Source organism: Equus asinus, chromosome 7 (genome assembly GCF_041296235.1).
Source record: "Equus asinus isolate D_3611 breed Donkey chromosome 7, EquAss-T2T_v2, whole genome shotgun sequence".
Taxonomy (NCBI): Eukaryota; Metazoa; Chordata; class Mammalia; order Perissodactyla; family Equidae; genus Equus; species Equus asinus.
This window is the reverse complement of record NC_091796.1, coordinates 85,640,889-85,785,067: the sequence shown is the minus strand read 5'-3', so window position 1 is coordinate 85,785,067 and position 144,179 is coordinate 85,640,889. Positions and strand designations below refer to the sequence as shown.

At 43.4% G+C, this 144,179-nt stretch overlaps 2 protein-coding genes and 1 pseudogene across 3 annotated transcripts; 2 read left to right on the top strand and 1 right to left on the bottom strand.

Annotated features, from left to right (window-relative positions):
• Nucleotides 1-9,528, bottom strand: part of LOC106834821 (NADH dehydrogenase [ubiquinone] 1 beta subcomplex subunit 5, mitochondrial-like) — a 10,380-nt pseudogene extending 852 nt beyond the window's left edge.
• A 15,030-nt stretch (nucleotides 9,529-24,558) lies between these two features.
• SPTLC2 (serine palmitoyltransferase long chain base subunit 2) lies at nucleotides 24,559-123,594 on the top strand. 2 transcript variants are annotated; one of them, XR_006530276.2, is made up of 13 exons: nucleotides 24,577-24,885; nucleotides 44,220-44,414; nucleotides 55,803-55,957; nucleotides 57,375-57,523; nucleotides 59,710-59,834; nucleotides 66,012-66,105; nucleotides 69,874-69,979; nucleotides 70,714-70,933; nucleotides 73,096-73,222; nucleotides 109,891-110,026; nucleotides 112,553-112,682; nucleotides 118,653-118,989; nucleotides 122,214-123,594. XR_006530276.2 is itself a non-coding variant. In XM_044774097.2 (12 exons), the coding sequence occupies exons 1-12, from the start codon at nucleotides 24,769-24,771 to the stop codon at nucleotides 118,770-118,772; spliced, it is 1,674 nt and encodes a 557-aa protein (XP_044630032.2). In that variant the 5' UTR covers nucleotides 24,559-24,768; the 3' UTR covers nucleotides 118,773-123,594. The 2 variants fall into 2 exon arrangements, 1 of the variants encoding a protein (XP_044630032.2); XM_044774097.2 differs by having other exon boundaries at nucleotides 24,559-24,885; nucleotides 118,653-123,594.
• A 3,716-nt stretch (nucleotides 123,595-127,310) lies between these two features.
• Nucleotides 127,311-143,845, top strand: ISM2 (isthmin 2). The gene is given in 7 exon segments (XM_044774107.2): nucleotides 127,311-127,593; nucleotides 136,531-136,773; nucleotides 138,423-138,858; nucleotides 140,176-140,315; nucleotides 140,569-140,605; nucleotides 140,608-140,652; nucleotides 142,183-143,845. Coding segments are annotated over 7 exon segments (1,560 nt in total). The 5' UTR covers nucleotides 127,311-127,452; the 3' UTR covers nucleotides 142,701-143,845.
• Nucleotides 143,846-144,179: the final 334 nt, after the last annotated feature.

Here is a 144,179-nt window from a genome sequence, read left to right as displayed (position 1 = left end):
AAAGGATTAAATTCACATGAGACAGAATAACAGGAGAAAATTAAACAGAGTTTGGAACATGCATATATGGGAGAGAGCCAGGAAAACTGAGTAACTTGCCAAAATGGTGGAAGCTCTCACCTTAAATACCATTCTCAGTTAAAGACAAAGGATGTTGGGGGTGGGGAGAGACAGTTACGAGAGATTACCAGACAAGCACAGTAAACAAGAGTCAGGTTATTACGCAGATTTAAGTCCTTGCCTTCTGCAGTGATAAGAGTTTCTAGAGATAAGATCATCCCCCCTTCTTCTTGGTACAGAGAAGGAGACACCTTTACAGATGGAGATTTCCTTTACAAATGTAAATGTCTCTTTACAAAGAGTTAAATTCTACTTTTGACAGTTTCTCTCACGTCTGCAATTCTTAAAAGTAACCAGCCCCACATAATCCTCGTGCTAAAGAGATGTATCATGGAGTGGTCGATTCCAGTCCCCACAGTCCCCCCTTTGAAACTTTTAAGTTTCACAGTCCTTTGAAACATTAAGAAGTTTTATAGTTCAGAAGCTGAGTGGTAGATTGTTTCATCTCACTGAACACATTTCTTAGTCCTGGTAACAGATCAGTCCAGTTAAATCTATTTTAGAAGCCAGTGGAAAAAGGGCAGGTTCAGTTTTCAATGATTCTGAATGAAAATGATGGAAAAAAATTGAAAATGCTAGTTTGGAGATTTGTAACCAGATATTTCAGGAGAAGAATTCAGGATCCAGTCCAGTTCACAGGTAGAAAAAACCTCAAAGACAATTAACAGAACTAGGATCTAATATTCACAAATGTACTATAGTTATTTTACTGAAACATAATTTTTCTCTCTATACCAAAGAAAGCCAAATTAAGACTAAGTAGTCTGTAAAATAAATTTAGTTTCAGTAAACTTGGCCCAATTATTTACATAAGTGCAGCAAGAATAGCAATTAATCATATAGGCTCTTTTAAATCTGCTTCGCTGGAATTTTTTATGAGGAATCTCTGATTGAACTTTAAAGCCTCTTGAGGCCAGAAAAGCCCAGCCAAGGACTTGCCATCAGACTTTGCCTGCAATACCTACAGATTTGGGTAGACTCCTCTCTTCTTGAGGTCCCCCCAAATATTTTGAAGTTCCTTGCACCTGCCAGATAAGTGACCTTCCTTATTTACCAGGTAAGATTGCTGGAATCTCTGTAAACAAGATACCAGGCCAATATTTCCAAGTGGCTTTATTCCAGAAAGTCAACCTTATTCCTCAAAGGCATTATTGTCATATCTGAGCCTGTATATTTCTCTCAAATATGACATTCCAAAGCCTTGGTAAGGTAACTAATGTTTCCAATTGTGTCTTGTTATAAGGAGAACAGATTCTTATTGAACTTCTGCAAATAACTATATTGGCATGAAATAGCCATACTCACCCACTAAGTTTCCAAATTCTGGAAGGATCAGGTAGGGAGAAAAAGATAAGTGTTTCAGTTCTACTTACAAAGGTATAATTTCACCAAATTGTTTTAAGGCATAGTTAGCATAAGAGAAAAGAGGAAAAGATTTCTGTAAATCTGAGAAAACAAAATATCAAAAAATCAACAATATTTCAAACAAAAGTCATAAAAAATTATAATCATCTTCATCAGTTCAAATGGTCCTGTGTAGTTGATTTTTTATCTTAATCTTCTTTAGCAGTTCTATGGGGTTATCAGTTTCTCCATTAGAATTCTGTAACTGTTTAACCAGTTCAGTTTTATGATCTGAAAGTACCAGAAACCTGCATTCCAGAGTAAGTGTCAGAGTCCTTTCCATGAATCTCTCTGAAGATAAGACATATTTGCAAAAGCAAAAAGCATCAGAGTAAAACAATAACTGTCTGTAAACAACAAAAGATTCAAAAATGGAAAGTGAAAAAGAAAATTGGTTAATTTTGTGACATACAACACCTTAAAATAAAAACCAGAGTTATCCCTGATAACCAGGACAGATCAGAACTTTTGGAGTGTTATAATTGTTTTAAACACTTATGTCAATAACATTTATCCACATGATACGATAGGTCCCTTTGAAACAATGCTTAGTTATCCATTTAACTATAGTGACAATTAAAGATTTTTAGGGAAATCTAGAAGATTAAATAGCTGTAAGACCTTAGCACTTCTGATTAAAGACTTGATAAACAATATAGGAAATTAATTTTGATGAAACATAAAATCCCGTGGGCCGGCCCTGTGGCCAAGTGGTTAAGTTAACACGCTCCACTGTGGCAGCCCAGGGTTTCATCAGTTCAGATCCTGGGCGTGGACATGGCACCACTCATCAGGCCACATTGAGGCAGCGTCCCACATGCCACAACTAGAAGGACCTGCAAATAAGATATACAACTATGTACTGGGTGGGATTTGGGGAGATAAAGCAGAAAAAAAAAAATAAAGATTGGCAACAGTTGTTAGCTCAGGTACCAATCTTTAAAAAAAAAAACTTAAAATCCCTGCCCTTCTGCTAGACTGCTTAAAGAAAATGCTTTGCATAATCTCTTTACTGAGAGCAGACTAAAAGTTAAGGAAAATTATCCTTTGAGAGAAAACCAAATTTTAATTTCTGCACCAGCTTATTTTTATCATTAAAACTCATTTACTTTAATATTAGTCAACTTGACCAGCATAAAACTCCTTTCAGAATTTCTCCTTCACAAACTTCTACGACTTTCTTTTTACCTTCAGAATTTGTCCCATGCTTTCCTTTTTTTCTTCTAGTACTTTAGGACAAATTTATCTTTCTCAACCCAACAAACAAAAATATTTCACTCTTTATACCTTCTTTACTGAAAACATACATTCTACTTTCCTTAGATACAAAGATATTTGCCTTATTAATTTTTAGTAGCTTTAATTATATATATTAATTAGAATTTTAACCCTTACAGACCCTAGTAAAAACTAAAAAGTAAGCAACTATGAACTGTCTTTTATATCAGCATTCTAAACACTTTTCATAATTTCTAGAAACACGCCACTTCACAGTAATAGACCCAAACACTTTTAGCCTTTCTGCAATAAGAAGTCAAAGTAGATAAACTTACGTTTAATAATTAATGTCTACTATCTTATCTTATTTGAAAATGATCTAGATACTCAATGAATTTTTTAATTTAAATTAACCTAGCGAAAGTTCAAAGTTTCAAGTTGCCCAAAAGATTTTGGAAGTTATTTTAAATACACATGCCATAAACTATAATTATTGCTAAAAATTTACCTATAAACTCTTATTTCATTTATATTTAAATCATTTGTTCTCAGTAATGATGTTTTGATTACCCACAAAAACTTTATGAGACATTAGACAAAATTAGCTATCATTTAAAGCTATTATTTTGCTGACAAATTTCTAACAGACATCGTGAGCTTATTTGACTAGTAAACCCAGGCTGCATGTCTGCATCATATTCAAATACCAAGAACTCTGAGGACATGCCTTTTCAATCAAGCCAACAAACAAACTTTCCTTAAACAAAGACTAATCTATATCACGTTAACTTAAAAGACATTGGGTTAATTTCTGTTACATTTAGAATTTATATAAGCACTTACTTTTAGCCAACTAAACAGAGCTCTTAATTTTGGCCATACCATCCAGAGGTAAAAACATCACACACATCCAACATACATATAGACACACACGCAGAGTCTCCACACCTATTGTTTTAAAAAATTACTGCCATGAATCAGGTACAGTAATACAAAGCTCCCTAGTTATGAATCCAAATTTTGTTTTGAGCCTTTTTACTAATATTTGTGGAGAAGACACTCAAGATGCTAGGTTTTTTTGGCAAGGGCATGCTTACGGCCTTTTTTTTTTTTTTTTTTGGCATTTTTTCTTTTTTCCTTCAGTCTTAGGAATTAGTGATGAGCTAGACAGTCCCCAGAGAGTTTGCAAGCTCTTTGAGATAAGGGAAATGAGTGGACCCTCAACCACCTCTAGAGCTGCTTTTCCAGGCTTACAAGGATTTTTTAAGGACAGTTGCTCTTAATTTCCCATAAACTGGGTTGTAACTCAAATGACAGTATAGGTTGACCCACCTATCCAACTACATCATAAAGGCACAGAGAAACCCCTCAAGTTTTCTCCAAGATGGAGTTTCTGGGGCATAATCCATCCAATTGAGTGTTTCCAATTAAAATGCACACTAGGGGGGAGTCTCCGGGGATGCTTGGGGAGTTCCCCACGGCAGTAAAGCCAGTGTCTAACTGACAGCGGGCCAGAGAAAGGGTGCAGAGCCTGACTGTGGGTCCTGCTCAGCCCGGGCACTTAGTCCCTGAGCCAGCATAGGGTGAGGCAGGGAAGCAGGAGGCAAAGGCCTGGAGCTGGCTGGGGGCTGGGGCTCCCAGTGTCTGGGTTGAGAGTTAAGTCCCTGGCAAAAGAGTTTCAAGCTTTCAATTTTACAGAAGGTCCAGGTTCTGCTCTGGTCCAGCCTGAATTTAACCTCAACTTGGTGACAAATGAAATAGACAAAGAAAGGAAAAGAGAAGATCAGGTCTCACCCTCATGGCCTCTTCCTGGGGGTTATCAAGATAAGGGTTACACAACAGTTCCTGTGCCGGGGCACACAACACCAGCAGTACAGTTCACAGAATGAATCACAGGTCTCCTATCCTCATAACTGACTCAGTAAGCACCTAAAATACTGAATGAGTCAGCCACCAAGAGAGGGCACCCCACTTGGGGTCGCCGGGGTGATCAGGCCCTGAAACCAGAGTGGAGGCTCCCAGGGGTGGGGCCTTTGACACTTTAAAGATTCCTTTGTTTCTCAGTTGCCAAGTTCAAAAGGAGCTCAAAATGGCCACTGTAACTTTAAGAGACAAGAAAGAAAAGGGTCTGTTACCTTGAACGTGCCCCCTGAACCTAGGGCAGTGTCCTAGTCATCATTCCTCCTGTGGGGTTCCTATAGCAAGGGGTTATGGGGGCGTCCCCCTGCATGGCATCCCTTGTATATCTTCCCTATTATGCCTGGCAGTAGTAGGTGACTGGTGAATGGTCCCAGAGATAAAAGAAGAATAGAGAAAAACAGTGAAGAATCTTTAGCCAGTCTCCCAAGAAGGGGTTCCCACACTCAACCAAAGGTTAGAGTTTGGTACTTTCCTTGAACCGGAGTCCCAGTTGGGACTTTCCCACAGTTCAGAGTGTGGTCAGGAGCCATAGGGAGGGATACCACTCCAGCCTTAGGAAAAGAAACCTGCCACGGGAATCTTGGAGATTGGCAACCATACTAATGACTTAAGTGGTCCACCCGTGCCCATGTAAAATTTATATATTAGAGATAGGATTAGGAAGGAATGGATTAATTCATTCTTCATCACTCTGAGGCTTAAGGTACTGGTTCTCTTCAGGCTGAATGCCATGATTTGCCCCATTGAGTAGCCATGGGCAGCAAATGTGGATTCATACAGCTGTCCAAGAAGGTCCCCGATGGAGAAGTGAATTTAGATCCATCCTTGAAAAAGAGAAAGACCCAAGGAAGAATAGTGCACTTCCTAGAACTTCAGCTCACAAGCTGGTGAAGCAAGATCCCCGTATGAGCCACCAGAAGAAATGATGTGGGCTTGGTGAACCAAGAAGTTGAAAGAAAGATTTCTTGGGCTCTCAAGGTCAAAGTGCTCCTTTATTCAGAGAATAGCATGGGGACAGGGCTCATGGTCAGTGAAGAGCTGCAGCATGGGGACAGGACCCATGGGCAGGACTTTGTCAATAGGTCTTGGTCTTATAATATTGGATAGGGAAGTATTCCCAGCCAGACATTTTAAAACATACTCAGGCAAAGTTGATACAACAACTTTATATAAAATCAGTTCAAACACTTCAACCTTTATAATCTTAGCAACACTTAGACTTTTACATTTCAGCAATTCAATTGTAACCGGAGTCAGGGTCTTAAAGCTAGTCATTATTTTTTTGCGTGTGTGTTTCCTTTTTAATTTGGCCTTTTCATAGGTACCAATAAAAATTATGATGAGAGCCCTCGCAAATTTTTTTCCCCAATTTAGAAGTTTTCCCAATTTAAATGATCTATCGTCTGGCCACATTGACGAGTAGGATCTTAACAGCGACTCAACCAATAAGCTTAACCATGGATACAAGGAGCATCCCCAAAAGAGATCCAGAAAGTTCATTCCCAAAAATAGTCTAAGAAAGTCAAGCAATGAAGGTTGAAATGACAAAGGCCCCTTATGAAAGCAATTGGGACCCCCTTATGACAAACTCCTCTGAGAGCTAACACAGCCAGACAAAGAGAGTGTCCCGGAACCCCAGTCTACTTAACTGGCTGCCAAGATGCGTGCGGGTACATGCATCCTCCAGATGGCAGAGACCAGAAAGGTCACAAAGCCACAGCTCTCAAGACATAGAACAAGACAAAAGGCCCAGAAAACAGGCTTATAGAGATGCCTGTGTCTTATGACAAACAACAAAAAAAGACAGAGACAAGGAAAAGTACTATCTCTGGGAGGAAAAGGATCTACAACCAATGAGTACTCTACCAAATCCTAGAGTCGCTGAGTCCAAGAAGCTAGCCTCACCAAAATTTTCTTCTGCTGATCTAAATTTAGAAAAGCAAAAAAATTCACCACTCTTGTTTCCATTGCACCCTGCAGGCAGAGATCCGGGAGACTGATGTGTTAAGAACTCTTACCTCTTGCCAGTTCTCATCAGGGGTCCAGGATCTCTCAGCTGCACCAGTCCAGGAGTGAGCAGCGTCCAACCAGTGAAATTTTATCCCACTCTTGTTGCCAAACTGTAGGGGAGGAAGCCATTTCCTCTACCCACACTGGGTCCGTCTGGCTGGACATCAAATTAAATTCACATGAGAGGGTGCCAGCCCCATAGCCCAGCAGTTAAGTTCACATACTCTGCTTTGGCGGCCCAGGGTTTCACCAGTTCGCATCCTGGGCTTGGACATGACACCATTCATCAGGCCATGCTGAGGCGGCAACCCACATGCCACAGCTAGAAGGACCCACAACTATATACCAGGGGGCTTTGGGGAGAAAAAGGAAAAATTTTAAAAATGTTTAAAAAAATTCACATGAGATAGAATAACAGGAGAAAATTAAACAAAGGTTTATAACATGTATACATGGGAGAGACCCAGGAAAACTGAGTAACTCACCAAAATGGCAGAAGCTCTCACCTTAAATACCATCTTCAGCTAAAGACAAAAGAGGATGTTGGGGATGGGGGGGGGGGTAAGTTATGGGAGATTACCAGACAAGCACAGTAAATGAGTCAGGTTATTATGCAGATTTAAGTCCTTGCCTTCTGCAGTGATAAGAGTTTCTAGAGATAAGGTCATTCTCCTCCTTCCTGGTACAGAGAGGGAGACACCCTTACAGATGGAGATTTCCTTTACAAATGTAAATGTCTCTTAATGAAAGGTTAAATTCTACTTTTGAGAGTTTCTCTCATGTCTGCAATTCTTAAAAGTAACTAGCCCAAAATAACCCTCATGCCAAAGAGATGTATCTTGGGGTGGCCAATTCCAGTCCCCCACAGATGATAAAGTCTTTCCCCATGGTCTCCACTGTGTCACACAGGAGTGACAGTCTTCGGAAAACCACAGGTGAGAAAGCCCCCGAATCCCAGGCAAGTGCCAAGGCGGCCAGACACAGAGGCCACCGCAGTGACCAAAGCCCAACGCAATAGACTCATGGCCGCTGTGGCCACTACTGTCAATAGAAGAACCCGGAGAGTAAGGGAGCCGAGAGAGACAACTTACCAACGTGGCACAGCGGAAGGTGGCCTTGTTGATTCTCAGTGCTTTTTTTAAAAAATTAAATAATTTATTTATTTTTCAGTTTTATTGAGATATAATTGATGTACAACACTGTGTAAGCTTAAGGTGGACAGCGTAATGACTTGACATACATATATTATGAAATGGTGACCACAGTCATTTTAATTAACATCCGTCTGGGCCTCGTTTCTTTACCAGTCACCCTGGAGCAGCAGATGAGTGTCCTTTAAAAGTAGCTCTTCAGTGAAGATGCGGCCAGACAGCAACTGATGATTTTGTTTTATTGTTTTTACTCTCTTTTATTTGTTTAGGCTTCCAGGTAAAATTTTCATTTAAACAACGAGTTCCCCTCCTATGAATTAGTTTGGGAGATTACTAATTGGTCCAGTGGTTCCAAACCTTTTTCCTGCCTCCTCACTCGTTACTGGCTCAAAACAAACCCATCAGTAACATTTCAAAGGCTAGAGCAGAAAGGCTGTAAGCGTTACTTTCTTCTCTGGTTACAAGACAACCAATGCCTTTGTTATGTCTTGGGCCCTTTCTTCTAGTTGCAAAGTTCCGTTCACTTATTCGTTATGGAAATGTGTTGAGTATCCCTATATGCACAGCACTACACGGGATGTTCTCTAGTAAACAGAACAGACATGATCTCTCCTCTCCGGGGAGCAGTGGAAGATGCGCGCGCAGCGGCCGGAGCGCTGTGATGAAGTAGGGATACAGAGAAAGAGGGAGGGAGAAAGGGACAGTTGGATCCAAATCGATCCCGGCTTCTGTGTTCCGAGAATTGTCCAACTGTTACTCCAGAGGCCCTGCTATCTTGCCTCCCTGACTTCCTTCCGGTGCTTTCTCCAAACACATCCTTCAGTGTCCCGAGCCAGCACCTGTGCCAGAACATTCTTTCCGCTGCTGACCCTTCCCAGCACACAGGGGAGAGGGGAAAGACCTTGGAAATCACACCCTTCTCCCCTGCAGGACCCCAGCTCCCTGCCCCCGCCCCTACCCTTCTCGGAATTGCTCCCTACTCAGCCCCCAGCCACCATCCCCTCTCTGCCCTTATCAGGGTAACCATGTGGGAACCTGGCGACCCTCAGGCCAGCGTTCTGGCCTCAACGCAGTGTTCTGATCTCTGTGGGGAAACAGTATTAAGGCTGACCCCAATCGGTTTCAGTGACCTTTCTGGAGAGAAATGTTGCTGCCAGCGATTGCCAGGGAACACACACAAACACACGTTCTCTGTGGGCCTTCAGCCTAAAATAACCAGAAGTCCTGGCTTTCAGTATTTTATATGGGTTGGGGGGAGGGAGGTTAAAGGGATATCTAATCGTACTCTCTCTTTCCTGAGTGACAACTGTTTTTTTCTCTAGGGCCACCCCTTTCCTTCCTTCTTATTTCTCTACCCACCTCTTTCCCTCGCTCTTCATTCAAGAAAAGTGCTTAGGGGATTGAATTTTGACTTCTTTTCTGAGGGATTTCTCAGCTAGCCCCTGGGAGAGTTTTTACCTCCCTCAGCTTTTTCCACTTGCTGTTGGAATCTGTTTCTCTCTCTTAGATTGAAGGGCCCCTTCCCAGCCTCTCCCTAACATACTTAACCTCCCTTTTATCTCTCTTCCTTTCTTTCTTCCTCACCCAATATGGTAAACACTTAGGGGTATCTTTTAGCCCATGTCTCTCCTTTGTTTGAGAATTTCTCACACACACACACACACACACACACACACACACTTCTGGATGGCCCCTCAGCAGCCATGTTTGAGTATGTGACCTTGCCCCTATGGTGTTAATTGGGCCGGGGATGCACATGGCTAACAACTGGGCCAAACCTATTCTCTCTTCTGGATTTGGAGTTGAACTTGAGATGCTAGGTGCAGCCTGAGCTGGTCCCTTAGATGTGGGAAATGCAGACAGGGAGGGCTTTGCCATGTGAATGTTGAATCCATGAAAACTGGTCTGTAGAGAAGAATGAAGAAGGACACGTGTGGCATCAGAATTGGCTACCCCAAAGTGTGTCTCTTTGGCTTGACTATTTGTAAGGACAAAAGACTCTGGAAGAAACTTTGACCTTTCCCCTAACTGCCTGAAAGAATTTAAGATAGAAAGACTGTCCCTGAACAGGCCATCACTATAGATAACTCTGGGTATTGGTAGACTATGAGGGTCCTTGCTAAGCCTATTCTTATCAGAGTTCTCCCTCCCTCTCTCTCTCCCTCTCCTCTCTCCCTTCCAGGTCACATTGTCTATAGATGGCCCAGCAAACATTTGCTTTTCCATCTCCATGTGAATTGCCTTCCTCCCCTTTGAAGACCCAAACCACTACCACCAACATCCTCCTTTGTCTTTAGCTGAAAATGGTATTTAAGGTGGTAGCTTCAGCCATTTTGGCAAGTTACTTAGCTTTCCTGGGCTTCTCCCAGGTATGCATGTTATTAAACTTTGTTTGCTTTTCTCCTGTTATTCTGTCTCATGTCAATTTGATTCTTGACCAGCCAGAAGGACCTAGAGGGTAGAGGAATGGTTCTTCCTTCCCTACCTCCCCATACAGACACAAATTCTCAGAGAGAAGCAGCAATGAAAGTGGAGGAAAGAATAACTGCCTAGAGGTGTGACAGCTTTTCTAGTTCCTGCTTCCTGACCTTTGAGAGCAGCTGTCCTTGGCCTCTTTGATATTCACTATGAATGTGGTGAAAGTCGGTATGAGTTAGGATGTATTTGACTGCAAGTAAGAGAGGACCTAAATAGTAATGGCTTGAACCATTAGGACACGATGTTTTCCTAAGAAGTCTGGAGACAGGTAGAGTTGGGTTGTGTTCAGCTATGCTATCAAGGACCCAGGCTCTTTCCATCTTTTGGCTATGCCACTCAGCATGTCAACTTTTCATTCTGTGCTTATTGCTTCATGGTCTCGATATGGCTACCACGGCTCCAGACATCATGTTTTCACATCATTGCATCAAGTAAGAAGGAAGGGAGCAGATGGGAAAAGGGGCTTAATTTTTGTTAATAAAGAAAAATCTTTCTTTCTCAGAGTCTCCACAGAAGACTTCTTCTTACATCTCATTGGGTAGAACTATGTCACATATTTACTCTGCCTTCAAGAGAGACTGGAAAAGTGAATACCTAGCAAAGGGAACCAGGATTTCCATGATTAGGTTAGACCAACTATGATTCATGGGGCTGGCAGTACACCTAGTTTTCTGAGATCAAGAGATATCCTTCCTGTATCTGAACAAAATCAGCAAGAAATAAGGGAAGAGGGGAAGGAGGATTTGGTGTTGCTGTAAAACAAACAGTGTCTGCCACACCTTCCCCACATTTCCTGTTCCATTTAAGCTAATTTGATTACACCTGTTACTTGTAATCAAAAGAATCTTAACTAAGACTCCTGTGAAAAGGGAATGCATCCCAATTTCTCGGGTTTACCGAATCACTCTTGGCCTCCTGTCCAAGCTCTTACTCCCCAGGGAGGTGGGGTGGAGACCTGGTTGGTGTGGGATATGTTTCTCCCATGGGGGTGATCTATCAGTGGTCCTGGCTTGGGGGATCTGGTCTCTTTCTTTCTCCCTTTCCACTAGGACCAGTGGGAGATGGCAACGTGGGTACACGTTGCAGACTCCAACTTTCCCACAGGTGGGCTGCCCAAGGTCTAGACGGGAAGTTAGAAGTTGACTCTCACACTCAAGCCACATTCTCCCAGATCCCTTATAACAGTAATAAAGGTGAGGGGCCGACCCGGTGGCACAGCAGTTAAGTTCACGCATTCCACTTCCTGGCAGCCCGGGGTTCGCCGGTTCAGATCCCGGGTGTGGACATGGCACCGCTTGGCAAAAGCCATGCTGTGGTAGGCATCCCACGTATAAAGTAGAGGAAGATGGGCACGGATGTTAGCTCAGGGCCAGTCTTCCTCGGCAAAAAGGGAGGATAGGCAGTAGTTAGCTCAGGGCTAATCTTCCTCAAAAAAAAAATAATAAAGGTGACATTTTGTCAGGTGACATTTTTGCCAGCTACATAATTTGTGGACCCAGTACAAAATGAAAATTGCTAAGAATTTTAAGACAAGGGTGGCAGAGCATTAAACCACGTGTAGTTGAACCCCTGTGCAACCCCAAGCCCATGAATTCAACCCTGCACTTTGGTTCTACATCTGCTGACACTTTTGTCTTATTTCTCAGTTGGTTCAGAACTTTGATGAGGATAAGGGTATTATTTACTGGGCCCCTTTGAACCCCAACAGCACCTAATGTGAATTTTCAGAAGCTATCCTCTCCCTCGCTTCCCCACCCTGCCCAATGCCCTCATGCACACGCATATTACAGTTCTCTTAGTCATGTCAAAATAGCTTAGTTTCACCCCTATATTTTGAATATAATATATAAGCTTCATCATCAAAATTATAGAAATGAATAGGCAGAATATTGGCTTCAGTGTATACAGACTTGGGTTCTGATTTTCCCTCCACTGTTCTCTAGCTTATGGATTTGAGTCAGTTACTGATCCTCTAGGAGACCCAGTTTATTTGCAAAGTGGGGCCAATGATAATGTCTGTTAGGTTCTTGACACACTATACAAAGTGACTAGTTTTTGAAAGACTGTATATAGTCATATCTGTTCATCCATTCCTTCCTTCCTTCCTCTCTCCCCTCCTTGCTCCCTCCCTCCCCTCCTCCCTTCCTTCCTCCCTTCCTTTTATTCCGTTGTCACCACGTGCTCCATGGACCAGGCACTGAGGTAGGTGTTGACATTACGGAGTTTATAAAACACAATCCCTTCCCCATCAAGGACGGGGACATTATCCCTGTGAGAGTTTTTATTCTTTAAATATGGTGTCTTAGGTTTTGTTTTTAACAGCTTTACTGGATGTAATTTATATATCTTAAACTTCAACACCTATAGTATGCAACGCAGTGGTTTTTAGTATATTTACAGAATTGCCCAACCATCACCATAATTTAATTTTAGAACATTTTCATGGTCCCACAAAGAAACCTTGTACCCATTGGCAGTCATTCCCAATCCCACCTCCCTCCCTTTATTCTCCCCACACACACCCCACCCCACCCAGCCCAAGGCAATCACTAATTTATTTTCCATCTCTGATTTGCCTGTTCTGGACTGCATGTAGTCCTTTGTGTCTGGCTTCTTTCACTCAGCATATCATTTTCAAGGTTCATGCATGTTGTAGCTTGTATCAGTACCTCATTCCTTTTTATTGCTGGACAATATTCCATTGTGTGGATTATCAATTCATCAGTTGATGTGCATTTGAGTTGTTTCTACATTTTAGATATTATAAATGATGCTCCCACAAACATTTGTATGTAAGTTTTTGTGTTGACATGTTTTCATTTCTCCTGGGTAGTACCTAGGAGTGCAATTGCAGGGTCACGTGCTAACTCTGTTTAACATTTCAAGGACCTATCAAACTGTTTTTTTTTTTTTAAAGGGTTAAGCATTTTATCTTTTATTTTTTACCACAGCAAATTTTTTTTTAAAAAGATTTTATTATTTCCTTTTTCTCCCCAAAGCACCCCGGTACATAGTTGTATATTCTTCGTTGTGGATTCTTCTAGTTGTGGTATGTGGGACGCTGCCTCAGCGTGGTTTGATGAGCAGTGCCATGTCCGCGCCCAGGATTCGAACCAACGAAACACTGGGCCGCCTGCAGCGGAGCGCACGAACTTAACCACTCGGCCACGGGGCCAGTCCCCCTATCAAACTGTTTTACAAAGCTGCTGCACCATTTTACATTCCCGCCAGCAATGTATGAGGGTTCCAATTCCTCCACATCCCCACTAACATCTGTTGCAGTCTGACTTTTAATTTCAGCTAACCTACTAGGTATGAAGTGCTGTCTCATTGTGGGTTTTTTTTTCCTCCCCAAAGCCCCAGTACATAGTTGTATATTCTAGTTGTAAATCCTTCTAGTTCTTTTATAGGAGGCACCATCACAGCATGGCTACTGACAGACAGGTGGTATGGTTCCACACGCTGGAACTGACCCCCTGCTGCTGAAGTAGAGCGTGCCAAACGAACTTTTAACTACTAGGCCATCAGGACTGGCTCCCCATTGTGGTTTTGATTTACATTTCCCAAATGACTAATGATGCTGAGCATGTTTTTGTTTGCTTATTAGCCTTTTGCATTTCTTCTTTGGAGAAATATCTATTCAAATCCTTTGCCCCTTTTTAAAGTTGGGTTATTTGTCCTTTTATTATTAAATTATAAGAATTCATTATATAGTCTGGATACAGTCTGTTATCAGATATATGATTCACAAACATTTTTTGCCATTCTGTGGGCTGTCTTTCACTTTTTTAAGTGGTCCTTTGAAGTGGTGTTCTTTGAAGAACCAAAGTTCTTAATTTTGATAAAATCCAATCTATCTATTTTGTTTTGGTTATTTATGCTTTTGGTGTCATATCAAAATCGTTGCCTAATCCATGATCATACAGATTTATAGCTGTGTTTTCTTCTAAAGATTTTACAGTTTTAGCTCTTACATTTGGGTCTTTGATCCATTTTGACTTAATTTTTGTATATGGTGTGAGGTAGGGGTCTAACTTCATTCTTTTGCATGTGGATATCTAGTTGTACCAGCACCATTTGTTGAACAGACCATTCTTTCCCTCCTTGAATTGTCTTGGCTCTTTTTTTTTTTTTTAAAGATTGGCCCTGAGCTAACATCTTCTGCCAATCTTCCTCTTTTTCTTCTTCTTCTTCTCCCCAAAGCCCCCCAGCACATAGCTGCATATTCTAGGTGTAGGTCTTTCTAGTTCTGCTATATGGGACACCACCTCAGCATGGCTTGACGAGCAGTGCTAGGTCCATGCCCAGCATCTGAACTGGCAAAACCCTGGGCCACCAAAGCAGAGCACATGAACTTAACCACTCGACCACAGGACCAGCCCCTGGGCACTTGTTGAAAATCAATTCATCATAAGTATTAGGGTTTATTTCTGGATTCTAAATTCTATCCCATTGATTTATATGCCTATCCTTATGCTAGCCTATTGTCTTGATTACTGTAGCTGTACAGTAAGTGTTGAAATCAGGAAACGTGAATCTGCTGACTTGTTCTTTATCAAGATTGTTTTAACTATTCTACAGGTCCCTTGTGGTTCCATATGAATTTTAGGATCAGCTTGTCAACATCTCCAAAACAGCCTGCTGAGATTTGGATAGATATTACACTGAATCTATAGATCAATTTGGGAAGCATCGCCATTGTAATGATATTGAGTCTTTCAACCCCTCACCATGGGATATCATTCCATTATTTAGATCATAATTTTCTTCAACAATATTTTGTAGTTTTCAGTGTATATATCTTGCATTTATTTTAAAATTTTCCCAAGTATTTTAGACTTTTTTGATGCTATCATTAGTAGAATTGTTTTCTTAATTTAATTTTCAGAATATTTATTGCTAGGATATAGAAATACAATTGATTTTTGTATATTAATCTTGTATCCTGCAACCTATTTAACTTGTTTGTTAGTTCTAATCATATGTTAGTGGATTCTTGGGATTTTCTATGTATAAGATTGTGTCATCTGCAAATAGAGATTATTTTACTTCTTCCTTCCTAATCTGGATGCCTTTTATTTCATTTTATTGCTTAACTGCCCTGGCTAGAAGTTCCACTACAGAGTTGAATAGAAGGAGTGAAAGTGGACATTCTTGTCTTGTTCCTGATCTGAGAAAAAAAGAAGTCAGTCTTCCACCATTTAGAATAATGTTAGTGATATGAGCTGTAGGTTTTTTGTAAGTGCCCTTTATCAGTTCTTTTCTATGTATCAACATGAAATAACCAATACCATTCTATAGATAAGAGAAATAGGTGAGTTTACTTGAGTCAAAGTGAGGATTATAACCAGGGAAGGCCTTAGAAAGCATTCCAGAGAAGCATGGTTTCAGTACAGTCTTATATCCTTTTAGAACAAAGAACATACACTAAACACACCCAGGATACATTTTCATCAAAGTTTCAAAAAGGTATTTAGTTTCAAATTAGCAGGCAACATGACACTGATGTCTGGAAAGGGACTAATCCAGGTGTTACCAACAGGGCGTAGGAGGGGAAGAATGTATTCTTCTCTCAAGAGAGTCCATTCTTTACTTTAATGGTTAAGCAGATGTACAATGTATGTTTGATAGGCCATGAGTCAGGCTTGTTAGTTCAAGCAGAATCAGTTTTGAACGCAAATAGTTACCCCATATAGCTCAACATGTGAGAATCTCTTGTCATATGCCTAGTTTGTTATTCCAGTTCTATTCCTAATCCTTTTATCGTGAAAGCGTTAGATTTTGTCAAATGTTTTTTCTTGCATTATTAAAATGACCATGTGGCTTTTGTCCTTTATTCTATTAATATGGTGTATTAAGTTAATTTCTTTGGATGTTAAAGCAACCTTGCAGTCCGATTCTGTCATCAGGTTTTTAATTATTATAATTATAAATAGACTCATCATTTTTTCTAATTGTATTCATTTTATTTTATTTATTTATTTATTTTGAGGAAGATTAGCCCTGAGCTAACATCTGCCACCAATCCACCTCCTTTTGCTTGAGGAGGATTGGCCCTGAGCTAACATCGGTGCCCATCTTCCTCTGCTTTATATGTAGGACGCCTGCCACAGCATGGCTTGATAAGTGGGGCGTAGGTCAGCTCCTGGGATCTGAACTAGCAAACCCCAGGCCACTGAAGCAGAGTGTGCGAACTTAACCACTGCGCCACTGGGCCAGCCCCAGACTCATTATTTTTAAAACTGAAATGTGGGAAGGCGTTGAATCATCCACAACCTGAACACAGAAGTCTTGGGTCTGATTCTTTGGGATACAAACGCTTGAAAAGAAAAGAGGCATACATAACCCCACAAATTCTTCCATTGTCTTGAATAATAGCTCAGGATTTCTGTTGAGATGTCTGACTAACCTCTTTACTAAAGGGTTGCTTGGCTATACCCCTTGTGTTCTCTCCCAAACGTGTTTTCTCATTCTTTGCACATGCATTGGCTAAGAATTTTCCAAATCTTTAAGTTCTACTTCCTTTTTGATGAACAATTCTATCCTTTTTTTTTTTTTTTTTTGAGGAAGATTAGCCCTGAGCTAACTACTGCCAATCCTCCTCTTTTTTCTGAAGAAGACTGGCCCTGACTAACATCCACGCCCATCTTCCTCTACTTTATATCTGGGACGCCTACCACAGCATGGTGCCGTGTCCGCACCTGGGATCTGAACCAGCAAACCCCGGGCCATGTGAACTTAACCACTGGGCCACCGGGCCCAAAGAAAATTTCTTGACTCAGTACAACTGAAATGTCTAGAGTAGGCTTCAGGCATGGTTGGATCAGAGCACCACCCACATATGTCTGTGAGCCACTCTGCTCACTTCCTGATGTTGGCTTCATCCTTACTTGGGTTTTCCTTGTGGGAGCCAAATGACCACAGCAGTTTGTAGGCTTCACATTCACACAGCACATCTTCCAGGAGAACAGATAGGTTTCCTCCCCCAAACCATTGAACCAATATCTCCGGTCTTACCATGATTGAATCAACTAAGTTTGTGTACCAATCACCGTGGCAAAGGCCTGGGCAATAGTTAATCCAACTCTAAATATATAAAGTGAAATGGATGCTGGAGAAGCAAGCAGTTGAAATGTGACATATAGACTGGCAGACGGGTATGGGATAGTCAGCATGGGGAAAGGCAGGTTTGCAGCGAAATAGAAAGTGACTCTAAAGTTGTCATTTATGCTTTAAAAGGTGTTATCAATATAAAACAGAAGCGTACTGTATTTTGAAATGTGAGAGTGTCAGGATCTTAAAATAGGTACAAGAAAGTTTCTTTTCCCTGTCAACTGTTTGGGCACCTTAGTTGCATCCCCACCGCCTGTTCTCATTCCTGTGCTTTTCGGGATATCTGCTGGGAGAACCTGTCATGTGACTTTGCAGATACCCTGGGAGCATAAACAACAAAACAGCACTCTTCTGGATACAGGTTAAACTGGCTCTCCCAGACATCAGGCACCAGAAATTATTGGTTTTGGGGGTGGTATAAGATAGGAAAAAATGTGAGACAAAATTAGGAAATATTGAGGGTAGGAAGAAGAGCCCCAAAAGACCATTTTTAAAAATTATTTATTTATTTTTATTTTTATTTTTATTTTTATTTCTTTGAGGAAGATTAGCCCTGAGCTAACATCTGCCCCCAATCCTCCTCTTCTTTTGCTGAGGAAGATTGGCCCTGAGCTAACATCTGTGCCCATCTTCCTCTACTTTTTATGTGGGACACTGCCTCAGCATGGCTTGCCAAGCAGTGCATAGGTCCACACTCAGGATCCGAACCAGCGAATCCCGGGCCACCGAAGCAGAGTGTGCAAACTTAACTGCTGTGCCACCGGGCTGGCCCTCACAAAAGACCATTTTCAAGGAAGTTATTTTGTCCAAGAATATGTAGGATTGCCAAGTAAATTTAAAGAGATGAGGAGCAGCCAAATCTTTGAAGGGTTCTGGTACGTAGTGGACAAGAAATGGCAGCCTCATCTTAAACCTATTCTGTTTAAATATGCAAGTCCCATCACTCCATAAAATGCATATACCACATTGCCTAGAAATAAACGAAACTTCTTTTTTGGGGGGAGAGGAAGATAGGCCCTGAGCTAACATCTGTTGCCAATCTTCCTCTTTTTTTCCCCTCCCCAAAGCCCCAGTACATAGTTGTATGTTCTAGTTGTAAGTCCCTGTGGTTCTTCTGTGTGGGATGCCGCCACAGCATGGCTTGTAACCACTACGCCATAGGACCGGACCCTGAACCTTCTTTTTTATGTCATTTTTCTTTTAACTGCTTTTGGGGTTTTTTTTTATTGAGGTATACTTTCCATGTAGTATGATTCAATTTATGGCATTTAAAATTGACAATACAGGGGCCGGCCTGGTGGTGTAGTGGTTGGGTTTGTGCGTTCCATTTCAGCAGCCTAGGGTTTGCCGGTTGGTGAATCTTCCTCACCAAAAATAAATAAATAAATAAATAAAACTAGCCTTTCTTAGAACATGTTCCGAAAATGTTGAGAATCTCCTAGGCATTCGTACCTCTTGGTTCTTGTTGTCATCATCACATTCTACATGAGTAGTATAATAAACATCTGTTGTGCTGCCCAGCATCCCTTTTTCTGGAGACAGCACTCAACCTCCATTTGCGAAACCACTGGTCTCCCATTCTCAGAACCTGTGGCTCAGAATCTGAGGAGTGGGCCGGCATAAGATTCAGGCCTGGCCAATCAATTCAACATCTGCCTGAGGCATGTGACCCAAGCTGGGCAAATGGGAGCTTAGCTAGGACTGTCACTGAGACACCAGAAAAAAAGAGGCACTCTCTCACAGCTGAGGTTTTAAAGCTGGTTGAATGCAAAGCCTTGAGCCATCTTTACCATCACATGCTGCCCCCCTGTCTGGGAATGAAGCCAACTCAGAAGGTCACCGAACCAAGGATGGAGACGGATCCCTGATGACATCATTTGGGCACCTGGATCCAGTCAGATCCACCCCTAGTCTTTCTGGTTATTTGAGCAAAGAAATCTCCTCTATGCTTAATCCAATTTGAATTCAGTTTCAAAACTTTCAACTCATCAAGTCTTGACTAATATCACCATCATCACTGTAATCCTTATCTGCAACACTACCCCTTCTCCTCCTTTCTGGAGCCAGAAGCAAAAGTCCACTTCCTGAAGCAGAGCCCCAGATGATTGCAACAATCAGCCGGGTGAGTACCCACAGGAAGTCCAGGGTGGCAGTGTGGGGTGTGGCAGTTGAGTGGGAGGTTCCAAGGTGATTCTAGGTCAAAGGAAACACAGGAGCAGAGACCTACCCTGGAGAAACAGCCTCTGGCTGCCTATTCCAGGAGCTCTTATCTCCAAGTTCCACTACAAATGCCTCTTCAGGCACAGAGTAAAATCACTCAACTGGATGCTCAGCAGGTACCCTGAGCGAGTCAGGAAGCATCGTTCCTCTTAAAGCTTCGTATTTGCATGCAATCATTTCTTTCAACAGCTCAGGCCTCGCAATAATTATGCAATTCTAAATTCTTGTCCCACAGCCTAAAGTTTTGTGGATGCAAATGTTGCCACTGAAAATGGTCCAAAAACATTGTCCAAGATTTTCCAGCAAAAGGAAGACCAGAAACCCAGGGAGAGAAGTAGACTGTTTCATTCATTGTATTAGATTAGGAGTAATTAAAAGGGACACAGCAGACCCATTTCTTAAAAGTAAAGACTTCATGCTCTACAAGAGCAAAGACGATGTTTCTTTCTGCTTATCATTGTATTCATGGTACCTAACATGATGCCCAGAAAATAAATTTGTTGAATGATTGGCCAAAGAGATAAATGAATGAACAAAGCACGAAAGGTTTGGAAAGCGAAGACCAAAGGATGCTCCCAGAATCAGGATCAGATAATCGCTCTGAGTTTTCCACCCTGGTTTTTGTACCAAAGCAGACTGCCTCTGGAGGGCCCTTTCTACCTTATGATTCTCCTGCCGTCTTAACTGACATTGTGAACATTGGTCATTTTTGCCTGCCCAGTGTCCATTTCCTTATTCTATGAGGTTCCCAATTTTCTTTTGGGAAAATCCTTTCTTCATTTCGTGTCCTCCTTTTGGGAGAGTGAATCCTGGTAAGCAATCCCCCTCCCCCATGAAACGTGAAGGACCCTCACCCTTCTTTTGTTTGCCAACCCCCCACCAACACACACACACCCCGCCGCCCCCCACCGCCCTGTATGGACCAATGTGACCTAAACTCAGCCAACTAGATGCTCTCTCCCAGGACTCTAACTCTTGAGCAAGTGACTCCAGGATGGAAAGGCTGGTTGGAACTAACTTATTTTGGTGGTGGTCTGCTCACCAGTATCTGCCACAAACCCCTGCTGAAGTCCTTCATGCCTATCCCTCCCTAGCTCCCTTGGGCTCCTGACTTTTTCTAAGCCGGGTCCCCCAGCCTTCAGCCAGCTCTCTGAGCTGCTGATAGCCTTACAGTGAATTCCCTTCTGTGTAAGTCAGCCAGTGTTAACTTGCTCTGCATGCAATCCAGACCCCTACCTGATAGTGCCGGCTGGCGGCTCCTCCAGCTAAATAGCCTGGCTTCTCTCACTTCATTTCTCTTCCTGAGCTGCGGTCTTGCATTGTCCTTTTAATACTGTTCTGCGAGAAGCCTTCTCATTTAACACTCATTCCAAGCGAACGTTATTTGCCCTTTTCATTCCCATTCCTTGTAGTGAACAATGATAGGGTTGTTTCTTCCCTCTCTTCAGTGAATCCTCCTTCTCTGTAACTGACTCCTCACCTCCAGCAGCTTAACCTTGGCTTTGGCCATCACTGAGTGGTCAAGCATTAGACGTCGCACATTAAGCGGGGCCAATCAGATTTCTCCTTCCTGGGAGTTTATAAGTTTGACCTAGGGAATGTGAAAGTTGTAGGTTGCTGAGAGCTAACCTCGGAAGTGGGTTGGAGCTAGGAGGAAGGTCTGTAAGTTTCTGTTGCTGAGGTTTGGGATTTTTTCCCTGGGTCCCAACATTTACCTATCTTGAGGAGAGTTCCAATAAATTTACCTTTCTTGATTAAGTTTTCTAAGATTGGCTTATGTTACCTGCAACCAAAAGAATCTTAACACAGTCTCTATGATAGAAAGCTTCTTGGAGGCAGGGCCAGAATTTCATTCATTCATCCATTTATTCATTCATCAAACATTTATCATGCACTGCTATGTGCCAGGCACTGTGCTAGGTGCTGGGAACCCAAATTTGTATTAGAAAATCTGTCTAATTGGACAACTCTGTCTAATTGGGGTATAAATGTATTCAATGAGGGCCAGCCCAGTGGTGTAGTGGTTAAGTTCTCACACTCTGCTTCAGCAGCCCAGGGATCACAGGTTTGGATCCCCAGCATGGACCTACACACCACTCATCAAGCCATGCTGAGGTGGTATCCCACATACAAAACATAGAGGAAGATTGGCACAGACATTAGCTTGGGGACAATCTTCCTCAAGCAAAAAGAGGAAGATTGGCAATAGATGTTAGCTCAGGGTCAGTCTTCCTCACCACACGCACACACACAAAAGTATTCAATCATTCAACAGATAATTCATTTATTCAATTAATAATTGCCAGCACTTATTGAATATTATGTGACAGGCCCTGGTATGCTTTTCTTATTTAATTCTCACAACAACTCTGTGAAGTATGTCCCATTTTACAGAAGAAGGAACTGAGTTAGAGAGGTTAGGCAGCTTCGCCAAAGTCACAAGTCTTCTAAGTGCTGGAGCTGGGTCTCTAATCTTGTCTGACTACAGAACTCTTGCTTCTAACCACTGTGTAACCCCTCTCTCAAAATAAAGAATCCCAAAGCAATGGGACACATGCTTACACAGGTGTGTATAAAGTTCACAGAGAAACGAACAACTAATTTTGTGGGGAGGTTGGAGTTCAAGGAAGGTTTCACAACTTAAGTGGTTTGGGCCATCCTGAAGGAAGAGAAGAGTTGTAATCCTGGCGCTTAGCACAGAACTTTGCATATGAGTTCAGTAAAATGATGATGAGGTGGCTTATACATCTGAGAGGAGCTGTTTTCATGTTTACAGGGAGCCTGGGGTGTTTCCAACTGCCTTCTGAGGCATCCCTTTTGTGATTTAACAATAGTGTGCAAGGTCATTCTCATGCTATAAAGTATTGTATCATTAATGCTCACAAAAGCCTTGTGAGATAAGGAGAACAGGTATTAACTTGGTAAGATGGATGAGGAAACCAAGACGGTTTCCTCATGATGTTGCATGACTCGTCCAAGACCACATACGGTGAGTAAGTAGCAGAACAAGACAAGGACTTGGTGTCCTGCCCTACAGAGGTCAGGCTCCTTTACTCTTAGCCTCCAGTTCAAGGCTTTGCTCTTTCCAGCCTCTGTGCCTGAGCTTCTGAGGGTTCCCCTCCGGGGAACACTCTCCCCTTCCTTCCCATTTCCAACTCTCCAAATCAGGCTCATCCTTCACGATCAAGCTCATCCTGCATCTTCCTCCCAAACCTTCCCACATTCATGCAGCCCACTATCTAAGCTTCAATTAAATCCCTTAGTCCCGCTTCTAACCAGGTTCCTGCCCTGAAAACTCCCTATCAAGTCTAGACTTGTCACTGTCATCCAGCCTTCCTCATCAGAACTCCTGTTCTCTGATCTCTCCAGCTTTTGGTTGGCCTCATCTTGTCGTTTACTCTGCATGCATACATCTTGTCTTTCACTAGAATGTGAGGCACAAACCATATACTTCTTTTTTAGCTTCATACATCTATCACAAACTTATATTCTTTGGGATCATGGTGTTTGTTGACTCAAAGAGGATATCTGTTCTGCCCACCTGTTAGATTGTTCAGCTCCTAAATCGTGCAAAACTGATACCTTGTCCACTGCCTTTCTAAAGCTCCTCGTGGCAGGGGAAGAATGCTGAGGCTCTCTCACAGGTGCATTCAGCAATTAATAATAACCAACACTTAATAATCTTTACTAATTGCTAGGTCCTGTACGAAATACACCTCACGTATTAACTCATTAAATGCTCAGGATGACTATTATTATCCCCTCTGAACAGATGAAGACATATAGAGGTCACTCAGCTAGAAGGTGCTGCAGCCAGAATTCAAACCCAGACTGAGTCCAGAGTCCATACTCTTAACCATGACACTAAATTCTTTACTGGTAACCAAGTCTCTTTTATAATGTAGATCCATTTCCTTTCTTTCTAACCCCTATGGGAAGACAGAACTAAATGGGTGAGATAACAGTATTTATTATGCTCCTAGTATGGGCCAGGTATTATGATAGGTGCAAAAATAGTTTATTAATATAATTCTTGCAATGAGTCTATGAAGCAGAAAGTATTAACTCCATTTAAAGAATTTGGCTCCAGAGGTGATTAAATACTCAAGGTTTAGCTTCCAGTTATCGGCAGTTGGAAGGAGAGCAGGTTTCCTGACTTTTACGGAAGCATTCTTTAAAGGAAATTGCACAGAACACCCTGACAGGGAAACACACGAAGGGCAAAGAGACATCTGAATTATTACTTAAGAGTTGTAGGGGCCGGCCTGGTGCAGCGGTTAAGTTCTGCACTCTGCTTCCTTGGCTGGTTTGGTTCCTGGAATCGGGCCTACTCCACTCATGGGAGGCCACGCTGCAGGAACGACTCCCAGGCAAAACAGAGGAAGACCGGCACAGATGTTAGCTCAAGGCAACCTTCTTCAGTGAAAAAAAAAAAAAAGAAATGTATTAATGTACGGTACATATTGAAGAATGGTAAGAGAAGGTCAAAAAGGCTATTCTATCGACACCCACAGGGAAATTAGCTTATCAAATAAAGAGTCTTGTCTTGGGCTGGCATTCAAACCCGAGAACCTCCCCGGAGGCAAAGGCAGAGAGGGCGCCACTTGCCCGAACGACCCGGGTCTCCCGCTCTGGAGACTCGGGCTCAGCCCGCTTTCCGTCCTCACTCTCTAATTGGCTACTTCTTCCTGGGCCCCGCCCCAGGGTGGACCAAGTGGCCTAACCCTACCCACGACCCGACTTGGGCCTCCAATTGGGTGTCAGGCCCACGAGTCCCTCCAGAAACCGCCCTCGACCCCGGCGAGCCGCTCTCCTCTCGCCCGTGATTGGCCAGGAGTAGCATGGGGCCCGCCTCCTCCTCCTCTGGATTGGCCAGCGGTCCCCAGCCTCACGGCCCCTCCCCCTCGCCCCCCCCCCCAGCCCTGTCTTTCCCCGGCGGCAGGGCGTCTGGCGAGCGGCGGCCAAGGGAGTGGGCCCCGCCCCCTGCGTGACCGCCAGGCCGGGAATCGGCGGCGGCGTGCGGCCATTTCCGGTTTCGGGGAGGTGGGTGGGGTGAGGAGCGGGACTTGGCGCCGCCGCCGCCGCCTGGGCAGCCGCCTGCAGATCCTGCCTCGCGCCTGCGGCCGCCGGGACGATGCGGCCGGGGCCCGGAGGCTGCTGCTGCCGCCGCCCGCTGCGGGCGAACGGCTGCGTGGCGAACGGGGTGGTGCGGAACGGCTACGTGAGGAGCAGCGCCGCCGCCGCCGGCCAGGTACGGTGGGACCGGGCGGCCCGGCGGGACCCCGCGAGCTGGAGCCGGCGGAGGGGGCGGCCGGGCGGGGCGCGGTGTCCGTCGGCGGGGACGGTCGCGGCCCCGGGGCGCGGGCGGCAGGGTCCTGGGGCTGACCCGGCCTGCCCCGAGCCGGGAGGGGCTCCCCCACCGCCCCCCGGAGGGTTGGCTCTGCTCCAGGCTCGGGTACCTTCCTCTACCCGATCCGGCCAGAAGTGCGGGCCGCCCCCCACGGGAGGGGAGTGACCTCTCGGAGCCCGGGGGGACACATTCACAGTCTCTTGGTTCTCTCTCCCCAGCCTCCCTCCTCATGCCCTCGGGGTGGTTGCTTCCTCTTAGAGCCCTGAACCCGTTCAGGGAGAACCACCCTTGGGGTCCTCCCGAGGCAAAGAAAGTTAGGAGGTGGTCCCAGGTGGAAACACACCTGGTCTCTCCCTACCGCGTACCTACCCCCTCGCCGAGCCAGACCTTGGACCACGGATCTGGCGCTGAATCCCGTCTGGTGCCTCAGAAGCCTTATGCTCTTACGCCGCCCGTGATGAGACCCCCTTCCCGGGCTCAGGTTGAGTGAGGTGGCCCCTTTGACCCCTTGAGCAAGAGTGCTGTCACACAAGGGGATTGTTTAATCTGGTGGTGACTTGTGATGAGTCTCTTTGTTAATTAGCCCAGGCTGAGTCACCACCCGAGTCCTGGCAGTTCTAAAATATTTGGAAAAGTTCTGAATTCAAGACAATAATTATTATCAACCTTTCATTTGTCTGGGTTGACATATTCTGCTGAAATGTGTTGTTGAAGATGAGCTGGTTTAGAAGATGCAAGATCAGTGTTGCTGGAAGAGAGTGGTGTGCTGTTTGCAGTTTACTTTAATGTTTGTTCTACATCTTGTTCAGATGTTGAAAACATTTGTTTGAAAAGTCATCTGTTCCTCTTAGCAGGAGTGTGTTCCAGTTTTTATAGGATGGTGATTTAATTTGGCTTTAATATAAATCCCTGGCAGCCTCTTACAGTAAGAGAGAGGCCTCTTACTGTTTGGTGTGAAACAGAAGATAAAACGTTGTTCCAGGTCATGTTAAACTATTAAGACTATGAGAGTTGGGAGGAAGAAAACTAAGAGATTTGACCTCCCCTGAAGTTGTAAGGCATAAGGCAACATACTAGAACGCAGATTCAAAAGGTTTGTTTTCATTTTTAAAGAAATAATTGTGAGAGAGAGGAAATGGCGAGAATCAGCTCATTGTAAGCTGGGGAAAAAGTTGTTTTCCTAGCAATGTAAATGGCTAATATGACAAAATTGTTGTGGTATAGAATGTAACAGGGACACCTAATGGGGAGGAGTCAGAACATATGTTGGAGGCATATGAGTGGGTTTTGATTTTTTTTTTAAGATTTTTAAATTTTTTTTTCCTTTTTCTCCCCAAAGCCCCCCAGTACATAGTTGTGTATTCTTCATTGTGGGTTCTTCTAGTTGTGGCATGTGGGACGCTGCCTCAGCGTGGTCTGATGAGCAGTGCCATGTCCGCGCCCAGGATTGGAACCAACGAAACACTGTGCCGCCTGCAGCGAAGCGCGCAAACTTAACCACTTGGCCACGGGGCCAGCCCCGAGTGGGTTTTGATTTTTAAGAGAGAAGAGGAAGTCAAGGGTGTTCACACTTAAGAGATGCTTTGTGTCTTAGGTGCTCTTTTCACTTGACATAATGTAGGAGTTCTGTTCTGGTTTAGTAGTAAACCAAATTCCTCCCTCCCACAATCCCTAACCAATTTAGTCTTTGTAGGTAGATTTCTTCAGAGATTGCGGACTAATAAGCTGCAGAAATATCAAATTGATAAGCTGAAATTTAAAAACCTGTATGACTCTCACATCTGGCTGACTTTTTCTGGTAGATTTTAGTGAAAGATTCCACTCAAGGCACTCTGGTGTCATTTGGAAGAATGGTCTAGTGGAATGCCCTAAAGAATGTTTAGGGCTGCAGTATCCCTTCTAGAAAACCATTTCCCACAAGTCTTTTGAAAACAAAGGCTTCAGGTATGTAGCTTTCTACACTGATATGAGGAATATTGTCTGTGAGGGTTTTTTTTCTTTCCTTTTTTCTTAAGCAAAAGCAAGATTTTTGGTAACTTCATGACAGCAAGAGTATCTTAGAAATATATATTTTTTTTCTTTTTCTTCTTCTCCCCAGAGCCTCACCCCCCAGTAGATAGTTGTATGTTCCGGTTGTATGTTCTTCTGGCTGTGCCATGTGGGACACCGCCTCAGCATGGCTTGTTGAGCGGTGCTAGGTCTGTGCTAGGACCTGAATCAGGAAACCCTGGGCCACCGAAGCAGCGGGCGCTAACTTAAACTGCTCAGCCACGGGGCCGGCCCCTTAAAAGTATTTTTTAAAGTTGTTTTTGCTTTAATTAAAGTGATGTGCCAGTGCTCCAACCCCTATTTATTTGTCCCCAGATTCTGGGGGAAATGTTGCCAATTATGCCATAAAAATAGACATAAGATGTTAAGGCACAGGTGTACGTCATGCTTTTACTAAAATACAAGTTTAGAGTATAACATGGTTTTTAAACCCAAGGTGGAAGTTCATTTCCTCACATATCCCAACATTTGTCTTTTAATGAACAGGAGAGCAGTTAGAAACTTCTAACATTCCTTTACATTCTCAAGAGTCTGTGTTTCTGTGTCTGAGGGAAGGAATGTATATCCTTGCCACCAAGTTGTTAGATTTGGGTTCAGAGTTCCAGTAAACAGATCCTGTGGTAGGAGGGGCCTATGAAGCAATCAGACATTATGGTTTGTTTTTGTTTTCTGGGGTTTTTTTCCCAAGGTTTTTTTTTTTATTGTGGTAAAATACACATAACATAAAATTTACCACTCTAGCCATGTTTAAGTGTACAATTCAGGGGTATTAAATTCATTCATAATGTCGTGCAATCATCACCACCATCCAGCTCCAGAATTCTTTTCATCTTGTAAAACTGAAACTCTGTACTCATTAAACAGCAATTCCCCATTCTCCCCTCCTCCCATCTCTGGCAACCACCCTCTGCTTTGTGTCTCTGTGAATTTGACTGCTGTGCCTCCTGTAGGTGGAATCTCGCAGTATTTGTCATCTTGTAACTGGCTTATTTTACTTAGCGTAATGTCCTCATGGTTAGTCCGGGTCGGAGCATGTATCCGAATTTCCTTCCTTTTTAAGGCTGAATAATATTGCATTGTCTTTGTGGACCGTATTTTGCTTAGCTCTTCATCTGTCAGAGGACGCTCGGGTTGCTTCTATGTCTTAGCTGTTGTGAATAATGCTGCTGTGTACATGGGTGTACAAATCTCTTTGAGACTCTGCTTTCGATTCTTTTGGGTGTACGTCCAGAAGTGGAATTGCTGGATCACATGGTAATTTTACATTTAATTTTTTGCGGCACCACCATACTGTTTTCCACAGCAGCTGTACCATTTTACATTCCCATCGACAGTGCACAAGGGTTCCAGTTTCTCCATATCCTCACCAACACTTGTTTTTTTCATAGTAGCTGTGAGATAATAGAAAAAAAGTACACATATATGTCTCTGCTCTCTCTCTTCCTGGCACAGAGCTCTTAAAACCTGTGTAATTTCCTAAGTGATAAGAACACTAGGACCATCTTTTGTTCTAGTATTTGAGTTTATATATATCTCTATATTTTTTTTTTTTAAAGATTGGCACCTGAGCTAACATCTGTTGCCAATCTTCTTTTTTTTTTTCTTCTTCTTCTCCCCAAAGCCCCCCAGTACATAGTCGTATATTCTAGTTGTAGGTCCCCCTGGTTGTGGTCTGTGGGACGCCGCCTCAGCATGTCTCAACAAGCTGTGCTTTGTCTATGCCCGGGATCCAAACTGGCGAAACCCTGGGCTCCCAAAGCGGAGTGTGCGAACTTAACCACTTGGCCCCATGGCTGGCCCCCTGATATTTGGTCTTTGACTCTGGTTCCTGACACAGAGTTTCTAAATCCCTTGGAATTTCGTGGGTGATAGCAGTGTCTTTTGTTCTAATGAGGTGACCCTTGGTGGGCTCCTGATGGGGGCTGGTCACCAGAAAGACCAAGCCATGATTAGAAGCTTGGAATTCTCAGCCCCGCCCCCCCATTCTCCAGGTGGGGAGAGGGGCTGGAAATGGAGTTAATGATTGATTATGCCTGCGTGATGAAGCCTCCATAAAAATCCAGAAGTATGGGGTTTGGGGAGCTTCCAGGTTGCTGAACACGTGGAGGTTGCTGGGAGAGTGGTGTGCCCTTTCCCACATACCTTGCCCTACACATCTCTTCCTTCTGAATGTTCTTCTAGATCCTCTATCATGTCCTTTTGTAATAAACTGGTAAACACTGAACAGTTTTCCTGAGTTCTGTGAGCCACTCTAGCAAATTAATCATACTGGCGGAGGGCATTGTGGGAAACTCCAATTTATAACTGACATGGCAGAAGCACAGGTGACAGCTTAGACTTGCACTTGGCATCTGAAGTTGGAGGTGGAGGGCAGTCTTGTGGCACCGAACCCTTAACCTGTGGGATCTAATGCTATGTCCAGGTACATAGTGTTAGAATTGAGTTAAATTATAGAACACCCAGCCGATGTCACAGTATTGCTTGGTGGTGTTGAACAAACCCCCACATCTGGTGTCAGAAGCGTTGTGTTGTGTGAGTCAAGGAGAAGCATCACAGGAGTATTGGGTTTTTTGCTTGACAGTAGCCATCCTCATGGATGTAGACATTACTGGTTTTAGTGATGACAGTAGACGCAGAGTTTTCACAAGGAAGAGTAGCAGTGAAGCAGTAGCTTTTTCTGCCTGCCGTTCAGAGGCGTGAGAGGAGGATCAGCCTTTATTTGAGGTAAAGGGTGGCAGTCAGTATTAGGGAAACTAAAAGAGTTAGAATTGGGAGCTTTGGCAGAATTAGAGCTGGAAGGAACCTTTAGGGGTTTATGTCATTCAATCCCTTTATCTCTTTGTAGGATTTTATTAAAACTAATCTTGATAGATGATTCTGTCCTACTTTTAAAGACTTCTAGGGGACTTGCAGGAAATTTTCTCAGCAGCGTGTTGCAGTATTCAGTGATTTTAATTACCAAGAGTTTCTTACTGTGGATTTAATGTTTGATTAAATAAACGCCATATTTTGGTTGCACCTGAAATATAATACTGTTTGTTCTTATTTTTAAAGCTCTTTGTCAACGGCACGTTTTTTTAGATCTTCCATTTCTTTATAGACCTTTTGACATTTGGACACATATTTTACCTTCCTTAATTAGTTAAGTTTGGAAGGAAAAAAAATGCCTTTGAGACAGTTTTGAACCTGACTTTATCTCCTTTAGGAATAGTTTTAATGAGATATTAGAAGGATGGCAGCCTTTTAGCTGCCAGAATAAATAAGATTCTATCTCGTAGGAGGAATTGGGGCACAGGTTATGTTCTTATTTAAATAATAATACAAGCAGAATTAGAAAGAACAAAGTGCTGATCCTGCCACTTAAACTGAGGAGGAGGCAAAGGAATAACGAGTGAAGGGTGGTTTCCTAAATAGCTCCCAGCTTTTGTTTCCACTGAAGGAAACAGTAACTGTGCCAGGAGAAGTTGGTTGTGAGACAGGAACAGGAGGAGAAGCTAGAATGACTAGTAACCTGTTCGGGTTTCTCAGGCCTAACAAGACACCCCGAGACCTCAAGGCTTTGCAAAAATAGTCTCGTAACTATTTACAACTTGTTGCACTAGATTTTTGTTTCAAATGCTTTTTGTTCTAACGGCAAGAACATTTTGCTTCTTACTAGCTGGATCTGAAAGATTCCAGAGTCATTTGAAGTACTCAGGAATTCTCTTTAATAAAAGTTCTTGGGAAGTGAGACCAATATTTACTATATAAACCTCTGTATTCTTGAGATAGTATTTCAGAATTTGCATATTTTAGGGATGGCAGACTTGCCTGCTTTTTAAGGTCGGCCCAGGTGCCCTAGAAACTTGGTAGTGCTCTGAGCAAGATAGTCAGTTGGTAGAGATTCACTTAGATTCAGCTTTTGAAAGAAAGGAGCAGTGTTTATTGGCAGAATAGGCAATTGAGAGGGACGGGTAGAGGCTGCGTTTGCATTCTGAGTGGGTGTGACTTCCTTGCTTAAGCACGCGGTTTGTGGCCTCAAAAGTCAGTTGCCTTCTGAATAGTTTCTAAGAAGGCTGCTATAATATAATTTGTGACTGATTAAGCAAGTTAGCCCTTTGCTCCTGACCCACTTATTCTCAGAAAATTTATCTTACATTTGTTGTCTTTAAGACTACCTTCAAGACCCATTTGGAGGGTTAGGGTGTATTTTTCCTTTTGTTCTAAAATAATTTTTGCTTCTGGTTGTAGAAGTAAAACATGTATACTGTAGGACCCAAAAGGATTGGGATAACTCCTGGGTTGGGAGTTCATTTTTTAAGGTGGTCTGTTGTAAATCATTCTGCCCCTTTCTTCTTTCTTTCTTTCTTTTTTTTTTTTTGAGAAAGATTAGTCCTGAGCTAACCTCTGTGCCCATCTTCCTCTGTTTTATATGTGGGATGCCTGTCACAGCGTGGCTTAACAAGCGGTGTGTAGGTCCATGCCTGGGATCTGAACAGGCAAACCCCAGGCTGCTGAAGCAGAGTGCATGGACTTAACCACTACGCCACGAGCCAGCCCCTGCCACTTTCTGAAAGTTCCTAAGTACAGTGAAATATGTAGTTGTCATGAGACTGTGAGTGATCAGCATTACTCCCAGTAACATATTGAGGTTGAGGAAACTATTTAACAATTTTTCTAATCTGGAAAGATTTAGAAAATATTGTACAGATAAAGAACTGACTTGTCAAATGTGATGGTTTTGAATTACTCCAAATAAGCCTTCCATTGCCTAATTAGTAAGCCCCTTCAGCAAACATCTGAGATTTTACTACTTGCCTTGTGCCTGGTATGTAATAGGAACTCAGAAAATCTTAGTTGAAGGAATGAATGGGTGGTAGTTGAAGCCATGAAAGTTGGTGAAGTAGATAGAAGAGGAGGGCATTGAGCAAGGAGAGGAGGCACCAAGGATGTAATATTGGAGACTCATCATTTTCCTGGTGGAAGACACACACATACACACACACACCCCCTCCGCTGAAGAAGGTTGATTGTAAAAGAACAGAAGCCTTAGGAGGTGGTGTGAGAAAGCCCAACAACATGGAGGCTGTTTTATTAAGGAGGGGTAAGCAGCATCTTGGTGGTGAGAAACCAAGGATAATACAATAGTAACAAGTACCATTTACTGTGACCAAGCCCTCTCCTAGCTTCTTTACCTATCTAATCTTCACAAGGGCCTCTGCTAGGTAAATATTATCCTCATTTTTCAATTAAAAAGACTGAATTCCAGACCATTTAAACAATTGGCTCAGTAAGTTAATAGAGCCTGCGTTGTATTCAAGTTTGTCTCTCTCTATTATGCCACTGGATTTGACAATTCAGAACTTACTGGTAACTTTTGAGGAATGTAAATTAGATATTAAGGATGACAATAGATTTCATCTCTTGAGAGTTGCTTATAGAGGTTGGTATTTTCTTGGAATTTTACTGAAATGTACTAGCCTCTCCCTACTGCATACCACACATACTAGAGAAAATATTTGGAGCTTTGCTTACTTGTCACACAAGCTATGCTGCGCTCTGAACATATATTTCCAGAAGTTTCCTTTTTTTTTATTTGGCAGGAACATTTTGAAAAGTAGAAAGTCCACATTGTTTCTTGCAATCAGGATACATTACGTAATTTTTGTTAAGTGTCTCATACGGAATGGACTGAAAAATGTTTCCAAACGTAGCTGTAAACAAATTTATATTTTGACATGACTGTTGGCCTATTGAGAACTAAGAAATGGAGACCTCCAAGTATCTATGCACTGGAACATTTCAGTTCAGTGGCATCTGGTGCACTCTGGTAGTGATGTTCATTACCGTTCTCACTTACCACCCACCTCTCCTCTGTAGCACTTTGCTATCTCTAGATGAGAATCCCGTTACAGGGGCTGGCCCCATGGCCGAGTGGTTAAGTTCACACACTCTGCTTCAGCAGCCCAGGGTTTTGCTGGTTTGGATCCTGGGTGTGGACATGGCACTGCTCATCAGGCCATGCTGAGGCAGCGTCCCACATAGCACAGCCAGAGGCACTCACAACTAGAATATACAACTACGTACCAGGGGGGCTTTGGGAAGAAGAAGAAGAAAGAAAGAAGGAAAGAAAGAAAAGAAGATTGGCAACAGATGTTAGCTCAGGTGCTAATCTTTTTTTATTATTATTTTTTTCCTTTTTCTCCCCAAAGCCCCCTGGTACATAGTTGTATATTCTTCGTTGTGGGTCCTTCTAGTTGTGGCATGTGGGACACTGCCTGAGTGTGGTTTGATGAGCAGTGCCATGTCTGCACCCAGGATTTGAACCAACGAAACACTGGGCCGCCTGCAGTGGAGCGCGCGAACTTAACCACTCGGCCACGGGGCCAGCCCCTCAGGTGCTAATCTTTAAGAAAAAAAAGAATTATGTTATAACTGATGATATAATAGAGATTTGACTACAAGCGCAGCTCTGCCACAAATCTCCATCTTCATCTGAGCTCTCCTCCACCTCTAACATATTCTGTGTCTGGAACACCGAGCCCTCTGCTCTGCCCTTCTGAGCTCTCCACCCTGGTCTTCTAGTGGACACCAACTGGAGAGGCAGCCCGGGTCATGTCAATTTCCCTTCTCTGGGGATACTCCCAGATACACAGAGGTGGGTCCTTGGTGGTCACATCTGTGCAGTGTGACCATATTTCCTGGCACATGAGTGACTGACACAGGGGGAGGCACCTGGACCAAAATGAACCCAGCAACCCTCTCTCATGGGGATTTAAAATTTCAGTGGGGAGAATTTGCCCTTACGTAGAACAGCACCTATAGTATACTCCTTATTGGAGTTTACATACCTGAAAAGTTGTACATTTTTTTAGTTGTAAAAACAAGTATTTCTTCAATATTGGTATATTTTCAATAAAATTTAAAATAGTCATATGTAGTGTTTCTCTTGTAAAGTAAACATACTTTACATATTATAAGAGTTGGAAAAACACTATAAATGAACACATTACAGTATAAAGAAAATAAATATCTCCTGAAATTTTATAACACAGAAGTAACCACTGTAGGGCCAGCCCCATGGCCGAGTGGTTAAGTTTGGCACAGTCCACTTCAATGGCCTGGGTTTGGTGCAGACCGACATCACTTGTTGACGGCCATGGTGTGGCCGCAACCCATATACAAGATAGAGGAAGATGGGCACAGATGTTAGTTTAGGGTGAATCTTCCTCAGGAAAAAAAAAGTGACCACTGTAACATTTTGAAGTATATCCTCCCAGACATAAATATATATATGTAAATGAGATGGTGGGGGTATAATTTTACATAAAAGAAGTCATGCTACATATATTTTACCTTTTCTTCACTTAATATCAATATATTCTATCATCAGTCACTATAGACAAATATTCTTTTAAAGGGTGCATAAATTCCATAATATGATAGATAGTGTATTTTATTTAGCTAATTTTCATGCATAATGTTTATGCTTTTCCGGTATTTCCAATATGTAAACACTTTGTACATATTTTTTTATAAGGATAAGTTCCTAGAAATGAGATTGCTCGCTCAAAAAGTATATATATGTATTAAATTCTAATCAGAATATCATTCTATAAAATAAATTTAAAGGAGGCTTTAGAAATATTTTGAAAACTTTGCTGATTTCTAAAGTGCAATTGATCACAACTTAAGCAATCCAAACCTCATCTTTAAATGAATACCACCAATACCTCAAGCAATGTCATGTTACACAGAATCATCTTGGGTTCCCAAAATTCACTGGTGACAATGTGGTACAAATTTCATTTTCCTCAAAATTATCCTAAAGGCAATGCAGTTCCTGTTAAAATCCTACCGTCTAAATGTTTTTCTTCTTTTCTGTCTCTTTCTTTCCCTCCCTCCTTTTCTCATTCTTTCTTGACCAATTGATTCTGAAATTCACTGAAATAGACATTTTTTCAAAGCAAAGGGCCAAGAAGAGCCAAGGCAGTTTTGAAGAAAAATTAGGTAGGAGGAATCACCTTTATTAGATAGTAAGACTTACCATAAAACTCTAGTAATTTAGCCAGCATGATTTTGATGAAACAGGAGAGAAACGGAACAGAATAGAAAACGTAGCAAAAGCACACTGTGAATATGGAATTTGATAGATAATAGTGGTGGCGTTTCAAATCAGTGGTTAACGGGTTGCTTTTTTATTAAGTGGGGCTGAGACAAATGGTTTTCCATGTGGGAAAAAAAAAAGAAAAAATATATCCCCACCTCACACCATTCTATAAAATCAATTCCAGGTTGTTAAATATTCAAATGGGAAAACCAAAAAATTTAAAACTCTAGCATATAGGAGAAAATATTTATGACCTTAGAGTGATTTTCCTAAAACCACCAAAGCACAAATTACAAAGTAAAGATTGATAAATTTGATTGTTTAAAACTTCTGTACACAACAGCATCAAAAAGATTAAAATGTTCAGGGAAAAAATTAACAGAAAAAGTCCAAGACTTGTACACTGAAAACTACAAAACAAAGAAGATCTAAGTAAATGCAAAGACACTCATTGTCCAGGGATTGAAAGATTTAGTATTGTTAAGATGGAAATACTCTCCAATTGATCTACAAATTCAATGCAACCCCTATCAAAATCCCACCTGACTTTTTTGGAGGCATTGACAAGCTGATCTTAAAATTCATATGGAAATATACAGGACAAAGTCTTGACAAAGAACACAGTTGGAGAATTCACCCTTCCTGATTTCAAAACTTACAGTGTCTGCGGATCCGCCTAGGGTCCAGACGCTGCAGGCGGCCTTCTTCGTGGCCTCAGCAAGTCCTTAAGTCATGGCCTAGCCCCGCCCCGCCCCCTGCCCTCTCCCCCCAAGCCGCATGGCCACCCTGAGCCACGTGCACCGCCAGGGGCCTCCGATTTGCCGCCTCCGAGTCTGGGCCCCACCACGGGCTGCCCGCAGCTGAAGGGCGAAGTTCTGCCCGCAATGACCCACAGGCCCTAAAAGCCCAACTCGGCCAACCGCAAGTGCTGCCAGGTGTGGCTCAGCAGGGTCCTCGAGGCTGGCTGCTTCATCTCCGGTGAGGGCCATGGCCTGCAGGAGCACCATGCCTTGCTTGTGCAGGGCAGCTGCCCTCCAGACCTGCCCGGAGTCAAGCTCACCATCATGTGCAGCGGGGGCGACTGTGGCCACATGCAGAAGTGACAGCCAGGGGCACGCGGGCTGGGGTTCCTGCAGAGCAAGACCCTTCCTTTCTGGGCTCCCACAGTACCCTTGGGAAGCTAGGCCAGCTCTAAAATTAGCAGCTGGTCTTGGGTTCAAATCCTGCCTCCGCCTCTTTCATCAGGACTACCATTAGCCCATAGAGATCCTGGGTGTGAATTAGAAAAAGGCACCTTTCTGCCAACACCCTTGTCTTCCATGTATAGAGTGTTCGCACGAAGGGCCTCTTCTGCTGGCACAGGGCACCGCACTGCCCTCTGTTGGGAAGGGGTTGCAATAAACACAGACCTCCCCCACAGTTGTGACTGAACCCTTATATGCGGTATTTGCCCTCTGTGTGGTCTTGGCAACTGACATCCCCTCTGGGCCTCAGTTTCCTCCTCCAGAAAATAGCTTCATTCATAGTATATCCCCTTTGTTGGGTTTGATGAAGATTAAATTAGATGGTTTATGTGTAAAAAACAAAAGCAAAAACACATTATAAAATAATAGTAATCAAGACAGTGTGGTGCTGGCATAAGGTATACGTGTAGATCAATGGCTTATAATTGAAAGACCAGAAATAAACCCTTGCATTTATGGTCAGTTGATTTTCTACAAGAGTGCCAAGACAATTGAAGGAGAAAGAATGACCTTTTCAACAAGGGTGTGGGGACAACTGGATATCCATATGTAAAAGAACTAATTGGGATCCCTACTTCATACCATATACCAGGAAATCAACTCAAAATGGATCAGAGATCTAAGTGTAAGAGTTAGAACTATAAAGTTCTTAGGAAAAAAATAGGTATAAATCTTTGTGAACTTTGATTAGGCAATGGGTTCATAGATGTGACTCCAAAAGTATAAGCAAACAAAGAGAAAAATAGATAAATTGGACTTCATCAAAAATAAAAATTTTTGTACTTCAAAGGATACCATCAAGAAAGTGAAGACAACCCACAGAATATCTGGAATATATAAATTACTCTTACAACTCCACAACAAAAAGACAACCCAGTTTTAAAATGATCAAAAGATTTGAATAGATGTTTCTCCAAAGAAGATATACAGATGGCTCAACATCATTAGTCATTAGAGAAATGCAAATCAAAACCACAATGAACTACCACTTCATACCCACTAGGATAACCAAAATAACAAGCCAGGCAGTAAGAAGTGTCAGTGAGAGATTGGAACCCTCAGACATTGCTGGTGGGATCAGTCCCTTGGGAAAACAATTCCGAAAATATCATAGAGTTACCATATGACCCAGCAATTCTACTCCCTAGAGAAGTGAAACATGTAGACACAAAAACTGGTACATCAGTGTTCACAGTAGCATTATTCATGATAGCCAAAAAGTAGAAACAAGGGGGCCAGCCTGGTGGCATAGTGGTTAAGTTCATGTGCTTCACTTTGGTGGCCCGGGGTTCTCAGATTCAGACCCCAGGCGTGGACCTGCGCACCACTCGTCACCCCATGCTGTGATGGCATCCCACATACAAAATGGAGGAAGGTTGGCACAGATGTTAGCTCAGCGACAATCTTCTTCACTCGCACACAGACACACACACACACAAAAGTAGAAGTAATCCAAATGCATCAACTGATGAATATCAGATAAGCAAAATATGGCATGTCCATACCGTGGAATATTATTCAGCAACAAAAAGGAATGAAGTTCTGGTACTTGCTGCAACATGGATGAAAGAAACATTATGCTTAATGTAAAAAGCCAGATGCAAAAGTCCCCGTCTTGTATGATTCCATTTATATGAATGCAATCCATAGAGACAGAAATTAGATTAGGAGTTTGCCAGGTGATAAAGCTATTATTTGAATAAGAAATGTTCTGCCCAGTGTGACACCACAAACCGACAGCAAAAGTGAAAAAAAAAGCCATGGACTGAGGAGATATTTGCAGCACCTCACTGATAAAGGGTTAGTAGCCAGACTGACTACCAGGCACCACAGATCAGTGAGAAGCAAGCATCCGATCCAACAGAAAAATGGGCAAAAGGTAGGAACTGGCAAGTCGCAGATTGGAAAAGAAATATATGAATATGCTCGTTCTCACCAGTTCTCAAGTTATTGCAAGTTAAAACAATGAGGTACTATTTTCATCTTTACCAATTTGAAGCCTATAAAAATATGACAGTATTAAATGTTGACAATGTCATGTAGCAACGGGAACTTGTATAAGGGTGCTGTTAGTGTAAATTGATACAGTTGCTTTGGAGAACAATTTGGCAATTTCTAGAAACGTTGAAATATGCATAATAATTGTCCTATCAAGTCTGTATTTAGGTATATATGATAGCGTGGGTTAAAATGAAAAAAATTTTTTTTTAAAGATTTTATTTTTCCTTTTTCTCCCCAAAGCCCCCCAGTACATAGTTGTATATATTTTAGTTGTGGGTCCTTCTAGTTGTGGTACGTGGGATGCCGCCTCAGCATGGCCTGAGGAGCAGTGCCATGTCCATGTCCAGGGTCCGAACCGGTGAAACCCTGGGCCGCCAAAGCAGAGTGCATGAACTTAACCACTGGGCCACGGCGCCGGCCCCTAAAATGAAAAATTTTTTCTCTACTAAGAAATAACATTTTTGTATCAACCTAATGCACACATAATGTGTGTATATTTTATGTACTTTACAATTTTTATATATACATACATATATAAGTGAAATAAAAGTTTCATAAATTAGTGCTTACCCTTGAACTATGCAATGCAATCTGATACTCTATTCTGTATTACTCAATGAAAGTTTTTAACTGAGAGTTAAAAAAATGATCCCAGTGCAGTAAATCGTGTCATGACCCACTGATCGGTTTTAACCTACAGTCTGAACACTGTGTTGGTTTGCTAGGGTGCCATGACAGTACCACAGATTGAGTGGCTTAAAACAATTAATTTCTCATAGTTTTGGAGACAGTCTTGAGATGAAGGTTTGGGCAGAGCTGGTTTCTTCTGAGGCCTCTCTCCTTGGCTTGCAGATGGCCGTCTTCTCCGTGTGTCTTCGTGTGGTCTTCCCTTTGTGTTGAAGTTTTTCCTGTAAGACACCAGTCAGTCGTATTGGGTTAGGGCCCACCCTAATGCAGTCGTTTTAACTTAATTCTCTCTATAAAGACCCTGTCTCCAAAGACAGTCACATTATGAGGTATTGGAGATTAGGACTTAACATATGAATTTTGGGGGCATCAGTTCAGCCCATAAGACAGTGCTTTCCCAAGAAATTCTGCTCGTAGGCATAAGAAGACATCTTTAAGAATGTTTACTGTAAAAATGTAGTAACAAAAAATTGGAAATAACTTAGTTGTCCATTAGAAGGAGAATGGTAAAACAACAACAAAAAACAGTATGGTATATTCATACAATCTGTTACTATATAGCAGTGAAAAGATGAAGCTTTGACTTCCAGCCATGCCTCCCTCTCTCGCCTTGATTTGAAATGCCAAGAAGCTGGGCTGAGAAACCTGGCTTGGGGCTGGCCTGGTGGTGCAGTGGTTAAGTTCCAGCACTCTGCTTTGGTGATCCAGGGTTCACGGGTTTGGATCCCAGGTGCAGGCCTGTGTACTGCTCATCAGGCCATGCTGTGGCGGTACCCCACATACAAAATAGAGGGAAAGTGGCACTGATGTTAGCTCAGGGACAATCTTCCTCAAGCAGAAAGAGGAAGATTGGCAACAGACATTAGCTAAGGACCAGTCTTCCTCACACACACACAAAGAAACGAAATCTGGCCTGTGATCACCAATTACACTGTAATCAAACTACCTGTTGGAGACTTCTGCTGTCCATGCTAAAGGGTAATTAATATATTTATTGCCTCCTGTACAATCTTGGCTTATATATAGGCAAAGGAAGCAGGTTATTTCCAGAACAGCGAAATTAGTTGATGTTAATTTTGGTTTCCTAAAAACAGACATTTTCTTAGCAGAGGAAACTCATATAGCCATTGATCTCCATCCACATGTAGCTAATATGAATAGCAAAAATAAGCATGCAAGGTGAGCTTAAAGTGAAATTCTACTATTAATCCACTAATGATTTTAAAACAATCAGGGGCCAGCCTGGCAGCGCGGCCATTAAGTTCTCACGTTCCACTTCAGTGGCCTGGGGTTTGCCGGTTCGGATCCTGGGTGTGGACATGTGGACTGCTTGTCAAGCCATGCTGTGGCAGGCGTCCCACATATAAAATAGAGGAAGATGGGCATGGATGTTAGTGCAGGGCCAGTCTTCCTCAGCGAAAAGAGGAGGATTGGCAGCAGATCTTAGCTCAGGGCTAATCTTCCTTAAAAAAAAAGAAATCTTCCCTTGATTAGTAATAGTAATACAGCATCACACTCTTGCTTTATGTGAGCAGAATGATGATACCTGTTTTTTAACGTGGAGGGAGTGATGACACAAGTATTTTCTTGATTGCCTTGTTGATGGTGTAATTCTCAAGTCAGAATGACTGCTTGCATGTTGAATCCATAATATGAAATACACAGTAAGAGTGTGTAGCCCATGTTTTGTTTAGAGTGAACTTGAGCTTCAGTCCACGTGAGAACTGAAAGGTATCAGATTTGTGTTCTAGACATGTCCTAATATTGTGTGATTACTGTGGCTCACTTAACTCCTTCTTTGCCAGAGTATTTATTGTGGAAAGAGCAGAGAGCATAATGTGTAATTTCATTCATTCAACAAATATTTATTGAGCTCCTAAAAGGTGCCACTTTCAGTAGTACTACTAGTAATAAAAGGAAACATTGAGTACTTAATATTTGTTAGCACTTAATAAATACTGTCCTGAGTGCTGGATGTGTATTAATGAGCAAAATAAACCTGGTGCTTTCCTTTATGGAACATGATGCGTGTATAGGATAGTAATGCCGTTATTTTTACTTGAATCATGTCACAGATAAAATTTAGCACCAGTACTTGGAGGTCAAGGAATCTTGTTCTCTCTGAGTTCTAACACTTTCTCACCTATCAGAGGTTTCCATATCAGTTGGCCTGTCCCTTCTCACCCTGCAAGATCAGAGGGACCTGTGTTTTGTCTGAGGCCACATTCTAAAAGTTCCTTCATAGTTGAATCTCAATTTCTTAAAATGTATTTAGTTTTAAATGAGGCTGTGATAGAAGCACACAATATTTAAAAGCAAACTAATGGATTAATTTCCTCCTTCCAGACAGTCCAGCCAACTGCGTGAGTTCACGTGGTCCTGCTGGTTTGGCTGTGTCTCACATCAAGGCGGGTATTGACAGAGGCCCACCCACAGCATTCCTGACACATAAATCTGCCATATGTTGTTAGAGACTTACGAGCTCTGAGAATGGCCTGTTTACTAGTATGTTCAGTAAACAGAGTGAATAGTTTAAACAGTTTCATAGTTAAGAAGTGGGTTCTGGTATTAAACATAGTGTTCTTATGGCAAAATGTTTTTTGACACAGTTTTTTAAAGAGATGATGCGAATGTTATTTTTCCTGTGTTTTAAGTGCTTTTCATTTTGCTTTGTCTGGCTTACTAGCTTGTTTATATGTTGTATTTTTAATTTTTAAATGATTTTTTATCTTCAGATATTGGCCCATTTCTAGCTATTCTGTTCTAAACACAATACAACCTTGCTCCTTCATAAAAGTTTAAGTATTAAATATTGATACAAACTTCTACCTCTTTGGGGAAAAAATTGATGAAAACCTAAACCGGTTTTCTGAATAGTTTTCAGAGGTTCTTTAGGCCATCAAATTGAATCAGTACTAACAGACTCCATGTATCATGGCTGTCTGAATGCCTTTCCTTTGTCATATACAACTGTTTCTTCCCACACTGTTCTAACTTGTGGCATTCAAATAGCTTTCCCAAACTAACATTACTAGGATATAATATTCTAAAATATATATATATATATATTTTTTTTTTTTTGAGGAAGATTAGCCCTGAGCTAACATCTGCTGCCAATCTTCCTCTTTTTGCTGAGGAAGACTGGCTCTGAGCTCACAGCCATGCCCATCTTCCTCTACTTTATATCTGGGGTGCCTGCCACAGCATGGCTTGCCAAGTGGTGCCGTGTCTGCACCCAGGATCCGAACTGGCGAACCCCAGGCTGCCAAAGTGGAACGTGTGCACTTAACCACTGAGCCACCATGCCGGTCCCCTAAAATATGTATTTTATGTAATATATATTATACGTAATAATATTAATATGTATATTTAGCCCTTGGATATATATATTAATTAGTTTTTATAGTTAATGTAAATTTTTATTAATTTGTTTTTGTTCGTTTATATCGTATGTCTGATTAGATTGTCTGAGAGGGCAGGAAAGAATCTTTTGTTCCTTTGGGACTTTTTATAGCTCTGGTACAGTGCTCACTTAAAAACGTACTCCTGGTAGATTATGATTGACCGTCCTCACTGCAGTGGGTTGTTTCAATGTTAAGATTAAAGTTAACACACAAACTTCTCTAGTGGAATTTTTCTGTAAAACAAGATTTCCATTAAATTTGGCCAATAAATAAAAAGCTTTGAGTTATGAGATCAAAAGTATAGTAGCTTGGTGTTTGTCTATTAAAATTCAGGTATCCCAAAAGATGAAGCCAGGAATAATCTTAGAATGTTTGGACTTAGGTCACGATGAAGAGGGACAGAATGATTGCATGACAGTTACTGATCACTCTAAGGTTTCCCCTTCTGTTGGATTTCACTTTCTACTTTTGTACAATGCTAGACCACTCTTAGGCAGCCCTGGTGGTCTAGTAGTTGAGATTCAACGCTCTCACTGCCCTGGCCTGGGTTCGCTTCCCATCAGGGAAGCACACCACCTGTCTGTTGGTTGTTATACTGTGGCAGCTGCTTGTTGCTGTGATGCTGAAAGCTGTGCTGTCAGTATTTCAAATATTGGCAGAGTCCCCCCGGTGGACGGGTTTCACTGGAGCTTCTAGACTAAGACAGACTAGGAAGAGGGACCTGGCCACCCACTTCCGAAAAATGTGGCCCTGAAAACCCTATGGAAAACAATGGAGCGTTGTCTGATAGAGCGCTGGAAGGTGAGAGGATGGTGCAAAAGACCGGGCAGGGTTCCGCTCTGCTGTGTACAGGGTCGCTAGGAGTCAGAGTCTCATGACACTAACAACAAAAGGACCACTCTTGTGTAAGCATTTGACTTCTGTGCATAATTTATTTATGTTACCACTGACAACAAAGGCTGGTATAAACCCTGTGTTTCCACCGAGGCCTAGAGCTAGTAATTCTTTGGAATTGTATGGCCAGGTGGCTTTAAGACTATATAGCAGGTAAAACATTTGCAAATATTTTATTCTGAAACTGAATTTACTTTTGATGACTTCATTTGTGAGCTAATAATACTATTTTTCAGGATAGCCTTTCTCTTTGTTGATTTATATTTTTTATTTTCTTTATTAGAGCAAAGGAAGTTATACATTCTCCAACCATAGCATTTTAGGATCTATTTCATAAAATTAAATAATTTGAAAAATCATTGTTAAGCATTGTTCTTAGGCAGTCCTTCTCCCTCTGTTTTTCTTTGCTGTCCTCCTAAAGTGTGTATAACTTGGGGCTCCATGGCCACGCAGTTAAGTTAGCGCACTGTGCTTCGGCGGCCCAGGGTTTCGCCGGTTCGGATCCTGGGCATGGACCTAGCACAGCTCCTCAGGCCATGTTGACGCGGCGTCCCACATGCCACAACTAGAAGGACCTACAGCTAGAATATACAACTATGTGCTGGGGGGCTTTGAGGACAAGAAGAAGAAAAAAAAAGGATTGGCAACAGATGTTAGCTCAGGTGCCAATCTTTAAAAAAAAAAAAAAGTATATATAACTTATTTCTGTTGAAAAAATTGTGCCCTGCTTAGATCTTACTAGACTTGTTTTTACTATTTCTTGTAGAATTCTGAAGGTATAGTTATGCAAATCTATAAGGAGTTAAATTTACCTAATAATCTTTTTCTTACCGTGATTGAAATAAACATTTTTAATCTCCCTTTTAGATTCATCATGTTACACAAAATGGAGGCCTATATAAAAGACCATTTAATGAAGCTTTTGAAGAAACTCCAATGCTGGTCGCTGTACTTACCTATGTGGGATATGGTGTACTCACTCTCTTTGGATATCTTCGAGATTTCTTGAGGCATTTGAGAATTGAAAAGTGTCACCGTGCAACAGAAAGAGAAGAACAAAAGGTAATTGTTAGTCTTTGATTCTGTAAATGGAAGCCTTTTATAGAAGTCTTGGTGTTTTCCCTCATTTGTTTCTTTAAACATTTGGGTATACATTAAAATTAAAATATTGCAGATAGAGTTAAATGAAAACATTCTACAAAGAAAGCTAAAAATAAGGTTAAAGGCATGGAGAAACTAAAAGATTTAACATTGTAATTTAATTATCACAAGAACCTATTCTGTTTTATGGATAAGAAAGTTAAAATTCACAAATTAAGTAGCGTTTCCTAAGATGCCTGGTGTCAAGCCAGCCTTGATGGTATAGTGGTTTAGGTTTAGTGGCCTGGGTTTCCTTCTGGATCACGGAACCACACTACTTGTCTGTTGGTTGCTGTGCTGTGGCAGCTCACGTAGAAGAACTAGGACTTACAACTAGGATATACAACCACGCACTGGGGCTTTGGGGAGAAAAAAGAGAGGAAGATTGGCAACAGATGTTAGCTAGGGCAAATCCTTCCCTGGGAAAAAAAAGGTGCCTAGTGTCATCTTTTTTTTAAGATGTCAGTTAATTTGCTGACACAGGTCTGTGAAGTGCCGAAAGCCATGTTCTTTCTGTTCACGATATCATACTGTATCCCAGGTCTGTTGTGTCTACGGTCTTCTGAAAAGGCTGTATTCTTTACAACTCACGGTGTGTTTTCTCATAGACACGTTATGCGTTGATGTCTGGTTCACCGATCAGCTCCTCCCTCCAAACAAACAAGCCTAACACAGAATGTGGCCCAGCTACTCTGTTTGCAGTAGGAAACAATCTTGTTTTAGTAATGGTAAACAGATAATAATGGTTGTCTCTGAGGAGGAGGACCTCACTCACTTCTTCACTTTTCTCTGTATACTCCTTTGAGCCTCTGGAGTTTTGTACAATATACATGTATTATCTATTTTCAAAAATAAATAAAATTAGGGTGAAAAACGCCTGATTGTAGTAAAAACAAACTTGTTTGTTCTTGGCGTGTGGAGTACGGGCTGGTTGTCCTCTGGTCCAGGGAATATTCTGGATTAGAGAAGGGACTCAGAAGTTAGATGTTTGTGGTCCATTGCGCATCTCACTTTTGTGAAGCGTTAGAGGAGAGAGGCAGATGTGGCAGCAAGGTCACCACTGAGAGAGGAGCCAGTGAACCCTGGGAAAGGATGGCGGTCATGTTGGGAGAAGGGGAGGAGGGCCTCAAGAAACATGGGGAAGGAAAGGACTTCAGCAGTTACTAGGAAGCCAGGACCAATCAGTGAATGGATTGAGGGTTCTGATCCTGGGAAAGCTCGGGAGCCAGGCATTCTCCTCTCACCTCAACCATTCTGCACCCCTCCCAGCCCCAACACCACAAGTTGGCCATCCTTCTCACTGCCTTGAAATGCCTACAAGTTAATTTCATTAAGAAAGTATTTTTTGCGGCCAGCCTCATGGCCGAGTGGTTAAGTTCATGAGCCCCTCCTCGGCGGCCCAGGGTTTCACTGGTTCAGATCCTGGGCGCGGACCCAGCACCACTCATCAGGCCATGCTGAGGCAGCGTCCCACATGCCACAACTAGAAGGGCCCACAACTAGAATATACAACTATGTACTGGGGCTTTAGGGAGAAAATTTTAAAAAAGGAACATTGGTGACAGATAGTAGCTCAAGGCCAATCTTTTAAAAAAAATAAAAATTTTTTCTTTTTTTGAGTACCTAATACAAGGAAAGCCCTGCATGCAGAACCAGTAGGCCAAACTAATTTTCATCATTGAAAACCAGAGCAAATTTAAAAATTTGATTCTCTTTTTTTTCTATTCCTGTGCACCCCACATAGACTTTCTGGCTGGAGAGCACCCACAGTGTGTTCATTTTTCACATCCCTCAGGTGTGGCTTGCTTACTGTAAGTTATAGCTTACTATACAGTTACTGTGTTGGATGGTATTGCAGTTACTTGGTTATCAGCCAGTATCGTCCTACTAGACTGAGTTGGTGGCAGTTGTGACTGCTGAGAGCCAAAGTTTTATTCACGTATTCAAACTAGGAAATCTTTATCTACAAGGACCTCTCATAGTGTTGACACACTGTAGAGACCTAATAATTGACGTGTAGAGGTGGAGGTGGGAGGAGTGCTGATTGTGGCATAGAGAGCGTTCCTGGTTGAGGCGATATTGTAGGCAAAGGCATGAGGAATGAGTGGGAGAACCTGGAATATGGATGTATGAGAAATTGTGTTTTAGCTGTGTGTGTGTGTGTGTGGATTGTCCCTGAGCTAACATCTCTGCCAGTCTTCCTCTATTTTGTATGTGGGATGCTGCCACAGTATGGCTTGATGAGCGGTGTATACGTCCACACCTGGGATCCAAACCTGGGAACCCTGGGCCACCCAAGTGGAGAGCGCGAACTTAACCAGTATACCACTGGGCCAGCCCTGAGAAATTGTGTTTTGAATGTGAAACTAAGAAGGTTGGTAGGCAGTAAGAGTTCCGGGGCAGTTTCTAAGCAGGGGAATGACCAGAGAGTTTGCACAGCTTGTGCTGTGTCAAAGTGTGATGAATGAAACGATGAGGATGCATCTGAATTACTTTGTGAACAAGTAATTCTCTTTGGAACTGTTTCATGTTTCCAGAGGATAAATTGACTGTTTTAAGTATTGGGGCTGCCTATGTGTTCTTAACTATGTGTGAAATAATTGGAACATATGGATTTTATTCCTAAGTAGTTTCTAATTTTGTTGAGGAAAAATAAATACTTCAAACTTATGGGCCTTTGCAAAGCACTCTGCAGGTAAACAGTGCTTGAATTGTATGCAGATGGAGAACAGAAAAGTAAACTGAGTAGCATAGAGTTAATCAGGAAACAGTTCTTGGAGGAAGTGATAGGAGGAAATGTGTGGGACACAGCGGGACATTTGCCTCTACAGTTTGTTTAGAGAAGGACTGTGCTAATTTATTCAAATTAATTTCAGTAGAATTTTCACAGTAGATAACATCAGCAGTTAAAACAGCTGAATCCTGCTATTTTCGTACAAAAATTCAGCTCAGGGAAAGCAGAGGAAGGATCATTCAGCCTTCTGGTAGACTGTGTTTGTTTTCTGATGCTGGATTAGGCAGTAGTGAGAGAGAGAGGCAAATTTTAAAGTGTTGCACTGCAAAGAGGTGAGGGAAAGTGCTTGCTTGGGCTCATAAAATGCAAATTAATGTCACTTCCTCCTTTCTCTGAGTGAGTGGTGGTCACAACCACATCCTTATTTTCTTCTTAATTCCATTACAAAAGAGAGCCCTTGTGACTCTTTTGCTAGTTCTTCAGATATTGCTTTGCATAGACCTGAAATCACATGGTCCCACTAATAAAGTGGAGTTAGCATGAGTTTGTTCTGTTTTATATAAATTGGATAAAATTTTTGAAATTCTTTACTGCTTGATCCTCCGTTATTAGTGGTGTTTTGGATGAATGTTGTTTTTCTCAGTCTCTGGTTTATTTGTTATGTGAGGTCAAGCTAGTAGGCCAAAAACGTGTGATAGATATAACGAAAGCTTGAATTAATAAGAATATTCTAATATCCAGATAGGAAATATCTAGAAATCTAGGGAGTAAATTATGGTAGGTAGTTACCATGCAGCTAACTAAACTTGAAACCAGCGTTTTACCTCTTCAGTTTGTTCATGAGCAGGTATTCAGAACTGGGAGGGATAGGATACTGGGAAGGGACATTATATGTTGACATTCTGATATATTTAATTTTCAAGATACAACAGAAAGAAATCAACTGAAATATATTAATATGTTCCTGGAAGGATTTTGTTCTTGACCTCCTTCAAAAAGTAGCTTACTAAGAATATTCTGATAATTGTCATTTTAGCAGTATCTTTGGAAACTATTAATGTAGTATAGTTGCTTAATGGATTAAGCTGGAGGATTATCAATTGGTTGGGCTCTTTTAGTTCAATGGGTTTAAAAAGAGCTCTACTTTCCATTGTTTTGTGGTGTGTGGGGGAGCCTAGGACAACAGTCATTGATTTGTTTTTGAACAGTTTTATTGAGATATACTTTACATACCTTAAAAGTCACCTGCTCAAAATGTACAGTTGAATGGTTTTTAGTAGTGTTTACAGAGCTGTGCAGCCAACACCATAATCTAATTTTATAACGTTTTCATCATCTGAAAAGGAAACCCCATACCCATTGACAGTCACTCCTTCCTCCCTCTCCCCGCTCTCGGCAACCACTGATCTGCTTTCTGACTCTACACATTTCATATTAATGGTATCATACACTGTGTGATCTGTTGTGTCTAGCTTCTTCCACTTGGCATAATGTTTTTGAGGTTTATCCATGTTGTATGTTTCAGTAATTCATTCCTTTTTATTGAGGAATCATATTCGGTTGTATAGAGTAGTCTTCTGTTTTTATTTACTCTAGGATTGTTTTTTTTTTTTTTTTTCTGCTGAGAAACTATATCCAAAATAAAACTTGGAAAAAGAGTTTTGTAGTACATTCCCACGTTTCCTTTTGCCCTCGTGACATAACTAGGCTTGCAGGTTTCTCTGTCACCTGTTGGGCATTTTTTGTTTGGAGCAACACTATAGCTTTTTTTAGCAAGGCTTTTTTGTCTTTTGAATCTTTTAGGCTTCTGTTTTTTTATTCAGCTTTTCTTTGCGTTCAGCAATTTGGAACTGTTTTTCACTACTAACTGAGAATGTAAAAGTTTAAAGAACTGGTGCCCTGTCTGATAGCCTAAGTCATTTCAAGTTTAAATTGAGTACTGTTGGGGTGTTAAACTGGTAACCTGATTTTCAAATGTTTATGAAAATGGAAAAATCAAGTTAAAAGATGAAAACAGAATTCATGAATCTCTGAGACTACCCATAAGACCTCAACAGTTGTTAGATTCCAGTTTAAGAAACCATGTTGAGGTTTCCTCAGATTTTAAGCTGTATTTTGGTTTTATTTGTTTCTCCCTAAAGCATTTTGAAAATGTCCTGGCAGCTTTGTTAGTAAATAACTAAAAATGTAAAAAAGTGATGTACTGTTTATAGATCCGGCCATCTCTCAGAGCTTGTTAGAATAACACATGAAGGCTGGCCGGTGCTCTGCTCCTGTTTCCTGCACATTCAGTTTTGACTGTTAGGCCTCTGGTGAGTCAGCTGTGTATCAGTTTGTCCTCTACTAGATCATTTCCAGTAGCATAGACATGTTATTTCTCCCACCTTAATAAAAGGCTTTCTCGGGGCCAGCCCCATGGCGTATAGCTAAGTTCATGCGCTCTACTTTGGTGGCCCAGGGTTCACCAATTTGGATCCCGGGCACGGACCTACACACTGCTTATCAAGCCATGCTGTGGCAGGAGTCCCACGTATAAAATAGAGGAAGATGGGCACAGATGTTAGCTCAGGGCCACTCTTCCTCATCAAAAGGAGGAGGATTGGCAGTGGATGTCAGCTTAGGGCTAATCTTCCTCAAAAAAAAAAAGCTTTCTCTTGATCCTACTTTCTCCTCCATCCACCGCTCCATTTTGTCTTCCTTGTAAAGCAAAATTCCCTGACATAGCTGTTTCCACTGTGTTGCTTCCCACTCTTTACTGAACCCAATGCAGTCAGGTTTTTGCCCCCACTGCTTCAACTAAAACAATTCTTCCCAGGGTCACACATGATACCTGTGTTGCAGATTCTAAGTCCTTTCTCAGTCTTTACCCTGTTTAGCCTACCAGCAGCATTTGACACAATTGATCACTCTCTCCTTCTAGAAGCATTTTGTTCACTTGGTTTCCAGGACATTACAATTGCCTGGTTATTCTCCTGCCTTTCTGGCTGTTTTCTCTCATTCTCTCTTGCTGAATCCTCTCCATCTGCCCACCTTCTAAATGTTGATGTGGGTATGGCTTAGGCTTCATCCTTAGTCCTCTTCTTTTCTTTTCCCATCTGTACTCACTCCCTTAGGATCCATTGTCTTGGCTTTTAATACTTCTTTATGCTAACTTCCAAATTTATGTCTTTAGCACTGACTTCCTCATGTATGTCCAGCTGCCCGCTTGACATCCCCACATAGGCATCTCAAACTTTATACATGTACAACTGAGCTGACTTCTCCTTCTATCTATCTAGGTGTCTTCCCCATATCCATCAGTGACAGTTCTCTACTTCCAGTTGCTTTGGCTCAAAATCTTGGGAGTTATCCTTGATTCTTTTTGTCACATACCATGTACAGCCCATCACGAAATCCAGATTCAATGACTTCTTGCCAACCTCCGTTATCACCTGGGTGTCATCCCCTACTGCTTAGCCCCTCACTCATCTGCTCCAGCCACACTGGCCCCTTTGCAGTTCCTTGCATGCACCAAGTACATTTCTGCCTCACTGCTATTGCACTTGCTGTTTGCCTGCCAGGAAAGCTCTTCCTCCAGATAGTCTCATGGATAGTTCCCTCGCTTCCTTTCCATCTTTATTCTACCCTGGCCACTCTAGCTACACTTTTGCATGACTCTGGCATTTTACACCCCCCTTCCTTGTTTGATTTTTGTTTCCATTAATATTTTTACTATCTTACATACTTTATATTTTATACATTGTCTCATTTAGTATCTGTCTCTTCCACCAAAATATAAATTCCAGGAGGGCTGAGATTATTATCATCTTTTTGTTTACTACTGTTTACCCAGTGCCTAGAAGAGGAAGGATTTTTTTGTTTTTGTTTTTGTTTTAAAGATTTTATTTTTTTTCGTTTTTCTCCTCAAAGACCCCCAGTACATAGTTGTATATTCTTAGTTGTGGGTCCTTCTAGTTGTGGCATGTGGGACGCCACCCTTCATGGCTTGATGAGCGGTGCTATGTCTGCACCCAGGATTTGAACTGGCCAACTCCTGGGCCGCTGCAGCAGAACATGCAAACTTAACCACTCGGCCATGGGGCCGGCCCCAACAATGGAAAATTTTGAGTCTTTTGAATTGAAGCATTCACAGTCGGGCGTGTGTGTGCGCACGTGTGTGTACACACGTGCGTGAATGCATATGTACATACAGACACAACTTAGTTTTAGATTTAAGGAAAATGACTGTCTCTACTCTTCAAATCTCATTTTATGCCTTCATGGAGAGCATAGAAACAACAAGGAAGTGGCTTCCTGTCTATAACGTTAAAAACAGGAAAGAACAAACAGTAGTATGACTTATATGAACCGTAGGGAAAACTCTTAACAATGGCTCGGAGATTTTAAAGTCACCAATGTAATAGCCTTTCCCAGGTAATCTTGCCTGATTTTCTTCATGAAACAGAGGTAAAGACAACACTGTTGGTTTTTACAATAAATAGTCCTCGCTGTATAATACCTTTTAGCCATAGGATGACTCCATTTTCAGCACTTTTTCAGGCAGGAATTATTTGGGATTTTTGAATTCTCTTAGTTTAAGTTTTGAAACAATTTGTTTTGTTTCAGCTGTTTCTAGATATATCTTATGAGGTTATTTCCTTCTCAAGAAAAAACATTGCCAAAATAAAAATTCAAAACACCAGGACTTGTTTTTCGCTAGCTTGTCTTTGGTATGCAGGATTATGTTTATTAGCGCCAAATGTCTTGAAATATTTCAGCAGTACTGTAGTAACCTGCAAACAGCATGGCGTGCTTTTAAAGGAAAGGTTTCAGACGTGTAGCCTTCAGTTTCAGTGACTGGGAGTTCTGAAGCACCCCGATCTTTTCCAGATAGGTAGGTGTCGTAGCACCATCAGACAAAGCGGATTTTCTTGTGATCACTTGTTAGGCTCAGTAAATTAGGTTGCTCATTGTGTTGAATTAGGCAGCTCAACAAACTCTGTCATGGAAAATTTTCAGAATAATTTGTATGTCATAGAATGTGTGGGGTTAAGAACATAGACTTTGAATTAGAAGACCTGGATGACTTCCTGGCTCTGCCTCTGGCTAGTTCCCTAAATGGGACAGCCATTTTGTCTTTCTGAAATTGTGAGTAATATCTTCTCTAAGAGGGTGCAGGGATTTTTAAGAGAAAGTATACGTAATTCAAGATATATTGTAAGTACTCAGTAAATGGGAACTTTTTATTGCTAATGTGATTATTCATCATCTTTATCATCATCATATAAGAGTATTTGGACATCTGTGTTGGGCCAGAATTGTTCTTAATAAACATGGACAATTGTTATAAAGTCAACTTCTGAAAGTGGTAGCACCCAGCCTTTAAGATCCCTCATAATCTTAAGGCCCACATAGGCCCTAGAATAGGTGGGACCTGTTTATTTTAAACAATATAGGATGTTTTCTAGAAGACTCAACCTCAAATAGGCTTAAACAATAAAGGATATTTATTGGCTAATTATTGAGGTCCCCCCAAACTACTTTTGGTAAGGTCTTCGAGGATCCCTATGTAACAAATTCATGATTTTGAGTATTTCTCTGAGGCTGGTGGTAGAAGTCACTTAACTGGTGAGTACTTCAGGTCCAACAATCCCAGTGTAGTCTCAACTAGATATTGTTCTCTGCTTATCATATATATGATATATGATATATCATATATACATGTATGCACTAGTATACGGGGTTCATGAAAGGTCCTCAGGAAACACATCCGTGAATAGTGCATCCTTAAGGCTCTTTGAACGTGACTCTGTCGTTGCCACTCACCCGTCAGGTAGGTACTCTCTCTGGGCAAGCATACCTTTACAGTACTTGTTATGTTGTATCCTAACTTTACCTGTGGGCCTCCCCACTGTACTAAGATCCTGAGGAGTGTAGAGGGTGTGTCTTACTCATTTTTATCTCCACTGCCTAGCTTAGTGCCTGGGAAGTACTGCTCAGTAAATGTTTGTTCAGTGACCGAGCAAACAAGTGTGAGGTTGGTCCTGACTAGTCATTTCACAGTGACTCAACTGAGGAGGAAGAAGAGGGGGATGGACACGTGGAGTGGGATGTGGGGGCAGAGGGAGGAGAGTGGGAGTAGTGGGGGTGTCATTGTTTGCAGATAGCTGCCTTGTCTTTAATGTATCCCAAGTCTAGCAAAAGTGTTCAATAAAAGATATGTGAATGACTCAATGAAAAGATAAGTCCTGGTTTAACCCTGGTCCTAGAATATTTAAAGTGTTCGAGATATTTTTGGAAACAGACATTCTCATTACCTAGAGCTGGGATCCTGAGTAGTGGTTCCCTTCCATCCCCTTTCGTACTTCATTGCTCAGCTGCAGGGAGTGTGCTTAGCTGCCCTCAGATCTCTCTACCTAGCTTTCTTTTTTTTTTTTTTAAGATTGGCACCTAGGCTAACAACTGTTGCCAATCTTTTTTTTTTTTCTGCTTTATCTCCCCAAACCCCTCCTGTACATAGTTGTCTATCTTAGTTGCAGGTTCTTCTAGTTGTGGGATGTGGGATGCCGCCTCAACGTGGCCTGATGAGCGGTGCCATGTCCACGCCCAGGATCCGAACCCTGGGCCACCGCAGCGGCGCGCGTGAACTTAACCGCTTGGCCACGGAGCCGGCCCCTCTACGTAGCTTTCTAACTGCAGTCAAACTGCTGCCTTGGCCACAAGCCCCTCTCCTGCCTTTCTGTCCCACTGCTTTTGGTCTCTAACATCCCTCATGTGACGACTTCTCCTTCACTCCGTGCAAATGTGTTCCCATCTCAGGGACTTAATTGTTCTCTCATTGTAGCCGTAAAGAGAGGTGGAGCTCCCTGATCTTGGCAGTCTCTGTTTGGGGCATTGGAGCCCATCTCTTCCCTCCTAACCACAGACAGCTGTGTCACTGGTTACCCAAAGCTTTACCCCGCTTGGCTTGCAGCCCTTCTTCTAACTTGGGGTTTGATAACCCTTCTGGTAGATAGGACCAGACTGTCTAAGTTTTTTCGGATGTTTATATAGTAAAAAACAAAAAATACTGCTTCTTGTTATTAATAAAATTTGTCTGTGATGGAGTATTTCTCTCAAATCTTTGAGTTAATACCTTCAGCGTTCATGTGCAGTGTTTAGAAAGGTTATAAAGAAATGAAATCAAGAAGAATTGGTACTGTTTACCCTATTTGATGTGAATTGAAAAGGATTGGTGACAACGTTTTTGTTTTTTCCCTTGGAAAATAAATGCGTAGTGAGTAATAGCCAAAGGAAAGTCCTTAATTAGAATTTGGCTGTCTCGTTCCAATTTTCCTTCATCAGTATTCTTGTGGGAAGAGGAGACGGTCAAAAGGGACATACTATTTAAGTAATATGTTTCCAATTGTGATAAACACATTATCTCCGGATATTTTCTCTTAAGGAAGTTAACCGTTAAACTAGTGCTAAAGAGATGGTATCAGGTTCTGCAGAGTCCTGAGTCCTTTCTAACGCTGCTGGGCTTTATTGAAGGAGATTTTATGTGCTGAGAGGCTTAGTTAGTCGGCACTTGAGAGTCCAGTGTCGTGGAAGGTTGTTAATTGTAAAGTTTTATGTAGAGTCTTCTTTAGCGATGAAATTCTTTTACAGAATAAGGCTTAAACTTTGAATATTTTGATTAGCTTATTTAACAGATTAATTTAGATTGGCACCAAGCCCAGCTCCGCGGGCTGGGCACCCAGTGGTTTGCTGACTATAGTAAAACTATAGTACGGTTTTCTTTTTGTGGGCTTACCCTTTACTTTCAGGAGTTGAGTAGATCTCCTGGTCCGGTCACTTGTATTCCGAGAGGTGGTCATACCACATGAGACTTAACATAATGCTTTCATTTTAGCTCCACTGTGATTTAATTTTTTACAGACTTAAATTTTAATATAACTTAATTTCAGGGAGGAAAGAAGGGCTTGAAGTCCCTGGTCATGGGAATTCATTTTGAGAATCTTTTTTTAAAAAAATTGTTAAAAGCTCCCACCCAAGGAAGGGAACCCAAGATAGATGTCTTTCTATGAGCAACCCGTTAGTGTTTCTTATTTATCATTTTTCTTTGGATTTGTTTCATTTTGATCCTTGAAAATGTAGAGAGGATAGAGTCTCAATTTTGGAATTATTTTTCTTGTTTGAAACTGGAATTATAGGGGTTTTTATGGCATTTCCCCCAATATTTTACTAGGGGGTGAGCAGAAGAGCAGTCTTTTTTAGTTTATTAGGAAGGGAATCCATTTAATGACAGAACTGTACGACTAAGTTTTATTTTTGTGAGGCCTACTTTATTAAATTTTTGAGCCTACATTCTTGCCGGCAGGTAGTTATTTGCAACCATTTCTTATAGGTCGACCATCAAAGCTAAGTGACTTTTACCTGGTTGAGTTGTTTTAACATAAACAGAGAATTGATGCCTTTCCAAATGTTTTCCTTATCAGGTAATTCAGTATAATTGACCTCTCATTCTCAGGTGCTCTTGCAACATGAAAAGGAAAGTTGTAAAAATTGTTAAAGCGACTCAGTTAAATTTATAGCATTTCACCATTTGTTGGCAGGACTTTGTGTCATTGTATCAGGATTTTGAAAACTTCTATACAAGGAACCTCTACATGAGGATTAGAGACAACTGGAATCGACCCATCTGTAGTGTGCCTGGAGCCAGGGTGGACATCATGGAGAGACAGTCTCATGATTACAACTGGTCCTTCAAGTGAGTTTTGATTGGGAAATTATTTCTTGACAACAAAAGAATTTCTACACATCAGAAAATATTCCATTGCAAATGGAATGTTCTGTCAAAACAGCAGTAGGAGCTGAGAGTACAATACAAGATGGTTAGTTTCCTTGCATATTGTTCATTGTTATTGAGATTTTTAAAATTCAGTTTTCTGTTACATTTGATATTGTGATGGAGTATAATTGAAAACAAAATTTGATTTATCAAAAAAACAAAAAACAAAGAAAAACTGTTCTTTCTCTTATGCCACTTACTAGAATCAAGTGTCTGAATTTATTTCTCGATATTTTGATTTCTCAAATGGTTCAAGGATATATAGAGTATTTTTACTTAAATGCAGTGAGTAGTTTAGAAAACTTTTTATATTTATAAAATTTTATTTTATTGTTTAGATTGCACAAGTATTACATGGTTACGTTGTCATTATAAAAAAAAAAGACAAATAATACAGAGAAATGGAAAGTCCCCCATGACAGCTAACCACTGTCCCTCTGCAAATCCACCCCCACAGATTCTCACTCCCGAGGTGACCACTGTTAGCAGTTTGTAGTGTTTCATTCTTCCAGGTGTTTTCTGTGGGGTATGAATGTAGTGTATCTGCTGGGGTTACACACAGGTGGTTTTTGATGTACAAAAATGGGATCATACTATAGAAATCATTTTACATGTTGCTTTGTTTACTTTCTGACATATCAGTAACATCCTTCTTGTGTTATTCACAGCAAGCTCATTATTTGTAGAGGCTGCTTAGTATTCTGCAGTATAGACAGATATAGCGTATAGCAGGTTGGGCTGCATGATCCTGTGTTAAAATCCCGAAAATCTCAGAGTTAACACAGCAACAGTTTATTGCTTTGTTGCTTTATGTCCCTCTGAGACGGTGGGGCCTCTGAACCGTGTTGTCCTCACTTGGGGGCCCAGGCTGACTGAGCTTCCACCGTGTGGAATGTCACTGGTTCACGTGCCTGGGGAGGAGACGTGGTGAATTGCATAGTGACTCTTAGAGGATCCCTATGCATGTATCCTTTCGTATGTGTGTGGGAATTGCTCAGTCACAGTCTCTGTATCTTTTAAATGGGTAAGTACTGCCAAACTGCCTTCCAAAAAAAAAGTACTGACTGATATTCTTTTCTACGATGTATTCGACTGTCTTGGCCCACACTGAATATGGTCAGTTTTTAAATCTTTATAGCTGTTCATAAGTGAAAATTGGTATTTTAACTTCCATTTCCTTAATTGGTAGTGAGTTTGAGCTGCTTTTCATCTAGACCATATTCCCTCTACTTCCCATATATGGTGCTTCCTTTTGTATTACCAATACGTTTATCATCATATGTAGGTATTTGACTTGCTCACAAGTCTCATGAACTTTTATGCTGCTGAAATACAGGTACACAGGGAATATAATTAAAGGCGTTATAAACATGGGTTCCTACAACTATCTTGGATTTGCACGGAATACTGGAGCCTGTCAGGAAGCTGCTGCCAGAGTCCTGGAGCAGTATGGCGTGGGAGTGTGCAGCACGCGGCAGGAAATCGGTGAGTGTGCGCTCTGTTTGGCCAGCTGAGGATGAGGGAATTGCACTGTAGAGAGCTAGGAGATTAAGTGCCCAGATAGGTACTTTGCCCTGTAGGTTCCGTCAGCTAAGAACGCTTTGTGTTTCTGAAGGGATTGTTGATTTTAATGCTTTCAACACATTCTGAGATATGTTTATCTTTTCCATTACGTTATACATACAGAATATCTCTAAAAAAGTTCTGTAAGTATTTTTTTCATTTGTAACTTTAATGTTGACTTTATTGGCTTTTGCAAATGATAGTGGTTAAGAGTGCCACTTACTACTACCGAGCCTCTGGGCACATGAGGGTTAGTCTGTTCCCATACTGGTAACTTGGGGCTAATAATAATTCCTCCCTTATAGGAGTGTTTCAAGAATTAAATAAGCTAATTCATGTAAACCACTTGTAACAGGGTAAGCATTCAATAAATGCTATTAACTCTTTATTAGTAAAAGTTTATAAAATGTGAAGGTTAACAGATTTATATAAAGAGATTTAATTTATTTTGGTTCAAAGGAAGATTCCAAATAGAAGTTAAAAGGCATCTTTCTGGATATTTTATTACTGTGAATCACACAAAACTTAGTGGATTAAAGCTATAATTCCTTATTATTTCTCACACGTTTGGAGATTGGCAAGTACAGCTGCTTGCTTCTTACTCGGGGTCCTCAGTGATGTAGTTAGGGGAGCATTGTGCAGTGGCGAGATACAGTAATCATACCTTACATCTTTATGGCACTTTATATTTTATGAAGTGCTTGAACATAGTGTCTCTTTTGATCCTCACAGCAATGTCATGTGGTAGATAGAGCAAATATTATTGTTGGTTTTGTGTTTTCTTTCAAAGATTGGCACCTGAGCTAACATCTGTTGCCAATCTTTTTTTTTTTTTTCCTTCTTCGCCCCGAAGCCTCCCCGTACATACTTGTAGATTCCAGTTGTGAGTGTCTCTGGTTGTGCTATGTAGGACATCACCTCAGGATGGCCTGACGGGTGGCGCCATGTCCACGCCCAGGATCCGAACCAGCGAAACCCTGGGCCCCTGAAGCAGAGTGCGTGAACTTAACCACTTGGCCATTGGGCTGGGCCCTATTATTGGTATTTAACAGATAAGAAACTGAGGCCCAGAGAGGTTTAAATGACTTGCTTAAGCTTTCAGGACATGGTAGCATCCAAGCTGAGCAGTCTTCATTCTCAGCATCTTTTCTCTCAGCATGTAGACAGTATCATTGATAAGTGTTGTTTGGTCCCTAAAGATTTAAGTACTGATGTAAAATCACAATACAAATTGACCAGTCAGATCAAAGGGAGGGCTTTTTAACCTATCTTTTCTACGTAGCAAACTATTCCGAAACTTGGTGACTTAAACCAGAAACACACATTGATGTATTTGCTGGTCATTCTGCACTTTGGGGAGGGCTTCACATTTATCTCAGCTTCGTGTGGTGCTGGGTGGAGCATAATGACTGAGGAGAGTATCCAAGATGGCTTTCACTCACGTCTGGCACCTCATGGGTAGTGGGATCAGCTGAGGGCTGAGCCCTGCCTCCCCCCTTTCTTTAGTCTCATTCTCCAGAGTCCCTCTCTTTCCACATGGTCTCTCTTTACAGTAGGCTAGTTGGACTGTTTTACATGGCAGCTGACTTTAAAAGTATAAGAGCAGATGTTGCCAGACCTCTTAAGGCCTAGACCTAGAACTGGTGTGTGCGAACAGGAATTGGAAAAATTGTTGGCAACCCTCTTTATAGAAATTCCACCACAGGTGCTGAATCTGAAGTTTGTTTTTTTTTTTTTTTCCTGAGGAAGATTCTCCCTGAGCTAACATCAGTTGCCAATCTTCCTCTTTTTTTCTTTTTTATGTGAGCCACCACCACAGCATTGCCACTAAAAGACAACTGGTATAGGTCTGCACCTCAGATCCAAACCTGGGCCGCTGAATCGGAGTGCACCGAACTTAATCACTAGGCCACCAGGGCTAGCCCTGAATCTGGGTTTATTCAGCTTTTGTGTTCTTTGTGAGCCAGTACTCTTCATAATTCTGACTCCTTTGTAGATCTTAGTCTGAAAGGTTATAACATGTAGACTATGATTTCTTTTTATAAAGTAACGAGTAATTCTTAAATTTGGGATTTGGTGCTATTGACTTCACTAACTTCTTCACACAGGAAACCTGGACAAGCATGAAGAACTAGAGAAGCTTGTTGCGAGTTTCCTGGGAGTAGAAGCTGCTATGACGTATGGCATGGGATTTGCAACAAATTCAATGAACATTCCTGCTCTCGTTGGCAAAGTAAGACTTTGTCTTCATTTATGAAAACTCTGTCATATATTTCTTCTATTGTTTTGTAAAGCGTTCAGAGCAAGCCAGAAGCTATTGTAAACTTCAGACTAAACATAGTTTACCCAAAGATATTTCTTTCACAAATTTTTGAAAAGAATATCCCATGGAGACTTAACATCAGTTGAAGCTTTCTTGCTAGAACCCATGATCCTTTCCTCTTCCATTAGATGACTCTTGCCTTCTTCATGTCATACTGTTTTGAAAGGATTCTAATAAATAAAACCTCATAAAAGGCTAAAATTATGGAAGAAAGAATGTTTAGCTTGGAAAGTTATTTAACAGGTAGTTTTACCTAAGTAGAAAAATATGTAAATACGTAGGTTCCCTAATACTTGTTCTTACTGTAATGCATGTTGTTCAGAGATATATGGGCAAATTATGTGTATATATATATATAATACAGATAATATAGGTTAACAATATAGGTTAAAAGTTATGTATATACACACACACATACGTATATGTGTGTGTTGATACGTATGTATTTTCTTTTCTGTGAACAGAGTTTGTGAGGGGACAAGAGCAGAGAGAAGAGATAAGAAGAGACTTTGTAAATCACGTTTTAGCACTATCGACTTGAAAGGGTCCTCAAGATTTTCTCATTTTAACACTGCTTCTAAGAATGCTATATTGAAAAATCAGTGGATTAGTGAGTCTGAAGACTTGAGTTTTTGTTTGATTGGTTATGTGGTCAAATTTAGCTCTGTGCCTGTGAGCCTATCACGACCATTCTGAGCCTCAAATTTTCCTTTGTAAAATGAGGTACTTGGACTAGGTTAACTCTAAAGTCCTTGTCAGTTATATAAATGTGTGGTTCCTCGAGGAGCAGATGGGACAAATAGAAAACAAATAGTTAGAAGGAGATTTAAACCCAACTATAGTGATATTACATTAAATGTAAGTGGTTTATACATTCTAATTAGAGGACAGAGATTGTCAGATTAGATAAAATTAAGTAAGTTTCCACCACAAACCTACTTTAAATTTAAAGATATAGGTTAAAAGTAAAAGGATGGAAAAAGATACAGCATGCAAACAATAAGCAGAAGAAAGTTGGAGTGACTGTGGTAATAGAAACAGATTTCAGAGCAAGGAATATTTCTGGGGATAAAGAGGAACATTGCATAATGATAAAGGAGTTAATTCATTAAGAGGACATAACAATTTGAAATGTACAGGCACCTAATAATACAGCTTCAAAATACATGAAGCAAAAGTTGATGAAACCAAAAGGAGAAATAGACAGATAGAGAATTATAATTAGAGATCTCAACACCCTTCTCAATAACTGATAGAAGAACTAGACAGAAAATGAGCAAGGATATAGAAACTTGAAAAACACTATCAACCAACTTGACCTAATTGACATTTATGACACTTCACTCAATAACAGCAAAAGATTTACCAAGATAGACCATTTTCTGGGCCATTAAACAAACCTTAACAAATTTAAAAGAATTGAAATTATTCAAAGTATGTCCTCTGACCGTAATGGAATTAAGTTATAAATTAGTAACCCAGAGCTATCTAGAAAATCCTTGAATATTTGAAAATTAAACAACACGTGTCTAAATAACCTATGCGTCAAAGAAGAAAGACAAAATAAAAAATATTTTTAACTAAATGGAAATGTGAAATCACAATTTGTGGGATGAAGCTAAAGCAGTGCTCATGTGGAAATATGTAGCGTTAAATGCTTATATTAGGGGAAAAAAAGAGTTTCGAATCAGCCATCTAAACTTATACTTTAAGAAATTAGAAAAAGATGAGCAAATGAAACCCAAAGATCCCAAACAGAAAAAGGATATAATAAAGGTAAAGGCAGAAATCAATGGATTAGAAAGTAGACAATAGGAGACATCAGTGAAACCAAAGCTGGTTCTTTGAGAAAATGAATAAAATTGATAAATCTCTAGCCAGATTGGTCAGGTAAAAGGAGAGGAGATACAGATTACTAGTAGCAGGAATGAGAGAGTGCACATCACTACACATGCTGTGACATTAAAAGGATAATAAGGAAATATTAAGAACAACTTTATGCCAGTGAAGTCAACAACTTAGATGCAATGGACAAATTCCTTGAAAGACATAAATGTATGGTTCTTTGACTTGACATTGATTATAATACATTGCTGTCCTGTGTTTTGGCAACATCAACCTCAGATTCTTTTTGGAATTTCTTAGGATTTATTTACACTAGAGGATTAAATAGTCTCGTCCTGCTTCTCCCTGTATCCTTATAAACTCTAACAGTTGTTATCTAGAATTGGATTTCTTTTCTTTGGTTTTGTTTTGTTTTGCTGAGGATGGTTCATCCTGAGCTAACATCTGCCAGTCTTCCTCTTCTGTCTGTGAGCCGCCACCACAGCATGGCCACTGACAGATGAGTGGTGTAGGTCCACACCCGGGAACCAAACGTTGGCTGCCGAAGCAGAGTGCACCACGCTTAACCACTAGGCCACCAGGGCTGGCCTGAATTAGACTTATTATGTACGGGCATGGAAGATACTGCCTTAAAGATCTTTCTTCTAAATCTAACATTATAGATGAAATGTTATTAAATATCATTTAATCCATTAAAGGCAGCAGCTAATCCAGTTTCAGTATTTCTTCGAATCTGATACTAAATTTGTTTGTGAAGTGGTTGATTGTTTTTTTAGCTTAATGCAGGGGGAGACAGTATATTGATTAAGAGCATGTGTTCTGGAAGCAGAAGTTTTGTATTGAGTCACTTACTGTGCTTGTGATCTTGGGTGAGATTTGTAACTCCTCCAAACGGGAGTTTCCTCATATGTAAAATGGGGATAATAATACTACCTACTTGGGGCCGGCCTGGTGGCGCAGCGGTTAAGTTTGTGTGTTCCACTTTGGCGGCCTGGGGTTCACTGGTTCAGATCCCGGGTGTGAACATGGCACTGCTTAGCAAGCCATGCTGTGGTAGGCATCCCACATATAAAGTAGAGGAAGATGGGCAAGGATGTTAGCTCAGGGCCAGTCCTCCTCAGCAAAAAGAGGAGGATTGGCAGCAGTTAGCTCAGGGCTAATCTTCTTCTTCTTCAAAAAAAAATAATAATAATACCTACCTCATAGATTTGTTGTGAAGATTAAAAGTAATAATGCATTTAAAACCCCTAATATAATGCCTGGAACATATTAAGCACTTAGATGTTAACTGGTGACATTTAATTATTTTATTTATTTATTTATTTATTAACAATCTTTGTTGCAGTTTTTGTTAGAGAATACAATCTTCAACTTTCTTAAAAATCATCTTTATTTTTTTCTCTGCTTTTTCTCCCCAAATCCCTCAGTACACAGTTGTATATTTTAGTTTTGGGTCCTACCAGTTGTGGCATGTGGGACGCCGCCTCAGCATGGCCTGACCAGCGGTGTCATGGCTGCACCCAGGATCTGAACCAGCGAAACCCTGGGCCGCCAAAGTAGAGTGCGCGACCTTAACCACTCGGCCACGGGGTTGGCCCCTAATTATTTTATTTTTGAACTAAGAATATAGTAGAACCTTATAGTAGATTAGAAGAAAAAGATTGATACATAGAAATGGTGAATAAGGCTGTCTACAAAGGTGGTATGCATGTATACTAACTCATGAATACACACATCTCTGTGTGTATACATATATATAAATATATAATAAAAGCACAATTATATTGCAGATTTTGCCAGAAAAAAAAATTAGAAAGAGAAGAAAATGAAATTGTGTAGAGGGAAAGTGTAGTGGGCTTTACCTTTTAAGGTATAGTGGGCTACCCAGAGTGGTAAGGAAAGGATTTAAAGACTTGCAGAAGAGAAATTCAGCCTCTCTTTATTTTTTTTCCTGGTTTCTCTCATTCTTTTCAATTTTAACACTATTTTCAAAGATGAATTTAGACTTACGGAAGTGTTTCAAAAAAGTACAGGGAGTTCCTGTATGCCCTTGGCTCAGCTTCTCTTTATGTTAACATCTTATATAACAATGGAACATTTGTCAAACCTAAGAAATTAACCTTGATATGATACTGTTAACTAAAGTTCAGAACTTATTTCGATTTCACCTGTTTTTCCACTGATAGCATTTTTCTGTTCCAGCATCCAGTCGAGTGTCCACATTGCATTTAGTTGTATTTTCTCAGTCTCCTGCAATCTGTGACAGTTCCTGTCTTTATAACTTTGATCCTTCTGAAGGAAGAGTTGTTCTTTTAAGAAACAGTTGTTGCTTCTCCCCTATTTATCAGTATGAGTTCATGAATATTTTGTTATATGGGTCCAACATGATTGCTTTTTATTTTATTGCTCAAGTCGTTCCAGTGTTGGCTATTGGGAGATCCTTCAGGTGGGCTCCTATGCCCTTTGAATATGCACCCAGCCTTTTTTTTCCCTAGAATACTTTCTTTCTGTCATGACAAGATGCTCCAGGCTGTCTTTTCCCCAGCTTAGCCTTGGGGTCAACCAGTTCTCCACTGAGCCTTGGTTCCTTTTATTGGCGGCTGGTATTTAGAAACCAGTGTCTGGTGTGTTTATTGAGACGGGGTATCACTGCTTTTCACCCCCCCATTAATAGAGCTAGAAAAATATATGCATGTATACTAACTCATGAATACACACATCTGTGTGTGTATACATATATATAAATTTTAAAACCATCAGTCCATATTGGTACCTCCAACTCTACTTCTTTTCATTTGTAATCTACACATTTTTAACTAGGTAGCTTTTTAATCTTAATAATAAAAACTTTACACACAGTAAAAATTTCAGATGGGCAACTGCTGTTACAAGTTTCTTAAGTATCCCACCAAGAATACTCTAATAATTAGGCATATATATGTCTATATATCTTTTCTCTTCCTTTTATTCTCATGGGAGCATGCTGGTGCTTTCTGCCCTGTACGTTTGTTTTCATCTTATTGGATATTTTCAGGCCGTTGTTGACAGAGAAAAACGTATTTTGGAGTTCACATCTTACAGGTTCAAGGGCCCCATGAGATGTAGACAAGTAGGAACTGAGGCAGAAATAAAAACCCTGAGAGCTTCATACTTCTTTGTTGCGTTAGCAGAAACCCATGTTTACATGTTAAAAGTAATGCTTGTTCAAGGATTTTAAGGGCAAAACTGAGGCCTGCGCTCCATGTCACTGGGGAAAAGATTAACGAGTGGGATCCTCATGGGACTTTGGATTTAGTTAGGAGTGAGAAGAAGAATGCCCTGTTTCGGGGCCAGCCCTGTGGCCGAGTGCTTAAGTTCACGCGTTCCGCTTTGGCGGCTCAGGGTTTCACTGGTTCAGATCCTGGGCGTGGATATGGCACTGCTCATCGGGCCATGCTGAGGCGATGTCCCTCATGCCACAACTAGAAGTACCCACAACTAGAATATACAACTATGTACTGGGGGGCTTTGGGGAGAAGAAGAAGAAAGAGAGTGTTGGCAACAGGTGTTAGCTCAGGTGCCAATATTTAAAAAAAAGAATGCACTGTTTTTACAGGCATTACTGCCTCAGCTGCCTTCTCCACCCGACACTCTTTCCATGAATAAAATAGTACATCATACCAAAACTCACGTGGAATGCCATCAAACCAATGGAACTGAAAGCCTTTGGAGACTATCTGATGTATCAGATTGTAGGTGTAAGTAAAAACCTTGTGCTATATATCTGAATAGTAAGTCAGTCACAGGACCTGAAGAAATTGAATTAAAGGGCCGGCCTATGGCCAAGTGGTCTAAGTTCGCGCGCTCTGCTTCGGCGGCCCAGGGTTTCGCCAGTTTGGATCCTGGGCACGGACCTGGCACCACTCATCAAGCCATGCTGAGGCAGCACCCCACATCCCACAACTAGAAGGACCCACAACTAAAAATACACAACTATGTACTGGGGGGCTTTGGGAGAAAAAGGAAAAATAAAATCTTAAAAAAAAAAGAAAAGAAATTGAATTAAAAGGTTAGAATTTTACACCTACTTCTAAGTAAATTTTCGAAAAAATTATCGTTTATACATTTTTCTTCTTAAATGGATAGTTTTGCTATTGTAAAGCTTTCCTTAATAACATATTATTAATGCTTTTAGCGTTTCGTCATTTGTGTAAGCAAACCTTTCCCCCTGGTGTCTTACCTTCTGTGCTTGTGGTTTTGCAGGGTTGCCTGATTCTGAGTGATGAGCTGAACCACGCATCACTGGTTCTAGGAGCCAGACTCTCAGGAGCAACCATTCGAATCTTCAAACACAACAGTGAGTTTGTCATGGAATTCGCTTCTGGCCATAGTGTTTAATATTCAGCAGTGGTAACATTAGTTGCATTAATAATAGACAATATAAATGAAGCTGAAGTAGCAACATTTAAAATATCCTTCTGGTTCAATCTTTTTTTTTTCCATTGGCGCCTGAGCTAACATCTGTTGCCAATCTTATTTTTTTTCCTTCTCCCTGAAGCCCCCCAGTACATAGTTGTGTATTTTAGTTGTGGGTCCTTCTAGTTGTGGCACGTGAGACGCTGCCTCAGCATGGCTTGATGAGCGGTGCCATGTCCACGCCCAGGATCCAAACCAGCGAAACCCTGGGCCGCCGTAGCGGAGCACTTAACCACTTGGCCACGGGGCCGGGCCCTGGTTCAGTCTTTTAAGTTATTCTCTTCCTCGTTGGAATAAAAATAGAAGCTCAAGGAAGCTTTTTGGTACAAAATATAACATTCTCCTTTTATTTGACTGTCAACTTTTTCATCTTTTTTGTTTGCAAGTCACTTGTTCAGTGTACATTTACTAGATGCCTATGATGTGTCTGCCATAACACTAGGAGTATTGAGATGAGTAAAGCAGGATCCCTGATCTGAGGATCTCTGATGGTCAACGAAGAGACTAGAGACAAATCAGCAGTTAGACTATGAAACACAGATACTGAAATACAGATGTGAACAGACACCGTAAAAGCACAGCAAAGGTGGCACGAAGGCAAAACTTTTCTCCCTGAGTGGAAATATCTGTGTGTATTATTAAAATAATCATTTATAATAAAAACGCATACCTTTCGTAGTTAAAACACTCACATGTAGAGAGGAAAGATAACCAAAGTGTATGTTTAATATCATCTTTTCTGAAAATGTGTTTATGTACAGACAAAAGTAGAAGAAGACAGAACCCCCTCACGTTAGGTCTGTGCCTCTGGATGGAAGGTTTTAGATGCTCATAGCTTTCTTCCTTTTGTCTTTATCTTGTCTAAAATGGTTTGCAATGAGAATGATACAGCATTTTGTTTTGTGTAAAAGGGATTTATTAAACACTGTTGGGTAACCTGCTGATTTCTTACAACACATCATGAACTTTGACAGTCCGCGTGACTCTCCTCCCCTCGTGAGAGGGTGCAGGCAATGTCTGGAGGTGCCCTCATTCAGTCCATCCCTCTGTTTGGACATTGAGGTCGTTTCTAAATTTTTCCACTTAGAAACAGTACTGCACACGCTCACATTTTTGCTCAATGGTCTGATTAGTGCTTTGGGATAAATTCCTAGCAGTCTTAGAATGCCTAGTTAAAAGGGTATGAAGCCGGCCAGCCCAGTGGCATAATGGTTAAGTTTGAGTGCTCCACTTTGGCAGCCCAAAGATCCTGGCCCAGTTCAGATCCTGGGCACTGACCTACACAGTGCTCATCAAGCCATGCTGTGGCAGCATCCCACATAGAAGGACTTACAACTATGTACTGGGGCTTTAGGGGGAAAAATAAGTAAATAGATGGATAGATAGATAAATGAAGATTGGCAACAGATGTTAGCTCAGGGCCACTCTTCTCGTGGGGTGGGCGGTGCCCCTTACCTCCTTACTTTCCAGTTCAAGTGCCAGCCCTTATCTACATCAGAAGGCATTGCTAAAACATCCTTTAGAAAAAAGGGTATGAAGTTTTTGAACTTTTCCATTTTGTCTCCAAGCATTGTACAAATTTTTCCTCAACAACATGACAGTGATTCTATCTACTCACAGGCCAAAACTAAAGATTTAAATCTTTCCTAATCTAGTAAGTTGATAACATGTTAGTTTTTATTTCTTTGATTAAGGGGTGTCAAGTGACTTTTTATACAGTTAGTGTATTTGTATTTCTTTGTAAATTGGCCATTTTCAAACTGTTTCTCTTTCACTGATTATAAGAGCCCTTTATATTAATTATCCTTTCTTTGATGTTACAGTATTTTTATTTTCAGGATTTTATTTTTCCTTTTCCTCCCAAATATACATAGTTGTATATTTTTAGTTGTGGGTCCTTCTAGTTGTGGCCTGTGGGACGCCACCTCAGCATGTCTTGATGAGTGGTGCCATGTCTGTGCCCAGGATTCGAACTGGCAAAACCCTGGGCCGCCAAGCGGAGCTCGCGAACTCAACCACTCGGCCACCGGGCCAGACCCTATGTTACAATATTTTTTGTTTTATTTTTAACTTTGTTTTTAGTGTCTTGCTGTGCAGGCTTATTAAAATGTTTATGTTATCACACTTACTGTCTTAGGACTTTTAGATTTTGCATAATGCCTCCCCCATTCTAAGACCATAAGGTTGTTCTCTTATATTTTCTTCTGGGTAGTTTTGTGATATAATTTTTATTTAAATCTTTAATTTACATAGGATTTGGGGAGCATAATGTGACAGACATACTGAATTTTTTTTCTTAAGTAGATAATATGGTCAAACATTCTACTATAGATATTTCCTTTTGTCTAAAATTTTGAACCGGTATTTATTTTTCTCTTCCTTTCTGTCTATAAACAGAGGAAACTAAAACAATGAGTACATTTTTACTTGTCTCTTGCTGATTGCCACACATTGCCCTCTACAGCAGGACTAGCGGCTTCAAATCAGATGTATTTACTTCTGTGGGAGCATCTCCTATCTCTAGGTTACGTAGCAGACAGATTGTTTTGTTATAAATAACTGAAGGTGTAAATACAATCACAACCTTTGGCCATATTATTTTTGTGTTTGTGGTATGTGTTTTTATTACCTTATTTTCTCTTTTCTACCAAAGTCCTTTTATGTAAAGAGCAAAATCATGTACCTTTGTAACCCCGTCCTTCAGTGATGAGCAGTAAAGAGTATAAAATCAGATTTTATGATGGGGTGCCGCCTACCCATATTCAATACACCCTAGACTTAATGTTGCGTAGATTGGGGGCACGGGGTTCCTTAAGGGCATTATTTCAGAGCAAGTGTTTTAAGTGTGACGTCTATAGAGATGGTAAGAAATGTCTTCAAAGCATTTGTTTTTAACAGGAAAATTATGATCCTCATTAAGGTAGTACCGTCCATGTAGTTTTCTAGGCTTGTTAACCACCTCAGGACCAACAGAGAACAAGAACTCAGTTGGATACAGACAGCTGATAAGTTAACCATGAAATAATCTCAACTGATTGCAAGCTTGTTTAACACATAGAGTCATGTGTATTTTTATTAGACTGGTGTCTTTTTAACCCGCTACCAAGATAAAGCTTTTTGACAAGCATTTGTTGCATATATCCTAGGTGAAAGGAAATGGGGCATGCATTTTTAAATTCCCCCCCCATATTTGCTTTTTAGGAGATATATGCATTTGTAGTAGTTTATTTACACTCTGTTGTTCAGTCTTTTTTTATGCATTTATTTTTGAATGACTCACTAGGATTAAAGATACAGTTGATTCTATAAATACACAAAAAGCTAACTGAATGGCAAGGTATTTAACATGAAACATCAGTCGTTTCATAAGCATACCAACCAGCTGAATTAACTGTGCTACAGTCATTTAGTCAAGTTTCTATGGTTTTGAACATTTGTTATGTGTTAGATAAGACTTTAATTCAGGCCAGCAGGAGCTTACCCATTTTGCCCTGTCTTTTTCTGCCCACTTCTAGTTATGTTACTGTCCTTGGCTAGCTGAGACCCAACTTCCTGAATAAGAAATATAGAAATGTGTATTTTCATTTCTGGAATAAAGTTAGGAAAGAGGAAAGTACTTTGTGCTGAAATTCTTTTTTGTGTGCTGTAGATATGCAAAGCCTAGAGAAGCTGTTGAAAGATGCCATTGTTTATGGTCAGCCTCGCACACGAAGGCCCTGGAAGAAAATTCTCATCCTTGTGGAGGGAATATATAGGTAATCCTGCCTTATTATTCTTATCTGTCTGATTTGGCCCCATAAACTCATAGAATTTTCAAGCTGAAGGGAACGCTTATCTAGACCCCTCTGGAAAATACGGAGACCCGTGGATGACTTGCTAAAACACCTGGAGGCAGACTTCACACTCGAACAGAGGTCTTTTTGTCTGGCTCTTGATTCTTTCTGTCATGCTACATGGTCTCCAAATCTCTCTTCTGTTTGGGTCCTTTGTTTTCCTCCTGTTTGTAGAGGGAATTTATACATAGGAGCAAGAATTGGAATGTGTTTTCTAATATGTCAAAACAAATTACACACCATTTAATTTTAAGAAATATTTTGGTTACCTATTTGCAGCCCATGCACTTATTCTCTTACCTCCTAATTTTTTTTATTCTTTTGTGTGATTTTAATAACATATGCAATATGACGCAAAGTCTAATGTTGCCTATAATTCAAGCTTTAGAAGACTCTGCTGTGACCTTTATCCCTTTGTGGTGAATTAAGATCAGTCGTGTTCTGGTGCTTGTTTTAAAAGATCCAGTCTCCTTTCCTCTGGACATCTGCCCAGCCATGACGTCTTCTTACTTTGCCAGTTTAAAACCACTGGCAGAGTTGTCAGACCATTTTTGAAAAGCAGCAAGCTTAAAAAGTTAATAATCCTAAAGTGGCCAACTCTTAATTTGGAGAGTTGAGAGGTCTCAGTGTGCATGTTCTTTACCCTGTTTTGCCAGCATGGAGGGATCTATCGTCCGCCTCCCTGAAGTGATCGCCCTTAAGAAGAAATACAAGGCATACTTGTATCTAGATGAAGCTCACAGCATTGGGGCTCTGGGCCCTACAGGCCGAGGTGTGGTGGACTACTTTGGCCTGGATCCTGAGGATGTGGACGTTATGATGGGAACATTCACCAAGAGCTTTGGTGCTTCTGGAGGATACATTGGAGGCAAGAAGGTAAATGGGCCATGAGAATCGAGCAGTTAAGGATAAAGGTACTAGCTGCTCGATGTGGTGGCCACACTGAGCAGATAAGGCCATGAACTGGGATGTGGAGATCATGAATTTGTTTGTGGCTTAGGCTCGTAGTGCCAGCGGGCTTCACACTTCAGCTGCCTGTGAGTGACTGATGAACTAAGGCTGGTTCTGTTCATTGTTTGTTGTTTGCTTATTTGAGCTTCATTCTAAACTCCATGCTGGTCTGAGACACAGAATACCCTCTTGTATGAAAGAACACACAGTGATGCTGCCTGTTTGCCACAGTCTTCTGTTGGGTTTGGGTTGTGCTCACAATTTCAGAAGCAGTGGGGTTGTCATGGGAGCCAGTGGGATAGGCGACCCAGCTGCCCTGCTCTTGGGCTCAAAGGCATCTTGGGTGAGCATAGAGACAGGAAGAAAAAAGATTATTTTGCTACCTCTGGTGTTCTACAAGGCATTGTATTTTTCAGTTTAAAAAATATATAGTGAACTCTTTAATAAAAAAAAAAAATATATATAGTGAACTCTGAGGCATTTGAGAATCAGTGTGGTATGGTGTAAATAGTTGAACCATGGAGACGGAGGCCCAGGTTTGAGTATTTCCTTGCTAACCTACGAGACCTTGGGCAAAGCATTTAACCTTTCAACTTCCTTATTAGTGAAACAGAGATAAATATGCCTAGCTTGTAAGATTGTAGTAAAGTTTGAAAAAATAATCTGTGTCCGTGCATTGATGAACCTTGAAAGCATTATGGTAAGTTAAAGAAGTCAGTCCCAAAAGGTCACGTATTGTAGTATTTCTTTTATATGCCGTGTCTGGAATAGGCAAACTGTAGAGACAGAAAGTAGGTTAGTGGTTGCCAGAGTGAGGGGATAGGGGAAGTGGAAAGTGACTGCTAACGGGTGTGTTTCTTTTTGAGGTAATGAAAATGTTCTAAAATTAGATAGTGATGAAAGTTGCACAGCTATGTGAATATACTAAAAGCCACTGAATTGTAGACTTTAAAAAAGTCAGTACTACTGTATGTGAATTCTCTCTCAGCAAAACTGTTGTTTGAAGAACTCTCTGCAGTTTTAGGAAAAAACAGTGTATGTCAAGTATTTGTATGTGGTACATAATAGGTGCTCATAAATGTTCTGAATTCCTCCTTAAAACCTGACATTGGGAGTCTGAAAGCATGGACTTTCTCTTAATAATTGGTTGCTTTTAGAGAACACCCATTGTCAGTGGTTTTAGTCAAGTTTGATAGATTTTTACATTAAATTTTTGTTAATGGGACCAGATTCACTTTGGAGAGTTGATTGCTTTTTGGTAGGATTTGTTGCTAAACCAAAGGACAGAAAAATAATACTCTGAGAGATCATTTAGGTGTAGAATATTTTTATGCTTTTGTGGTTTTTGTACAATTTTTAGTAGTTTTGAAGTGACACATTGTTTTATAGCCACGTTTTGTGTCTCCTTATGTGGTTCGGGTACATAGGCTTTTTTGTGTGCACACTGTATTTAAAGGTTTAGTGAAGTTAAAATGTATTAGAGAATAGGGATATACAACTGATTGTCTTGAAATCCTTGTACCTGGCAGAGAAGGTTTTTCCTCATTCAGTGAGATGGCTTTAGTGTTCATGAAAGACCCTGCAAATTTCTGCCACATTTGTATCATTTGATAAGTCTCTGTGTATCTGGAGGATATCTAATGCCTTTAAAATTGGTGTTAGAGAACTTTCTTTTATTCAGGAATGAAGGGATGGGCTTTACAGATGCTATTTTCTGTAATACTCAGAAGTCAATCATGTATCTGAAAGCAATGCGAACACTTTCTTGTTTAATTCAACACTGTAGATCTATTTATAACGTTAAATGATATGTTGTCCAAATTTAGAAGGTTTCTTTAAGACTAGTTTTTCTTTCTTCTATGTTGTGCTGTGTTTAAAAAACAAACCAAAGCCTGAGGACGTTGCCATGTGTCTGAGCCAGTGGCTGACAGTGTGCTCTGATCGTGGTGGTTGACCTTACGGCTCTGGTTAGCGTCCTGTTCCAGTGCCATTGAAGGGAGGAGTCCGCTTTCACCTGGAAGAAAGGCAGTGACGTCGCCCGCGAATGCCGGCACTGGCTCTAACGACTTCTTCTGTGAACTCCCCAGGAGCTGATTGACTATCTGCGAACACATTCTCATAGTGCTGTGTACGCCACGTCACTGTCACCACCTGTGGTGGAGCAGATTGTCACCTCTATGAAGTGCATCATGGGGCAGGATGGCACCACCCTTGGTAAGTCTTTCTTTTCTTGGAAAATTTCCTGAGCTTAGCAACCAAAGGTGCCCATTTTTGTGAGCTTTTTTTCCTAAAATGAGGAGTCTGGTAGACTAATGGGCAGAGCTGGCAGGTGTGTGAGGCCTTGTTTTCCGTGAACACTTTTCGGTGTCTTTATACACGTGCCAAGAGAACAAGCCCAGCTCACTTCCTCTTGCACTTTCTTGTCTACAGATGGTGAGGCTTTAATCTCGCTATCCTTCCTGGCCTCATTAGTCTCAGGTAACAAGGCTGGCTTCAGGGTCTTTCTTAAATTGCGTGATTTTATGTGAAGATGTTAACTCACTGTGTAGTGAGGTTTCATTCCTATAGTATTTAAAAGCTATTTCCATGAATTAGTGTCCTTGATTTAATACCTTTTAAAAGAGTTTCTAATTTAACATGCGCTAGATAATAAAGGTCATCCTGACTGTGTTTATTCTGTCTGTGGTGGGATTTGTAGCGGAAACTAGATGCCCTAACTTGAGCATACTAAAATGAGCACTAAAGTGTGATGTTCGCTTTCTGATATTTGACACTAGAGGGCAGTGTTGAACGCAGAAGAGTTACAATAAAAGGGGAGCAGTTGGGTGGTTTTGTTTTTTCACTTTTAAAAGTATTTCCATTGTGAGTATGAGATATATGTTAATTTTACTTGTCGCTTTTTTAATGCTTCTAAAATCAGCTTTACTCTTAAAAAGATTTCACATTATCGGCCTTCAGCTCTCCACTCTTCAGTTATATAGTATTTTGTGGTAAGATTGATATGGTTTGCATTGAAAAACAAGAAGGAAGTGGTATATCTGATTTTTATTGATTTAAGCCTGTTTTAATGAATCAGAATTGTACCTTAATATTTTTTCTGATCTTGATATATCCTTGTTATCTCTAGAAAGAGATTTTTGGAAATAGATTTTGGAAGTGTTGGTCATTTTCAGTTTCATAAATTGATTCCTCTGGGGAGAAAATATTTCATTACCGTACACACAGCGTGGAGCCTTGTGAGCAGCTCCCTGTCGCAGCAGCTCAGCATGGTCTCTCCTCCCTGGACGGTGCTACTGGAAATAGTATGCTGTGATCTGGAATAGATGCAGCTACGGATAGCCAGCACTTACCTGGGTACCGCACCAGATGCACCAGCCTTGTTGACCCGGCACGCAGACTGAGGTAACTAAGGAGCCAGTGGCCAACAGCTGGCAGAGTTACCTGACTCATTCTTCGCCCTGTCCTAGAGCGCGGGTCTGAGTGACGCATGCTCCCTGGGTAGACGACTTACCTGCACTAGTAATGCTGTCTGGGCTCTGCTGGCGATGAGAAAGGGAAACATGGAAACTAGACCCAGGCTTTGGCTTAGGACTCGTTCTCCAGTTTATCTGTTGCCTCTCTAGCCACCCCCTCAGCTTAGCGGTCATCTGAGTGAAGTATATACTTGGGGATCTTGGGGATGCGAAGCAGAGTGGGTTGTTGCGTTAGGCCCAGAGAGTACCGTAGCGTAGAAAACAAAGTTTTATTAATCATTCACCAGATACTTGAGTGCCTGCTATTGGTGTGCCAGGTGCTGTTTCTAGGTACTTGTGATTCATCCAAGAATAAAACACACCCCGGATTCCTGCCTTATGGGGTTTCTCGTGAGGGAAGTAAATGACACAGCGTGCTAGAAAGTGGTAAGTACTCCAGGAGAAAGTTAAGCAGGAAAGGTGGGCGCCGAGGAGTTCTGGGGACCCAGTTTGCAATTTTAAATAGGGTGGTCATCGAGAAGGTCAGATTTTAGCAAGGCCCTGCAGGAGGTGAGGAGGTCGACCTGAAATGCAGGGATAGAAGGCCCTGAGCTGGAGGCGTCTCTGTTCAGGAATACAGGGAGGCCACGGTGGCGTGATGGAGGCCCCGGGGCGAGTGGGGTGTGAGGGCAGAGCTTGTGTGGAGGGCGGAGGTTCTGACAGGAGGCATTCTTGTCCTGTAAGGGTGTTAGGTTGACAGGAAAACACGTTCACACTGGTTCTCTTGCCCTGTCCTCGTAGCAAGTTCAAATTCTTGACTAGTTTCTGTGGGCGGCTTGTTATTGGCAGGCTTGTGGCCTGTTTCCGGTAGGTTAGGAATTTTATTGGTCCTTTAGATTTCATGAAAAGGTATGGAAAATAATGTACCCATGATCCCATATTTTAATGATGTTAATATTTTACCCTATTTATCTCACTTTAAAAGAACAGGTAGCTAAAACTTCTTTAGCGTCCCTTCCTGGTTTGGTTTCTCTCACCCTTTCCCCAGAGATAATGCCTGTCCTGAAACTGTCTCCTTCTGTGCTTTTGTGCTTTTACTATGAATGTATGCATAAATGATGTGTCATATGAGTACCCCCGCTGTTTGAAGGCTCGCTGTCTATTTGTGTAATGACTTGCAGAAATGCTTATGAGATTTAACCATCTGAATCAAAACCCACTATAATAAATCCTTGTGCACACCACCAAAAATGTTTTCACCTGCGCCTGAGTCTGGGCTCGCTGTAGGGTGGCTTCAGTCATGTTTCAGCTGTTTTCCTGATTGGGCCGTGTCGCTTGTGCACCTGCATTGTTTAAATGTGCTGTGCAATAGCTCAGTCATCTTCCCCGCATCACTAATGCAGATGTCCTGTGACATGTGGAAAAGCCCCTGAAGAAAGTAGGTGAGCCTGAGAGGCCCAGGAAGTCCCTGCATTTGAACACTGTATTGGAGTGCTAACCCTCGTTGAGACAAACAGGTGCAAAAGTGAGAAATACGATGGATTTTGTACTGTGTGGTATCATTGAGTGCTGCATGGAAATGTGCCCAAATTTCTTAAGGGCTGAAATAGGAATTGGTGTTTTGGATACTTTATATTTCACAGAAATTTTTAGTAGACTATTATGTAGATTTTTTTTAGTAGCTTAGGGGAAAACTGGAGTTTTGAATGATCCAGGAACACATTTTTTCCCAATTCTTTCTTTCTTTTTCTTTTCTTGTCTTTTCTTTCCTTTTTTTTTTTTTCTGAGGAAGATTCACCCTGAGTAACATCTGTGCCAATCTTCCTGTATTTTGTACGTAGGTTGCCGCCCTAGCATGGCCACAGGTGGTGTAGGTCAGTGCCCAGGAACTGAACCCAGGCAGCCAAACTGGAGCATGCCGAACTTAACCACTACACCACCAGGCCTGGCTCCACTTTTTTTCCAATTTTTAATGTAATATAGACTCTTCTACCTGAAAATGCACACTCTAACACAGTTTTAGGAACAGACTGGATTCCAGTAATGAGGACTGGTATTCCAGTATTGTTTTATGTGTTTAAGTGCCATATAAGTTGGTCATATTGTGGGACTCTTTCTACAGCCTGCTGTATTTGCTTGCTTTGTCCGAGTTAAGCCTGTTGAGGGTCAGGTCCTTGTTTGTTTGTTTTCACTGTTGTGTAGTGCTCCACACGGTATTACCACAGCTTTTTGTTCATTACTGTGTCGGTGGACATTAGATTGTGAGCTCTTTTTAGCTGTTCTGTCGTACTGCAGCAACAATCTTTGTACCTGCCTCTTTTGCAGGTGTGTCAGATTTTCTAGGGCACACCCCGGCCTCGACATTGGTGGGCCTCTTTAGAGGTTGCCAGATTCTTTCAGAAGTGCTTATGCCAGGGGCCAGCCCGGCAGCATAGTGGTTAAGTTTGTGTGCTCTGCTTCAGTGGCCTGGGGTTTGCCGATTTGGATCCCTGGTGGGGACATGGCACTGCTTGTCAAGCCATGCAGTGGCAGGTGTCCCACATATAAAGTGGAGGAAGATGGGCACAGATGTCAGCTCAGGGCCAGTTTTCCTCAGCAAAAAGAGGAGGATTGGTGGCAGATGTTAGCTCAGGGCTAATCTTCCTCAAAAAAAAAAAAAAGTGCTTATGCCAGTTTACTCTCTCGTACTAGTATGAAAGTTATAGTTTGCTCATTTCCGTGCCTAAGGATATTAAAAGATACTGTTGACCCTTTTGATCTCTGCCAATATGATGTGTGTGAAACAGTATCTCGTTGTAGTTTTTATTTGCATTTTCCTGATTACTAGTCAGATTGGGCCATCTGTTTATATGGGTATTTTTAGGAGTTCTTCATGTATTCTGGATAATAATTATTTATTAGTTTTTTCTCTCAAACTGAGAGAAACAGCTTTTCTTTTAATCTTATTTATGGTGTTTTGTTTTATAAAAAGTTTTCCTTTATAATGTAGTAGAATTTATCAGTCTTTTCCTGGATGGACAATGTTTTGTGCCTTAAAAAATCTTTTCTTAACTCAGAGTCAAATATATCTTCTACAGGTGTTTGCTGTTTTCTTCTACTTTATATTAATTAATCCATTAATTAATTTTTGCATGGCTTTTTGCCTGGTTATATTTGTATGTGTATATGCTGTACTTTAGGGACATTACTCTTTTCAGTTTCATCTTGGATTATCTAGCCTTTCTAGATCTGTAAATTTAAAAACCGCACATTCTTTCAATTTTTATATTTTGAAGAAATTTGGGAAGAATCAGACTTGCATAAGAGCTATGCCAATATTTCTGTCTTCCATTGAGTTTTGGCAGTGCTGTGAATTGGGAATGGGGGACACGACAGGTAACCCATATGTGAACAGAAGGGACTGTTACAGAATGGTACTGAATTTGTAAATTGGAGGACTCTGTCTCCACGTTGTGGTTAAGTATCTCACATACAATTTCTATTTCATACTGAAGGAAAAAAGACATGCAATGTAAGTGCTTGGTCCTAGGTTTTATGTTGGTTTAAAGGAATATTAGAAATAATAAGCTGATTTTCTTTTCATGCCCTTACACTCTAACTTTCTGATTGCTGTTACTGGACATACAAATATTAAACATTTATTTGAATAAGTTCATTTTTGGCGTAATATTTTTCCCTTTATGTAGAATATAATCATTGTGTTTACATGTGTGTTTTTTGTTTCTCTGAGTGTGAACTTGTTTCACCATAAGCAGTCCTTCCTTGGAACCACTCCAGAAGCCTTGCTCTTACCAAACAGGATGCTAAACCAACACATTCCATTGCACATGGTACTAAAGACAGTGAAGAGTCACCAGGAGCTTAATTTCCTTTTTTCTCCTTCTCTCCCTATGTCAGTTTCAGATAATTCAGAGAACTCTAGGACTAGAGGCTTTAGATAAGCTATGGTCAGCAAAGCGTTTTTTTGTTTTGTTTTTACCCTTGAGCACGTGCACTCCGATATACAGCTCTGATCTCATTACCACACACTATCCTATTTGGCACTCAGCTTTACTTTTCTGGAGATGATGTAGTTGAAAGATGCATTCTTTTTAAGATCATGAGTTTACATCTCTCTTCTCTAAGCTGCTCTGTTCTTAGAGTTTTTCGCATTTTATATGTGATTGTAAATTTGAGGCTTTTATTCGGAATTTCATCTTTGAGACTGATTTAGGAACTTAAGGAGTTCATATATTACCTCTGCTCAAGTGTGTCTGTCTTTCTTCTTTCTTGGCTTACTGTGGACCCTGGTTGGTTCGCAGTGCAGGTCTCTTGTTGCTGTACAGAGATCATCTTTCAGATGTCTTTTATTTTTAAATGTACATATTGTGTTCACTTTATGAAACTCCTGCGACTTCTGGAAAAAATGGAAAATTTGAGCGTTCTAATCTTCCTGGGTGTTCTTGCTTTTCCCCCCTGGCGTTAAGGAGCTGGTGGCAGGGGACGAGAACTGAAAGTTATGAAAAAATCAGTAATTTTAAATGTCTGTTGCTGAATTCCATGAAGTAGAGCTATAGTCATGTGGCAGAGTTAATATTTCTGAGCATATTTTTAAATCTTTTTTCTTATTATAAAACAATCACAAATTGACAGAAAAGATGGACATATAGCACAAAGAACTTTTTTTCCTGAACCATTTGAAAGTAAGTTGCTGATCAGAATCTTCATCCTCCCAAATGCATAATCACAATACAACCATCCAGAGAAAGACATTGAGTCTAATACACTATTTAATTAACTGATATAAACATATTAATTATTTCAATAACTAATATTGATACCTTATTATTATCTATTCCTCAGACTCCATTCAGGTTTTGCCAGTGTCCCAATGATGTGGATGTGGTTCAGAATTACGTGTTGCATATAGTTGTCATGTCTCCTTAGTCGTCAGTTACAGTTCCTCAGTCTTTCTTTGACTTTCATGATGTTGACACTTTTAACGATTACAGGACAGTTACTTGATAGAATTTTCCGTAATTTGGGTTGACTTAGTGTTTCCTCATGATTAAGATTTAGGATATGTGTCTTTAACAGGAACATCGCAGAAGTTATGCCCCATTTTTCTCATTGCATCCTCTCTTTGTATTCTCAGCTAAATATATCACTATCAAGTTAATGAGGTCTGAAATCTGAAGTCCACTTTCCCCGTAAATAAGTCAGCTTTTGTTGATTCTGCCTCACACTTCTGCTTATTCCCACTGCCGCCTTACTATTTCAGGCCCTCATTACCTATTGCTCAAACTATTGCACCAACTCCTAACTGCCTTGTTCTTGCTCCAGCCTTTCCTATACTCAACCACTTGTCAGTCTTCTTACGTACAGCTCTGTTTGTCATTGTCTGTTTAAAGATACAGAAATAGAAAAGAACAATCTTCAGTAACTCTGAGTTGCTTAGAGAATAACGTCTAAATTCTTTTTGAGATGTTTAAGATCCTCTATAGTTTGATTTTAGCTTCACCCATCTTTTTCTGTACCTCCCACGTACCTTTATTGAAACCAGTTTGGTCCCTCTGACAGAATGCTTATCCTCCTGTGCCCCAACTGTTCATTCTTCAAGGGCCAACTGAAATGCTGTGTCTTTTATGACACCTTTGTGCTAATACTTTTTTTCCTCCAAAAGCCATATGTCACAACTTTATAATATCACTAATTTATAATTTTGTCTCACAGAGCCAGTGTGTAATGTTTGAACACAATGTTTTCTTCAGGGGCCAGCCCCATGGCCGAGTGGTTAAGTTCACACGCTCCGCTTCCGTGGCCCAGGGTTTCGCCATTTCAGATCCTAGGTGCGGACATGGCACCACCCATCAAGCCACGCTGAGGCGGCAACCCACTTTCCACAACTAGAAGGACCCACAACTAAGACTGTACAGCTGTGTTCCTGGGGGCTTTGGGGAGAAAAAGGAAGTAAATGAAATCTTTTAAAAAAATTGTTTTTCTTCAAACTATGTACGCAAGTCAATCACTAGACTTAGATGCTAGATGTTATCATTGGTGTCCAGTCCTAAAATACTAAACATATAATGAAATCTCTAATTAAGCCTTACCTTTTCATTATAATTTTGACTATCTCAAGTATTTTATGTTACTTGATTTTTATTTTTTTCTTCATAACTCATCATGTAGCTATAGCATAATTCTAATGAGTATAAAAGGTTTATTATTGCTACATTCAGCATGTCTGATAATTTTTGTGTTTGTCTTGAATGAATTCAGTTTCTGAGTCCTGTGTATCTTTTTTTTTTTTTTTTGAGAAAGGTTAGCCCAGAGCTAACATCTGCTGCCAATCCTCCTCTTTTTTTGCTGAGGAAGACTGGCCCTGAGCTAACATCTGTGCCCATCTTCCTCTACTTTATATGTGGGAGGCCTGCCACAGCATGGCTTGCCAAGCTGTGCGTAGGTCCGAACCTGGGATCTGAACCGGCGAGCCCCCAGCTGCTGGGGTGGAATGTGTGAACTTAATAGCTGGGCCACCAGGCCGGCCCCTCTGTATTAGTATTAACACTTTATTTTTCCCTTTAGCAAACATTTTTGGTAATACAAGGATGAAATGTAATAAAGTATTAGAATGATGCTGTTGCAGAAAGGTGGAGACTTTACCAAAAATGAACTTTCGGTTAATAGGCAGTATTATTGGGCAGTAAGGCTTAAACAAATAGACAAATAGTATGTGGTTGATTATTAATAAATGTTTTCATCTTATTTGTGGGAAGACATGTTGCTCTAAAAGCTGCAGCCTGCAAGGGAAGTTGGGATCCATCCCCTGTCCCACTTTGCGAGCACTCCTTCCTTCTTCCTCCCAACCTTTCCCACATTTTCCCTCCATTCCTATCCTTTTCCCAGAGAAGAGAGGGACATGTGACGCGATTGATAAGTAGATATTGAGAGACATCTTACCTGGGAACCAAAAACAGGTACTAGTAGGTGGGAATTGTGCTGCCAGTGTGCTTGTACCTCGAGTGGACATACTGAGTTAGAACAGGCTGGTGAGTAGGACAAATGAGACCTAGGAAATTCTGACAAATTCCACTAGACCTTTGAAATTCTGCTTTTACTTCACACATCGCTAATCCACGTCCAGTAATGGAAATTTAGCTATAAGATCTGTTTATGAATCAAAGCAGAATGTCTGACCAAAGTAACTAAAGTTGACTTTTCCATTTTTCACTGTGCTTTGATGTATTTTATTTCTTGCCAAAGATGTAGTTTTAACGTATTGCATAGCACCCAGTATAGTTTCTGACATCTAGTAGCCTTTTGATAGATTTGCTGAATGATTGAATGTACACATGATCCAGAAATATTAGAAAATCAGCGGAGAATGTTCTTAAAGTACATCACTTGTATAGTTGAATGTTAAGCCAGAATGGCCAAATCATGGACCAAAATTAACTAGATAGGTACATTTTACTAGATAAATTTTAAAATGATGACAGAAATAACTTTCTGTGTAGAAAAGTGTGCTTTTTGTACTTCTTAGTTTTGAAGGAACTGGGCCCATTCAGGTGGCTGTTGGTGTAGGAGAAAAAACGAATACCTTGGGCAGATCGAGGTTTAATTAAAATTAGGGTTGGCTCATTTGAATTAATTCCTGTAACAGACTTGTTAATGAGGTGTAAAATGATCAGTCACTTTGAGAATCCCAGGAACTGTCAAAAACTAATTTAGGAGAACTGAGAAACTTTTTTTAAAAAAAGCAGTCCCGGATTTCCATACTGAGGGGGGCAGATCTGTTAAAGACAACAAAGTCTTTAAGTGAGGGGGGGGAGTCATAAAGAGAGAATTTCCTGCTTCTCTGCTGGGGGCTGACAGCTTTGAACATCGACTTGTTATGTTTGGCCAGTGCCTGGGTACCACTCTCTCCAAGCCCTATGCTTTGTGAGCCCAAGAGTGTTTGCGTTCCACTTTTTTCTTCATTATTATTTATCTGCTTGTATGTAATTTACTTCACTATTAGAAATTCATCTAAATAAAAATCAGGTTTTCTAGTGCTCACTTTTATTCTCAGCCACAGTACAGTTCAGCAGTGTATCTGACGTGGAGTCAGACCAGATCCCTCCAACTTAGTACATACACCACCATTAAAAAATATTTGTTTCTGCATTTATCACGCTTTTATCAGGCATCTACTCTGTATCCTGTGGTGTCTGTGCTGTTGCAGAGCGCAGAGTTGAACAATGCATGATCCTTGCCTTTGAAAAATGTGAGTCTAGAGGTGGGAGTGGGATTCCAGGAGGGAGAAATTCCCGCTTTGGTCGGCTTCTTGTTTCTCAGTTTCCTCCTTCCTTCTCCCTGAAAAACCTCCTCCCTCCCCCACCCCCCAAAACCTTAAACTCCCTTAAAGCCAGCTAATTATTTGAAGCAAATGCAGATCTTACGTTCCTTATCAATCTAAGTGGATTTTTTCTATAGAAGATATTGTTACCAAACCTGAAGTGAGTTCGCTCACCCGTTGCGCAGCAAGCCAATCTCTGACACCGGGTGTGGTGAAAGAAAGTAGGAATTTTATTTTTGCACAGCGCTGAGCAAGGAGAGAGGGCAGCTAACGCTGAAATCGCAAACTCCCCAAAAAGCTAAAAGGAAGGGTTTTTATTTGGGGTTTTAGGTAGGGGAGGGGGGGCATATGGCCTTGGTGGTCGGAGTTTTCCCACCAGCCTGTCTTTGGCCTTGAGACTACTTGCAGAGAGGAGGCAGCCCCTGACCTTGCTGGTCAGCAGCTTTCCCACCAGCCTGTATCTCTTTGTCGGGAGGAGATAATCCAGGTGCTTGTCCTTGACGGTGTCTGTCTCCATGGAGGATAGTGGATTCTGGAGCCAGGAAGTCAAAGAGTAAGCAGGGAATGAGGGTTTTGGTTTTAACCCCATATATGCTGGGTTTAATGTGGGGAAACTGATATCAGGGTCGGTATCAATATCACTCTAGTAAATCACCAGCAATCAAAGAAAAAGATTTTCCTTTTGTAAAGTAGCCTCTTCATTATCTAACACAAAGGGCATTTTAACCAATGGTTTAAGCCTTCTGAAATTAGCAAGCAATGTGACCACTTTACAGGTGGAGAAACTTGAGCTCATAAACAGGACAAGTTTTCTCAGAATGTTGTCTCCGAATAGTGTGGCTTTCCTAAACTCTGTCCGCTTCTCCTTCTGAAGTTGCATTAATGATACTTTATATTTTATTAAAATGGACTATTTTATAACCTATTTCTAATTTTCTTACTTCTGGTCTGCTAATTTAAAAAAAAAAGCAGGTAAGTTTAGTTGTGAGTAATCAGCCCTACAGATGAAAGAAAGCCCTTTGGGCATTTACCTATCTGTTTCCAACTCCCTCTCTGCTTCAGAAATCTATTCTGAATACTCAAGAACTTGGGTGGTGTGGTCTGTTTCTTCTTCCATTCCCATCTCCCTTCGGAATCCAAATGCGATTAACCCAAATGCGATTAACCGTTTCTTGCAACAAGAGTGGTCGCTCTTTTTGTGTCTTGTTTCAGTTTGTTTGAAGCTGGCTATTAAGATGCCCACAGGCAGCAGGCTGGAAGCTCAGCTTTGAACAAATGTAGACTTGTTCATTTAGTAGAATGTTGTTCTTAATACAAAACATAAATAAGGAGTCTGCGTATGTTCCCCTGGGACAGGAAAGGAGCCTTGACTATTTTGGAGAAGATGTGGTAAGATAATAGAAAGGAAACTAAACTCTTAATTAAAGTACTGTGAGTCAGGTTACTTTTTTTTTTTAAGATTGAAGTGGGTGATTTACCTTAGTTTTATTTCATAATAAAATTAATTGTAAAGGTTTTTTTCCGCAATTCGATTTGTTCAGTTACTGTTTAGCTGAGACGGATGACCATTACTTCAGCCTGTTCTCATCACTTCTAATTTGTGACTTTTATAGCCCAGATTCTGTTTTGCTTGTTGAAGAATAACTTTCTAAACCTTAACATGGTTGGAATTGCTTTTTTCCCTCAGAATTATTTCTGACATCTTTGTCTAGGAGACTTGACCCTAGCTTTTCATCAACTTTATTGCAATTTATTGCTGCAAGAATACTTAATATGTATAAACAAATGACAAGATAGATGGACTCTGTTCTGAATTAAGAACCCAATACCTTTCTGATGGCGTGCCAAATTTGAGAGCTTTCTGAATTGATTAAAACAATTGTCACCTATGGTTTTTCTAATTACCTGAATATTGGTACCTGCCTGCCGTGTCCTTGGCAGTGGAATGAGGTTCAGAGGACTTCATTAATTTGTACTCTTTTAAGCCCCTGTTCTCACACTCTGCCCGTGAAACATCTACATCAGAAATACTTTTAGTATGGTGGTTCCTAACTCTGCTTACACACAGGAAAACTTAAAAATTAGTAACAATGCCGATGTCGGGGCCCCCTTGCAGACCCAGTGCCTATCTGGGGGTGAGGCCCCTGCAGGGTATTATTTAAAAGCACCTACAGATGATTTTAATCTGCAGCCAGGGTTGCTGTAGAGATTGTTAAAAAACGAGGATTCTAGTCTGCCCCATCAGACCACTGAGTCTTGGTGGACAAGGCCCTAGAGTAGGCATTTTAAAGAAAACCTCAGTTAATAATGGCAGCTAACTTTTAAGAGATTTAAGTGTTATCTCTTTTTATGAGCTTGCTTACATCAAAGAGAACCAAAAGCAACTCTGTGGATAGATGTGGTAGTTAGGGAAAGGAAAGGAAATTGGAAGGCAGATGTACGATCTCTTTCTTTTTAAAAGAAAAAATCAGGGAAATGTTGGCTTGTGGAGCAGGGGTTTGGTGGTAAAACTAAGTTGCCAAATTTCATTGTTTTTGGAAATCTCAGTGCCTCGATGCTTCCTTCTAAAGAGCTAGTGACCCTTGCTGAATGAATCCGAGGCGTAGGTGTAGACGTGAGAACCCAGTTGGGGGATGATGTGGATTAAGGCTGCCCCAGCTAGAGAAGCCCAAGGTGACCTGGCCTACATGCCAAACTATATGACCCAGTGGACTTTTTTTATGGTATGAATTAGGACAACCCCAGGGAGAGAAGCCCGGGGCATCCTCACCTGCATGCCGATCTATATGGCCAGATTCGTATCTAAAGTTATATGACCACACAATAACCAGACCCCATCTGCACTGAAATCATTTAATGACTTTTTACATCATCTTTTCTTTTTTTTCCAGTAAAAATAAGTCACGTACCCATGCCTTATAAAATTAGCCCTAACCCTCAACTCAGGGCAGCAGCAGGAGTTCTGACTGCCCGTGGGTCCTGTCCCCACGCACCAGCTCTGACTGCCCATGGGTCCTGTCCCCATGCGGCAGCACCAGGAGCTCTGACTGCCCGTGGGTCCTGTCCCCACGCACCAGCTCTGACTGCCCATGGGTCCTGTCCCCATGTGGCAGCAGCAGGAGCTCTGACTGCCCGTGGGTCCTGTCCCCACGCACCAGCTCTGACTGCCCATGGGTCCTGTCCCCATGCCAGCGGGGGCAGCAGCAGGAGCTCTGACTGCCCGTGGGTCTTGTCCCCACACACCAGCTCTGCCTGCCCATGGGTCCTGTCCCCATGCCAGCGGGGGCAGCAGCGGCAGCAGCAGGAGCTCTGACTGCCCGTGGGTCTTGTCCCCACACACCAGCTCTGCCTGCCCATGGGTCCTGTCCCCATGCCAGCGGGGGCAGCAGCAGGAGCTCTGCCTGCCCATGGGTCCTGTCCCCATGCTATTCCACACTATTCTCTAAATAAAAGAGCACTACTGCCAGATCTTGAGAGTCTAAGAAATCTTTCTTTCGACTCCTCGGCTCACCGATCCCGCATCAGGGAGAGAGAAAGAGAACTGAGGACTCAGAGACCTGTGGTCAGGCTTCTGAGGCTGGTGGAATTATTTTTGTTTTACCTTTTTTTTTTATAACCTATTGATTCAGAATCTCAGATTTTGGAGTACATAACCTACAAATGGCCTTTCCCACTATAAACCTTTTTTAAAAAAAGTTCAGTACTAATCAGTTTGTGAAACTCTTGTTTATTGCCTTACCTTCTGCCTCTAAAACTGTTAGTTGAATTCCATGCCTGACCTTCCCTAGTGCTTGCCTTACTTGCTGCCCCTCTTCCTCCAAAGGTGGATGCTTGACCACACGACACGTATTTCCTCACGCCTTTAGTCCTGTCTGAAAGTAGCATGTGATATGTTCCAGCCCTGGAGGAGGACAGTGGGATAGTCTTTGGACAAATTAAGATTTTCTGTCCCCACTGTAGCTGGCCCCTTTAAAACTTAGTTCCTTAATTTTTCGCAGGCCCTTGGCCTCCTTTCTTCTGTTTGTTTAGGGCCTTCTGTTTCTGACTGTGCATTAGCAACCGTTCTTTTAAATTCTGGATTATACTGAATCACAACTTTAAGCCTTCGCCCGCTGCTGCTTGTTGCATATCCTGTGGCAGTCCTCAGGAAATCCTAGTTTTTGGCATTGAAACTAATTAAAGGATTAAGCTCCTAGGAAGGGGATGATAACCAGTGCTTGTGAGAGGAATTTGCTGTGCAGAGCTTGGTGGTAAGAAAAGCTGCTCTAGTTGCAGATGAAGCAAAGTGGTAGTCGTATGGGAGAGTAGATTCAGATGCTTGGATGCGTCCTTGTAGGGAGGTAAAAAGCCAAAGGGCTGCCTTTGAACAGGATCCCCAGGATGGGGGGAGGCGGGCTGTCCGCTTTGATATTCATTAGCTTGACAGTTGCCCGAGCTGAGCTCTTTGGTATTTGTCTCCAGTCTAGCAAAATAGGGGCTGTGTCTAGGACATGGTACACCTAGTTCCCACTCATTTTGCTTCAGTGTTACAAAGTTACTGAACTCTTGCTTCCTAGACGTCCCTTACAAATATCCCTTTTACACGACTCTTCACTGGAGCACAGAAATAGCTTGTAAAGAGCTGGTTGAAGGTACATTTATTTTCTTCTTCCTTGGGTCTCTTAGGGGCCCATCAGAGAGATTTTCCAGTGCCATTTAGCTGGCATTTTAAGGGGGAATATCTTATTAAAGTCAGTCTGCCCTGCCTTTTCACTAATGTTTCTTTTATTTTTGTTTTAGGCAACGTTTTTAGGTAAAATACTTTATCCTTCTTTCTGTGAGATCGTGTGAAAAACCTGAACACATAAACTTAAATTCCAACATAGTGTAGTTTTAAAAATAGCTTCACGGATGTTTTTTCTTTACATCCCCTGCTCTGCTCTCTCTTCCTCCTTTACTGCCTCCTCCAGCCCCATTCGGTACTTGAAGATATTTTTAGATACAGTGATCTTAATTTCATCTACATTTCTGCGAGTGTTCACGGAAGTTAAAGAACAAAGGATGACCTTAAAGGTCAGTTGGTTTGTGTGTTTACTGGCCTTCTTTTGTCCCTCTTTCTCCTTTCCGCTCAGCCAGAGATCCCACTCTTCATGATACATCCTGCCTGGATACTTGTGACAAGTATATGATTTGTTATCTAGAAAGTGCTGTGATGAGAGTTAAAAGTCTTGTCTGCCGCCTTCCCCTTCCACTTTAGAGCTGTTCAAAGAAAGTGACTGTTGAGGATTAAGAAAGATGAGTGAAGGAGAGACTGCTTCTTTCACAAAGAAAATTTGATGGCTTAGCTAAGAATTCATCCCTGTTTTACCCAGCCCACACACTAAGGTATCATCTAAATGTGGGAAAAATATATATATATTGTGCAGGAGAAGTTCCTCATGGTTTAACCTTGTTAATTATCAGTATGTTTCTGTTGGCGTGGAAATAAACTTCAGTACCTATGTACTCATGAGATTCATAAGATAAGTAAAAACTATAAAAATTTTTTAAAGTGCCAAATGTTTGCCACTACTTATAGAAAGGTTTGGTTTGGTTTGGTTTTGGTTTTTTCCATTATTGGATTTTTACTTCTACTTAACTCAGTTTTTAATTATTTAGCATACCCTGTTCTTGTGGAAGTTTTGTTCTGAGATATTTGCAACTGTATGTAATTTTGAGGCATGTATACCCTTCAGTGTTTCCTAAACAGCACCCTATCAATGGCAGGGTGCTCTCTCCCCTGGAGACCTAGAGTGCTATTTTTTGCAGTTGATAAAGGATAGAAGAAGTACATGATCATTTGTGTATGTGGTATGGGGAGGGCTTCCTATCTCTTGTTTACAACCAAAGCCATTTAAATGAAGTACAGTAATTATATAGGTTAGTACTCTTTCCAATTCTGTGCTTACTCTTCAAATGGTAGTAGTGGAGATTGTGTCCGTCTGGGGAGAGTAGAAAGGAGATAGTGGAAGATAAGTGGCTTTAACAGCAGTTAGAGATTATTTTTAACTTCGAAGTAAAAGTGTGGCCATTATTCAAGAAAATGTTAAGTATTGTCTAAGTCCCATTGGGACTGGGGTAACTTGGTCAAATGAATAGATGGCTGTCTCTTGGAGAGGATCCTAAGCTTTCTGAGGCATCAGAGTTGGAATTGTAGGGGAGGAAGACATTTCCTCTACCCGCTGTGGGTTCTTCTGGCCAGAGAATGAATTAAATTCACATGAGACAGAATAGCAGGAGAAAATTAAACAAAGGTTTATAACTTGTATACATGGGAGAGGTCAGGTAAGCATCAAAAGCATTCTTCAAGGGCTGGCCTGGTGATGCAGCAGTTAAGTTTGCACGTTCTGCTTCTCAGAGGCCCGGGGTTCGCCGGTTCGGATCCCAGGTGCGGACATGGCCCCGCTTGGCACGCCATGCTGTGGTAGGCGTCCCACATATAGAGTAGAGGAAGATGGGCACGATGTTAGCTCAGGGCCAGGCTTCCTCAGCAAAAAGAGGAGGACTGGCAGTAGTTAGCTCAGGGCTAATCTTCCTCAAAAAAAAAAAAACTTGGAAAAAAAAATACACAACTATGTACCAGGGGGCTTAGGGGAGAAAACGGAAAAATAACATCTTTAAAACAAAAAAATTTGCATTCAGAGTTTTCCACCTTCAATAGAAGTAAATGAGTAAATTCTATTCTAGGCCTATCAACATTTTTCTCTTCATAGTGTGCTTGGCAGTAAAAAGTTAGGTTCAATTAACTTTATATTTTAGTTTCTATTCATTGATTGAGTTTTAATTGGTCCCATACATGATGGCAATTTGCTAGAAAGTAGATCATTAAAATAGCCTAGAAGAACAAAAGAATTAATTTGGGAACTTTGTTACCATTCCGATTAGTGGCTGTAAAAGACTAACGAAGTAAAACTCGAGTGAGTATGGAGTTTATGTTTCTGTGTACAAATATGAGGTGTTTTTATATTCCGACTTAAGTTCTGATTTTGGAATTCTTTCTACATATAGTTTTACTTTGAGTTTTGTTGCTGCATGAATATGTGCAGCTCAGGATCAGTCTGTTAAGGATCCCAAATATGGTATTTTTAATATTATATTTAAAGTTATTCACCTATTTATTCATTCTTATTTTGTTTGTAAAAGCAATACATGCTCGTTTTCAAAAACCCAAATGTTACAGATATATGTCACAGAAAGTAAACAGGAGTAACTGGTGTCAATTGTTTGGCATATGATCTACAGATTTCTTCTTTTGCATTCACATATTTACAAATAATTTTTATTACTGTTATTTTTAGCAATAGCATATCAAAAACACCGCTTGATTAAAAGAGTTTGCCTGGCAGTCAATTACGAGAGGGAAGGAAATGAGGATATTTATTATGTTTTTAGCAGTTACTGGGGACACTTTCATTCTAGGGTCGTTAGAATTTTGGCAAGAACAAAAAATAGATGAGTTCTGCTAGGACATCTCCCTCCAGCAGTGTTTACTGGTGCTTAAGAATAACAAAAGAAAAGGAAATCACACTGTGGGGCAGTGTCGGCTTGTGAATTCACCGTAAATGGGGGCTCTAACAATGCCTAAGCAAGTGATGAATATCTAAGTTGTCGGGAATGTCAGAATCTTGTCCTTATGGTAAGTGAAGTGTTCCATGTTGTTCCTGCATTTTATGGGCATACCTCCATCTGATAATTCCCCATATAAGCCTAATTCATTATAATGTTAATTCTCTTGGGAGTATTTTTCTTTAAAAGACAACATAAAATTAGGCATTCTGTTGCTGTTCCTTGTTAATTTTCCCCCAAGAGCCAGTGAGAGCTGAGTCTAGCCATTTGCCCTCCTCAGCTTTTGACCAGGGAAAATTCCCCTCGCAGAACACAGATGCTCTTGGCGGTCGTCTCTTTCTCTTGTGCGTTTTGTGTTTTGACCTATGTGTAATGGCTGACAGATGTGTGCAAGTCAGAGAGCTTTCACACAAATAAGGAATGGATTATGCCAGGTGTTCAAATGCACGTTTTATGACTTGTGGAGGTTTCTTCAGGGAAATGGTTGAGGGCACAGCTAGTAATGATCAGCAAGAAGTAGAGTTAGTTAAGGCTTTTGATACTACATAAAGCATCATTTATGATGCATCATATGTGTCACTGCAGCCTGGGAGTATTGACCAGTAAGTGTAAGAACAGTCCTTAGAAGAAACAGTGGCGTTGCCAGAAGCATGCCATGACTACGGGATTCAGGAGGAGAAGCAGTTCTGTGTTCCTTTCTGAAAGTACTTCTCCTTAGCGATTGTGCTGGAACACATTTCCATACAGACCCGACCCCTGCTGAAAGGGGATTCGTGTATGTCCAGATCAGGTAGTCTGTGTACATGGAATCTCTGCATGTCTAAGTAGTTTAAATGAAAATGAGCCGTGATGAGGCATTGCTCTGGAGAGCTTACTTTTGACAGATGAATGTGCTGCTTTTGGATGAACTGGTTTGTTCTTCTGTATATTTAAAATGAGTGCAAACACAGTTTATATTCTCACTTAGTACAGTTATATTTTTGCATATTCTTGGATTTTGGATATTTTTGGTTCTATGAACAGATTATGTGGGGCACATTTGTAATCATAATCCACCTTTGCAGTTAAATATGTGTATCAGTCATTTCCCCTCTCAGTGGAACTGGCATATATGGACTAGGCCAAAATTAAATGTTAGCAGTAAGATAAGTTTGCTTTTAAAATAAGAAACTACATTTCAAATTCACATGGTGACGTTTTTGATCATCTGGGCACCATTGCTGCTGTAGCTCAGCCTTCCCCCCTCTGCACAGTTGAGAAGATGTTGTTAAATTTATTTTATTAGCAGATGAGAACTGTCTGTTACATTTTTATATTTTTTAGTCTTTTTAAGATATAATATTCCTTTATTTTGTATCTGATCTTTAAAACAACCAGAGGGACATTCTTACCACCTCCTCTCTTTGGTTTTGGCGTTTTTATTAGTTTAAGCCACAATAAGAATTGCATTCATTCAGCAATGTGCCAGTCATGAAAAATGACATTGTATCTTCAAAAGCTTCTTGAGGCAAAACATTGGTTTTTTAATTCTCAAAATAAGCAACATTTCCTTAGTATTTCTTAGTACCTCCTAACCCTTTCTGTGTTTTAGTTCATTAATTTTTATTCTGTCCTTTTTGGTGTCTGATTAGGCCGTAGAGTTAGAAGAATCAATTGGCTTGCGTTTCCTCTTTTTGCTCAAGATCTTTAATATCTCCTTAGAAGACAAAGTATATACGCTCATCTATTCCTGTTTTTTTCCAGTTTTAAGATAGAAGAATAATGCCTTAAAATACCATTATAGATAAAATAATAAAAATAGATAAAAATAATAACATCAATAATCTTGTATATGTAAATGTAAAATCATGAGTTTTTAAACACCGTGTCTCAGGTATTTCATTAAGCGCTTTACCTGCATTATCTCATTTAATCCTTAAAGCAACCTTACAAAGTGGATATACTCATCATCATCATTCCACTTTGCAGATGAGGAAACTCAGGCTCAGAGAGGCCAAAACCATACAGCTGGTAGGTGATGGAGGAGCCGGAATGCAAACCCAGACAGTCTGACTTCAGAAGCATATATACCAACAAAGAACCAAACTGAAACCAAAGAGCGAACCTTAGGAAGAGAGTGGAATTACTAGTTCCTCTGTTTCTCAAATCTGCTTTTACTGCTTTGACGTGTTACCTCCAGAATGACTGTCTGATGGTTTCAGGTTTTAAATGTCCTCAATGCAAGCATCTCTGTATGCCCATTCCAGATTGTCAGCTGAGAGAATCACTGTAGCCCAGGTAGAGTCTGGGTTCCATCCCTGATACAGTGAGGAGTGGTTTTCAGAGACAGAGGGCATCTGTGTGCCATCTTCAATACTCAAATTTGAGAGAGAATTTGCCTCCCCTGGATGATGGTTAGTGGGCCAGGTGATGGTAGAAATGGTCTAAATTGGTGAATAAGAGAAAACTGGTTGAAACTAGCTTTGGAGAGTTGGTAACACAGTGGAGGGTAAAATAGGAGGCGTATTTATAAATTCTAAGTCAGAGGGTTAGAGAATGGTTCTGTGTTAGTAGCGTTGGCTGTGTCGTGTGTTATGTGTTGATTAAGCGTGTGCTAAAGAATTAAAAATGGAGAACTAGAAACAATGAAGGAAAGATAGTCCTCTATTGTATCTTTGAAAGCTGAGGCTAAGTCAAAGGGTCTGAACTGTAGTGTTGTGTGGAAGATATGAATGGCATGACTCTAAGGGAAAAATACATGAATGGAGGGAAGTGATAATAGGGATGTGTAATGTGTTTACTATGTACTGAGCACTGTTCTAAGTGCTTTTCATTAAATTCTCAGAACAAGTATTAGACGTAATTCTCCCTCTTTTACAAGATGAGGCAGCTGAGAAGTTAAATTGCTTATCCAAGGTCACAGAGTTTGCTAATTGGTGGAGCCGCGATTTGAACCTGGGTGTCCAGTGCCAGAATGCTTTTTATGTCTTAGGTATTTAATTATTATTTGCCTTAATGTAAATGAATATAAGTAATTCTGCTGTAGAATTCAAATTAGTTTGAACACATAAAAAGGTTTCCATTTTCTCAGAATATTTCAACTTGAATGTCTGCTGTGTATTCTTGGGGGAGGTACTAGGGGAAAAAAACACCACAGTATTTGCCCCTAGAGTTTGCAGTTTGTTTTGAGGACACAAGACCACACGTGAAAGGCATAAGAACAGAAACCGGAACTTACAAACAAGAGCAAATTAAGGAAGTATGAACTAGAGGCATGTCTTAAAATGTGCCGGAAATTTTTCCATAACCTGATTTTTTTACTTCTGTCCTTCATCTTTCACAGTGCTCTTGGTTCCTTTGGAGTTTTTTGTTTTGTTTTGTTTTGTTTTGTTTTTTAAGATTGGCACCTGAGCTAACAACTGTTGCCAATCTTTTTTTTTTTTCCCCTGCTTTTTCCCCCAAATCCCCCGGTACGTAGTTGTATATGTTAGTTGTGGGTCCTTCTAGTTGTGGCACGTGGGATGCTGCCTCACTGTGGCCTGATGAGCGGTGCCATCTCCAACCCCAGGATCCGAACTGGCAAAACCCTGGGTCCGCCGAAGCGGAGCGCTCGAACTTAACCACTCAGTCACGGGGCCAGCCCCTCCTTTGGAGTTTTTAAGATTAGAAATACAAGGGCCACAATGTCACTAGGTGATAGGAATTTTTAAGCTCCGTTATAATCTTATGGGACCACCTTCGTATGTGTGGCCCGTTCTTGACCAAAATGTCATTATGTGGTACATGAAGGCATTGTGATGGTTGCACAACTCTATAAATATGCTAAAAGCATTGAATTGTATACTTTACGTAAGTAAGTTGTATAGTATGTGATTTGCAGCGCAGTTTAAAAAAAATTGGCCTCTAGCAAGAGAACGTTGTGGTAAAATATACATGATATAAAATTTACCATTTTAACAAATTTTAGATCTATAATTCGGTGGCAGTAAGTACATTTTACAGTGTTGTGCATCCATCACCCCCATCTATTTCCAGAACCTTTTCATTATCTCAAACAGTAATTAACTGTTAATATGCCAATCCAAATTTGGAAGCTATAGTCTTGACCCACTTAATTTTTTGTTTGTTTTTTGAGGAAGATTAGCCCTGAGCTAACATCCACCGCCAATCCTCCTCTATTTTGCTGAGGAAGGTTGTCCCTGAGTTAACATCTGTGCCCATCTTCCTTGCCTTATATGTGGGATGCCACCACAGCATGGCTTGATAAGTGGTGTGTAGGTCTGCACCTGGGATCTGAACCAGTGAAGCTAGGGCCACCGAAGCAGAGTGCACGAACTTAACCTCCACGCCACCAGGGCAGCCCCTTAACCTACTTAATTTTAAGGCTTCAAACTCTAAAAATGCTCGCTCCTTGGGCCAACCCCAGTGGCCTGCTGGTAAAGTTTGGCATGCTCCACTTCGGCAGCCCAGGTTCGGGTCCTGGGTGTTGACCTACACCACTCTGTTAGCAGTCGTGCTGCACTGGCGGCGCACGTGAAAAAATAGAGGAAGATTAGCACAGATGTTAGCTTAGGGTGAATCTTCCTCGGGAAAAAAATGCTTGCTCCTGAAAAATTGTTTTGTTTCTCTAAAGTTTTTAGCCTTTTCCATTTGTTTTCCCTCAAATCTTTTTCTTTTGTGTTTCCTATCTCAGATAATGACATCACTATTCATGAAGTTGTCCAAAGAAGAAATCTCTGTTATATTTCTCTCCTTTATTCCATATATTTGATCACCGGAATGTATGGATTGTGCCTCCTTAATACCTTTGAACTTGTCTCCTTCTCCGTATCCCCACTGCTCTTTACTTGACTTAGACTCTTGTCTGCTCTCTCCTGGATTTAATAGCCAGTCATAGTAGAGGGATCAGTCAAGCAAAAACGATTTGGGAGGGGGGCTGGCCCCGTGGTCGAGTGGCTAAGTTCACGCGCTCCGCTGCAGGCGGCCCAGTGTTTCATTGGTTCGAATCCTGGGCGCGGACATGGCACTGCTCATCAAACCACGCTGAGGCGGCATCCCACATGCCACAACTAGAGGGACCCACAATGAAGAATACGAAACTATGTACCTGGGGGCTTTGGGGAGAAAAAGGAAAAAAATAAAATCTTTAAAAAAAAAAAGAAAAACGATTTGGGAGGATTAAGATAAATAAGCAGCGCTGAAAATTAGGAATAGGAGACATCCATGCAGAACGTTCCAGTAAAATTTTATGGCTCTATGATGCCTTTCCTGAGTACTCTAATTCACGTTAGTCTCTCCCTCCTATTCAAGATTCATTCATTCATTAAATGTTTATTTAGTGTCTTCTGTGTGTTTTAACGGTTGCAACACCTCAGTCTGCCTTCAAAATATTTATCCTCCATCCGCTTTTCAAACCTCTTGCTGTCACCTTAGTGCAAGCCACCATCGTCTCTCCCATGCTCTCTCTGCTTCCGTCCTCGACTCTGTTCTAAACAGCGCTCAGTGGGCCTGGCCCCCTGGCCGAGTGGTTAAGTTCGCGCTCTCTGCTGCAGGCGGCCCAGTGTTTCGTTGGTTCGAATCCTGGGCATGGACATGACACTGCTCATCAAACCACGCTGAGGCAGTGTCCCACATGCCACAACTGGAAGGACCCACAACGAAGAATGTACAACTATGTACCGGGAGGCTTTGCGGAGAAAAAGGAAAAAAATAAAATTTAAACAGCGCTCAGTGTGGTCCTGTTGAGGCATAGAGCATCATATCAATCTTCTATTTAAGAACCCTCCCAGGGGGCTTCTCATGCCTCTTAAAGTCAAAGTCAGAGGCCCTTGTGCTCTGCCCTGTGTCGACCTCTCCCCTCACTGCCTCAGCGCCAACCATGCGGTTTACTTGGCCCTTGGAAATGACAGGTGTGCTTTTGCTTCTGGGCCTTGGTGCTTTATGGAGATAGCACTTGGCTCATTCAGGTAATTTCTCGAAGGCCACTTGAGTGAGGCATTTATCTTTTTGTTGTCCATCTCCCACAATGGAATGTAAGCTCCATGCAGGCAGGGGTTTTTGTCTCTTTAATTCAATAGAGTATATCCAAGGTCTAGAGCAGTGTCTGGCACATAGTGAAGGGTACTCAAGATTGTTTAATGTCTGCTTGTCTAGCATGTAATACATTCTTCTCTATGTATATAGTCTTCCTGGTGAGATTTTTGCCCTTGGTGTAATGACTATACCATACTTTTGTATCTTCTGTACTGCTAGCAAATTTATACTGACATAAATGAAATCTTGATTGATTGAAAAATAATAATAATATGATATGGAACAAGTTTACTTGTTCTATTGAGACTTTTTTAGATGTGCTTATTTATTTTTTTAGAAATAGGTAGCAGATATAATGGGGATTCAAAATTCAGTTGGTTTCCTCTGAGCTCCTAAAACCCCCAAAGACTTCAGAATATTTTTTACTAGTGTTGGTATCAAATCTGAATGTTTGGAGCCGGCCCCATGGCCAAGTGGTTTAATTCATGCTCTCCGCTTTGGCGGCCCAGGGTTTCGCCGGTTCGGATCTTGGGCATGGACATGGCACCAGTCACAAGACGGTGTTGAGGCAGTGTCCCACATAGCACAAGCAGAAGGACCCACAACTAAAATATTCAACTATGTACTTGGGAGATTTGGGGAGAAAAAGCAGGAAAAAAAAATCTCAACGTTTACTTGCCAACCCACTTCTCCTTTCTTGGAAGAAGTAAAAGTTATTTTTGGAACTCTGATTTCCTGATTATGTGGAGTCAGGAATCCCAGCAATTGTCCCTATTAAAGGATATGCTTACACATGTAAGGAATGCTCTGTTTACCTAAGGTCTGTTTAGTTCAGGAACATCTTAAGCTCCGACACAAGTCCAGCTTTCCTTAAACTGTCTCTCTGCGTATACTCCCTCTGCTCAGCTTCACCTCTTTTAAGATGGAAATCAAACCCTCTACTTTCCAAAAGAACCTGTCCTTCTATTCTAATTCAAAAGTGTTAGTCCTAAGATATTATTATTTTGCCAACGTTACTATATTTGATCTTCAGAATTTCAGATTCCAGTCTTCCTAGAGAAAACACTTTGAGAAGCTTTGTTGTACATTGATATAATGCTCACCCAGAGACATTTAAGCTTTTTTAATGCCAGATGGACATTTTCAGTGACCGTGAAGCATTTGTTCATGCTTTAGTACTACTGTGGTGTCATTTTAACTTTTTCTTTGGTGAATAGTTTTGTACTCCATTTCACCCTAATAATTTCAATTCTAATGTCCCATAGCTCTCCGAAAAGGCAGTCTTTTGTAGCTGTCTGAACCAGATTTGTTCGTAATACTTTGTAGCCAGCCTTTCATGAACCTCTTCGTTTTGGCAAAGTTTGTGGAAGAAAAACCTAATACTAAAACATGTAGGGGGATCTAGGCCGACTTGATGGGAATGAAAGTTAATACGTAGATGGAAAACAAATATTTTTATGGCCAGTATTGTCTGATTTGTTCATTCAGTCAAAAAGGGAAAGGAGGAAAGAAGGGACAGGCCAGCCCCTTTGTGCTTTCATTTCCTGCCTCAGGGCAAGGGCCCGAACTCTGAAGTGCAGTTTTCATTAACACTTCCCCTGTCTTACAAATTCCTGGAACACCCACCACTAAAAATTTTGGTATTTTTCCAGGTCTGTCTTAAACAACAAAGGCTAAGAGGAGAATGCCTGAGCCGACCTCTGTAATATCTAGATGGTTCTGCTTTGGCTCTGTTTTTTAAATAAAAGAGTGATTATTAACTAGTAGTTGGATATTAAGATTATAAATTCAGGGATCAGAAATTTAACCTTATTCTAGTTTTTTTTAACTTCAGTTAACTTTCCAAGTATTTAAAATTTTATTTTTATTTTTATTGAAGTATTGATATTCATGCAGTAAAGTACCCAGATCGTAGGCATCCAGTTCAATGAATAAATGTACACCTGCCTAACTACCACCAGATCATGATATGGAACATTTCCAGTATCCCATAAGGCTATCTTATGCCTCTTCCTGGTCCATTCCTCCTTGCCAGAGATAACCACTATTATGACTTGTTTTGCCTGTTCTTGAACTTCATATAAATGAAATCTAACATATAGTACATATAATCACTCTTTTGAATCTGGTGTATTTTATTCATCATTATGTCTTTGAGATTCATCCACATGCTTGGGTGGAATCATTCATTTTCATTGCTGTCTGGTATCCCCTTGTTTGAATTTATTATAGTTTATCTGTTCTGCTGATGGCCATTTGAGTTGTTTCGTGAGTTTGGCTGTTACTAGTGGCATTCTGGTACATGTCTTTTGGTACACAATTCTCTTGGGTATATCTACCTGGGAATGGAATTGCTGGGTCACAGAGTAAGGCATATGTTTAGGTTCAGCATATATTGCCATTTTTACAGAGTACCAGTTTGGAGTCTCACGAGCAGAATTCCATATTCTTGCCAACACTTGGTATAGCCTTTCTAACTACTTTAAAAGCACGTTCCCAGGGCCGGGCTGGTGGTGCAGCGGTTAAGTGCGCAGGTTCCACTTCGGCAGCCCGGGGTTCGCTGGTTTGGATCCTGGGTGCAGACATGGCACAGCTTGGCAAGCGATGCTGTGGTAGGCGTCCCACACATAAAAAAAAAGTAGAGGAAGATGGGCATGGATGTTAGCTCAGGGCCAGGCTTCCTCAGCAAAAAGTGGAGGATTGGCAGCAGTTAGCTCAGGGTTAATCTTCCTCAAAAAAAAAAAAGGAAAAAAACATTCCCATTGGGGGAAATTAGAGATGAAAGTAGGAAAAAGAAAAAAACGTTATTTTTTCTTACTCCAAATTAGGAACCATATTATTTTATATTTAATATGTTTATTCATTTCTTCCTTTTGCCCTACCTACGCAACTCAATAGTTTGAGAACATTTACTGAATTCCACCCAAGAAAAAAAATACACAAAAACAAGCAGGAAGAAGACTTCAATAAATGGAAAGATGTCTGTGCTCATGGGTTACAGGACTTAATACTGGTAAGATGGCAGTACTGGCCACGTTGATCTGTGGATTTGACAGTATCCCTTTCAAAATCCCAGCTGCCTTTTTTGTGGAAAATGGCAAGCTGATCCTAAAATTCATATGGACATGCAAGAGACCCAGAATTGGCAGGCAGTGTTGAAAAAGAAGGAGGACTCACGTGTCCCAAGGCTGTGGTATCAACAGTGTGGTAATGGCATAGGTATGGATATATACACCGTGAAATAGCACTGAGAGTCTAGAAATAAACTTTTTTGTTTTTCGTTAGTTGGTGTTCAATAAGACAATTCAATGGGGAAAGAATAGTCTTTGTAAATGAATCATTCTCAGACAACTGGATATCTACATGCAAATGAATGAAGTTGGACCTCTGTCTTACACCATATATGAAAATAATTTGAAGTGGATAAAACACCTAAATATAAGAGTTAAATTTATAAAACTCTTAGAAGAAAATGTAGATATAAATCTTCATGACTGTGGATTAGGCTTGGTTACTTATTATGACACTCAAAAGAACAATCAACCAAAGAAAAAATAGATAAATTGGACTTCATCAAAATTAAAAGCTTTGGTTCTTTAAAGGACACCCCATCAAGAAAGTGCAAAGATAGCCCTCAGAATGGGAGGACATTTTGCAAATCACACAGCTGATAAGGGTCTAGTATCCAGAGTATATATAGAACTTTTACAACTCAAATTAAACACTCAATTAAAACAACCCAGTTTAGGGGCCGGCCCCGTGGCCGAGTGGTTAAGTTCGCATGCTCTGCTTTGGCGGCCCAGGGTTTCAGTGGTTCAGATCCTGGGCGCAGACCTAGCACCACTCATCAGGCCACGCTGAGGCGGCATCCCACATGCCACAAATAGAATATACAACTATGTACGAGGGGGCTTTGGGGAGAAAAAGAAGAAGAAGAAAAAAAAGAAGATTGGCAACAGATGTTAGCTCAGGTGCCAATCTTAAAAAAAAACATACCCAACTTAAAAATCGGTAAAGGATTTGAATTTTTCCAAAGAAGATATACAAATGACCAATAAGCACAGAAGAAAAGATATTAGTTACTAGGGAAATGCAAACACTCTCTAAGATGGGTAAAATAAAAAAGATAGACAATAACATTGTTGGTGAGGATCTAAGAAATTGGAATTCTCCCATCTTACCAGTGGGAATGTAAAACAGACCAGCCATTTTGGAAAAGAATTTCCAGTTCTTCAAAAAGTGACACATAGAGTTACCACATGACCTGGAAATTCTATTCTGAGGTATATATCCAACAGAATTGAAAACATATCCATAGCCTCATCATGCATGGTAACCAAACAGTGAAAACAACCGAAATGTGCATCAGTGTATCAACTGATGAGTGGATGAACTTATGTGGTATGTCCACTCAAAGAATATCATTCAACCATAAAAAAGAATGAAGTACTGATACGTGCTACCACATGGATGAACCTTGAAAACATGTTAAGCAAAAGAAGCCAGACACAAAAGGTCACATATTATATGATTCCCTTTATAGGAAATGTCCAGAATAGGCAAATTCATAGAGACCGGAAGTAGATTAGTGGTTTGCTCAGGGCAGTGGGGAGTTGGGAATGGGTAGTGGTTGCTAATGAGGATGGAGTCTTTTTGGGGAGTGATGAATTAGGTACTGGTGATGGTTGCACAACTTTGTCAATATATTAAAAATCACTGAATTGTGCATTTTAAAAGGATGAATTTTACAGGATGTGAATTGTATCTCAATCAGTAATAATAATAGAATGAGGAGAAAAACTCAAAAGAGGAGGGTAATGGGGGAGTAAAATTTATTATATAAGCTATAATCATTTGTAACAGTCAAATTAATGGAATAGAAATAAAATTCCAGAAAGCAATCCAAAAATATACAAGGACAGGGCCTACTGAAGAGAGGACCTTCTTAATCGTAAGATATCGCCTTTTAATATCCTGGTAATCAGTTAGCTCATATTTTATATGGGTTTTCCCGCATGTGGCTTTGTACTCTAAGTATATCAGATTGCCCCACATTTATATCTTCCTTTAGAGTAAATATAGTCATTTGATCTAAGGGAGGTAAAAACATGCTCAAGATCATATAGATAATGTGTCTCCAGCTCAGGTTTAAGGGTACGAGAGAGAAGAACCCTATGGTCCCTATGAAGAAATAACCCATAGGGCGAATAGTAGTTCTCAACCAACTGAGAACAATACTGGCTTCCTTAGACACATTTGGAAAAGTCTAGGGGCATTTTTGGTTGTCACACACGGGGCCATGCAGAGGTGCTATTGGCATTTATTGCCATGAGGCCAGTGATTCTAAATGTTCTGCAGGGCTCTAGACAGTCTTGACAACCAGGAATCGTTGTGCCCAAAAATGCCAACAGCAGTCTTATTGAGAAATCTTGGGGGCCGGCCCCGTGGCCGAGTGGTTGGGTTCGCGCACTCTGCTTCGGTGGCCCAGGGTTTCACTGGTTTGGATCCTGGGCACAGACATGGCACTGCTCATCAGGCCATGCTGAGGTGGCGTCCCACATGCCACAACTAGAAGGACCTACAACTAAAAATACACAACTACGTACTCGGGGGCTTTGGGGAGAAAAAGGAAAAATAAAATCTTAAAAAAAAAAAAGAAATCTTGGCAATGGTGGACTGAAATTTTGCGGGATGCCCACCTTTGAAAGATAGGGAATGACAGAAGTCTTAGGATGAAAATTAGAAGGGAGAATGTAGGATGAAAAGAAGTCTCTGGGCACCGCCTCTTTCCCTGGGAGCAGATGGAGCAGAGCCAGAGAATCAAGGAGATGTGATGTGAGCCCCCTCTGGGCGTGGGTGGTGGAGGCAGTGTTAGTGAAGGATTCCTAAGAGGCAGGTGAGTCTCCGGGGGATGGGCCAGCAGGCACTGTCAGCTACTTGTCATTAAACACAGTGACTGTCGTTCTCTTTTTACAGTCCTGTTATCTAGCATGCCCTTTTTAAGTCAGTCCTGCTTAAATACAGAAGCTAGCGTGGATCTGTGAGTAGTGGTTAAATGTATAGTCCTTGAAACCAGAAGAACGAGGGAGTTCAAAATCCTGGTTCCTCCGCTTTCAGTTACTTAACCTCTCTGGGCGTTAGTTTAGTTTCCTCAGCTGCAAAGTAACTCTTAAGTTTGCCTCTGTTTCTAAAAGGGAGAGATGAGAAAGCCTACTCGGTCTGTTCGTCCTCTCAGAGGTTACTGCTGTGGTGTATGAAAGATGCTGTGGTTTGTGTTGAGCATGAAAGGAATTTGAATTCTTCTTAGCCCGGGTTTACCTGTCTCTTTTTGAAAGAGCCATTGTGATCGCATCTGAGATTTTCTACCATGCAAACTATGTACAGTTCTTGGAACTGCTGTAATAGCAATAGTTAAGGCACACCTGACTCCTCCTTGCAAAAACCCCACGTACTTCCAGCTGAGAAGGGGTCTGAGCTGTTATCCAACACTGGATTTAGCTGCAGCACCACTAGTGCAAGAGAATGCCAGGTCACTTTAAATTAATATAGACGAACATGTTCTTCCGTTCTTTTATGGTAGACTGTGAAGTGGCATCTGATCAGGAGGTGAGGCTGGTTAGTAGTTGACTTAGTAAATATTTAGAGATAGAGTAACTGAAGTGAAATATAATCTTCCCCTCATTGGGAATTACTGGCAAAAGGAAAGGGAAGAAGCATTCATTGAGCTTGGGAGTGTTTGTGGTGTTAGGTACTTTCTTTGCCTTACCAGGAGTCAGTACTAAGAACTGCCGTAATTACTGTGGGAATAGACTAGCCTTTCTTTTCTTAAAGATTGGCACCTGCGCTAACATTTGTTGCCAATCTTCTTTTTCTCCCCAAAGCCCCCCAGCACATAGTTATATATTCTAGTGGTAGGTCCTTCTAGTTGTGGTATCTGGGACACCGCCTCAGCGTGGCCTGACGAGTGGTGCCGTGTCCATGCCCAGGATCCGAACCGGCGAAACCCTGCAGCACATGAACTTAACCCCTCAGCCACGGGGCTGGCCCCTGGACTAGCCTCTGAAAACATAGTTTGCATGATTTGACTTACCTGATATTATAAACACTACAGAAAAGGTCTTTAAGTATAAGCTCCAGTTTCAGATTTCAGTGGAGACATATGCTTAATATAGGTGAAGTAAACACTGAGAATGTCTGAGTTTATTCAGTTTTTTAAAAAAAGCTTTTCAAGAGAAAAACCATAGGAGTGAAATGTTCCTTTTTACTCTGCAGTATAATCCAGCCGAGGTAAAATATTATTAAAAAAAACAACCTTCCAAGTAGCAAAAATAAGATTTGGACAGATGATGAAACTAAAACATTGGTCGTTAAGTTCAGTTGTTAGACATAAAGTATTAAATTAAAGTGATATTAGTTGAAATATCCACAATGTAATGTTTTTGATAATATGAATTAGACCAAGGTTGTGGGTCGTGTTTCCCTGTGTTTTATCCTACTGTATGTCCCTTAACATCTAGTTAATGCTGAAAACTAACTGAAACCATTCTTGGGGCGATTTCTTCTGCTTGAGGGACGCTAAACAGAGAAATCTCTTATCTACTTTGAGATTATGACCTTTAAGAAAAAGCAGAGAGAGGGAAGAAGTTCTTGGGTTTGAAATTCTTCCACCCCATTATAATTAATTGGAAAGTATAAGTCTGGGGAGTAGCAGTAATTTTATTTTATTTTTCCCAGGAAGGCAGATTATATCAGCATATCCAGGAAATCTAAGAAGATTAGGAGCTGTGTAGTGGAGTATAATGTGAGTTAGGGGATCAGCTCTGGCTGAACATAATTTATATTTGTGTCCTTTATTTTGAAAGATTTCGGTTAACACTGGAAATATTATTATTATTATTTTGGTGAGGAAGACTGGCTCTGAGCTAACATGTGTTGCCAGTCTTCCTCTATTTTGTATGTGGGATGCCGCCTCAGCATGGCTTGATGAGCAGTGTGCAGGTCCGTGTCCCAGATCCAAACCTGCCAACCTCGAGCCACTGAAGTGGAGTGCATGAACTGAACACTGGCCAGCCCCCGGAAATGTTGTTTGTGAAGTTGCAGACTCAGACACATTTTGTTGATTATACGTTAAGTTAAAAGCTCACCAGCTAAATTGAAAATTATATTGCTATTTAAGCGGGTGAGTACATGCTATATTCTTTGAAGCCTAAGGTCTGAGTAGTTAGCACTAATGCCTTTTAAGACAAAGTGTCCGCTGCCTTTTGTATCCCTTTCTTTATACGTAGATCTTATGGGTTTTTCTTTTTGAAGATTGGCACTTGAGCTAGCATTTGTTGCCAATCTTCTGCTTTTTCTCCCCAAAGCCCCTCAGTACATAGTTTTATATTCTAGTTGTGGGTCCTTCTGGTTGTGCTATGTGGGATGCCACCTCAGCATGGCTTGATGAGCGGTGCCGTGTCCGCGCCCAGGATCCAAACCAGCGAAACCCTGGGCTGCCGAAGTGGAGCGCTCGAACTTAACCACTCAGCCACAGGGCTGGCCCCTTGTCCTGTTTTTTTAATTAGTCCTGAGACTTCAGAAAATTTGTAGCTCATAGAATACTATCTGTTCTGATTCATACCTATCTGGGAGGGCTTATGAAATTTTGTTTGGGTAATAATACAATAATTCCTTCAAACCCTAAGACTACATGGCTGAGAATCCTGAGAAATCTGAAGTAAGACTTGATAAAAATATTCTCTTTGAAAAAATCTGGAGTGCAGTTGGTATAACTTCAGAATCTCTTTGTCAGTGGTTAATAAATATAGCTCTCTAAATCTAATTCTGTTTTGTAAAAGTGATATAAAGTTATCAATAGGTAGATAATTGTCATCCTCCTTCACCCTTCACCCTTTTAGGCTGTTTCCTTAAAAGAATTAAATCTCATGATGCCATCACAACCTGTTGATCCTTCATATCCATTGCTTCCTTCCTAAGCGTAAAATTTATTGCAAAGAAGTTGAGGACTAAAAATGACCTAAATTAATGACCCTAATTAAAGTTATCTGCTTTATTTTCTGAGAAATTAGATTAACTACACAGATATGTTTACTTTTCTCTTTTATGCCACGCCAGATTTTTATTGAAGAGATTCTAAAAATGGTTTCATTCTAACAAACCATGTTGAAGAAGTCCCAAAGGACAGCCACACAGTGAGGTTCATTTGTAAAGTTCAAGAGAATCAGTACAGGGGTTTTCTCCAAACTGTGTTTATGCTTTCTGTCACCCTTAAAAGTAAAGATTTATGTTTGAAAAGTAGAGAAGAATGCTGACCTCTTACATCATCATCGTGTTCTTTTTGAGGCAAGGATAAAGACCTTTTAAGAGTTAGTGTCTTTTTTTTAACAAGGCTCAACTTTCTTCCTTTTTAATCCGTGTTAGACCAGATGCTTGCTGCAAATCTGCAGTAAGAAAACTCCTTAGAACTGAGCTAGCAGGTTGGACCTAAATAGCAATTATGCTCTTGCATTAATATTAACTGGTATTTTATATGGTAGTTTAATTCAAAATGGCTAACTGTGTTGTCTTTAAAATAACTCATCACCTCAAGAGTAAGGGATAACTACTTTGCGCTATGTATAAATGCCAAAGCTTACTGATTTGTCTACAGTTATTTGGCTGATTTTCCTGTTATTATCTTTGAAATTATTAGGTTGAACCACAAGAAATTGCCTTTTTTAGGTTGAAAATAGTCAAATATTGGCAGTTTCATGTTTCAGCCTAGTAGTTTAAACAGGATAAACAGACCACTTACCTCTGGGATTCCCTCTGACTGCCGCTTCTGATTTGGCTGACTTCTTTCTCCAGCTCTGGTCCCGGCTCTTCCACTCAGTCTGTGTTCCTGTGCTCACCAGGGATGGATGAGTTTGTTGGAAGAACTGCTTTTCACTTGTCTCGTACTTGCCCTGTGACTCTCTGGGCTCCTCCACTCACTCATCCCTTCCCCACTCATTTGCTGATGAATGCTATTTTAAAAATAAGTTGCAGATAGTGTTACCCAATAAAGGCTTAAATGCTTTAAAGTTTGAAAAATGCATAGTTTCTTGTTGTGGTGTAGAAGAGAAAGAACTGAACTGGAGTCGGAAAACCTTGATCTGCCTCCTGCGGAATGAAAGGCCTAAAGAAAGTAATTTTACAGCTGTGGACCTGTTTCTTTACGTATGAAGTGTAAATAGTGCATCCTTTTACCATATCACCTAAGGCAGTTAGGATCAAATGAAATTGAGTTATTAATTGCTAACTGTAGTAATTCTTCCCTTATTTGAGTATGACTAGGATGCTTAAATCTATATAAAGAAGAGAATTCTTTATAATCTGAACTTTAAGCTGTCAAAATGAAGGTTGATAATCTCAATTCTGATATCCATAAATGTGAATGGATAAACAAATTATGGTATATCTTTCAAAGGAATACTATTCAGCAATAATAAGGATATATAACTTGGGGATTTTAAATGCCTCTTCCCAGTATCTTCAAGTTGTGTATGTGAGTGTGATTTAGATGTATTTCTTTCTGGGCCTCTTTTTGTCGGAATAGATGACGATGAATGGTGATACCGAGATTTCCATTTCTTTCATTAAACAATACTTGCCTAGAATGACATAGCAATAAGTGGAAAAGTTAACGTCTAAATCTCTTAACATTTCCTCTTTTCCTTGATAATTTTTCTTGATGTTCTTGGAATGAGAAAAAATTTTTTAACAAAGGTAATTGGTTTATGATAAGAAAAAGGTAGAAAGTTGCAAAATAATAAAGTGGGTACTAGAAAAATTATTGTACATTAATATGAAAATATCGTTCCGTTTTTTTAAAACCATGTTTAATTAGATATCATTTACATATAATAAAATTCATCAGTTTTCAGTGTGTGATTCTGTGAGTTTTGACAAATGTGTACAGTCATGTAACCATACCACAGTCAAGGTGTGTTATATTTTTGTCACCCCTAAAAAGTTCCCTTATACCCCTTTGCTGTCGATTGTCTCTCTGCTCCCTGGCAACCATTTATCTGTTTTCTGTCACTATAATCATGTCGTTTTTAGAATTTCCTGTAAATGGGTTTACACAGTGTACAGTCTTTTGTGTCTGGGGTATTTCATCTAACGTAATGCTTTTGACATACATCAGCATCGTTGGATGTATGAGTTGTTTCTTTCTCTGTGTTTTCTTTCTCTCTCCATCTGATTTCCTCTACTTTTCTGAATGTATGGAGCTTTTTTTTTTGCTGAGGAATATTCGCCCTGAGCTAACATCCGTGCCAGTCTTCCTCTGTGTTTTACTATGTGGGCCACCATCACGGCATAGCCGCTGACAGAGCAGTGTAGGCCCGTGCCCAGGAACCGAACCCGGGCTGCTGAAGCAGAGTGCACGGAACTTAACCACTAGGCCACCGGGGCTGGCCCTGGAGCATAGTCATAATAGCGTTGTTATATCCTTGTCTGCTAATACTCTGTTATTTCTGGTCTATTTCTATTGGTTGACTTTTTTCCTGGTTGATGAGTCATATTTTTTTTCTTTGAATGCCTGGAATTTTTAAATTATGTGTCAGGTGTTGTGAATTTTACATTATTGGGGGCTGCATTTTGTTGTGTTCTTTAAGGTAATGTTGGACTTTGTTCTTAGAATCAGTTGGATCTCTTTGAGACTTGCTTTTAAGGTTTGTTAGGGTGAGTCTAGAGCATCTGTTAGTCTAGGGCTAATTTAGCTCCACTGCTGGTATTCTGAGGTCTTTCCATTTTGGTGGGTGAAAATATAAATTGTTCCCAACTCTGTTTGAGCACCGCGTATTGTTCGGTGTTCTGCTTTCTGATGGATCTTTCCCTAGCCCCTAATGATTTCTTTTCATACATTTACAGATTAGCAGGCTGCTCAAGCGCCCCTTCTGCAGATCCCCAAAGCTCTGTCTTGGCACTCTCCCCTCTCCTGTACCCTGCCCAACAAATTCTAGCAGCCGTAGCCTCCCCAGCTCCAATCTCTGGTGTCCTCAACCGACAATACAAGGTCCGCTCCCTGGGCAGCAGCCTGGAACCTCCCTCTGGCAGCATGGGGACAATCAAAGGCCCACTTGTTTCCGTCTCTCCAGCAGCACAGTCCTGCACCATCCGTGGCCCAATGTCTGAAAACCAGTTTTAGGTACTTTGCCCAGTTTTCTGTTGTTGACAGCAGGAAGGCATATCCAGTCCCTGGTGCTCTGTCATGGCTAGAAGTGGAAGTCTCTTCTTCTAAATGTAGGCTAAACGTGTATTGGTATTTCTAGGAAAAAATTAGGGTACATGCTCATCGGTTCTCTGTGCTAAAATATAACACACTTTAACGTCTGCTTTATTGTTTGTAAGACCTATGTCATGACTAAGGGACGTTCTTCATTGTTCACACTAAGCTTGAGTGCTGTTCTCTGGTCAACTTGATACTTCCATAAAGAATATTAATTTGGCGTTATTTGTAGCAAGTTTATCGGGAGTAGCTTCCTACCAGTGATGGATATGTTAGTGTTCTCATTCTAAGGACATTTGTTAGCCATCTGTATTTCTGATTGATTAATTTATCTTTTGACCTATATGATGTTCGTATTTTTTTTAATATGAATATGCTGGCTTTCTAATCTATGTGAGAAAATGACTGCACCTTTTCCTGTTTGTCAGTATTTGTGACGAGAAGACCGTGAAACAGTCCTTAACCCTTTGCAAGCGGATCTTCTGAATTTATTGCTTGCTGTCTCTAACAGAACAATTCCTTGGACATCTCTTCATAGATTGATCTACCATAATGTCAAAACCAGGCCACATATGGAATCAGTTAGCAGTTAGAGAAATGTATGTTTTAATCCATTTGTTTTAGGGAAGACGAACAAATGAGGGTGAAAAATAAGATTCTCCATTATTACAAATATGCTATTGCTGTCTAGTAGAAGTTTTAGGGAAATAGTAACATAAAATCAAACTCTAAAGAGGAAAATTTGGGGCTCTAACTGGCTGTATCTCTGGTCTTATGTGTAAAATTATTTGCAGCATAGTTAGTTGGAATGAGTATTGAAGTTGCGAAACCTAGATTCTCGTCTCAGCTGTACTACTCATTATTGTGTGACTGTAGACCATTGACCACCTTTGTGAGACTCTCCTAATCTACAAAATGAAGATAATAGTAAACATCCTACCAACTGTAAACGGGTAGAGTGTTAATTAAATGAGGTGGTATCGATGAAAATGTTTGCGGATGCTAATGCACCGTGGGAACATTTGTTGTTAAACTTTATTTTGTACATTATTAAATTTGCTCTCCACACCTCGTATGACAGAACACAAAGCAAGATATATTTGTTTATACTTATAGTCCTTATAATTTGCTGTGCAAAAATATTTTATATGGGAAAGGAGGAAACAAGACATAAGACTGATAGAATGGAGATAGAAGAGATTGCTATCTTTTGCCACTCCTTTTTTCTTAGTATTATTTTGTTTCCTTCCCCTTGGTTTTCCAGGCAAAGAGTGTATACAGCAATTAGCAGAAAACACCAGGTATTTCAGGAGACGTCTGAAAGAGATGGGCTTCATCATCTATGGAAATGAAGATTCTCCAGTGGTGCCTTTGATGCTCTACATGCCGGCCAAAATTGGGTACATTTTTTGCAGATTATGGAGGGTCTGTCATTAGACTTAAGGTTTCCTTGATGTGAGATTCAGGCTTGTGTATTTTGTTAGGGAAAATTGTCTTGGCCTCATTATGTTAACCTTCATTTCCCAGATATGCCATAGATTAAACAGCAAATTTTTTAATTTTGTAAATAGTAAATAGTACTATTCTGTAATAGTAAAACTAGTACTATTTTTAACAGTAAATTTTGTACATTGTAAAATAGGTTAACGTTTTAGTCTCTCATTGAGTTTAGTGCACTATTCTAGGGCATTGAGACAGATCAGTGAACAGAACACAAAAATGAAAATCCCTGTCCTTGTGGAGCTTACATTCTAGAGTGAGACGAGGGGAATCAGTAAGTAGATGATGTGATACAGTGGGCAGCCTGCAGGCAGGCTGACTGCATGTTAAATGGGGTGGTCAGGGTGAGCCTCAGCGGGAAGGGAAGATGACCTCTGAGCTTGAAGGAGCTGGCAGGGTTAGCTACTTGGAGAAAGAAGCTTCTGTGAAGAGGCCATGATGCAGGAACATGCTTAGCTGATGGAAGAATAGCAGGAGGTGAGTGGAGCTGATGTGCGGTGCCCAAGGGGGAGCAGCCAGCCCTGAGGCCAGGGTGTGTTGTTGCACAGTTACTGAAGATGTAGATTCCACAAGCAGCTTTGGCTTGTACCATTTGTGTATAATGGAAAGCCTTGCCCCTGGAATAGCTTTCAAGGTATTTGACAAGTCCAGATGTATAAGGAAACCAGAAGACATTTGAAAAGCAAATGTGAAGTGAACAGAGATAATTATTTGCAAAATTGCACCAGAGATGTAAAATAAATGATTCATCTGCTTAGTATAGGCTCAGTAAAAAAGGCACATCTTTTCAGTTTGTGAGTTTTGAGTAGATCTTAAGTATAAAATTGAGTAAGAATCATTTCTCAGGTTTAATAGAAATCATTAAAGGCTGAGAAACACTGGCCCTGAGCTAACATCTGTGCTAGTCTACCTATATTTTGTATGTGAGACGTTGCCACAGCATGGCTTGACAAGCATTGTGTAGGTCTATGCCCGGGATCCGAACCCACAAACTCTGGGCTGCCGAAGTGGAGTGCACAAACTTAACCACTATGCCACTGGGCTGGCCCCAAGGAGCAAATATTTTTATTCATCTTTCAATTCCCAGTGCCCACCACAGTCCCTGGCATTAGAGGGAACTCAGTAAATGTTTGTTAAAGTGAATAAAGTGAAAATTAAATTGGGGAACCTGGAAGTGCAGTGATTCCAAAGATAGGGGGAAATTGGGAAGAGGTGCTTGCTGAGGGAAAAAGAGGAGATTGGCTTTCCACAGGGAGTCTGTGGGCAGTTGACATTATGGCCTTCAGAGTGGGTGGTGGAAAGGAACCCAAGCAGAGGTGTAGGATTTTCCTCATTCTTCTTTAAATGGAATTATCATAAGTAAACTTCAAGAGTTGTCTGGTCTGGAGGATTGTGTCTAATCTATTCTATACAGACGAAACTGTGCACATTATAATTAAGTCAGATTTAGAGAGGATGAGGAAGAATTGGAATAAAGCACTAGACAGTGTGGGAGCATGTGCTGAAGATGCAGGGCGCTCAGGCTCGTCCTGACATGAAGTACATTGAAGACGGGGTACTGGTGCTAGAGGGAGTGGGGAAAGGCCGGGGCTAATGTAGTTGGTTCTTAATGTAACTAAAATGTGTGGGACTTTTTATTCTCAAAGAAATGCTTTAAATAGCTACAGGAAAAGTCAAAAAGGGGATAAGGTAGGTCAACAAGAGGAAAAGACAAAGAACAACATAATTTAGTAAATAACAAAATTTACATGCAAGTTAGAGTTGTGTCATTTAGACAAGATGCAGATGTGGAGTGAGGTCACCTGCCACCAGTTTGGCTTGGGACGGGGTGTTACACATGAACTGTGTAGTCTGAGTAATCATCTGAAGCCTGGAGATGAGCTGGCCTCACAGACACTAAAGGAAGCCCTGAATTCCAAAGACAGTTTGACACGCACGTCGATCAAGGACGTGCCCGGTCTGGAGGGCTAGGGCTGGTTGGCCGTTCTGCCAGCAGAAAGATGTCCGTGTTACAGCAGATCCTCTTCATCCTTAATCTTAAGAATTTTTTAAACTGCCAAGCCTGACATTTCAAGGACCAGGTTTTAAACCCCATTTCATTTTGAAGCCTCTGAACCACTGTTGCATGTCAGGGACACAGGCTACAACTGCAAATTGCTTTAGGCAAGCTCTGTTAAAAATTGGTCTCTGCCAACTGTGTTCTTCACCTTTGTGAAGGAAACCTTTTGGCAGAAGACCGCTTTAGGAGTGAATAAAAGAAGTCTTTGTGAGCTGTCAAATTCAACTTTAAAAGAAGTGAGAGGAAATTCCTAGAGGAAGTCTCCAATGCCTGCATCGAATGAGTTTTGATTGTCCTGGAGTGCACAGCCTCCACACTCTGTGCTTTCTTACTCTTCCTGTTTCTTTTCCTTGTTCTCCCTTTGCAGTGCCTTTGGACGGGAGATGCTGAAGCGGAATATCGGTGTGGTTGTGGTGGGATTTCCTGCTACTCCAATTATTGAGTCCAGAGCCAGGTTTTGCCTGTCGGCAGCTCATACCAGAGAAATCCTTGATACCGTAAGTAGATACTTTCACCTTAATATAAATATACCTTATACTAAGAAGGCCTGTATATCTGATGAGATTAATCATATGTTGATCCTGAGGGTCTTTGAACACCTATGATATTCACTGGTAAAACAAAGGGGAGGGTACGCAATGCTGTGTAAAACATGGCTATTTCCAAAAAATTGCAAATGGTTAGCATCGCCCACCAGACCCTGTATGATCAGGGCTCTGGGGAATTTTCTGGCTTCAGCTTATTCCACTCTCCCTCATTGTGGCCTCTGCAACTGTGCAATTCTCTTTCTGCTCCAGCTGTTTCTACTCTAAGCTTTCTTGTATGTTGTTCCGTCTGTAGAATTTCTCTTGAGCCTTCGCTCTCCTTTGCCTGGCTGACTCCTAGTCATCCTTCACATCTCCACTTAGAGGAAATGTGCCCAAGGGTATTCTAAACCCTCTCGCTTGATGTTTCTTTGGAATCTTAAACTTCCCCCTTAGTAAATTCTTCACACCTCTTGTTATCGAATGGCAGTCTTCTCCATTAGATAAATCTTGAGGATGGGGACTGAGTCTGCTTTGCTCATTCTGTGCCTGCCAGACCCACCATAGTGCCAGGCACGTGTGGGGGCTCATAGTTATTATATAGAGTCTCTGAATACATTCTCATCTCTTGATATTCTCTGAATATGCTGTTATTTCACATCTAAGACTTCAGAGTTTAAGTCACTATTGCTTTCTGGGAATTTATAGAGCTCTACAACATGATATTTACATAAAATTAGTTGCTAGAAATATCCGTTAATTCATTGGAGAGCTACTAAAGAATACTGTTATGAATGCATGTTTTTAAAAGTTCATTATAACAATTTAATTGACATTTTATTTTTTTTTTTAAGATTTTTTAATTTTTCCTTTTTTCTCCCCAAAGCCCCCCCCGGTACATAGTTGTATATTTTTAGTTGTGGGTCCTTCTAGTTGTGGCACGTGGGATGCCGCCTCAGCATGGCTTGATGAGCGGTGCCGTGTCCGCGCACAGGATCTGAACTGGCAAAACCCTAGGCCGCCAGAGCAGAGAGCGTGTGAACTTAACCACTTGGCCACGGGGCCACCCCCAACATTTTGTATTTCTGAACAGCTGAAGACTTTGATTTTTCTTCCCTATTTCTATATAGCAAAATTTCTATGAGTATATTCTTAATCACATTCTAACACTGTGAAATTGGATTCAGTGTATTGATACTGTATCTTTGTTTTTCTTTATTTTGATTATGCCTTTCGGATTTTTTTCAATAGATTTTTCCCATTTCTCAAAAATCTTACTGGTGAATTTCTGCATTGATTGTTTTTTTAAACCTAGTGATACTGGCTTCTCTTCCATTCTACTCTATTTGGTCGTTTAGGAGTTTCCACATGCCTTTTAAAAAACATCCCAGTCGCTATAAGCAATGGCTATAGTAATACACTGTGTCTTCTAACAGCAACTTTTGACTCCCGAGAACTGTACACATGCATGAAAGAATTCAGATGTAACCAAGATATCTAAGTTAGATTTCTGTTGCCAACAAACGCATTTGCCAGTTGAGAGTTCTAATCTTTTTCATAAGACCCGCTTGAGGGATTGTTTTATTTACCTTCCATTTAGTTTTTTTTTTTCCTTCTTCTTCTTCTTCTCCCCGAAGCCCCCTGTACATAGTTGTGTATTATAGTTGTAGCTCCTTCTGGTTGTGGCATATGGGATGTTGCCTTAGCATGGCTTCACAAGTGGTACCACGTCTGCACCCAGGATCTGAACCGGCAAAACACTGGGCCCCCCAAAGCGGAGTGTGCGAACTCAAGCACTCGGCCATGGGGCCAGCCCCTCTATTTAGTTTTTTTAAGCATAAAGTGCTTTTTTTTTTTTTGAAACCAAAGGTTTGTTGAAGTCATTTTGTCTTATGATGTTTTATGGGACTAAACATGAACATTATGAGATAAAAATGAATTTTGATTTAGTAATGGGCCCTGTGAAGTGATTCAATATATAGAAAATGCTATAAAATCTGCAAAGAAAAAACAACCTGCTGGAGCTAATAAACATATTCAGCAAAGTTGCAAAGTAAAAGATCGACACACAAAAATTGTTTGTATACACCAGCAATGGACAAATGAAAAGGAAATTAAGAAAATTTCATTTACAAAAGCATTCAGAAGAGTAAAATACCTAAGAATAAATTTAACCGAGGAGGTGAAAGACCTGCATAGTGAAAACTGTATAAAACATTAGTGAAAACTGTATAAAACATTGCTGAAAGAAGACTTAGATAAATGGAAAGACATCTCATGTTCATGGCTTGGAAGATTTAATGCTATTAAGATGGCAGTACAGCGAAATCTCTAGATCCAGTGCAATCCCTATTGAAATCCAGTGGGCTTTTTTTTACAGAAACGGAAAAGCTGATCCTCAAATTCACATGGAACTGTAAGGGAAGCCAGGTAGCCAAAACAGTATTGAAAAAGAAAATCAAAGTTGGAAGATTTAAACTTCCTGATCTTAAAACTTAGTACAAAGCTACAGTAATTAAAACAGTAGGGTGGGGCCAGCCCGGTGGTGCAGCAGTTAAGTTCGCATGTTCTGCTTCTCAGCGGCCTGTGGTTTGCAGGTTCGGATCCGGGTGTGGACATGGCACTGCTTGGCAAGCCATGCAGTGGTAGGCGTCCCACATATAAAGTAGAGGAAGATGGGCACGGATGTCAGCTCAGGGTCAGGCTTCCTCAGCAAAAAAGAGGAGGACTGGCAGTAGTTAGCTCAGGGCTAATCTTCCTCAAAAAAATAAAATAAAACAGTGGAGTACTAGCATAAGGATAGACAAGTAGACCAATGGAATAGAATTGAGTGTCCAAAAATAACCCCAAGCATCTGTGGCCAATTGATTTTCAAAAAGGGAGTCAAGGCTAGTTAATGGGGAAAGCATAGTCTTTTCAACGAATGATACTGGACAACTGAATAACCACTTGCAAGAGAATGAAGTCGAGGGGCTGGCCCCAAGGCTGAGTAGTTAAGTTCGTGCACTCCGCTTCAGTGGCCCAGGGATCGCTGGTTCGGATCCTGGGCACAGACCTAGCACCACTCATCAGGCCATGCTGAGGCAGCGTCCCACATAGAAGAACTGGAAGGACCCACAACTATCATATACAACTATGTACAGGGGAGGCTTTGGGGAGAAAGGAAAAGAAAAAGAGGAAGATTGGCAACAGATGTTAGGTCAGGGCCAATCTTTAGGAAAAAGAAAAGAAAGAGTGAAGTTGGACCCCTACAACATGGATAAACTTTGAAAACATTATGCTAAGTGAAAGACACCAGACACAAAAGACCACATTTATATGAAATGTCCAGAATAGGCAAATCCATAGGGTCAGAAGATAGATTGGTGGTTGTCAGGGCATCGTGGGGGAGGAATGAGGTTACGGGTATGGGGTTTCTTTTTTGAGGTGATAATGCTTTAAAATTAGATGGTGATGAAAGTTCTCCAACTCTGGAATATATTAAGAAGCACTGAATTGTACACTTTAAAAAGGTAAATTTTGTGGCATGTGAATTGTATCTCAGTAAAGGTGTTATCTTTAAAACTGAGAAGGGAAGGTTATTGGCTCAGGGCTCAGCTGTACTAGAATATTCTCTTATACAAGGACCATACTCAACCCTATAAGTAACACGTTCTTTTCCTAAGAACCAGTCTTACGCTGTGATCCAGAGGTTTCATGTAGACTGCTTGTTAACAAATGGTGATGCTTGTAATGGCTCCTTATTCCTAATTTAACCAGGTAACCCCACGTGATGGCCAGCAGTTTCTAGTTACAGTTTTATCTTTTGTGTAAACAAACCCTATTCATCTGAAGTATTTGTCATGAGATCAAAGGAAATCTTGTAATCTAGATCCCTTTGGGCTACTTCGGGTTTTTTTCGGTCTCTATTCATTTTCTTTTTTATATTGATGAAAAAAATATTAGGTTCTTCTGAAGTCAGAGTTCATAAATGTCCTTTACTTTGTAATTTTAGTAAGTCACGTGTTGTTTTAAATTAATCCTATATCAGAGGTGAGGGGAATAAATGGTTAATGGTTTCTCCTGGCTGAAATTAAATCTTAAATTGTTTCCATATGGAGCTTTCAGTTAACCCTCTTCTCAAATCAAATAAATCTCTTATCACTGTTGTGATAGCATATTGAAGTCCAGCTCTTATTTGCTTTTTGTAGTTTTCACATTTGGAGTGAAGAATATTTTTTTCTTACGGTAGAATAAATAAGGAATATGCTTTATTGGTGGTTTTTTCCTCTCTACAAACACTGATTTTTAAAAGTTAAATTTAAGAAGAGTTAAATGAGTCTTTTTACTAATAATCAACTGACTCCCTTTTCTGAAATAGAAGGTGTGGGCTTTCATAAGGAATTATAGCCAGCAGAGTGGACAGGAGCTGGAGATGATGTGGTGGAATCTGGAGAGTCTCACTCAGTGTCAGGGCTTCTGCTGCCCACCTCCCCGTCTCTTAGTGTTAAGAGTAATAGTGTGTGGTCTCCGAAGCTGAGGCCCACTCACCCCAGATGTGCTATTAGACCTGCCAGCTAACATCCACAGGTGCCTGGGGAGTGAATAACAGGGCTGGAGAGCTGCCATGAATTAAAAACTGCATTCTGTGACCTGTGCTGGGTGATTTTATTAGAAAGCCTTAGAATCTAGGATTCCAAAATGTCTGCTGTCTTCCTTGGATTTCTCTGAGAGGTATACGGGGCTTAGAGTTCCCTTTTCTTTCCATTAAGTTTTTTCTGAGAAATTCTGAATACACCCCCCCCCCCTTTTTTTTTTGAGCAAGATTAGCCCTGAGCTAACATTTGCTGCCAATCTCCTCTTTTTGCTGAGGAAGACTGGCCCTGAGCTAACATCTGTGCCCATCTTCCTCTACTTTAATGTGGGACGCCACCTAAGCATGACTTGATGAGCAGTGCCATGTCTGCACCCGGGATCCGAACCAGTGAACCCCGGGCCGCCGAAGCAGAATGTGCGCACTTAACCACTGCACCACCGGGCCGGCCCCCATGTCCCCTTCTTATATTGGGATCCTCTCTTCTGACTCCCATGTGCTGCTTTTTGGAAAGGTTAACTCTGTGAATTATGATTCGTATACTTTGCTGTATGTATGTTATACTTCAAGAGCTTATTATTTTTTTAAATACGTAGAAGAAACCATACACGGATCACCGCTACCAGCTAGGACTAGGGTAGCAATCAGGAAGAGGCTTCTTTCTCATTTCATATCTTGTCTTAGTGTTTGAATTTTTTCTAAGAAACTTATATTTTCTTTGAAAAATAAAAGAGCAAGTTTTACAGAAAAGAAAGAAAGTTATACAGAGAGAGCGTTTTGAAGGAAAGACAAGATAATCTCTCCAGGTTAGGATTTTGGAGTTTAAAATCAGGCCTGAGTTCGAATCCCGGCTCCGTCCTTCCCTCGCTCCCTTCCCCGGGCCCTGTCCATTTCTCCCTGGGAGGCGCTTCCACTTTCTCTTAGTAAGTCTGCGCAGCAGCCCACTCTGTGGACTCTCTTCATCTTGCCTCTAGGAAGGATCTCAACACAGACTTCTCATCTGTTTTCTGGTAGTGTGATAATAGAAAGAGCAAGTACTGAAGTGTGAAAGGAGGGATGACAAATTGTAGCCAGCCTGGCAAGTGCGGGTGCATATTCCTTTTTCTACCAAGCCTATCCTTCTTTGATGAGTTACGCCCTTCATCCTGTATACCTGCTATTCACAACCCTTTGTTCATGGTCAGCCTCACAGCCTTGCTCAAAACACAGTCATTCCACAGCTGTACTGTAGTCTGAGCGGAGTGAATGTGTGAGACATGACCAGTCCCACCAAAGGATAACCTTGCCGTGATTGCTTTAGAAAAATAAAGCTCCGGGCATGCCTGCATCCTGCTGGTGAACTGACCCCTGCTCTGTCTTCTGTATTTTAGGCTTTAAAGGAGATAGATGAGGTTGGGGACCTGTTGCAGCTGAAGTATTCCCGCCATCGCTTGGTACCTCTACTGGACAGGCCCTTTGATGAGACTACGTATGAAGAAACAGAAGACTGAGCCTTTTTGGTGCTCCCTCAGAGGACCTCTCCCTCACCCGGGACAGTGTGTGGCCTTTCTGAGCCGGCTCCAGGAACCACACTTCTGTGGCCATCTCACGTGAAAGACATTTCCTCAGCTACTGACGGTGGCCACCTCCACTTGAAATGGCATTTTGTAAATAGTAGAAAACTGCTTCACATCCTTCCTTTGCTACATTTCATCTTTAAAGAAAGAGGTGACTCACTTAGCTTTTTTGTCCATTTAAAAGTGTTTTATCTTACAGCTGTTCTACTTGTGAAGTCACACTGACCCCAGCCTGTCTCTGGCTAACCACACAGGCCAGTACCCTCTCTCGGCCACTTTACAGACTGGGGCCCATCAGAAGCTCCTGCTGGCCCCGGCCCTGCAGGCGCGAGACTTGCCTGTCCCTCCTCCCTGGGGAGCAAGTGCCTTCCACTTACTTCCGTCCAGGTCTCAGAGGTCACCAGCCTGGGAAGCCTTATTTAACCAGTCAAGTAACCAACCAAAGTGTTAAGTTTAGTCTTAAGTTTAGGCATTTAAGAAAAGCTGTAAACTCTCACATTGCTGAAATTCCCCCTCATTGTGTCCCCTGGCCAGGTGCCTCCCGAGGGTTGGTCTTGTTCCATTTTGTTCTGGTCACCGGATGATTTCTTCCTTCGCCATCAAATACTTCTTCATAATGGTCACCATCTGAGGGTTTGTCCCATTTCTGGATTCTTCCCAAGCTCTAACCCAACACTCCTCCTATTTAAAACATCCCACCGTGGTCAGACCTCTGTGGTGAAGCTGACTCTCACCCCTCACTGTTCTGTCTACAGAGCTGCTCGCTAGAGTGGCCTGCCCTCCTGCTCGAGTGCGAGGGCAGGGGCACCGTGGAAGAACTGCTGACTGCTTGCAGACTGTCTCTGGTTGGGTTCTTATTGCCTTCTGCTTTTCGAAATTATGACAGCCTCTGCCTGGGTCTGGGTCTAGATTAGGATTTAAGCTGGTAAAGGAAAATGTTGGTAAATCCTCTGCTCAGAAGTCATTTATCATGTTTCTATTTAAGGATTAAAGTTATTAACTTACCCTATTTAGAAGCTGACCCATTTAAATATAACTCTCCGAAGTTCTACTTCTCTTTTATTCTTAATGTCTTAAGATGATTCTAACTGGCATCTTGGGCTTGGGGTCTCCCTGTCCTTCCATTATCTTTTGTTTTTCCCAAGAAATTCTGAACACATACCTCTTTGCTAAACCAGGATCCTCTGTTTTGACTCTGTTTTCGTACCAGGTAAGAGGACTTCTTTCAGAGAGCTTTATACTGCTTGACCAAAGAACAAATCTGAAAATCACCAAGTTAATGTTGTTACTTTTTCTGTTGACCAAAGCGTAAGTGAGGAGAAGTTTTGGCTTTAGTATCCCCAAGCTCAGCTTGTCTCAGTCAGGTGTTAGAGGGGAAGGACTGGGAGCAGAATGGAAAAACAGCGTGTGAAAGTAGTTCTGCACGTCTCTATTTTTGAAATCACTCCTTTTATTGGTAAAAATCCTCTGTCCAGGTTCTTCTGGGCATCCTGGATCGGCTGTGGAAAGTGTGTGCAGAGCCACGTAGCGGAGGCTGTAGGCAGTATAACTGTTTGTGAGGTTTGTTTTCATGTCCTAAATTATCTTTGGTCACTCTCAGCATCTGAGAGCCTTAAGCCCCCGAAATATTCCAAGGTTTTATTGTACTAAGAACAGAAAAGGGTGAATAAAAGAACCTAGTAGAAATGCAGGGACTATATTTAGCATGTACAAGTTGAAGTAAAAAAGAGATTTTGGCAACTAAGTAACTAGTCCTGTAAAATAAAATACATTGCTCACCTTTCCTGCACATCTAGTTCCTCACCATAGAACCCACTAGAACACCAGGTGGCTTCTGCCCTGCAGTCACTATTAATGGGGTAGGGTTTGCAGGAGTCACAAACTTTAAGCAATGAACTTACCCACTAGTTTTATTTTGGCTTGCATGAAGTCACTGCAATTTATAATGTGAGTGTGGGCATTTAAAAATATATATACGTATCACTTTGCTAGTCCAAAGTTATTTGAGGATAAATGTAGTTAAGTTACAAGTTTGTTTTGAAGAGACAAAACTCCTGTGATCTATCCAGGACCTCTGCTTTCTAGAGGACCAAACGTTACACACGCTCGTTGTCTCTTCTTGAAACTGTAATGTAAGGCCAGGGTCCAGTCATATCACATGTATCATATTTAACCCAGCACTTGGGGAAATACCAGCATATATCAACACAGTCACTGAGAGTGAGGAGAAATCTGGGACAGACAGGTATTGTTTAGTACATAGTTTGACACAGCCGATTCAAGAATCTGATGGGATTCAGACTGGCGTCTGCTAACTCTTACTACCAGAGCTCATCACCAGAGTCAGCCAGGAGAGGTGCGACTAATGCTTACTGCTTACTGCTTTTTCTCATCCCTCCTTTTACTTGGCATTGCCTTTATCCACCTCAGGTTTGTAAGAGCTTTGCTTACAGATCACATCAGAAACCAGGAACTGATAAGTAGGGGACATTACCATCCCCCACCGAGCGTGGACCCCGTGCAGTGCAGGCTCTCCTCCCACCTTCACCTTAGAAGCTTCCCCAGGATGTGGTGGACATTCTAGAGCAAGGAAACATTGAAGGAGAACATTTAGAAGCAGCGTCTTTGGAGCACTTTTTGAACTTTTTGCTTTGCTTTGGAAAATGTTTTCCCTTTAACAAGCATTCTAGTCTCCAGAACCCCACAGTACTGCTTGCTTGTTAGAAGAACTCGGCATCTGATCCGTTAGTCCCTGTCTTAAACTCTCACAGGAAGGTGAGCATTTCACATGGTCACACGTGCTTCTTCCTCACGTGGTCACGTAGGGTGAACAGAAAGAGCCCACATGGCCGTGAGGGCGGTGTGTTTGGCTGCTGTCCTCTCAGAAGCCAGGGAATTGGGCACTCTTCCGGTGCCTGGTCTCTGGGACCCCTCCCTCTTGCCCTTGGCCTCTCTTTCTTTCTGTCCCTTCCAGGTCTTGATCTTCAGAGTTCCCGCTCCGGGGAGAACTGATAGGTGGTGGTGCTGTTGGGGGATGGCTGGATCAGACACCCAGACACCTCGTCCCCTCGGCGTCACATTCCAGCAGGGGACGGGCAGCTTCCTTCTTCCCTGCCTGAGGGGGCCTGGACCTGAGTGTCTTACGACTCGTGCAGTCCGGCTGAATTTTGTAGTGCATGGTACTCTTCACTTCCTTCCTGTGAGCAGAAACCAGGGGGGAGAATGGCTTACGTGGAGGGATTTCTTGGCTTCTCAGGGAACGGGAAAAAAGGGATGCCATCTCCCACTGCCTTCCTGTTTCTCTCCCGGTAACCTGTGTGGTTGGAAGAGGGAGGCGAGCAGTGGGTTTCCTTGTAACTGTCTGCCTTTCTGCAGATCAAGAACTGTTGAGCATTTCACACGGGTGGAAGCAGCGGAGCCCAAAGGCCTTGCGAAGAGGAGTCAGGGAACTCAGAGGGTTCTTCCTGGCTCCTGAGCCGCTGGTGCTTGGATGCAGCCCCAGGACCTAGAGACGTGCTGCTGCCGCGCCACACGGAAGCCCAGTGCCCACGGGCATCGGGGTCGGTTACCCAGCTATTCAGAATACCTTCCCTGGTGAGGAAAGCAGGGCCGTTCCCTCTTCAGCTTTATCCACATGGTATGTCGCGTTTAGGCACCAGGCCAGTCGCCACGTGCCCAGAGAGCCAAATGAGAAGGCTGGCGTCTGCCTTACCATACAGAAGAAACACTAGGCCTAGCCAGTGATCCCTTTGCTTTTGATTGTATAGAAAATGCTGTTGCCCTTTCTGTCGTTTCCAGTGACTTGTGTTTTCTAAGCACTTTTGCTATAGATTGAGTCTTTCCTAGGGAGCAGACCGGAGGGGCTGGCTTGAGCCCTTACTGAAAATGTTTATTCTGGTCTGCTCTGGTGAGTCTGGAGGTATCACATTCCCAGGCCTCCTTTGGGAGTGGCTTGGTGTGGGGAGCCTTGGGCAAGTTCTGGTTTACTACATAGTACACATGGTAAATGGCCTTAAACTGCTTCTTTGTGGTATGACGAGTTCTAATAAACTGACCCTAGAGAATGCAGTGGCTTTTAAACTGCGGTTACTGTGTTTCCAGTGAAGGAACACCCCCGCTCTGCTCTTCCAGAGCAGCTGTGGGGAGGCTGAATGAAAGGTGACAGGAAGAGCAGAGCCCTGACGCACTCCGTGTGCTGCCTCACAGCCATCTGCAGGGGCGAGTAGACTCTTCTGTGCACGAAGAGCCCTGAGCCAACTCAGAGTCTGCTTTTTTCAACACAGTTCCCAAGTCCCTTTGGCAAAGCTTGGTTGCTTGGCCCAGGCCTTCCAAGGGAGTGTGGGACATACCCCTGACTCAGGTGGGGTGGCAGCTTGTCTTCACCCTCACGTTAGGTCTCGTTACTCAGTGATGTTGAACCAATGGTTAGAATGATGGAAAGCATTCTTGATGGTTCTTCGCAGGCTACTGGTGCAATCACCGTGTTGATTTGGCCAGCGAGCCCACACCGTCTTGATGATCCCTCTCTGTATAAAGGTAGCTAACATAACAGAAAGGGGGAAGAGATTAAGAACAGAGAAATAGCTTATGGGGAGCTGAGATCTGTTTTGTTGGCCCATATTTTTCCATTGACCAATTTACCTGTAAACTGGAATTTGCAAGAGGTGCTGTGATCACCCCTTTCCACTGCTGTAATGGGCACGTAATCTGAGAAAGGGAGGGAAGGGGAAATGTAAATAAAAATTTTAAAATGTGAGTAATGTGTTAAAATGTCACTCTCTCTCTCTTTCTCCCTTACCTGCGTCTCCCTTTTTGCCCAGATGATTTTTTTTTTTACTTTGTTGGATGACTCTGAAGCTATAAATAGCAGGTTGGGGTAAGTGTATCAGCCTTAAGAGTGTATGTTAAGAACTGAAGGGAACTCTGTGAGATGACTTCAGAGTCATCCCGTGCAAATATATTGTTTTGCACCAATAAAATATTCAGAAAGTTGTCTCTGCCTTTATTCATTCAACAATGAATAATGAGTGCTCTTGCCATGCCAGGGGCAGCACTGAGCATTACCAGCAACAGCAGTGAGCAAACAGTCACGCTTCCTATTTTGTATAAACAAAAAAGCACTTGAACACGTATGTCATTTTACAAACTTAAGTGCAATGACGGGAAAGTCAGGAGCATGATCACAGATTGTAACCAGCATCTGGTTTAGACGCAGGTGAGAGAACTTTTCTAAGGAATGGATGATCTGAAAGAAGGTGTGGTTGATGGCCCGCGAGCAAAGGGGAGAGCCGTGAGGGGGGGCTCGCGAGGACGTGGGGGAGGCCTGCTGCACTGGGCTGTCGGGAGGGGTTTGTCTTGCGCACTGGGAAAACTAGTGGAAAGTTTTCAGCATTGAAATAGATAACTAGTGTGCTTTTTTTTAGACACAGACAAGATCAAATTTATATGGAAATATTGGGCCGGCCCCGTGGCCGAGTGGGTAAGTTCACGCGCTCCTCCGCTGCAGTGGCCCAGGGGTTTGCTGGTTCGGATCCTCGTTGCAAACGTGGCACCACTCGTCAGGCCATGCTGAGGTGGCGTCCCACATGCCACAGCTAGAAGGACCCACAATTAAAATACACAACTGTGTACTGGGGGGCTTTGGGGAGAAGAAGGGAAAATCTAAAAATAATAAAAGGAATTACAATACCAAGTGGTGGCAAAGATGTGGGAATGCCAAAATGGTACAGCCACTTGAGAAAACTATTTGGCAGTTTTTTGGCATCAATTTCATTCACCCAAGAGAAGTGAAAGCATGTCCACACAAGGACTTGCACTGGAATATTAATAGCTACTTTATTCCTAATAGCCCCCAACTGGAAACAATCCCTGTGCCATCACGGTGAATGGATAAACAAGTAACACGTTCGTGAACAGACTCGGCAATGACAGGAACCAATTACTGAAACATACAACTAGATGGGTGAATCTCAGACACACTCAGAGCCAAACGCGGTACATAAATATGATTCCAGTGATACGAAATTCTAGAAAGGCAAAACTAACCTTTGGTGACAGTGGATCAGTGGTTCCAGGAGCCAAGGGTGGGGTGGTAGAAATTCGCTATACAACAACACTGTTAAAAGATAATTTTCAAAAAAGAAAATCTTGACTCTCTTACAGATAAAAAAAGAAATACGAGTTAAAGATTTTAATTAACTCCTTAAGGAGGAAACTGGTAAGGGTATTACAACCAATTCAAAGGAGATATTTAAAAACACTTATAGATCAGAATATTGAAATGAATATGCAAATGAAGGCAAAACTGGTTTCTTCCACCCTGGGGGAGAACAGGACAGAATTTGCATTTTTTAAAAAAGTTTTTGTTTTTCCTTTTTCTCCCCAAGGCCCCCCTGTACGTAGTTGTATATTCTTAGTTGTGGGTCCTTCTAGTTGTGGCATGTGGGACGCCGCCTCAGCATGGCCTGACAAGCGGTGCTGTGTCTGTGCCCAGGATCTGAACCAGCAAACCCCTGGGCCGCCACAGAGGAACTCACGAACTTAACCACTCGGCCAGGGGGCCAGCCCCAGAATTTGCATTTCTATAGACAAAAATTATTTTGCTTTGCCATTAGTGACCTACAACCTACAGAGTTGTAAAATAGCTCAAAGACAAAGATTAAAATCAGATAACTCAGAAGGGTGTACTGGACGTAGACAATGCATTGTTTTCCACTGAAGCCTAGTTGTTTTCCTACAGTGCACAGAAGGAAATCAGTGATGAGAAAGTTCTGTATCATGATGGACATGGTGGGTACCTGGATGTATTCATCTGTCAAGCTCATTGAACTGTACAAGGAAGATAGGTGTGTTTGTTGTATGTAAATTATATCTCAAAGCTAACCAACAGCATGGGTTCGGGAGGGAGTGAGAACAAGCGTGGATACAGCAGACCCATCAGGAGGCTGTTGGAGCTGTCCAGGTAAGGGGGCGGGGGGCTCGGAGCAGAGTGGTGGTGACTGACTTGGAGACACGTACACATGAGTGAATGAACTCATTATCTTCAAATTCCATTTGTTCTGGTGGAAGGTGCAAAGTTTGATGAAAAGACAAAATATTAGGTTGGATGTGAAAATAGTTTTACCAAAAAAAAAATCCTAAAGAACAAAGTGGCCTCGAATTTAGTCTTGTAAAAGCAATATGGTGTAGCAGATGTTCAAATGCTAGGTTTCTCTTGGCTAATATTAAGTGTTTACCATGTACCAGGCTTCTTATTTACACATAGGAAATTGCCTATATTTGACTCTTTCGGCCAAAAAATGGCAACTTCATACAGATCATCCTAATGTAAATCCTTAACATAGATTCTTATTGACTCCTCACACCTGTGAGGTAGGTACCCCCTACACACACACACAAACTTTTACAGATGACAAAAGCACCGAGAGGTCAAAGAACTCGTCCAGTGATATCAAGTGCTTGGTAAATGGTAGAAGGAAGATACAAACCCTGTGGCCAACCCCAGCCCCAGGCTGTGATCCCTGTGATGCACTGTTGGAAACAATGCAGAGTCCCGTGCTGTGCTGGTGGGCCAGGCGTGGTGTCTCAGAACTGTGCCCAGGACCTTAAGGGTTTCACTCCTGCCCAACCCAGATCCTAAGTTTTACCCCCATGGCGGGCTTCCTGGCCGTGGTCCCCAGCACCTCCAGGGATCTGCTAGCCCTGCCCTGAAACCTAGGCAGCCGTAGTGCTCCCTCATACGCCCTGGGCATGCGTCTTCCTAATGCCTTCTGATTGCTCCTCACTGACTGTCCAAACCCTACCGCACCCACACCTGTCCTGTGTCACTGCACTCACCCTTCCCAACAGGCAGCATCCAGGCCACTAAGTTTGCCACTGCCCCTCAGAGTTCCTGATCTTTCTCACAACCTGAAGTTTTAATTCCTGACCGGCGTGCCCTACACATGAGGGTCCCTGCACAAGTGTCTCGCTGGAGGGAGTGGGTGATCCCACTGTTTTATCCGGGATGAGACCAGGTGTCACCCAGTGGCAGGGCAGGATCTTCTGACCACTCCAACGTGTCTAGCCGCTGTCCTTCTGGGACTTATCCTCACAACTGAGTCTCAGCTCTCCCGGTTTTCGAAGTGCTGTGAGAGCACCCGAGGAAACTGGGTGCAGAGTGGCAGGTGTTCCTCGGGGCTCCACCTCCAGCAGGGAGCTGGGAGAGCCCTTGGGCGGAGTGACTTCCAGGCTTCCTCCCCAAGCAAGCCTGCCTCGAGGCATAAATAAACATTTGCCCAAGATCTGAAGGCTCTGCGTTGGGCTGCGACGGCGACAGCGGCGGGGACTGAGGGCGGGAGGCGGCTAGATCAAAGGGAGCCGCCTGCTGGGCCAAGACTGGTCCGCGAGCGCCGAGGGGCCACCCCTCCGGGGCGGGCGGGGGGACATCCCGGGCGCTGACCCCGAGAGCGCGCGGGCGCCCCTGCCGGGGCCCGGGCAGGAGAGGCTGGCGGGCCGCGCGCCCCCGCCCCCGCGCGCCCCCGCGGCCGCCGGGCGCCCCTCGCCCCCGCCCCGGAGGCGGCAAGGCGGGGCGCGCACGGGTTCGCCGGAGCCGAGCAGCCTCGGGAGGGAGACGATGCCTCGAGTGCCCGGCCGAGCGGGTCTCCTCCTCGGCCTTGTGCTGCTGACGGCGCTGCTGGCCGCGGCTCGAGGGCGGCCCCTGAGGACTCCGCGGGGTCCCGGGCCCCGGCCTCGGAGCCGCACGAGGCCGGCGGAGGTGAGCGGCGGGCGCGGGGCTGCGGCCGCTCGGGGAGCGGGGCCCGGGACGCGGGCGCGACCACCGAGGGCAAGGGCAAGGGCAGGGGCCGGCCCGGACGCCCCCGGGCCCCGGGCGATGGCCAGGTGCACCGGCCCTCCGGAACCCCCGCTCCCGGGGCCGTGTAGCGGCCCAGCCAGGGGCGAGCCTTCCCTTCAGTGCTGAGTGCGGTGCGCACACCCTGGAGTGGCCGGGCTTCTTCTCTGGTCTGCCCGCCGCGCCTGGGCAGCTGCCTCGCCTTGAGCGAACCTCTCCTGCAACTGCCAGTCCAGGGGCGCGTTGCGAGAGGAGTCGGGAGACAGGGAGAGGAACGCGGCGCTTTGCAGCGTGGCGGGCCAGGGTTGCTGAGGTTCAACCGGTCAAGTGATCCCCTGGTGCAGCCTCTTATATCAAATCTGCAAAGAATTTGAGTCCCTTTGGCTGTGAATTGAGACAAGGTAAGGTAATAAGTGGGGTCCTTCAGCTTGCTGGGTGGGAGTGATCAGCCAGGGACCTTTGTATTATTATGCAGTTGGAAAAGCAGAAGAGGTCGCTAAGACTAGGAAGGCACTTTCTCGGTGGCCCGTGAGTGGGGTGGATGTAAGACAGGAGTGAGACGGAAGAGTCGTGTTAACCATGGAGAGAAACCACGGTCTGGCGACACCTGTGTGTCCCGTCACCAGGGATCAACGGTCTAGCTCATTTCCCCCTGGACTGGAGTGGACATTCATCCCCATGGGGACAGAACCCGCCGGACTTGTTCCAGGATATGTAAGAGCTGGCGGCCGGCCGTGGTGGGCTCCGGGCTCCTCCCATGCTCTGAGCCGTTCTGGGAGGAAGCCAGAGTCGTCGTTTCCACTTTCCAGATGAGAACAGTGAGGGGCGCCGTCCGGTGAGTGGGGAAGCGGGGAGAGCTGAGCATGGGCCGTGGTCAGCGCCCGGGCTGCTGAGGCCCTCCAGAGGCACCAGGGAGAAGGGGCCCCAGGCAGCTCTTAAAGGGGTCTCCGTGGACCAGTGTCGTCCACCTTTTTTTCATTACTGCGTCGCTAAGGAGCCTGTCAGACATTTCTTTTTCCTAAGTGCTCTCCCTCATGAATTTTTTTTTTTTTTGAGGAAGATTAGCCCTGACCTAACATCTGCCGCCAATCCTCCTCTTTTTGCTGAGGAAGACTGGCCCTGAGCTAACATCCATGCCCATCTTCCTCTACTTTGTATATGGGATGCCTACCACAGCATGGCTTTTGCCAAGCGGTGCCATGTCCACACCCGGGATCCGGGCTGGCGAACCCCGGGCTGCCAAAGTGGAACGTGAGCACTTAACCGCTGTGTCACCGGCTGGCCCCATCCCTCCTGAAATTTTAATACCACAGTTAAACTGTTTATGTACCATGGCCCTTTGGAGTGTTGTGAACCATTGTAATAGCCAAGGTTTTTCACCCCGGAGATACAAATTTTGCCCCTGTTGAGAGGACATCCTGTAGAGCAGGGTTTCTCACCTCTGCACTCCTGTCATTTGGGGTCATATAATCCTTTGTTGTGCACTGTAGGATGTTTAGCAGCATCCCTGGCCTCTGCTCACTCCCCCACAGAACCAGACATCGCCACATCTTCCCTGAGGGACACCTCATCCACCCTGCCCACTGTTGAGAACCCCTGCAGTCAGCAAATTCAGAGGAACTCAACAGCTTCTGGCCAGTCCCGCCTCCCAGGTGGAGATGACAGTCGTCATAAAACTAATTAAATTGGCATTTTTTCTACTCATTTGGCATAGACACTTTCTATTTCAGTACTTACACTTTGTGTTGTAATGATTTTCGGTAGGCTGCCAGACCTCCCCAAGTCTGGATGAGTAGAGGATAAGTTACTTCACAGCCAAAGTAGTATCCCCAACCCTGGGATAAGGCCTGGCCGAGCCCTCAAAACCACGTGAGAGCAAAGTAGTGCCGTGGAGGAGAGCTTGGAGCCCAGGCCCTGGGGTTCTAGTCCCAGCAGGTCCTTAACTCAAATGTGACTCACCGTGGACATTTTCCTGACATTTATTTTATTTTATTTTATTTTGAGGAAGATTAGCCCTGAGCTAACTGCTGCCAATCCTCCTCTTTGTGCTGAGGAAGACTGGCCCTGAGCTAACATCTGTGCTCATCTTCCTCTACTTTATAAGTGGGACGCCTACCACAGCATGGTGTGCCAAGTGGTGCCATGTCGGCACCCGGGATCCAAACCGGTAAACCCCAGGCCACCAATCGAAACGAGCGAACTTAACCGCTGCGCCACCGGCCCGACCCCTTTCCTGACATTTAAAATGAGGGGCTCAGTCATCTCCATGATTGCATCCAGCTCAAACACTGTTCCACAAGTCTGTGTGAGGTGTTAAAGCTGTTACACGTCAAAGGTGTTAGTTAAGGAGTCGTTGAGCGAATGCAGACTGCTGTTCCCGGGCCGTGGGTGATATGTCAGAAATAGCCGACCAGCCCACAGACCTCTATGAAGAAGCAGAGGAACTTAATCCCCCGGATCCAAAGGTGAGGAGGACCGAGGGAAGCGAGCATGCCCTGGACCTTGCAGAGTCGGTACAAAGTACTTGACGTGATGTTGTTTCATTGTCACACCATTCTGGTACAGGCATCAGTCTCATTTTCCAGATGAAAAACATCAAGGCACAGAGACGTTAAGCCTAGCTGGGCTTGGGAGCTGGGTCGTCATTTCAAGAGCTGCCCTGGGGACCTGATGGTCCATCTTTGCATTTCATGCCCCAGCCCGCTCATCCACACTCTTGAAAAGTCTTGAAATCATTAGCCTTGTGGACAGAATGTGCCACCCCTACTCTGGGCAGGCTAGTTGCTGAGCCTAAGTTTACTCCCACAGTCGAATGGGAGTAAGAGAACCTGTTCTGTCGGATGGCGTGCCGTGTGAGAAAGTGCTGTACACATGGGTGGCCTCGTCGTCGCAAGGGGCTGGGGCCAGGCGTTTGTTGCGCAACGGATGGGCAAAGAAGGAGACAGCTGTGCCTTGGGTGTCTTCTCTTCTAGTTGGGATCAGAACACCACCCAACAGTGCCCATGCCTGGCATTTTATGTTCCTTGTTATCCTCATGTTAGGGATGAGGAAAGTGACGGTGGGTCCGATAACTAACCCACAGTCACGTAGCTGGTAAGTGGTGAGCCAGGATCCAAACCCAGCTTTGCTTAATTCTAGAGCCCTGGGCGCCTAGTCCTGGCATCCACCACCTCCTGGGCAGGCAAGGGAAGACCTTCGGGTGGGGGAGAAGGAGGCGGGGACTGGGCTACAAGAGGGTGATGGTGGGGCCAGCCTGCTGGCATAGCAATTAAGTTCACGCACTCCGCTTTGGAGGCCTGGGGTTCGCCGGTTCGGATCCCGGGTGCAGACCTACACACTGCTTGGCACACCATGCTGTGGCAGGTGTCCCATATGTAAAGTAGAGGAAGATGGGCATGGATGTTAGCTCAGGGCCAATCTTCCTCAGCCAAAAAAGGAGGATCAGCGGTGGATGTTAGCTCAGGGCTAATCGTCCTCAAAAAAAAAAAAAAGACACAAGAGAGTGATGGAGATCAGAGTTAGGCAATAGAGAAGAACCCAGGGAGGACAGCTTTTGCTTGCTGCGAGGGTGGTCCTGCATGAAGGGTTCCCACCTGGGGCAGAACTGGATGTTCTTGCTTCAGCGGCAGGGGTTTCACTGCCCCGAAGGAAGCGCTTTGTCAGGGTTTGGGCTGAGAGGGAAGAACGAGCATGCTTGGGGCAGTGTCACACACGGGTTAGGGGTGCTCAGTCAGTGCTTCAGCCTGCGGCTGTCGTCCAGCCAGTTGCCTGGCAGCAGGGTTTGGGTTGCAGGAGGGGTGTGGTGGGTTGAAAGGTCTCACCTGCCAGGTGGGTGACACCGAGAAACAGGTGTTTTCCTAAAGGTTGGCCTTCTTTGGTGTCTTTCTGGCCCGATCGGCGAGTGAGTGTCAGAAAGGGCACTGGGACCCCGAGTGTGATGCCAAGCCTGTGGCTTTGCCTCTTAGCCTCTCCTGCACCTGGGCACCCCCTGGACCTTGACATGACCATCCTTCTCCCTCCAGACTATTCTTCCTCCTCTTAGTGTTTGGGACCCCTGGAAGGCCGGTTGAGGGACAGGACAGGAATGGGGGCCTGGAGCTGGGGCTGCTCAGTGGTCCCAGGCAAGTCCCCATCTTCACTGGACCTCAGTGTCCTAGTCTCGTTCCTCTCCTTCGCACCTCACTGGGTTGTTATGAGGATCAAACGGAAGGATGGATGTGCAAAGTAGAACGTCCTGTTCTAGTGTTTTGTTCTTTCACACTCGGCACCCAAAGTGGCAGGCAGCGAGCCAGAAGCTGCAGCCCCTGCACGGAGTTGGCACAGCACAAAGGTTAAGAGTACAGACTCTCCAGCCAGCTCATTGGTCTTAAATCTTGCTCCTCCAGCCCCCTGTATGACCCCGAGCAAGTTACTTCCCCTCTCTGATCCCTGGCTGCCTCATCTATGAAGTGAGGATGATGCTAGTACCTGCCCAAAGGGCTGTTGTGAGGATTCACCGAGTAAGTACTCATAGGATGCTCAGCAGGACCAGCAGCATGGTATGTGGGGCCTCTGAGCATTTCAAGATGGCAGCAGCAACGCGTTAAACCACAGGTCACACAGCATGAGGCCAGCCCTGGTGCCTGGAGGGTGTGCTCTGACAGCAGCTTATTACAGTGAGGAGCTTTGACGTCTCCACTGGGTGTCAGGAGGACTGGGTTAGGATAGCCCACACCAGTGAGGAGGGCCAGGTCCAGCCCCGTCTGGCTGCCCGTGCCTGTGGTCCTCTGGTTTGGCTGAAGAGGCAGTCGCTGCTGCGTGCTGGGTCTCCCGCAGCTCCTGGGAGGCCATGTGACTCTGGAGGGGTGGGCGGGGGCCCCAGCAGCTGGGGCTGCGGGGAGGGGAGGTCTGGGCTGCACCTGGCACCTGGACTTCATTATCCGGAACAAGTTCCTGACCCCGGAGGCAGAGAGGAGAAGGGAGAGGGGGGACGGTGAGGGGCGCTGAAACAGATGAGCAGGCAGGCTCCTGCAGTGCAGGGAGGGGTGTGGGGATGAGGGCTCTTACTTTAACTGGGAGCACGTGGTCTGGGCTGCCTGGCCCAGCCGAGGAGGGTGCATGTGCGTGCATCTGTGAGTGTGAGGGAGAGAGAGAGAATGGTGGGGCTATATCTCGGACTATATCTGTATATCTCATATCTATCTGGGCAATAACACCATCCTCCAAAAGAATGGAGTTGCATATCTGTACGTGTGGGAAGCTCCACATACGAGCTTAACAGGTGGAGGAGGTGGGCCTGTGGGTAGGACAGGTGTCCTTATACAGGCTGGAGCCTCAGAATTCGCTCCAGAACATCCTAGGAATACACCTGCACAGAGATCCTGCCTCAGAGGTGGGGGGAGGGGGGTCTTCACAGCAGTTAGGATGTCAAGAGCCAGCACTGTGTCTGGCGAGAGGGCTGCTCTCCTTTCCCCTCTGAGAGCCATCTGTCACCACCTTTGGGTCACAGTCATTGCATGCTTCGTGTTGGAAGCGGCTTTCTAACTCAACGACCCTCCAAGACACGGACTGCGTTTCCCTCTTTACAGAGAGAGAAACTGCGGCAGATTAAGGACCCCGCCCAAGGTCACACAGCTAGGAAGTGCACACGTTGGGATTTGAACCCGGGCCATGCGGCCTCCAGCCTGCCCTCGTTACACCACATTCAGCTGCCGGACAAGATGGTGACACTGGATGTGCTTTGTGGCTGCATGAGGGTTGTGGTTATGAGTGTGTCTGCACACGCATGCATGCACCGATGTGTGAGTGCTGAGGTCAGGCAGAGCTGAGTTTGAAGCCGAGCTCCGATATGGTAAGCTTTGAGACCTTACGTAAATCCCTTACCCTCTCTGAGCCCCCAGAACTCCCCGTTACCATAGAGACAGCCACACCTGGCCCTCAGGGTTGCTGGCGTTCTTTCAGTCACTTAGCAGTGATTTCCTGAGCTCCCACAGGGCAGCAGGCACTGTGCTAGGCACGGGATGCAGCTTGAACAAAGCAGACAGGAATTCCCTCCCCCGGGGCTCACCGTCCAGATGGAGTGAGTGGCAGAGGCTCATGAGGGGCTGGCTGGGGCCTGGTGCGGAAGATGTGCTCAGGCCATGATCACAGGCCAGGGCTCTGGGAGCTCTGCCCATAGCCCCTCAGGCCCTGCTTCCAGTTGCCTCTGTCCAGTCCTGAGGGCTTTCGCCGGCACTGTCAGCTCTGAGCTGTACAAGGCAAGCCCCACGTGCCTGGAGAGCAGATCCTCTCCCCCACCCCAGGGGCCTCCACCAATGACTGGGCGAGTTGAGCCCAGCTCCCCCCGGGGGGTAATTGAGGCACCCAGTGGGACTGAGCGCCAGTCGCCCACCATGGTCACTAGCTTGATGGAGCATCTTTATTAGCTGTCCCCCCTTCCTAACTTGCTCCCCCACCTCCATGCTGTCTCCTGGGATCGCCTTCCAAAGGAACCACTTGCTCTTGCATCCTTGTCTCAGGGTCGGCTTCTGAGGGAACCCAAACTAAGACTGGATGTTGTGTTGTGTCCCCCCATCCCGCTGCCACCGCCCACTCCCTGGAGTCCTCTGGGGGCTCCAGGGGCCAGAGGCTCCAGGAGCGGCCCCAGAGAAGGGCGGCATATGTGGCTGCGATTTTTAGCCAGGGCTTTCTATGGCCTTTGCTCGTCCTCTGGTCCAGCGGGGCACCAGGGAGCGGAGAGGATAGGAGGGCTGGAAGGGAACATTCTGAGCGCCTGCTGGATAGCAGCTCTTTCCCATCACTCTTCAGATAAGCACACTCACAGAGGTTCTGTCCCCTGCCAGGGTCCCACAGGGCAGACACCAGCCACCACCAGGGTTCAGAACCAGGCAGCCTGACTCTAGAGCAGGGTTTCTTCACTGCAGCATCATTGACATTCTGGGCTGGGTCATCCTTGTTGCGAGGGCTGTCCTGGGCCTTGTAGGACCTCTGGCCTCTGCCCTCTAGGTGTCAGTAGCACCCCCTTCCAATTGTGACAACCACACATGTCTCCAGACATTGCCAAACGTCCCGAGATGAGAACCACTGCTTAACCACCTGCCCACGGGGCAAGGGCATCCAGCTCAGCCAGAAAGACTCATGGCCCCGAACTCCTGCTGCCCCAAGACCGCCTGTCCCCATGCTCCGGAGGCTGCAGACAGAGGACCTACAGCGCAGAGTCACAGGGGCAGCTGGGGCTTTGGTGGAATTGTGGGCAGGAGCTGCGGGAAGGCAAGTAGGGGGATATTCCTGGCCTCCAGGATTGGTCGAGTTGTCCCCTTACTCATCCGTCCATCCTCTGTCGATCCACCCTGGCCGTCTAGACCAGAGCGCTTTAACTCAGCGAGACTCCGGGGCCAGGCTGAGATGGGCCCACAGCTGCCGTGGGACCACATGATCAGCGCAGAAGCCTCGGAACCAGGCGTCCGGGGACCGCAGAAGGGGAGATCAAAGGCGAGAGACAGAAGATTCTCAATCTCTCTTCCAACCCAAGAAAAGAGAGTGAGAAACTAGACTCTGTAAGCCCCTGATTTGTGAAGGTGACTCAGTGCTCTCACCCACAGTGTTAGAGCACGATGATTAAGAGCGTGGGTTCTGGGCCCAGGCTGCCTGGTTCAAATCCTGGCTCTACCTCCAAATGGCTGTGTGACCTTGGGCAAGTTACTGGCCCTCTCTGTGCTTTAGTCTCCATCGTCAAAATGGAAATCACAGCTAGCACCTACCTCTGAGGGTTGTTGGGAGGATGAAATGAGTGATTAAGTGTTTAGAATAGTGCTTGGCACACAGTAGATGCTGAGAAAGTGTTTGATAAATAAAATTCTGACAGTCCTTCCAGGTGGGAATTACTCTCCTCATTATGCAGATTAAGTTGAATGAGCTTGTAAGAGGCAGAGCTGGGATTTGAACCCAAAACTGATCTGACTCTCCAGAACCCATGTTTTTCAGCCATACCACACGGCCCTGGGTGTGAGATGGGAGGTGGGGTCAAGGCTGAGGCCTGGGTGGGGCAGGGGCCTGAGGCTCATAAGGGTGGCTCTGGGCGGTGTTCTTTCTGCCCTGGTGTAGAGACCTGGGCAATGGCTGCAGCCTGGAGGTGCATGGATGGCCACTGAGCCCGAAGGGCCCCCTGTCTGAGCAGATAAACCCTGGAGTGGAGTCAGAGACAAGCAGGATCTGCCTTTGGCTTACTCTCTGAGCTGAAGCAAGGATGGTCCCCGTGTGGGCACTGGCTGGTGGAGGGAATTAACTGGCAGCCAGCCTGGAATAGGAAAAGGGGCCGGGCCGCGGTGGGCAGGTGGAGGAAGGGAGCTGTGGTCAGAGATGCTAAGGAATATGGCCCTTAGCCACGTGGAGGGCTTGGGAGGGCCAGGTGGCAGGGGAGCTTGCCCAGGGGAGGGCCCTGGCCTGCCATCTGCTCCCCTAGGCCTTCCGGCGGCTTCTGCGCTGCCCCGAGGGCCCTGGTGCCTATTCTCTGCCAAGAGCCCTGGGGGATTCTGAGGCAGGTGGTCTGCAAACTGCACTTGGGAACCACTGCCTCAAACAGCTCGCTTTCCTCTCTGGGCCTCAGTTTCCTCATCTGTAAAACGGGGAGGCTGGCTTGTGTTTCTTCCATGTGTAGAATGCTGATTTTAACCCTCCTCTGGTGCCTCGTGTTGGCACCATTTGTCCAAGCGCTTTGTGGACGCAGCCTCACTTCCCCTCCGAGGCCTTGAAGCGGGCATGTTTGGATACAGTCACAGGGTGGGTCTGTCACCTGGGCAGACCGCAGGGCTCCTGAATCCCCCCTCACTAGCCTATTTCGGGTCTGACCTCAGTCACCCCTCCCTCCCCGTCTCTCCTTCTCAGGTCTCCGTGTCCCCAGATCCCAGCTCTCCTAGGGAAGAGGAGGGGACACCACTGCTCCCCAGAACCCGCCTCCAGGCAGGGTCACGCCAGCACAGGCGCCAGGCTCTCACTGAGCCGGCAGCCCTGCCCCCCGCCAAGGCGGCCCCTCCCGGGACCCTGGGAGACACCCCATTGCTGCTGGAGCTGCAGAAGCTGCCGGGATTGGCCAACACTGACTTGAGTGCCCCAAACCCCAATATCCAGGTGAGAGCTTGCGAAGGGCCCTGGGCCCAGCGGAGACCCAGGGAGGAGCTGGGCAGCACGGCTCAGCTCTGAGGTCACGCGTCCCCATGCTGTATTCCCTGGACAGTGGGAGTCCTGTGTGGGGTCGCAGAAGGTGGCTGCCCATGCTCTCCCTGTGGAGTAGTGGGAGGAGTGCCTGCTCCTCCACTTTCTAGCTGCAGACCGCGGGCAAGCCACGTGATGCTCGGAGCCTGTCTCCAGGTCCATAGAGAGGGACAGGCAGCATCAACCTGGCAGGGCTGTTGTGAGGAGCGAGAGAGCGAGCGAGAATGCTTCCTGAGCTACAGGGGATCTGGGAATAAGGGAGGAGGCCTTGTGGAAAAGCCTGAAGGTCTGATCCCGCCCAGGCCCAACCCCTTACTGCAGGCCCCTGAAGAAGTGGTTGAGGACTGAATGGGGTGGGCTGAGGGGGGTGAGGGACTGCCCACCAGAGGGGCATAAAGGGAGAGGAAACTAGAGGGGCCAGTGGAATTCCAGTTTGCATAGTCCGAGGCCAGTCCTGAACCCTAATGGTAACAATTCTGCATTTTGGGGTAGCATCTACAGTTTACAAAGCACTTTCACCAAAAGAGAATAGGCTGCAAAAGTGTAGGACATAACGTTCTGAAATAGTGTATGTGTGTGTACAAAACCTGGAAGGTTATTCACCAAAATGTTATGTCACTGGTGGAATATGAGTGACTTTCATTTTCCTTATGGTTTGCTGGTTTTTTCTTTTTCTTTTTTTTTTTAACTGTTTCTAACGTTATCTCATCCTTTATTTTATTGTTTATTTATTTATTTATTTTGTGAGGAAGGTTGGCCCTGAGCTAACATCTGTTGCCAGCCTTCCTCTTTTTGCTTGAGGAAGATTGTCACTGAGCTAACATCTGTGCCAATCTTCCTCCACTTTATGTGAGATGCTGCGACAGCATGGCTTGATGAGTGGTGCTAGGTCCGCACCCAGGACCTGAACCTGAGAACCCCAGGCCGCTGAAGCAGAGCGCACAAACTTAACCGCTACGCCACCAGGCTGGTCCCTTGCTTGGGGCCAAATTTTGTTCAGTGACCTCTTATTACTTTATAATAAGCCAAAATGATGTTTTTAAAGTTCACTTTCCCATAAGTGATTTCATATTACTTATTTCCCGTCCACAGTGGGGTGGAAGAGAGCTCCCTCAAGGCCTTCTGTGGGGATTTGCCCTCTTTGCTGTCATTTTCTGGCCCTACAACGAGGAATTGGAGGCTCGGGCTGTTAGTGGCCCCTGAGGCCGGGCAGCACACAGGCTGGAGGGGCCAGAATTCAGAGCCGGCTTCTCTTAAACTAGTGGGTCTCCGCCCTGGCGCCTATTACACCCACCGTGCTCAGCGCCACCTCAGTCCAGTTAAATCCATGGGGTGGGGTCAGGGAGTCAGAAATCTCCAGGGGATTCTGGGGCACAGCCAGCTCTTAAACTGTGACCCCATGTGCCCTGGGAGGCCAAGAAGGTTGGCCAATAGAATGCGCTGGTTTGGAGGAGAGCTTGGGCCTCTCCCTGCTGCCCCTGTCCCCGCACTTGTCACTCCCCTCTCCTTGGAGTCTGGCTCTGAGCCCTCCTTCACTGGCCGGCCTGGGGTCTGTCTCCCTACAGGTGACCATCGAGGTGGTCGAGGACCCCCAGACCGAGGTGGAGATGGACCTGTTGGCCGAGCCCAGCAATCGCTGGCCCCAGGGTGCCCCCAGCTGGCTGCCCACCAAGGAGCTCTTCTGGCCCCTCTTCTGGGGCTACGTGGAGGGCGAGGAAGGGGGGACCGGTCTCAAGGGCAGAGCCCCAGGGGAAGATGAGGAGGAAGAGGAGGAGGAGGCGGAGGCCGAGGAGGAGGAGGCGGAGGCCGAGGAGGAGGAGGCGGAGGCGGAGGCGGAGGCGGAGGCGGAGGGTTACGCTGCAGAGTACGGCGAGAGTGAGGACCAGGAGGGCAACGATGGTGAAGAGGACGAGCCCCCTGGGTTTAGTGGGGCCGCAGGCAGCTGGGAGCAGGGCTGGCTGGCCCCCGGAGACTGGGTCTTCAAGGAGTCAGACAGCTACGGTGAGCACCCCGTTGGCACCCCTCGCTGCTGCCCCTGGAGGTCCTGAGTAGAAATGGGGGTGGAGAGAGGGCAGAGAGCTTCCTGGGCAGGGGCAGCTGGCAGGCCAGGAGCTTAGTTTAATAGTAACATTACCCCCAGCTTGCAAAGTTTTTTTCCCCAACATTTGACCCTCCCCACAGCCCTGAGATCCCCTAAGCAAAACAGACTTTGGGTAATATTATACATATTCATGTCTATCAGCTTCCAACAAATTGGGAAATATTATAAATCCCACTGCTCACAAGTGACCTCATTTTCAGACTGCATGGGTTTGAATCCTGGCTCTTCTGCTTACCAGCTGAGTGACCTTGGGCAAGTTACTTAACCTCTCTGTGCCTCCGTTCCTTCCTCTATAAAATGGAGAATGGCACAACCCTTACTACGTAGGATTGGGTGTAGAGGGTCTTGAATGACTTAGTGCCCTCATATAGTAAACAAAGTACTGTCTATTTTTATTATTTTTATTAGAATGTGACATAGCAGCACGGACTCTTCAGAAAATATCACCTAGAGCCTGCCAGCCCCCATGAGAGCCATGTTTGTTTTTGCACACTGCAGTTCAGGTTTTCCCGGGTGCAGACAGTTCAGGCAGAGCCACAGCCCTTCTCCCCACAGCCTTGCTGTGCCGTCACTGGACGGAGGTGCCTATGATTGAGAGTAAGTGGCAGCAGCCTTTTCCCAATTCACCAAAATAATGTAAACCAACGGGCAGAATGTCCATGACTTTCAGCTTTTCTTCCATTCATTTTCCTTAAACTCCTGGGGCCGGCCTGCTCCAGCCTGCCTGGGAAGCGAGGGGAGTGCTGGCTGGGTCAGCGCCTTGGGGGTTCCACAGAGAGCCCTGTGCCTCTAACGTGGGCAGCAGGACATTCTTTAATACCCCCAGGTGCTAGGGAAATATTGTCATCCTTGGTTTTGATTGACATAAAAACTATAGTTCAGAGATGCAGGGGTACTTGCCCAAGGTCACACTGACCTGTCCGGTGGCTCCAGCCCCAGGTGTCTTTTCCTGTTCATTGCACTGTTGACACAGAGTGGGTGGCAGAGGTTGGGCTGTCTCTGTAGGGCCCCCTCCTGCCTTTGCACAAATATTTACTACACAAGGGTACCCAGCTGAGGGCATGAGTGGGGGCTGAAATGCAGCGCGTGCTCCGTCCCCTGGGCTGGGAGCCCTGGCAGGGGTTGTGTCTTTCTGGGGAAGGGGTGCCTTTGGCTGATTTGCACTAGTGCACCCTGTGGGCTGTGCTCCCTCACCCCAGCTCCCTGCCTCGACCCAGACTATGAGCTTCCAGAGGAGTGGAGCCCCTGGTCTCCCTGCAGCGGGAGCTGTGGCCGTGGCAGCCAGCGGAGGACTCGGCCCTGTGGCTACGCCTGCAGTGCCACCGAGTCCCGTGCCTGTGACCTGCCCCCTGTCCTGGTGAGAAGATCCCCAGCTCCCGCATCGGGAGTGGCTTACATGCTGGACGAGGTCCCCTGGGAATGTGGGCAGTTGTTTGAGAGGCGGGCTTGGGAGAGGGGATGCAGGAAGCTTGTAAATATGGTGGTCCTGCCTCATCCCAGGCCTCTCCCAGATGCTGCGGGCACTGAGAGCCTGCTGAGGGCTGGACTTCCCTATTGGGAGCACAGAGGTACCCTGGGGCTCCACCAGCCTGGCCTCCTCTCTTCCCAAGGGCACCAAGGACAAGGACCCCTTGGGCTTCCCCAGTGATGGGGGCAGCCCCTGGCTCACAATGCTACAGATATGCTTAGTCCACGTCAGTGGGGGGCTAGGCCCTGCCCCTGGGGGCGTTGGGGAGAACCTGTCTTGGGAGGGTGGCTCATCATTGGACAAGCAAGAATCTTGCCTCCATCCACTGAGGCTGAGAGCACATCTTCCAGCTGGAAAGTTAGCCTCCCCAGCAAGGGGGCCCTACATTTCTTGCCCCCCTCCAGCCCTAGCCAGGCCCATCGGCCTTTCCCAGCCTGATAGTCCTGCTGGGAAGGAGGTCTGGACGGCAGCCACAGAGCTGGGAGATCATCCAGTGGGGCATGTTCTCCCTGGCAGCAGGATGGGAGGGGGACATTCTGGCTTCCACTCCCTGGTCACCCTTGGAGGCTCCTGGGCAGGCTCTGTCTGGGGAGGAGGTGCTGTCAGAAATAGGTCGGGGTCCAGAACTCCAGGACTGCTCCTTCCAGCAGTTTGGAGCACGCCATACTTTCACCAGCACCCTCCACATCTGTGTCTCTTGGTCTCATCTGCACCCCGCAAGGAGGCAGGCAGCTGCTGACAGCCCCCCTTGCAGATGGGGCCGATACTCAAGACCGCAGAAGCTCAATGAGCCAGTATCGTGCAGCTGGAAGGGGATTCCCAGAAGACTCTGGCCTGGTACCTGCCCTCAGGAGAGCTCAGATCTCAGGGGGAGAGACACACCTGACTACCTTGAGCTGCCAGGGGGGCCCAGAAGGTCTGGAACAATTTGTTCTGTGTGGCCAGAGTCAAGAGGCCACATTTCCCGAGGCAGAGAGAGGGGAGGAGGGCAGCATAGACAGCGGGTGCGACAGGGGGCCCAGAGAGACGGAGTCAGTCTGAGAAAGGCAGAGTTAAAAACAAGAATGGGCCAGTGCTGGGGCCAGCCCGGTGGCACAGCAGTTAAGTGCGCACCTTCTGCTTCTCAGCGGCCCGGGTTTCGCTGGCCTGGATCCCTGGTGCGGACATGGCACCGCTTGGCAAAAGCCATGCTGTGGCAGGCGTCCCATGTATAAAATAGAAGAAGATGGGCATGGATGTTAGCTCAGGGCCAGTCTCCCTCAGCAAAAAGTGGAGGATTGGCAGTAATTAGCTCAGGGCTAATCTTCCTCAAAAAAAAAAAAAAAAAAAAAGAATGGGCCAGTGGTTAAAATAATGAAACACTTTCTTACCAGTTGGTTAGAACTGCTCCCCCTGCCCCAAGCCACCCTAGCTCCTTCCCCAGGATCCCAGGGTCTCCCAGCATCTAAAGGGACCACACCTGCCACAGCAGGGGGCCTCCAGCCCCGTGCCCAGCGTCCTTTCTGAGTCATGGCCCCTTGCTTCAGGCTGCCTGGGTGGGGTGTGGTCGCCCCTGCCTGTCACCAGTGGAGGCCAGGTCGGACTGGCCCCAGCTGCGGTGCGTGTCCTTCCACTCCTGCCCCTCAGCCCCTCCCAAGCCACACCTCGGCACCCGCTGGCGCCCCGGCCTTCTCTCTCCATGCATTGGCCCTTGCTTAGCCCCCACGCCCCCAGGGGGCTCACCAGCTCCCCTCCCGCCCTTCCCTGCCCTCTGTAGATGTGGACAGCTGTGAGAAGTGGCTGAACTGCAAGAGCGACTTCCTAGCCGAGTACCTGAGCCAGGTGCTGCGGGACCTGCCCAGCTGCCCGTGCGCGTACCCGCCGGAGGCCGGGCGCAGCGCCGTGAGCCTGCGGGACGAGCGCCGGGGCCGCAGCTTCCGCTGGAGGGACGCGAGCGGGCCGCGGGAGCGCCTGGACGTCTACCAGCCCTCGGCGCGCTTCTGCCTGCGCTCCCTGCCGTCCGCCGAGAGCAGCACCCTGGCCGCCCAGCACTGCTGCTACGACGCGGGCAGCCGGCTGCTGACCCGCGGCAAGGGCGCCGGCGCCCCCGACCTCGTGAGCACCGACTTCTCGCCCGAGCTGCACTTCAAGGTGGACACGCTGCCCTGGATCCTGTGTAAGGGGGACTGGCGTCGCTACCACGCCGTGCGGCCCCCCAACAACGGCCGCGCCTGCGCCGACAACCCCCCGGAGGAGGAGTACCTGGCCCAGTTGCAGGAGGCCAAGGAGTACTAGTGAGGGCGCTGCGGTGCTGGAACTCCCCTTGCGGGCCCCTCCCCGCCCCTGCCCAGACTGGCTGAGCGCGAGGGCTACCCGGCTGAGGCTGGGCTGGGGCCGCGCGCCCTCTGCCTGTGGACTGGAGGCAGGTCAGCAGCCCAGGTGTCTTGTGGGGTTGGGGAGAAGGTTGAAGGGTTTACAGAACCCAGGGGAGGGGGAGGGAGCTCAGCCCCAAAGTCCCTGGGGGTGCGGGGGAAATGTGTGTCTATGGGGCTTCCCTCACCTGCCTGCTGGAGGCGCTGTCCCTGCCTGGCCACCCTTTTCCTTTTAGGCTATTCTGCCCTTGCTCTGCACACGTGTGTAAGCTGGGCTCTCCACACACATCCTGATTCCCGGGACCTGCGCCGAATCACTCACCCCCGGCCCTGAGGACCAGTCCTTTCGTCTGGCCCCACAGCTGCCCTTAGTCAGGCTGACATCCAGCCCTGGGTGGCCAGCCCTCCTTATCTCTGGGGGTTGCACGTGGCTCTCTTGCCCCAGCCCTGCTGGGAGCACTGCATAGGAGGGTTTTTCTCAGCTCCAAGCTGCCTTTGGGTGGACCCCACTTTAGTCTAGGGCTGAAGGCCATCACTGGACAGGCAGGCTGAGGCAGGCTCCGGATGGGGAATGGATCACCCAGTTCAGGTCCCTTTTTTGTCCAGTCCACCTCTGTTCTGTCCAGATTGTAAGAATGTACGGAGCGGGGAGATGGCACTGCCCCAAATTGGCACAACAGCCAGGCTTGGGGTGGGCTCAGCACCAGCTCAGGAGGATGTGTCACGCTCCTGTGGTGAGCTGGTGAACCAGTTCTGTGGGCAGAGCCTGATTTGTGGCATTTGGGCAATTTCTGTGGTGTACATATTCCACCGTCACCCACTTCAGGCTCCCAACGTGGTGTCGCTGAATGCCCTGAGCTCAGAATTGGGAAGAGATGCACATAATCGGCTCTCCCAGCACACCTGGTGCCTCTTCCCTGCCCTCCCTCGCACCCCGAACCACCCTCCCTTGCCTTCTATGGGGTTGAAATGCTGAAGTCCAACGGTCCCTGTTCATAAAACCCTCTGAAAGGTCGAGGACTTGAGCTGCCCTGAAGCTCTCTGGGATCCTCAGCAATAAAGCACTTTATTTTCAAATTCTGTCTGATGAAGAATTTGGGGCCCCAGCAGAGCAGAGGGGTGCAGGGAGCCCTTGCTTACAGCCCAAGGCAAGCTCCCATGGGTCGTGTTTGTGACTACCTAACCCAGCTGGGCAGGCAGAGCTCCTGGGCTGCAGAGGTTGGACTGGAAACATGAGTATCCCTACTCAAACTTGTGAAGGGCTGCCTGGGCGGCGGGAGGAGCTGGCTGGACCTCACGGGCGCATTCTCTCTGAGTTCTTTGATTAGAGAGGTAAATTGCACTTACTGTATGAGGAAGTGGCCCCACTTCCCCAAGTAACTTGCCCCAAGGGAATCTGACA

What these genes read in the sequence shown, in the direction of transcription:
- SPTLC2 (XM_044774097.2), top strand. Translation starts at nt 24,769, where the DNA reads ATGCGGCCGGGGCCCGGAGGCTGCTGCTGCCGCCGCCCGCTGCGGGCG. An exon ending in GCGCCGCCGCCGCCGGCCAG is followed by an intron (nt 24,886 to 44,219) that starts GTACGGTGGGAC and finishes TCTCCCTTTTAG; the next exon opens with ATTCATCATGTTACACAAAA. An exon ending in TTCCTGCTCTCGTTGGCAAA is followed by an intron (nt 59,835 to 66,011) that starts GTAAGACTTTGT and finishes GTGGTTTTGCAG; the next exon opens with GGTTGCCTGATTCTGAGTGA.